A 125,283-nucleotide genomic window follows, 5' to 3' on the forward strand; every position below is an offset into this window, starting at 1 on the left:
ATTTACAGTGAGGCAGATCCTTGAAAAAACCCTAGAGTTCGGCGTCGACACCCACCACATATTTGTTGACTTCAAAGCCGCATACGACTCCGTTAATAGAAATAAACTTCTACTTGCTGTGGTAGAATTTCGCATTCCGTTTGATCTTGTCCGGTTAACTGAACTTACACTCACAGGTGCAGAGAGCATGGTAAAAATCCAAAACGATCTTTCAAGACCCTTCCATTGCAAAAATGGACTAAGACAGGGTGATGGACTATCGTGTCTCTTATTTAACCTGGCATTAGAAAAAATAATTCGAGAGTCGCAGATTACTACGAATGGTACTATCTTTAACAAATCAGTACAAATTGTCGGATACGCAGATGACATAGACATCATAGGTAAGTCCACAGAATCTCTGACTGAAGCATTTCGGTCGTTAAGAGCATCTGCACACAGAATGGGACTAAATATAAATGTTCAAAAGACCAAATATATGTGTTGCACTAGGTCAAGCAACCCGACACCTACACGAATAATAATTGATGACCTAGAACTGGAAGGTGTTGACACCTTCATATACTTAGGGTCGCTGCTAACCAAAGATAACAACGTCAGTGAAGAAATCAAAAGTAGAATAGTGCTCGCCAATAAGTGTTACTATGGCTTAAGAAGACAGATGGCCTCAAAAATGCCTAGAAAAATTAAACTGACTGTATACAAAACACTAATAAGACCAGTGCTAACATATGGTTCAGAAACTTGGACACTAACACAGAATGACCAAGAATTGCTCAAACGTTTTGAGCGAAAAATACTAAGACGAATATATGGAGACTATAAAAGAACAAGGTTTGTGGCCCAGGTGTTACAATTTTGAGTTGTATAGAAGATTTGGAGAACCTGACGTTGTAAAATTCATTAAGGTAGCACCCCTTAGATGGATAGGTCATGTAATCAGACGAGAGGAAGATGCCATAGTCAGAAAAGTTTTTGACCGAAGAGGGCCGATCGGACAACGAAGAAGAGGAAGACCGAGACTTAGGTACCAAGACAACCTAGAAAATGATTTAAAGTCTATCGGAATTAGAACATGGAGAAGCGTTGCCAGAGACAGGGGCGAATGGAGGATTGTTCTGAAGAAGGCTTTGGCTCATAAAGAGCTGTAACGCCACTGATGATGATGATGATGATATTTACCTACCTTAGGGGTTACCTACCTAAAGGTAGGGTTACCTACCTTTTAGGCTGAGGAGCTATGTAGAGCTATAGAAATACTGCATCAGTATAAAAAAAAAACAATAACTAATAATGAGGGAGTGTCCAATGAAATTTGTGTAATCAGAAAGACCAAATAGAATATAAGGAAGAGAAAGGAATCCCAGAGATATTTATTAACCTAGTAAAAGAATAGAGCAATAGAAACGAGATTTATACTAAACCAAAGTTACACGAGGTGTGAGTTAAAGGTTTTAACTCACGAAGGTACTTTTTAAAAAGATCCTTTAATAACTTTTACAACTATACCTATATACTGCACTGCTTTATTGATCGAAAATAACTGAATTTATCTATCTGTATCTTGAACCTAGTTTCTCGTAGTCTTTCAAAAATTTTCTTAAGGTTGACCATGTGTTCCTGAAGTGAGGTTGAGTGTACGATGATGTCATCCATGTATACTAAGCAGATTTCTCCTATGAGTGCTTTAAGCACATTGTCCATTATTCTCTGGAATGTAGAGGGTGCATTCTTCAAACCAAAAGGCATTCTAAGGTATTCATAATGGCCATTTTCCACATTAAATGCTGTTTTCTGTATACCTTCCTCTGCCATTTCTATTTGGTGAAATCCACTGGCTAGATCAAGGGTGGAAAAGTATTGACAACGTCCGAGTTTATCAAGGATGTTCGTGATATTTGGGATTGGATACCTATCGTCTATAGTCTTCTCATTTATCTTTCTGTAATCGACTACGATTCTCCATTTAATTTTTCCAGAGGCGTCTGGTTTTTTTGGTACGACCCAAATTGGAGATGACCAGAGTGATTGACTTGGTCCGATGATGCCTTGGTTCATCATTGATGTTATCTATTTTTGAACCTCTTCTCGATGTACGTGTGGATGATGATTTTGTGAAAACTGGGACTTTATCCGTTGTTCGTATGTGGTGTTTAATTTGATTTGTAAATGTTAAAGTATCATCAGGATTATGGAATATATCTGCAAATCTGATGTGCATCTCTTCTTTTGGATTTAGATGATCTGTTCTAATGAAAGGATCGCTATCTATTATTGTTTCTGTTTCCATAGGAATGATGTCCGAAGTGTACTACTGGATTGCTTCTAACAGGATCGGTGAGTGCTACTTGAATAGCTTCGTCAGTGTTGATCATTTCCGTCCAGGCTAGTTGATTGCAGGCTTCACTAAGAGTTTCTCTTAGAATGGCCCCTTGTATTTCTTGTTTTGGTATAAGTATAGTGCCTTTTGTTTGTTTTACTGGAAGTCGTACTTGTGTGATTGTTCTGGGTTCCAATTGAATTGTATAAAATTGTTTTTTGTTGGTTTCATAATAAAAGATAGGGAGAACTTAGTGTGCTGTAGTTAGTGTGGATGCTGGGAAATTAAGATGTGCTTGTAGAAGTTTTAAGTTATCGAGGCCGATAAGACCATCAAATGTTTTATGGAATTTAAAAAAGTAGAATTATAAATTAATATTCGAGTTAAATTCTGGAAAGATTGGAATTTCAGCACAATATTCCTCTGAATAGTTTTGAAATATTTAACTGACTACAAACGGTTCACGTTTGATAAAATTTTTATGCAATTTCGGGATTAACAAATAATTTGGTTGCCCCTGTATCAAGAAGTTTAAGGGGAGGATTTTTAATTTCGATATATGGAAGTTCTTCTTTGTCTGAATAGGAATTGAGTTCGATTACGTTTCTTCGTTTTCCTCCTGGAGTTTTGGAAAATTTACATCTTCTTCTTCTTCGTATTGGACATTTTGGTAATCTTCTACGTGGTAGTCATCTGAATATGCGTCCTGATTTGGATAGTAATATGCCTGTTCTTCATAATAGATATCGGTACCGTTTTCGTCTTGTTGTTCAATATTGAACAGTTCTTCTACGGCGAACTTTGGGTGTGTGGTTGCTGTGGCTGTGACCTAAAGTTTCTGAAGCTTGAACCTCTGTTATGTCCCGTTTGGCGTGTACTTACAGATATCGGTGTTGGTTTGTATTGTTGAGGTGGTCTGCTTGTTCACGGGTTAGGTCTTAATAATTAAGAAGCATTGTAGTAACTTCAATGAAGTTGTGAAGTTCATTAGGATTATCAGTTATAGTTATTATAAATTATATAATAATAATAATTATATATAGTTATTATAAATGTGTTTATTAAAATATTATTTTACTCCTAGAGATGTGGTGAGTCTGAGAATATACCTAGATGAGATGCGTCTATATTCTTTGTAATAACAGTAAATAATAATCATTATATTCGTTTTGGTAGAATAGATATTATTTGTTTTAATGCAATATTGATTTCTTGACCACCATCTGTCTAAAATTCTCAATTTTGTCACGATCGTCATCAGTTAAATTAAAAATTTAATTTATATTTTGAGACAAAAATGTATATAATTGTAATTTATTATACAAGCTTGGGCGCCATCTATTCATTAAATGTTAAACTAGTGGAACCGAGTAAAGAATGAAACTGTAAAAGGTTAACTCCTCGTTCTTCTAAGTTAACTACGGATCTCCTCGCGGTTCTGTTATCCTAATAATAAACGTTGAAGTCAGGAACAAATTTAGGCAAGCAAGAAAAAAGATGCATGGCATATGATGGATGAACGGAAAAGTGTGGAAAGCACCACAAAAATTGTAAAATTATTAAAGTTTATTATAAAATATTTATTTTATTTAATCAAAAATCGACTTTCAAAATGAAGTACCTATTACGAGTAAAAAATAATTTTGACTGTGCAGGAAGGGGATTTTAAAAACTATTTCTTTCTGACGTTGTATTTTGTATCGTTCCCAACCTTCCTCGAATCTCTGAGCCTGGCAATATGTAAATAACCTTACGTGCTACCGCTACCTAGGTTTAATCGGGCATCCTTTTTGGTGTTGAAACGTTCAATATGAATGGGAAAAGATTCTTGTTTCCTTATAGTGATGAACACACTCAGAATAATTTAATTGTTTGTCGTTAATTATTTAATTCTAAAAATATCTAATTATTCGATCCTATAAGCTTTTAATTAGTTTTAAAAACTGCCAGGATAAAAACTGATATTTCCAGGCTACAATTCGACATCACTAATCAGTACATCAGTGATGATAGCTATAAATAACTAGACTCCTTTATTTACAGCAAAATACAATTATTGTTATTGCGGCTGGTTATAAAATTAACTTTCAGATTCTGTTTATACCTTATCTTATACTTAATACATGAAGTTAGGCTCCGTAAGAAAATTTGTCTCTTTTAATTTGAAAGTTTCTTGTATAGTAGGTTGTCTATTTAGTAGAATCTTTAATAATAAATATACAACAGTAATTTTGTTTTAAGTTCTCAAAGGTTGTTTTAAAACATTTGTGTGTGTGTGTGTGTGCTGTTGGTTTCTTTTGATTAAAAAATTTGATTTATTACGTTATTTTTTGAAATTCCAAATACATAATATATGCCTGTATAATTATTTTATCTCCTGAATTTTAAAATTGACATTGACAAATTTTGCTTGACGCTTGACTTAACCTCAAATGTTACACGTGCAACGTTAAGTAAATATTAACAGAGTATTTTTTACATAGTAAATGAGAACCAAAACATAAAATGGGGCAAAAAAAGAAAGTAGGGAAACAGCGGAGAGATAAGTTTTATCATCTAGCTAAAGAAACAGGTTTCAGATCAAGAGCTGCGTTTAAATTGATTCAGTTGAATCGCAAGTTTGAGTTTTTACAAAAGTCTCGAGTATGTGTGGATTTATGTGCTGCTCCAGGAGGTTGGATGCAGGTGGCCAAACAAAACATGCCTGTATCCAGCGTAGTTGTCGGTGTAGACTTGTTTCCAATAAAACCCATTCCTGGTTGTATAAGTTTGGTTGAGGACATAACAACAGACAAATGTAAGACAGCTTTATCAAAGGAACTACAGACATGGAAAGCAGATGTTGTTCTTCACGATGGAGCTCCGAATGTAGGAAAAAATTGGTTACATGATGCTTACCAGCAAGCTTGCCTAACATTGAGTTCTTTAAAATTGGCTACACAACTCTTAAGGCGAGGTGGATGGTTTGTAACTAAAGTATTTAGATCAAAAGATTACAATGCTTTAATTTGGGTTTTAAAACAATTATTTAAAAAAGTCCATGCTACTAAACCTCAAGCTTCTCGTACAGAGTCGGCTGAAATTTTTGTGGTTTGCCAGAATTACATAGCTCCTGATAAAATCGATCCTAAATTTATGGATGCTAAATATGTGTTTTCTGAATTAGAACTTGAACCTAAGAATAAATTAAATGTTTTTCATCCTGAAAAACAAAAGAAAAGTAAAGCTGAAGGATATCCTGAAAATGATTATACTCTACACCATAAGTTGAAAGTTTCTGACTTTATTAAACATGAAAATGGAATTGATATACTACAAAATGCATCAGAAGTAAGATTATATTTTTGTTTACGTATATAACCCTTACAGTAGAATTATGTTAAATATATTTATCATTTAAGCTTAACCTACTGAAATCTGATTTGTATTTACATGTGAGCATTATAGTTAATGTTTAATTTGTTAATGGAATAATTATTATTATGTGATTATTTTAGATTATTTTTGATGACCCATCCATCCTAAACCATGAAAAAACAACAAATGAAATAAAAGAATGTGTCAAGGATATAAAGGTCTTGGGCAGAAAAGATCTACGGAATATTTTAGCCTGGTGGAAGATATTAAATGAAGAATTCAAGAAAAGTAGTTCGACAGAATCAAAAGAAAGTGTTCAGAGTGATGAGATTGAAAAGGAAGAATCAAAATCAGAAGATGAAGAAAATCTAGGGGATGTTGATGAACAAATTGCAAATTTACAAGAAGAAGAAATAAGGGACCAAAAACGCAAGAAGAAAAAGGTGTTAAAGGAAAGAAAGAAATTGAATGAGAGATTGAACCTTAAGATGATATTGAAGAATGATGACGGACCTACTATGGAAGGTAATATGCAATAACTTTCCCAACATTGTACAGAATAATTATTCCACACAAGTTCACATCAATATTTTGATTCATGTTTAGTATACATGGAAAATAGTAAATTTGCATGATTTTCATAAGTAAATATATATTTTGTTAGTCTGCCACTCTAAACTATATAATAAGTTGTTTATTTCTTGACTAGGTGATGATATGTTTGCCTTGAAAAAAGTAACTAGTGCTGTAAATAAAATCCTGGACCAGACTCCTGATATGGTCGTTAATTCAGATGATGAGTTTAGTGAAATAAAACCAATACCAAAATATAGGAAATATGAGAAAGGAGAGGGACATCTAGATAGCACAGGCACATATTATAAAGATTCTGATTCAGAACTGGAAATGGAGACTGACAATGAGGAAGATGAAATTAAGGAAGGATTAGGTAAGTAATATATATGTTGGAAAGATATTAGAAAATATGCATGGTAAAACAGTATTTTAGCTTTCTTTCACTTTTTAATATTCAAAAAAATCCAAAAGATATTTTTTTAAATATATAAACTATCAACTTTTCGAAATTTATTATCAAATGCATTATAATTTTTGGTTTTTACTTAAATGGTATTTTTTTTATAAATATTTTATATATTTTTTAAGGATTTGATGAAGAAGATAGTGATGAACAGTCTTCTAAAAAGAAATCCAAACAAAAAACAAAGCCGAAAGAAGAAGATGACCATCCATTGATTACAGATCTGGACTATCGAGACAAAGACAAGAAAAAAGCACATAAAGCAGAACTGTGGTTCGAAAGAGATATTTTTAAGAACCTAATTGATGAAAAAGATGAAGATGCTGATCTAGACAAATTGGTAGAAAACTTCAAGAAGAAAGGGGCAAAAATTTATGGTGAAGAAGATACCCATTCAAAAGTAGACAATATGGTCAAAGCTGGAAAGAAAAAATCAAAGAAAGAGATTACAGATAGTGCTTATAGTTCTGATCAAAATGATACAGATACTGATACTGACACAGATTCTGACTATGATGTAGAGAAGGAAGTAGGTGTCCCTGTGAATAATTCTAAGAAGGATGGATTTGAAATTGTAAAAAGTGTAAGTACAGGTAAGAAATGTAATGTTTTATTAGTCATAAGTTAATAAGTTATTTACATGGCATGCCAAAGCTTAAAAAATATTTTGAATATTTTGTTTAGAAATTACTTAAATAAACTCATTATTGATGGATAACTTCTTTTTAATAGAATCGACATGCTCTGTCTGTACTATCACGAGTTGCATTCAAGAGGTCCTCTTCTTATATTTTCTTTTTCTTTAAGGAAATTGAGTCTTAAAATATAGTACATAAGTTCTTTTATGTGTGAGGAAGAGCTTTATTGAATTTGTGTTAAATATCTTTATTCTATTGCTTAAAAGCTGTCTCTTTTGCTTGGAAGAGCACAGTCCTAGTAAATAAGTTATAATTTTATTGAAAAGTGCATGTTAAATGAGTTTTTAATCTTTGTAACTGCCATAATATGAGCATATATTTTTACTACTCTTCAACTAATCAGTTGATTTAACTTGTAGGTAAGAAAGGAAAGAAACACAAACTAAATTCAGAGGAACTCGCCATGGGTACTATGATGGTAAACAGCAAAAAGACCAAAAGGGATTTAGTTGATGCTGCTTGGAATCGCTATGCATTTAACGATGAAGGATTGCCAGATTGGTTTAAACAAGACGAAGAGAAACACATGAAAAGGGAAGTGCCTGTTCCTAAAGTAAGTCAATGAAAGTTACTGTCCCCCATTTATGTTATCTGTGATTTATTTTTATCTTTTACTCGAGAAAATAACAGAATTTTGTATTATATATAAGAAGTTTGTTTTTTTTAGGAATTAGTTGATGAATATAACAAGAAATTGGAAGAAATAAATGTGCGACCGATAAAGAAGGTCATTGAAGCCAAAGCTAGAAAGAAGAGGCGTGCGATGAAGAAATTAGAAAGAGCTAAGAAGAAAGTTGAATCTCTCCTCGATAATGCAGATATATCAGAAAGGGAGAAGGCTAGACAGGTTCAACAGTAAGTGTTTAAATAATTCTTTTGACATCAATTCATGGAAATTTTCTGTGACACTATTCTGTTGTAGAATGAATGAGAGTTGTAGAATATTAGTTTTCACACAACTATTTTTTCCCTACCAATTTTTAACTTAACCCAACCTATAATTTAATATAACACTTCAAAATCTTTTATTATTTAAATTCATGATCAAATATTTATACTAATATATACAATAATTCATAATAATTTTTTAGATTATACAAGAAAGCCAGGCAAGAACCCAAGAAAGAAGTTACATATGTGGTAGCTAAGAAGCACATGACTGGCAAGCGAGTAGCCAGGCCAAAGGGAGTGAAAGGACACTATAAAGTTGTAGATCCTAGATTGAAAAAAGATGTAAGGGCGCAAAAGAGGAAAATGAAAACTATGGGTAGAGGTAAAAAAGGGAAAGGTGGAAGTAAAGGAGCCTCGAAAGGAAATAAGGGAAAGCAAAAAGCGCAGAATGTTCATACTAAATGATTAAGTTAATGAATTAATGTATTTTTAACTTGTGATAAATGAAATGAAGTTGTTTTTAACTTTGTTAATAAAATAATGTGAAGTTATTTTGTTTTTATGTTACTCGAAATGCTTTTTGTTTTTATGTTTTTGACTTCGAAGAATATGGTCCTAATAGGAACTCTGAGCTGTATTAAGATACTGTAAAACGCTTATGTATTTGGAACAATAATAAACATTCTAGAAAGTTCACAAAGAATGACATTATATAAGAAAATTGGTGCTGTAAAACATTTCATTCTGATTCTATATATTTATTTATTATCGCTATTAGTTAAAATAATGCTGGAAGCTTTCTTTTGTCAGTTTCTACAAACTCAAGTATTATTCCTTTTACCTGTTGGAAACCGATATGTCACATGGTGCTACATCTGTCATCGAATAAGCTGGATGGTCCAACTTTGGAATGCTATACTTCACAAGAAACGAGCAAGATACTGTAAAACTCTTTAATTGTCAGGATAAATAATAAATATCCTGGAAAGCTAACAAGTAACGAGATTACTAGGTGTGCTATTAAATGACGAGACTGAGGCTACAAAACATTTTATTTTGATTCTGTAGGTATTTATTCATAAAACCTTCAATATATACTATTCTTTTGAATTTTGCAGTGTTCAAAATAGTGATGGAAGTATTCTTCTGTCAGCTGCTTCAGGACGCGGGTCATTTCCTCTCTCACAGCTTTCGTTTAATGCCGAATTCACTTAAAGAAATAGAAGTTGCACAGCACTAAATCCGGCGAATAAGGTGGATGGTCAAACAGTGAAATGCTGTACTTCGCTAGAAACGAGCGACATTAAGATACTACAAAACTTTAATTTATGTGCCAGTATCAGGATTAAACGTCCTGGAAAGCTCGAAAGTTATAAGATTACTAGCTGCGGTTTTAAAAAATGAAACTGAGGCTGTAAAACATTTTATTTTGATTCCATACATATGTATCTATTATCATCTTCAACATACACCCCTCATCTATCACTAAAACGCTTTGTGCCAATTTTCTGGGGTTCAAAATAGTGGTGAAAGTCTTTTTCTGCCAGCTGCTTCAGGAAAAAATGCGCTTGTTATATTTTACAAGATTTATATTTAAAAATCAATACAACTTCATTCAATATCAATTCCGGAAAATGCCAAATCTGTAAATTCTTAGATTATTTTCATCATTTCCACACTAATAAAAATCATCAACTCTTTTATTACAAATAATAAAGAGACTGAAACTAACTTAGATACATTTTCTTCCTAGTACTGTTTGTCTTTATACATATTCCAGCAGTATAATCTCCATGTATCTGCTTATCTTCTCTGTTTGTTCTCAATGTTTCTGTCTTTGTTCTCAAAGTTGGCCTGATAAAAAAAGGAAAGTTGAAATAAAGGAATCAGTCATAAACAATATTTATTATTCTATAGTACAATTAGAAATATAATAAATGTACATCTCTTTCCATGGCCCACCCAGGAGGCAATAAGTCAATATTCTAGTACAGAACATAGACTTATTGGAGATGTTTTGGACCTCGTTAAGGTTCCCCACCATATACCTTAATATACAAAGATATCAGGCAGGCCTACACAATAATTTGTATTTATCTGAGTCTTCAAAAATACTTCAAATTCAACAAGTTACGATATCTAATGTATTTTTATATATTATTAACAATTAATTATTATATTCTTCTGTAAGCATCTGGCAGCTGCTAAATCTGGGTTGGCTGTTGGTCGCATATTAACAATATTATCAGCAGCATACATGCCATAATCTGGCTCTATAGTGAAGTTCATCTGGTATTGGTATCTTGTTATCTACACACATATTATGTAATATTTAAAAAAAGGATTTAAAATTTTTCCACTGAGTGTAGGATGGTAGTACATAGTCCTGTATCTTAAAAGGCACCTAAATAGATTTTTCAGCACCCCATTACATCGTTCAAACAAAAATTGGATAGACCACAACCTGTCATTGAACGGTTGCTCTCCTGAACTAACTGCATTTGGCAAAGGTGTCAAAAGCCATGGATGTGTGGGATATCCTAAAAACAAAGTATACTAAGAACCTGCAGATTATCACTAATACAGTTCATTCATAATACAAATTCACAACTGTCAACAATCGCACATGACAGCCAAACAGGGTCAAAAATATTTACTTCTTGAAACTAAGAATGTAAGAATTTCTTGAAGTTTAACTGAGTAAAATTTAATGTTCCATTGAAGAAAAATGTGCTAAAATAAAATATTCATTAACTAATATATACATGACAAAGTATTTTGTGTACATGTACTGCTTTCTTCGCCTGGATTTATTATTATTGGTTCGACATGGATCTCTATTATGTCCTCCAACTTCCACATTTTAGACTCGACTTGTTGTTCAACGTGTTGAACACATTTATGACATGTAGTTGAAATAGCCTTGTTAATAGCCAACGTCCGAAACGGATAGGCCAAAGGAAGAAGAAGAAGAAGTTGAAATAGTCCCTTATGTTGCTTAACAATTGCTAACAGTTGCACTTTTAACATTGAGTCCTCAAAACCCACATTTTTTTATTTTCTTTGACTGATGCCAGCCCTCTATCAACCTTTCTAAAAGCAGTAATTAAATTCTTTTTCTGGATTGATAAGGCATGTTGTTCAATACGATGATGGAGTTTTCTTCTAATCAGGGCAGTATATCTGTGAACCAGTTTTCAAAAAATTTCCTTTCCATCTCTTCATGGTAGTCCCAACTTTTTTTTTATCTGAACATCCACAGCACTTCTGGAATAAACCCATCTTCACATTTAAATCAGATTGAGCAGTTTGGACCTGTAAAATGACAATCTTTCTTGCTCAAGCGATAAATTATATTTAATATGAGTAGTCTCTTATCGAGTGAGAAGGGAAATATCATCGAAACACATGCATGTTAGGCTGGATAATTTGTTTATGTTAGGAATTTGCAATATGAATAGAGTTTAGTATGTCATTCCAGTATTATCAGTGTCAGAAATAATAATTCTCTATTGAATCATACTTCTTTAATAGTTTTTACAGTTCATATGCACAATGACACTACAAAGTAATTTGATTTTTTTATTTTATATGTTGACGATCTATATTAATGACCACCTGTAAAGGGTCATAAATTAGGTACACTCGCGATCATAAAATCCGGGTCACCTTGAAAATCACCGTTATTTCATTTTTAACAAGCTTTATCGTAAATAATAATAACACAAATACAAACTAATGCATGTTTCTGAGAATTGTTGTCGCCTTAGTGGTTTCCTTTGTAACAAAGAATTCCAATAATGCCGATTTCGCGGAAAACTATACACTACCCAAAATTAACGGTACCTGTAACTGCCGCTTGTTTTAAATGTCTCATTTGTGCTTCGACTTTCTGTTCAAACGCAACAAACAACCCCGACCTAGCTGGCCGAGGTTACCCCGGCCAGCTAGGTCTCTGGACCTGAATCCCATTGAACATCTCTAGGACGATTTGAAAAAACGTATTCAAACCCATACACCACCTCCTAACAACGCACAGGAGCTTAAGGATCTGTTAGTGAGAGAGTGGAATAACATACCACATGTAATCCAGAGAAAAATTGAGAGTATGCCCCGTCGTCTGCAAGAGGTTATTAGAGCAAGGGGAGGCAATACACGATATTAGTCATTGAAATTCCACTGTTTTACCACGTTCTGTATTTTTCATTAGATATTATTATGTACTTATAGTAAAGTTTTCAGCAAAATATAGAGATTAGAAACCACTTTTTCTGTTATATGAAAATGCTCATCAGATTGCAATAATTTATATATCCTATTCTCGTGAATTGTAGCAAATAATTTCTTATCACTGGTAAATGGAACAGCAAGCAGTTTTTAAACACACATCAATATATACCTGTAAGTTCTGACGAAACCATTTACGCTTTATATATTGTCAATTATGGATTTAACTAGACAAAAGTTAACACTGTCTACAGACTGCTATAGCGGTTAGAGGGTTAATTAAAGAAATAAACTTAATTGCAAAAATAAACTAAACTGACCTTACACTACATATTGCTCTGCTATGCAAATTAAAAATTCTATGAATGGATTACACTTTTTGTTAAGTTCCCTCCACAGAAACTCATTAAGATACATATCAAATTTAGAAGTTTGTTTTCCTGCAGTCTGGAGCTTCTTTTTTGCACGCATCCAGACACTTCGAATGCTCTGTGTATGAACACTGGCATCATTCGGATCAAGAAAGTTTCCCTGATGAATGAGAACCCTGTGTTCATACACCCCACCTCCCAGGTGACTGATATTAGCATACCCTCTCCAGCTATCAGAAATAATTATTGATCCTGGTAAAATCATTCTAAAAAGGAAATTACTTTATTGCCTAATATCCCCCCATATTGTATTTGCAAAATTAACATACCTAGATACGATAGGCAACAGTGTTTCTTCACTTCTTCCAACCACTGGTGTTACAAATAACCTCCCACTGTTCCTTTCTACACCTCCAAAAATCCATTGTTCGTCATCAGCACCTCGATGGTACTTCCTGTGTAAGTCTATCTCCACAGTGGTGGGTTCACCGTTCTCATCAAACCCTCCGATTTCCACAGGATGCTGCTGTAAATGTTTGGTGCAAATTTCTCTACAAAAATTGAACCATTCGACAATAGTTCCATCACTGAGAGAGGATTCTATCTGGATTTGTTTTAGTGAGAAGTCATGGGAGTATCCATAAATGATGATGAGTATCTGCGACATCGACTTCTTAGTTCGCACGAAGATTGATCCTTCGCGTACGGAACTGGAGTGACCACATTTTTTACAATGCCAAAAATGCTCATCGATGCGGTTACTACGTTTTATTAAGTTCTTGTTTATATGGCACAGGTCGCACAAAACACCATTTTTTATTAAATGGCGTGAGGCACACCACGCTAAAGATTCAAAACCATTTTTCAATCCTAGTTTCAATAAATTTATCTTTTCTTCACGCATTTGTGCAGCAGTCATGAGCATTTCAGGTTTTACAATAAATGTTATAGATGTAGCCATTGTTATAAAAAATTAAATTGTAGAATCAAATCAACAAGCTAAAGCTAAATATATGTGTAAAATCAAACCATAATCAAACAAACTAAAAGACCCTGCAAATCCACAAAGTAACTTCACTAATATGAGGTTAGGACAAGAGGCGGGAGTGTGTTTTAATGTAAACTGTAAACATGCTTCTTCTTCTTATCTATTGGCTTGCATACAAGTGCATTTGCCAGCGCTTTTGGGTCTGTAAACATGAGGGTTATGATTTTATGGCCACATCTATCCGCTGATGTAAAAAGAGGAATTGTCAAAAAAATTCTAGTAATTAACAATTAATTGCAATTAATATGGGAAGAAACAAATAACTAATTGTTTGTGTTTCATAACATTAAAATAACAAAAGTGCCGATGAAGTTAGCTAGAACTACAAATGATCCGTCAAATTTGTGTTTGCGGTATTGCCATGTCCTTATTATGTATATGTTTTATGCCTCAAATATGCTTTGAAACAGTACATTTTTATTATATTATTTTATAAAATCGGGTATTTTTTAAAATATTTTAAATTTATATAAAACACGAACGAATGAATATTTGTTTCTTTTGATATTAGTTGCAGTTAGTTATTAGAAAAAAAATTTATAATTGTCCTTTTAGTAGATTAGCAAATAAACTTGGCAATACTGACAAAACTTTGAAAACACTAGTTGCCAGATTTCAACAGATGTTCAGCAGATTTCAATTTTATGACTATTTTCTTATAATTTTGGGATGAAATGGTACCTGAATAAAAAATTAAAGTTATTTTAAATTATAATAAATTAAATTTAAATTAATTAAACTTCTTTTAAAAACTTAAAAAGAATGTTTAGTAACATTAATTAATATTATATCTCATGCTCTTTCGTGATTTATTTCTGATATGGCAACACTGCCAAATATAAATCTGTCCCTCATTTGTAGCTAACTTCATCGGCACTTTCTCTATACTTTTGCCCATTAAATTATTGCAAAATCCATAAAATAATATAATAAAAATGTACTTTTTAAAATTTAAAAGCTTTCTCTATTTATATTTTAAACACACAACACATGCATAAGGACATGGCAACACTACATTATTGGTGTATAATAATGCAAAATTCAGCCCGTTAAAATTTGTTATGCAACCAACAACACATTACCGCGATGTTAGGGCACAGATTATTCTGCGATATTAGGGTGATGATAAAATATAAAAAAATATTTACATGTTCAACATAACAAAATTCGTATAGAGTGTAAAGGGGTAGGTCTTATATTTTCAAAAAATCGATTAATTTTTTTATTCCATATGTATAGTATAAGAGTATTCACACCCAATTTGAATTAAAATCGAGCAATATATATTATACGATTTTTCTGAGAACGAATTGACCGATTTTGCTGAAATTGTACACAGTTTATCTTTATATAAATTATAGTATTGTTTCGTAATTGAACGAAGGGATTGAAAAACAAATGAACTTCAAAGTTTTTAAATAAGTTTAAACCATAGATAAATAATTTAATATGTTTAAACATTCTGGTTACATCTGCAGTGGACAATGGAATAGACACTGATAGAACTGCAATATAGAAAGTAAGACCCAAAATATTTCATAATTAAGAGAAAGTTTTGGAAATATGTAAATCAAGAAGTGCAAATCATTTTTGTCATTTCTTTATAAATACTTTATTGTAGGCAACCATTATTCCACCTGTTCGTATTTCTGATTATATAACTTACTTATTCCTGAAGGTCATTCTCATATATTATGTAGATTTAAAAGGATTTCTGATTGCAATTTAAGTTTATATTTAATGATTTCATAATTTAAAATTATTTGTAAAATTATTAAATATATTTAATATTCAATTCCATAGAAAATTTGACATTTTGTAGGAAAAATACCCAATTAGAAGCTCAAGAGAAACACCTGTTATCACGTGACATTTATTAACCAATAGCGAAAGACAACGACGGGCAAACTAGAGAAATCTAGAAATTTATTGTTGAATGACGTGTTCATATATCTTTGGTTGTTTATCTAGCATTATTAACTTTGATCAATTCGCAGTTATAATTTCAAGTAGAAGGTGAAACATTGTATTAATAGTGAAGTGAAGTAAAATAAATTAGAATAATAGCATTGTGAATCGTTGAAACAGTTGAAAATCGAACAAGTGATATATCATTTTCATTATGGCGACAGAATATGTCCGTTTCAGTCCAAACGCATTTCTAAATTCGTTTAATGCAAAACTGTAAGTACTGAATTTGTAAATTATGGTGATATTCAAGAGCTTATTTTGTATGTATTTACAATTTTAAAGCAACTATAAGATTAACCTAGCCAAAGAAATTTATTAAATGTGGCCAGAATCGCTATGCCATTTTAGACAAATTTAATAGTTATTTTTAGATTCATATCAAATATTGTAAATCACTTTAACTATTGACTGATTAAAGATTGACAACAAAAACAGTATTTGCCTGGAGAAAGTGGCTATGAATATAAATAGAATTTGCAGTTGATGAACACCAAAGACTTTTGATTTTGATTATGTCTATTTTATATTTTTTAGAGAACAACCAGTCAGACAACATCTTAAAAATGTATATGCATGTTTGGCCATGTCCACAATGTCTGCTGCCCTGGGTGCAGCAGTCCATCTCTTCACCAACATCATGCAGGCAGGATTTCTATCAGCGATAGGAGCTTTGGTATTCTTCTTCCTTTTAATCAACACACCTGATGACAATGGAAAATCAATGACAACACGAGTAGGATACCTCCTTGGGTTCACTTTTCTCACAGGAGTTGGCCTAGGACCACTTCTAGAACATGTTATCTTGGTAGATCCCAGTATTATCATAACAGCTTTTGTAGCTACCTCAACAGTATTTGTATCCTTCTCAGCTGCATCAATGTTGTCTGAGAGAGGAAAGTGGTTATATTTGGGAGGTACATTGATGACTATGTTGACTACATTGATGGTTCTTTCACTCGCAAATATCTTCTTTGGAGCCATGTGGATCTATCAGACCCAGCTGTATTTGGGATTGTTGGCAATGTGTGGATTTGTGCTTTATGATACCCAAATGATCATAGAGAAACGTAGATTGGGAAGTAGAGATTTTGTAGCTCATTCATTGGATTTGTTTGTTGATTTCATTGGAATCTTCAGAAGACTGCTGATAATCTTAACACAAAGGGTAAGTAGATATAGATATCTTATTTTCAATATAGTCCAAATTCATTACAGAATAAGAAAGTAATATTTTAATTCATTTTGAGACTACACATTAGATATGAATGAGTTACTTCCACTATGGAAGTCACACATTGTTAATTTGATATAAAACTTTTTAGACCTTCTTTGTTAAAAATTTAGTGATATACATTTTTTATCTGCTACATTTTCAAATACTAGTAACACAGGGTTGCTGGCTACTAAACAATCTCATTCATTGTATATAAATTAGTATCTGACATTGTATACTGTGCCAGAATGGAATTTGAACACACTTAAATATGTATTACCATCCCAGGTCAACAAGAATAATAAAAAAAATCACAACATAAACATAAATCATTTCATATTCATGATATGTAATGTAGAATGTATTAAAAATGTGCCAACTAATGTTTATAACATATAAAAGAAAAATATCTACAAAGATTACTTTAAGAACTTGTTTTTAGTATGATGAATATTAAGACTAAAGCATTTTACTATCTGTAAAGTGTGTTTATAAAGAATTAAATATAATAAATAAATAAATTTCTATAGATAACATTTAAAAAATATATGACTGATAAAATATTTCAAAACATATATTGTAATTAATTTTTTATTTAAACAATGGTTATATTTATTTGATAAAGTAAAACATTTAACATTTTAATAATCTAGGAATGTGACATGAAACAATGAAACACCTGGAGTAATATGTAGCAACCTCATAAATATATTTAATATAACTTACTTTGCATTTTTCATGATTGAATATCAAATATGTGCACACATATACAAAAAGTTTGTTATAATACTGGTTTTAATGTTATTCACAGTTTGCTTTTTTTGTTTCAGGAACAGGAGTCACGTAATAAAAAACGTAGAGACTGAACAGAATGAGGAAGAAGGTTGCAAGTGAGCGAATGTGATGAAGGGATAGATTACATTGTGATCATATAATATCTGTCAATAAATAATCATCACTAGAACTCCAATAAATGTTGTTTATTATGTGTGTATATTTTTTATTAATCCTTATATTGTAAGTGATGTATTTATTTAAATAAAGTTTGGGTTTTGTAATATTTGTGTTATTTTTATTTAGAACTAGGTGAACTGCAATAAGTTATCAAAGAGATACATCTCTTAGAAAACATAAAAATACAATGAAAGATAATACACTACTGATATTAAGGATAAAAGGCTGTAAGGGAAGTAAATAGTTTACTTGAAAATAAGTAGATCAATAAAAAATAAGACTCTAGGACTTTTTTCAAGAAAAAAGAAATTATCAGATGGAGGAAATTCAATTCAATAGGGTGTCAGCTATACCTTGACTTTTCTTTCTAAAAAAAGCTTAAAATAAGAAGAGGAAGGAGACTGCCCCTTCTTGTTCTATTGCTAGAAATTCAGTAGGGTTTTTCAACCCTTTTTGGGTCTTGGTCTGTTCCTGGATTCTTCTCCATTCTGATCTGTTTTGTTCTTTTTTCTCCAGCTTTTTATTTTTAAGGTTATATCATTTTCTATCTGTTCTAAGTATCTCAGCTTCGGTCTTCCTCTTGTTCTTTTTCCTACTTGGACGACTTATATTTTAGGTTACTAAAACTGGGAAGAAACTACCATAGTATGGCGTATGTGTAAAATGTGTACCGAATAAAAACCAGCTTAGTCTAAAAGTCCAGGGGAAAAACCAGCTATGTCATGTAAACAAACTGGCTGATGCAGTATTCATTTTTAAGAAATGTGCCAGTATTATTGTAATCGCAAAAGTGTAAGTTCTTGTTTGTTTTGTAATTAATAATAAACGATTATGGTTAATAGTGATTCGGACAGGTCCGTAGAGGCCAAAATTATGTCTTAAAAAGAGGAAGACTACCGGCCGGATGTCGGAGGTCTCTAAAAACGTTAAAGTTATCGACTTATGAAAGCATCTAAATGCTAAAGGATCATATGAAACGCACAGAACAATTTTTAATAAGGAATTTAATATTGGTTTTGGATACCCCAGAAATGACATGCGCAACATGTGATGAATTTCAAATTAAGCATAAAAGTTTGACTGATACTGATGAACTTAGGCAATTAACTGTTATGAACGATTTGCATAAAAGAAAGGCTGAAGCGTTCTATTCAAAGAAAAGACAAGCCTAAAAATCTGCAACAAAAAGGAAGCCATCTGCATTGATTTTTCAAAAAATGTTTCAATTACGAAAATTGCCACTAATGATGTGTACTGTAAACGCCAATTGTCTATGTATGCCTTTTATATACATGTCCTCTCTTCTGGTCAGTCTATTTTTTATACCTATCATGAAGGAATGGCTAAAAAAGGATCAAACTAAGTTGCATCTTTTCTTCTCCATTTTATCAATAATTACTTATAAGACCATGTTGAAAAACTGCAAATCTTCTGTGACTCTGCCGGAGGACAAAATAAAAACTTTACTATTTTTCGAGTTATTCATTTTGTAGTAAAAAACAAAATTCATCATCTGGAAGAAATAAATATCACATTCCCTGTAAGAGGACATTCTTATTTGAAGTGTGACAAAAATGTAGGATTTCAAGAGCCCCTTTAAGGTCCTGGAAGGGTTTGAAGAAGGCATTTCTGTTCTAAACCACCGCTGTTTGTTATAGTGAGTGTATCAAAAAACATGGTACTGGATTGGAAATCATTTTTAGACAATAAATTTACAAAAATGCCCATTTAAAACCCAGAGTTTGAAGTAAATAGTGGCATCATCTGATCATAGCCGCCTTATGTACTACCGTTCAACATACAATGGACCAGTACTATTTGGATTAATAAGAAAACGCTTTGACCAAAACTCAGCTTTAAGATGTAGAGAATGTTTGCTGCCTGTTCCGGTTTACGATGGTAAGTTATAAGAAACTTTTAAATAAAAATGAGATTTATTAATTTTTTTAATTTTTGCTACAGGTCATTTACCAATTCCAAAAGCTAAGTTTAACGATCTAATGAGTTGCAGTCCAGAAGCAGTGACATTTTTCCAGAAGCTGGCTCATTTCTAACAGTAAGTTTCTAATTAATTTTTTTTTTAGTTCAAAAATAAAAACGGTCGATGTTTTAGGTGACATTGTTATATGACCAAATAAAAATAATTGGTTTTGAACATTAAAATTCAATTTACTCAGTTGTGAAAAGAAATAACATATCCGGTTTTTTTATGTACCCTTCATATGAGATGAAGAAGACCTATTTACCATAAATTCAATAGAGTTCTTCACACCAAGAGGAAACTATGTATATTATACTCACTGAACTTTGTAGTGAGCTTATGTGAAATAATATTTGGAAAAACAGAATGCTCACCCAAACAGTGTTCTTATAATTTTTAAATTTTTAATTCATAATTTTTAAAATTTTTTGTCGGGAGGAAACTATGACCAAATTGTTATTGGTTTGTCATATCTTAGTACAGTTGGGTTTATTTGACCAATTTAATAAAAGAAACCTTTTTAAAAAACTGTCTATTTCTAAAATAGCATTATTTATGTTATATATAATTGATTTTAACAATTCTTTTTGTTTTGCTTTGTTGTGCGCATTCAAAATTTTTACCTTGTATAAACATTTTGATTGAACATTATTGTCTTTAGAACACCCCTGACATCTGCCTTGTTTACATAATTTACACTTTGGTTATTTGTTCCCCTTGATTTTCCCCTTTCTCTTTTTTTTGGGCTATCGTGTTGGGATCCCACGTAGACTTCCATGTTTGAGTATACCATAAACAAACTGTCTATACCATAACCTTCTCCCCTCCAAATATCTTCAGCGCTGGCAGGATTACAGTGACCTATAGCTCAGATAAATACAAGAGTCATATAAAACGACGGATTTCTATTTCATCAGTGACATTAGCATTTCTCTCTCGCGAATAGTTTTTTTGCATAGAGGCTATATATTTAGGTATTTGTATTTTCCACAATGATACCAATTATTATGCCATCCAAGAAAAATTCCAAATCTCGACATCGTCTTTTACATTTTTCGTAATAGTATCAGTGGCGGCTGGTGTGTTAAAATTTTGGATAGGCCAAGCCAGCAAATTACAAATAGCTATGTGTAATCAGTGGCGGATCCAGAGGTAGGGGTCACGGGGTCATGACCACCACCCCTAAAAATATTTGAAAACCCACTTATCCTATTGGTGGTAAGACTAAAAGTGACCTTGCGTCAGAGAAAAGTAATCACCCTCAAGATCCATGACCATCCCAAAAAAAATTCTGTAGCCGCCAGTGTGTGCTATATATATTTTTTTTTTGAGAGTGGGAATCTTTTTTTTTTTTCGTATTTTACGATTTTTTTTAAATTTATTTGGGCAACCGTGCACTTGTTTGCAATTGTGTTGTTTGTTTAAAAATATGTTACAATTATAGATTATGTTACATATTTTTTTATCATAATTTAAAAGAAAATTTATATTACAATTCGATAATTACGTTACAAGTGACAACGATGGTCATCGTAGGCCCGATCGTCTGGTGCCTAAACAGCAAGCATAAACACGACAATATAAATCGTCCGGCAAAACGCTTTTTGTACGGGGATCTTATATGAGCTGGGTCGGCCAGTTCCGATCGGGCCTATTAATGATATTTAAAATGCCTGAATACGATTCGATGCTTTCTGTGGTAATGTAATAACATAGTTGTTTTAACGGACGCTAATGTATTGAGTGATTTAGTAACTTTAAAAGTTATTTACATGCATTAACATAATTTTTGAATATATGTTTTTCAATTTTAAAGCTCTTAAAACTGTTGGGTAGGCCCGGCCTATCCTGTCTACCCCAAAAGCCGCCACTGAATAGTATCTATTTGCTTTTGTTGCAAAATTGTCATGAGTTGGTCATGCCTTAAACTCTTTTCCGGTACTGCCCTAGCAAATGCAAGCAAATAGCCAAAACAAGCCTTGTACAGTTATGTAAGTGTATTTGTAATAGGTACAATTATATCATATAAAGCTTGGCTTATTATCAGGCTTGGGCAAATATGCATATTCAAACGAAAAGTATTTGCGCATAAATATGCACTTTTGTCAATAATATGCAGACAAAATTCAAGATAACATTCAACAAAATACCCTATGAATTTTAAAGTATATTTATTATATTAATTAGGTAAAACACTTACGTAAGGAACTTACAACAATCTTATCTACTTTTATACTTCAGATTTCTCATAAAAACAGTAGACAATGTTTCTCAAAATTGTCTAATAAAAATTTATGTTTGCTGTCAGAATATAAATATTTCTAAGCAGAAAAACTTCTTTCGACATCAATTGATGTGATAGGAGCATATTTTAGGTTGGCTTTTCAACTCAAATCAAATCTATACCAACACATTGGCTACCAGTGCTCAGTGACATTCCACCACCACATCTTCGCCGACTCAATCTGCTTACCAAAGAATATAACAAGATCCTTAGCAACACGGCGCTGCCGATTCATCTTCTTCTTATGGTGCGCTATCCAATTAGTGGATGTTGGCGACAATTCTGGCATACTCCTCTCGGTCTTGTGTGGCTCTAAAGAGTGTATGGGCATCGAGGTTTGTCCATTCTTGCCGATTCATAACTATATAGGAGATGCAATCAAAAGTCGATTGCGCGCCGGAAAATTTCCAATACAAACTGCAGAATCAGCCGCAGCCACAAGGTTCAACATGATCACCAAATAAATCTATGAATGGTCGGCAGCTCGACCAAATACACCCATACCTTGCATCACGAGAAGAAAGAAATGTCAATAACTTCAACTTGTAATGTAAGGAAAGACAAGTAGAAGATCTATAGGAAGGAGAAGGCTTTATTGGTTAAAAATTTGCGCGAATGGTGAAGACCACCAATAACCATCTGCTCAGAGCGGCAGTCTCGAAAATACGCGTAGCGTTGATGTATGCTAACTTTTGGAATGGAGTCGATACTTAAAGAGGAAGAAATTAAGTCCTCCCACTTTTGACCTCATTTTTTTCGTTTTGGTTTTTATTTTTTTATTATTTAGAACTGGTCTTAACAAAAAATATACAAGGGATAGGACATACACTGGTGGAAGACAAAGTGAAAATGGATAAGTAAAGCTAAAATACATTTAAAAATACTAAATATTAAAAACTTTGGAGTAAATGGGCCAAAATAAACATATAAATCAATCAAGATTTACCGCTTATAACCCTTAGTGGTTGATGCGGGTATATTTGTTTAAATAAAAAAAATCAACAAACTAAATAAACTATAATAATCCAGTAGTTCTGAAAATAAATACGATTATATTTTACTAAATTTTCGGTATCTTTCGGTAACATTTTCATAGTCCTTATTTATATCTAACAAATCAATGTCTAATCAAATTCCACCTCATGATACACGTACAGCTTACAGGACAAATCGATAATTTTCGACCTTGTCCATCCATTGTTTATGAACGATGACTCGTAAACGTTACGTGTTTTACCTACAATATTAACTACTACTCATCGCTACACGTCATGCACGTGATTACGGTGTCAATAGCTTAGTATCAAAAATATTTTATTATTACCAAATTTAGAATATTCGAATATGCCATTTCAACCCTGTTTGCTTATATAATTATATATATATATATATATATATATATATATATATATATATATATATATATATATATACAAGAAATACTGGATATTACTGACTGTCGATATAAACAAACAACACAGTTTATTAGGGCTGCAGTCAGTAGGTTTGGCCGGGATGTTATAGAAACACTCTTTTGACTTTTGGTCGAGCTTTCGGAATTCTTTTATTCCTTCTTCAAGACACTGTAATTAGAAGAAAGTGTAAATATTTACAACATATCTCAAATTGTCATTACAACTTACTAGTCGTTGAGATTATTTTTCTAAAGTTACGACACTCAACATTAAAAACACACATATAAAATATAACATTTAAAATAATGGACAATATACATTTTAAAATTTAGTTGGAAAGTTAAAATTTTGTTAGTGACATCTTTTCATGGTGTGTTTTGACTGATCCATAGAGAACAGAAAAAAAAACAAAAATAGTGTGATTAAAAAGTAATTAGGAGTTCTTGATATTATATTAATGGAAGTAGTATGTTAAACCTGTCTTGATAGTGTGCAACATGTTTTGTATGCAGGTGTATTACGGTGTGTATATGTAAAAGTAAATCTTTATTCAATTTTTGATGTTTTGTCAGTAAGTAACAATAAATGTTGCTCAATTTATCTATGTCTGACTTTTTATTTATACAAGACGTATTCGATTTTATGAAACACATTTCCCAGAAAACACGTTTTGAATGGTTTTTTTCCTTAGCCAGAATACAGGAATCCTCGAAATTAAATTCATGTTTTAAAGTTAATGCATGTTCTGTGAGCGCACATGCGTTTATCTTTTTGGTTTTTATGTCGCTGCGTTATACTGCTTTATACCAAAAGTCAAAAGAGTGTTTCTATAACATCCCGGCCAAACCTACTGACTGCAGCCCTAATAAACTGTGTTGTTTGTTTATATCGACAGTCAATAATATCCAGTATTTCTTGTATATATATATATATATATATATATAGGGTGAATGATGTCGAACTATGACGTATTCCTTACCTAGTATGGAAGCCCCTATGGGTAATAACTAAATAACTAGAGAAGATCGAGCATTTAGGCAAAACATAGCGTTTTTGCATAGGTATCTCGAAGAGTGTTGAGTTTTAAAGTTGTTAACAAGTATATATCTTTTTTTTTGTTGAAATAATGTATCTATAATATTTTTTGACACAAATAGCACTAACTTAAAGAGCAAAAAAGTTAAGCGCAAATGTATGCCTCATACAGGGCATTCTCTATAAACTACATCGAAGTATGTAGCAAATAATAATTCCTCATATTCAAAAGGCTCCAGTTATAAATTTTTATACATAAATGTCCACAAACATAAAAGTTTTAACAAAAAATAACATTTTAAATTTCAACTTTAACATCCTGTATCTTTCTTAAATATTTTATTAAAGCAGGTTGGCTGAAAATCATTATATTTCTACAGCTTCTTTTTGTACAATTACTTAAGGACCACCCTGTATATATACATTTCGCAATGGCAGATATAGACATTTGCCTTAGGGGAAAGGGGCAACTTCCAATGAAACACCAACCAAAACATAAAAAAGATAAACCCAATCGACATAAATAATAGGTTATCTTTAATTTTGGACCTTGTTAAAGGGGGAGGCATTTTCCCTCCCCTTGTAGATCGACTGTCATTTCGCTTTAATGCCAGTGAATATAGTGATAGTGATGAGCGTTCGAACCCTGGTTCGGTGTACAGAAACATAAAAAGGCTATCGTAGCAGTTTAAAATTCTAAAATAAATGTTGCTTAGACCAGTGGCGGATACACGGGGATCCCCCCAAGATGGTCAAAAATTAAAGGAAAACTATTATTTGTCTTTTATGTTGTTTGGGTTTGTCTTTTGGTCGGTGTTTCATTGAAACTTCCCCTCCCAAAGCAAATGTCTAGATCCGCCACTTGCTTAGACTATAAGATGCTGGTGTCTGATGGGCCTATAGTGGAGCAGTAGGCCAAGAGAAAAGGGTTTGCCTTTCGGTGATACTCCTCTATAGATACCTACCAAAAGGGCGTATATATATTACACTTACAATTTCGGCGCGGGAGCTAAATGTGCTTTTAGTGGGTTTGACTCCGCGTTGAATAATTTTGGTTTTGAGAAAAACCATTATTTTATTGTTTCGGCAAGGCCGCACTATTAGACAAAGCCATAAGAGAGAGAAATACGTCAGGGAGAAAAGCCATCACAATGTTAAACACCATTTTATGGGACCAATCCATCAGCAAAGAAAATAAAAAGAAGATATATGAGACTATAGTAAAAAGTATCACTTTATACAGCTGTGAGGTATGGCCACTGAAAGAAAGAACACTGTCAACGCTGAAAGCGACGGAAATGGATTTTTGGAGAAGAGCCGCAGGAAGATCTAGAAGAGAAAGGATTACCAACGAACGCATTAGAGAAATAATGGGAATCAAACGAACAATCACAGATGACCTAACAACAAAACAACTTATCTGGTTCGGACATTTACAAAGAATGGACGAACAACGAATGCCAAAAGAAATACTAAAGTGGCAACCAGAAGGAAAGAGAAAACGAGGTAGACCGAGATAAAGTTGGAGCGAAGGAATAAATAAAGAACTGAGAGAGAGGGCCATAGAAGAAGATCTATGGAACAACCGGTCTAAGTGGCGATTGGAAGTCGGAAAACGGCGGAGAACGTTATAAACCGACAAGTAGTAGTAGTAAGGCCGCACTTGTCATTGTCATCTGGTGTTGGTTCTATTAAACAGCAAGGGTGATAGTATACATCCCTGTCGGACGCCGCCACTTTGATTTTTATATCATCAGATTCTCTTGCCTCTGTAGGGATAGTCGATGTTTGATTCCAGTAAAGATTGCTAATTATTCTTAGATCACAAGTGTTTATTCCAATTTTTCTTAATATTTGTTAATAATATTTTATATTTTCTCTTCTGCTAATTTAAATACTTGTTTTTTTTAGCGTTACTCTCAGTTGATGCATGTTTATTCTGGTTAATCATATGCTTAAAATACAGGTAGAGGGCATTGACACAATAGAAAACTCAGTTTAGTTAATGATATATAATAAATAAATTATTTATACATAATATATTAAATACAATACGTATTATTTTACAAATTCACTAAAATATCACAAATAAATCCAATTTAATTGCTTTCGACTCTTACTCTGTAGTCTACCACTTGGTCCAGACCGATATAACAGTCGCTCATTATCATCACCCTATAATTGTATAGTCCTAAAACAAAATATGTTTGATATTTATCAATTATATTAATATATAGAATGAATAATTTGAGTATTTCAAGACAACCAAAGGAAATGTCACGTGTACAAAAATCGGACGATTACTCTCCACCGCAAAGATTGAATAATAAAAAATAGTGTTCGGATGTCGCGGGATGTTATTAATTGTGTTATTTTAATATTTTTTAATTATATAAATGAATATACGAGGTGTGATTATTAAATAACGATCCTAGCACTGTAAAATATTATATTTACTGGTTATCACCCTCAACATACAATCTTGCATTGTTCGAAGCAATTCTTCTATCAGCTCCTTCGAAACGTGTACCATATTCTCTTTTACAGCTTCCAGATATTCAAATATTATTCCTTTTAATAGAAATTTTCTTAGTAATCGAATAAAAGTGGCATGGCGTAAAATCCGGTGAATAAGGCGGACGAAACAATACTTCGTTCAACAACTCCATTGTCCGAATCATTGCTAGAAGTCTTTTTCTGTCAAATCCTTCGGGACCCGTACCATATTCACTTTCACAGCTTCCACAGGCTCACATATGGTTCCTTTCAATGAAGATTTTATCTTAGAAATCGAATAAAAGTGGCACTGCACAAGATCCGGTGAATAAGGCGGATGGAACAGTACTTTTTCAAAAACTCCATTGTTCGAAGCATTGCTGGAAGTCTTTTTCTGTCAAATCCTAAGGGACTCGTACTATTTATTTTCCCTCTCACAGCTTCTACAGGCTCAAATAGTGTTCTTTTTAATGTATATTTTATCTCAGAATCGGAAAAAAGTGGCATGGCACAAGATCCGGTAAATAAGGTGGATGGAACAATACTTTGTTCAGCAACTCCATTGTTCGAAGCATTGCTAGAAGTATTTTTCTGTCAAATCCTTCGCGACCCGTACCATATTCACTTTCACATCTTCCACAGGCTCACATATGGTTCCTTTCAATGAAGATTTTATCTTAGAAATCGAATAAAAGTGGCACTGCACAAGATCCGGTGAATAAGGCGGATGGAACAGTACTTTTTCAAAAACTCCATTGTTCGAAGCATTGCTGGAAGTCTTTTTCTGACAAATCCTTAGGGACGCTACCATATTCACTTTTACAGCTTCCATAGACTCAAATAGGGTTCCTTTTAATGAATATTTTATCTTAGAAATCGAATAAAAGTGGCATGGCACAAGATCCGGTGAATGTAAGGCGAATGTAACAGTACTTTTAAAAACTCCATTGTTCGAAGCATTGCTGGAAGTCTTTTTCTGTCAAATCCTAAGGGACGCGTACTATTTATTTTCCCTCTCACAGCTTCTACAGGCTCAAATAGTGTTCTTTTTAATGTATATTTTATCTCAGAATCGGAAAAAAGTGGCATGGCACAAGATCCGGTGAATAAGGTGGATGGAACAATACTTTGTATAGCAACTCAATTGTTCGAAGCATTACTGGAAGTCTTTTTCTGTCAAATCTTTCGGGACGCGTACCATATTCACTTTCACAGCTTCCACAGGCTCACATATGGTTCCTTTCAATGAAGATTTTATCTTAGAAATCGAATAAAAGTGGCACTGCACAAGATCCGGTGAATAAGGCGGATGGAACAGTACTTTTTCAAAAACTCCATTGTTCGAAGCATTGCTGGAAGTCGTTTTCTGTCAAATCCTAAGGGACGCGTACTATTTATTTTCCCTCTCACAGCTTCTACAGGCTCAAATAGTGTTCTTTTTAATGTATAGTTTATCTCAGAATCGGAAAAAAGTGGCATGGTACAAGATCCGGTAAATAAGGTGGATGGAACAATACTTTGTTCAGCAACTCCATTGTTCGAAGCATTGCTAGAAGTATTTTTCTGTCAAATCCTTCGGGACCCATACCATATTCACTTTCACAGCTTCCACAGGCTCACATATGGTTCCTTTCAATGAAGATTTTATCTTAGAAATCGAATAAAAGTGGCACTGCACAAGATCCGGTGAATAAGGCGGATGGAACAGTACTTTTTCAAAAACTCCATTGTTCGAAGCATTGCTGGAAGTCTTTTTCTGACAAATCCTTAGGGACGCTACCATATTCACTTTCACAGCTTCCATAGACTCAAATAGGGTTCCTTTTAATGAATATTTTATCTTAGAAATCGAATAAAAGCGGCATGGCACAAGATCCGGTGAATAAGGCGAACGTAACAGTAGTTTTTCAAAAACGCCATTGTTCGAAGCATTGCTGGAAGTCTTTTTCTGTCAAATCCTTCGGACGCGTACTGTTTTCCCTCTCACTGTTTCTATAGACTCAAATACTGTTCTTTCTAATGTATATTTTATCTCAGAAATCGGATAAAAGTGGCATGGCACAAGATCCGGTAAATAAGGCAGATGGAACAATACTTTGTTCAGCAACTCCATTGTTCGAAGCATTGGTAAAAGTCTTTTTCTGACAAATTCTTCTGGACGCTACCATATTCACTTTCACATCTTCCACACACTCAATTACTCCTTTTAATGCAAATTTCATCTTAGAAATCGGATAAAAGTGACATGGCACAAAATCCGGTGAATAAGGCCGATGGAACGGTACTTTTTCAACAACTCCATTGTTCGAAGCATTACTGGAAGTCTTTTTCTGTCAAATCTTTCGGGACGCGTACCATATTCACTTTCACAGCTTCCACAGACTGAAATATAGTGCCTTTTATTGTAGATTTCCTCTTAGAAATCGGATAAAAGTATCATGGGACGAAATCTGGCGAATAAGGTGGATGGAGCAACACATTGTTGGCCAATTACTACAGTTTAACCAATGGTACGAATACTGACGCGTTAGATCGAAGCAAATTACTGACGTTTTCGGTATTTTCATCCATTTGTACCTGAATCATCTTCAATGTCTTTTCGACGATTTTAAAACTGCTTAAACCATTCAACAACGTGACCACAATAAACATTCATTACTATATACTTCTTTCGGTAAATACAAAGATTCAGTAATAGTTTTCAAAGTTTTTTGTAAAATTTAATACTAATTCGTTAGTTTACTGTCACATGTACCATTTTCCGGTAACTGTAATGAACACTAGTGCTATACAGATCAATTTACAGAAACGAGAACATTCCAGAAAGCTACACGCTAAACAGCCTAACATCCAGTGACGTTTGACGCTTGCGCGCCTATCTTGTAGCAGTGCCAGTCTCGTTAGTTAACAGTTACAGTTACTATGAATTTATTGGTAGATCTCTGAAAATCACTGAAGGAATTGTGAAAAAATTTAAGGATTTTGCATCAAAAACTAAGAATAAGGAAAAAACTAATTAGAATCTATTTTCTGATGTAAACTCCAAAAGGGCGAATACTATAACAATATCAATACTTTTTTTGAACTGTGATAAATAATACTAAAATTAAACGAATGATTTATCATGAAAATAAATGAATAGTGTTCAAACAAAACAACACAAATTCAAAATGATATAGAAAACCTATATAATAAAGAAAGATATACGAGGGTTATTCGAAAATAAATGCGAAGAAATACGAGGGCTATTCGAAAACTACTTACCTCTTCTTTCGGGAATTTGAACGGGCATAACAATTTTCTTAAAATTTTTCGAAAAAGAAAATTTCCTGAATGTTAGTTCATTCTCTTCGATAAAGATCAAAAACCAAAACTCTTCTTTCTGTTTATTAAACTTCTTGCTGTACACGTTCATTTTACTTGAGCCTTGCCTTGAGACAGTTAGTTCGAACATACACTGAGCATTCGCATTTACTTTAACGTTGTAATAGTTGTCTTCCATCAAACACGGAACCGTTTCTTTACTCGTGGTGTTAATAATAGTTGTTCTAATGGTCAACAAAGGCAAGTCGTTCAGCGTCTTCATCACCTCTCTGGAAGCGTTTCCGAACATACCGGATAAAATATCTTCGAGAGTATACTTAAGATTTTTGTCGTTTGTCAAGAGGCTGCGTATTGTGGGTACAGTGAAGTTATCGGTTTTGACTCCTAGACTGGATAGCTTATTTCTCAAATCTCTGAAGTTTTCGTGGTTAATGTAAGGAAGCATCATGACATTGGAAGTGTTTATAGTGTAACCTTGTATGAGCATCTGACAAAAGAATATTAGCCTTATTGTGCAATCGCGCCAATTTCGACTTGCAGATAAATTCATCATAGCCTAAAAACAAAGAAAATAATTTTAAAATAGTACGAGTAGTGGAACAAAATAAAACAATAATTTATTTTAAAATCGTCTTATTCTCAAAAGCGCCATCTACAGAGAGTTTGTAAAAACTTACGAGGAAAGATTCTATTAAGTATTTCATTAAAACAGCTTTACACAGCGACAAATCAATGTAATTATTCTTGAGCAATACATTTGGCTGTCTTGTCAGTCACTTTACATTAAAACAATGCAAGGAAATACAACTTATTACAATAACAATCGTGACTAAGACTTGAATCGAGGTAAAAAGAAGCGGTGAGAAACGTTAATAACCGTTAAAGATCGTTGAAATTAGTTAAAAAGCATTCTTCTTCTTCTTGTACGGCACAACAGCCCAAATTGAGCCTTGGCCTCCTTTATTTTTTGCCTCCACTCTTGCTTGTCTGTGGCTGATCTTCTTCATACACGGACTCCTAAAAGGGCTTGTACGTCGCTGTTTACTGTGTCTTCCCAGCGCTTTATTAGCTTTCCAACCGGTCTTTTTCTCTGCATTCTAGCATTCAGTGCTCTTTTTGGTAGCCTATCCTCTCCCATTCTTATCACATGCCCGGCCCATTGCAATCTTTGTATTCTAATATAATTCAGCCAATATATTGTAGAGTTTATTCCTTTTGACTGAGTCGTATGCTTGTTTGAAGTCTACACACAAGTTGTGAACATCAATGTCATGATTTACTCAAGATCTGTTTGACTGTAAATATTTGATCCATTGTCGATATTCCCCGTCGGAAGTCCGTCTGATACTCTCCAATAATATTTTCTGCTAGTGGTTAGAGCCACTGGTTTATAATATACGTGAGGACTTTTTATACTGTACATAGTAGAGAACTTCCACGGTAGTTTTTGCACTGGAGTTTGTCTCCTTTTTTATAGATCGGGCATACTATACTTTTCTTCAAGTCGTCGGGTATTTTCTCTTCTTGCCATATGTCTTTGATGAGAGCGTGGATGTGACTTGTTAGGTAATCGCCTTCTACCTTATACAATTCTGCTGGTATTTCGTCAACTCCCGGATTTTTATTGTTTTTCTGGGCCTTAATTCGAGAACTTCCTTTATGGTTGGAGCTTCTACTCCATTCTCTTCTACGTAGTTCGTACCCATTTCATCTTCGATGTCTACTTGTGTACCAAGTATAGTCTGATAATAGTGCTTCCAGGTTTCTGTGACTTTCTGTTGGTCATTGATTATTTGCCCACTTTCATCTTTACATAGACTTGTTTGAGCTTTATACCCACTTTTTATCTTTTTTAAGCCCCTCTACTATCGTTGTTTTTGAAATTTTCTTCCATTTTTTCATTTTGTCCATTTTCATACGCTCTTTTTTTATTCCTACATATTTTGTCTGCTTTCCGTCTTGCGACTTCAAATGACGTTCGTCTTTCTCGTGCTCTTCTTGTTATATGCATTTTGTGTGCTTTATTTTCTTCCTCTATTGCTTGTCTGCACTCGTCATCAAACCATGCTTCTCTTCTCACCTTTTTCTTGTTTCCCAGGGTGGACGCTGCTGCTGTCAGTACTGCTGTTTTGATATTATTGCATTTGCCCTCTATGGAGTGCAGTTCTAGCATCCTTAACTCATTTGCGACTTCTTCTTCGAACTTCTCTTTACATTCCTGAATCTTCAGTTTTTCCAGGTACAGTTTGTTTGTTTTTTGTTATTTTTTATTTCTTTCTTTGTTAACTCTGAATCTAAATTTGGTTTGGAGTAAAAGATGGTCTGATCCACAACGTGCTCCTCGTCGTATTCTCATGTCTAAGATACTATTGGTTGCCCTTTTGTCTATCAGCACATGGTTGATTTGATTGGTTGTGGTTCCATCTGGTGAAATCCATGTCATTTTGTGTATGTCTTTATGTGGAAAACATGTGGAACTTATAACCATGTTTTTACTGGTGGCAAAATCTATCAAAAACTCCTCATTCTCGCTTGTTTCATTGTGCATTAAGTGTTTTCCTGTTGTGCTATAGAACTGCGGCTCCTTGCCAATTTGAGCATTTATATCACCCATTATAATCTTGATGTCATTTTTGGGCGCATTGTCATATACTATCTCCAGCTGTTGGTAGAAGCTTTCCTTTGTATATTGTTCTTGTTCTTCTGTTGGGCAGTGAATGTTTATCATTGTTAGGTTGAAGAAGTGAGTGCAAATTCTTAACTTGAATATCCTTTCATTGACTGCCTGGAAGTCTATGATTTTTGACTTAAAATCAATATCCACCATAAATGCAACTCCATATGATTTGCTTCCTTGTTTCTTCTCACTATATAGAATTATGTGCGTTTAAGTGTCCCTGACACCTTTTCTCAGCCTGTAAGCGTTCGCACTCGCAAATAAAATATTCGGCTGTGCAGACCCACGGTAATGTTCAATAAGCAATACCGTGGGTCTGCACAGCCAAATATTTCATTTGCGAGTGCGTTCGCGGAGCTCCCGCTGAATTGAAGCGGGAGCGAGCATAAGTCTTCGTATGATCGACTTCACCTATTTCATTTCTTTATTAGTAATAATCAATTTCTTTTCTTTTATAGACGTTCGCCGGGGAGGTCATTCATCGCGGGACCCAGACGGAGAGGTAGAATTCACTTTATTTTTATTTATTGTATATACGGCGTAGAATTCATTTTATTTTATTTATTGTATATATGCTAAATTAATAGATTTATTTTTTATTTCAACCTGTGTTTTACTGAGTCTGTCGCCCCGAAAGAGCTACCCATCGCAAGCCATCTTGTCTCCTGAAGAGCAGTAATCATGACCTTATATCTTTTTAGTTCCTGTAGAAGTGCGGTTTGAGCTCTTGGTTTATTTAGTGTCCTCACATTCCAGTTTCCAAATATATAGTCCATGTTTCGTAGCTTGAGTCATTGCCGAAAGTTTCGTCCTGTATTTCTGAGGCAAGTGTTCAGATTTTGTAACAGTGTGATTTTTCCGGGAGTGAGTTGTCAGCCCACTGCCCAATCTTCCTCCTTTACCCGGGCTTAGGACCGGCAGTGGTGACTCCTGATCTACTCGATCCTCCCATTTGTCACAACAGTCGGATTTAGTTAAAAACCATTGATAAGTGATAAAAAAAGTGTTAAAAACGCTTAAAAGTTTATGAGTAGCGTTGAAAAAATCGTTGAAAATCATAATGAATTGTTATAAAGCATCAAGAAATGTTGAAAAACGTTGATTTATTTTTGAAATTTGTTAATGTGTGTTCAAAAACATTTTGTAGTGTACCAGCTCACACTGTAAAAGCATTGGAAAGCGTTATAAAAACATAAATAATCTTAGCGTAATAAAGAAAATCGTTTAAATTAATTAAAAAGCATTGACAAATTTACATTGACATATGAAAAGTGTTAAAAAGCGTTAAAATCCTAGAGTAGTGTTAAAAAGAGTTAAAAACCGTTAAAAAGCACTAAGAAGCGTTGAAAAACGTTGATTTATTTTTTGAAATTTATTGATGTGTGTTTAAAAACATTGTTTATTGTACCAGCGTCAATAAGCCTTGAATGGAGGTAAAAAGAAGCATTGAGAAATGTTATTAAGTGTTAACGACCGTTGAAATTAGTCAAAAAGCATTGGCAAGTGATAAAAAGTGTTAAAGCTCCTAGAGTAGCGATAAAAAAAACTTTGAAAAGCAGTAAGAAGCGTTGGAAACCGTTGATTTATTTCTATATGCATTAATGTGTATAGAAAAGCATTTTGAGTATTGGAAAGGGCTGACCCGAATTAAAACGCCTTTCATTATACTGAAAAGAGTTGAGAACTGTTGATATAAGTGCTGAAACGTATTAAAAAGAGTTTAAATCTTTAGTAAATGTAGAAAAGATATGACTAGCTAGTCAAATTCCATTCCCCTCAATATAAATTTTCAACCATGCCGATATTGCAATTTTTAGAAGGAATAAACGCGCCGTTACCTGCCTACATAATTTGGATATTATCAGAGTCAGTTGAGAAAAAGCCAACATAATACAATACTCGCTTCGTTTATTAATGTATTATATTTGCAACTAAGTAGTTAGCATCGCATTATTCTTCATAAATATTACCAAGCCAATCATTCATAGTAATCAGTGTTTCCTAAAGCCGCAGTTATAATTTTCATATAAACACTTCATTTATTCAAACCAGCAGTGTTGCCAGTAGTTCGCTTTGAACATAGAAACGATATTCCGCTAAGCAATTCTACTTGTAATTATATGTAATAGTGAAAATAGCCTCAGTGAAAAGTGTAGTGAAATATCACATATCACAGTGTTTTCGGTCAGCTATCAGAAATTGCTATTTAATCTTAGTATTAAATAGAAGTTAGTGTTTAATCTGTTTTTCATTCCAGCCCTTTGGCTGGTGGTCCTTCGTCCTTCAATTCTTTAAATGAGTTATTGTTTAACCCCTAGCACTGAAAAGTTTTAATAGAAAACTAAAAGCTTCATTATAGAAAACCTTATTAAATTCGGTGTCAACAAGTGTTATTCTTTTCTTTTTCATATTCTTATGCCTTTAATATAACTAAATATAAGTAAATATTGTTAAATACAATAATCCACTTAATTACTACATTTAGGATTTTATTTATGAAATTTAAACACTTTATATTATATGAAAATCCAGTCAATTATTCTATTAACCGCTGGCTCCATCTGTTAACGAATCGACAAAGCTTGGTATATATATTAACATCTAAATGTTGGCCTCTTGCATTCCGGCGCAGCATGCGCTATAGCTAGTATACGGACCGTATGATCTTATACTTACGTGAATAATCCGTATAATCTGATCCAAGACATTTTTTAAATCCAACACATACTCTTGGTTTGGTAAATTAAGGTCCAGGAGGTAGTATTTGATCATTAACAAAACTTTCAAAGCTGGAGAGTCGTATGCAAATGAAGTTTTCAATTCTATTTGTCGTACCAAGTCCCTAAAAATAAAAATTCATCTAGTAAACGGTTTTATCGGAGTAGTAAATTTAATGAATTTTATCAATTTCAGAAGACAGAAAAATTCAAATCCAATTTTTACTAATTTTTTAATTTGAAGAAAACAAAAAATACCTATTAATATTATCCTCATTGTGTCTCACTGGTATCAACTTATATTCTTCTACTTGACATATTAACTCCAACATTTCTTCGATTGAACTGTCTGGTTGCATGGTTTCACTCAAAAAATAGACGGTTTTGTAGGAGAGATAGTACTGAGCTGCTAGATGGCCCAAAATTGTTGATTCGTAGAACAATTTCATTTCCTAAAATACAATACATTCGATTACGATTTACTAGTACCCATTATAACGAATATGCTTGTGTGATACCGCTGATAGTCTAATCCAGGAATCGCTAAAAAGTTTGTATGTGTTGAAAACTGTTAGTTAGTTAAAAACATTCAAAAGCATAGTAAAGTATTTAAAAGAATTATTAAGAATTAAAAAGCATTATGGATCAATGAAAAGTATTAAGAAGCGTTGAAAAGTGTTGATGGATACTGAAATGTGTGGTTATCTGGGTTTAAAAGCACTCTCTAATAAGTATTGGAAAACAAATATAATTGTTTAAAAGCCTTGAGAAACGTTAACAAGCATTAAAAATATTTTGAGTTAGGTTAAAGTGACAAAAAGTGTTGAAGAGTGTTAAAAAGAGGTAAATAGCGTTGAAACTCATTAAAAAGAGTTGAAAAGTAATAAGAGGCGTTGAAAAGTGTTGATATATGCTTAAATATATGTATTTCTGTAGTGAACAGAATTCTTGAATGTTGAGAACCGTTAAAACAAATTAATAAAGCTTGGAAAATGTTAAAAATAACTGTTTATTAGTCCTAAGAAACCTTAGTAAGAGTTAAAAATATTTTGAGTTAAGTTAGAAGCATTTAAATGCATTGTGAATAATCGAAAAGTATTAACAAGCGACAACAAGAGTTGAGGAGCGTTAAAAAGCAGTAAATCGTGTTGAATAGCAATAAAAAGCGGTGGTGAACAGCATTAAAAAGCATTTAAAAATATTGAGAAGCATTGAAAAGTGTTAATATATGTTAAAATGTATGCTGGTCTGTGTCGAAAAGCACTCTTGGGTGTTAAAAAGCGTTGAAAAAAAATTAATAAGTCTAACTGCGCTGAGAGCGTTGAGAAGTTGTGAGTTGACAAGCGTTGATCATAAAGCGTTGAATTGGATTGAAAAACGTTGAGTAGAGTAGAAAAGCTTTAATAAGCGTTGTAAAGATAATTGTTTGTAATCGCTAAGAAACGTTAATAAGCGTAAAATAATTTTGAGTTAATTCAAAAGTGTTATGAAACATTGAAAAGTTACCAAAAGTTTTGAAGACCCTTAAAAGTTGTAAGGGTCTTAGCGTTAAAAAGTATTAAGAAGCGTTGAAAAAATATTAAGAAGAGTTGAAAAGTATTAAAAAGTGTTGATACATGTTGAAATATATGTTGTTCTATGGTGAACAGCATTCTTGAGCATTGAGAACCGTTGAAACAAATTAACAAGCCTAAAATATTTTGAGTTAGATTAAAAGCGTTGAAAAGCATTGAAGCGTTAAAAGCTTTGAATAATTAAAAAGCACTTAAAGTGAGAAAAAGTGTTAAAGAGCGTTAAAAAGCATTTAAACAGCATTAAAAGCGTTGAAATGTATTAAGAAGAGTTGAAAAATGTTGAACGTTGAAATCGATGTTGATCTGTGTCAAAAAGTACTCTCGGGTGTTGAAAATTGTTGAAAAAAAATTAATAAGCCTTATAACTGCGCTTCAAGAAATTCAAATCCGTCGAGGAGTCCGGCAGGGATGCATCTTGTCGCCACTTTTATTTAATCTGTATAGTGAAGCTATTTGTGAACAAGCACTCGAGGAACAAGATCTTGGTCTGATAATAAATGGTGAGACGATCAACAATATAAGGTATGCTGACGATACGGTTCTCCTAACGGGAACGCTAGTAGAACTACAACATCTCGTTCAAAGTCTCAATATATACTGTAACAGTTACGGCTTGAAAATTAATTTGAAAAAAACTAAATTTATGGTAATCACGAAATCAAAGAACATCAGAGCTAATCTTGTAATAGACAATACAACGATTGAGCGTGTGTCCTGTTATAAATATCTAGGTGCTTGGATCACAGACGATACTGATCAAACAAAAGAGATTAGATGTAGAATAGAAATCGCTAGATCAGTCTTTAATAGAATGCGCAAACTCTTTTGCAATCGTGATATCAATATAAAGTTACGAATACGAATGCTGCGGTGTTATGTCTTTTCTACCCTGTTGTATGGAGTAGAGGCTTGGACACTAAAACAGTTGACCACAAAAAACATCGAAGCTTTCGAGATGTGGTGCTATAGGCGCATTCTCAGAATATCATGGATGGACCGCGTCACTAACACGCAAGTACTCCAAACTTTAGACAAAAGATGCGAAATTCTAAATGAGATAAAAACTAGAAAGATGGAATACTTGGGGCACATTGTGAGAGGTGAAAAGTACGAACTTTTAAGAAATATCATGCAGGGCAAAATTAAGGGCAAAAGAAGTGTGGGAAGAAGAAAAATATCGTGGCTTCGTAATCTACGTGAATGGTTCGGGTGTAGTTCGATTGAACTTTTTAGGCGCGCTGCTAACAAAGTCGCAGTGGTCATGATGATTTCCAATCTCCGCTAGGAGTGGCACGAGAAGAAGAAGAACTGCGCTGAAAGCGTTGAGAAGTTGAGGGTTGATAAGCGTTGATAATAAAGCATTGAAATATATTGAAAAAAGTTGAATAGTGTAGCAAAGCTTTAATAAGCGTTGGAACACGTTAAAGATAATTGTTTAGAAGTCCTGAGAAACGTTAATAAGCGTTATTAAAATTATTAAATTTATTGACAAGTGACAAAGTGTTGAAAAGCGTTAAAAAACGGTAAATAGCGTTGAAAAATATTAAAAATTATTTAAAAGTGATGATGTATATTAAAATGTATGTTAATCTATGTTGAAAAGCACTCTTGAGTGTTCAAAAGCGTTGAAACGAAATAATAAGCGATTAAACTGCGTTGAAAAGAGTTGAGAAACGTTGAAATGCATTGAAAAGATTAAAGAGTGTAGAAAATCTTTAATAAGCTTTGGAAAACGTTAATGATGGGTGATACAAAGCGTTTATCGGTATCAGAAACCGTTCAAACCCGTTAATAGACATTGAAACTCGTTATAAAGCGTTGAAAATGGGTAATGAGCAATGTAAACTTTTAACTACTCTATTTAATGGGAATGAACCACAATTTTAAGTAAAAATACATTATATTGGACGTACACCCGAAGTCCGGAAGAAAAAATAGCCAAATATAAAGCAAGAAACTCAAATGATTTTAATCTAATTAAAGATGTAAAAGACAAAGATGGAAGAAATACTCTGATAGCGTATGCTCTAGTGCAAATTATCTGAATACAAATTTGTATTTTGAGAACGAGTTTAGAGGAAGACTTTTTTTGTGGCTTTTTATTTATTGATCCATTAGACAAATTTACTTACCCCTTCTTCTTGGACAATACAATCATGTTGCTGTAACGTGCCTATCACCGACTCTGCCAGCTCGTCGACGTATTGGTCTGGCGTAGAATTACTGTCCATCTGATAATAAGACGGATTGGCCAAAAGCCGTCTATAGAAAAATGTAGACTGAATGAACTCGATAAGTTGAGCTTTGTTTGTGATGTTTCCGTTGTAGATTTCAGCGTTGACGTGATCCGGTAAGAACTCTAGAAGATTCGATTCTACTGGGAACGGTTCGAACAGGAATTTCCTGTAGAAGTTCTTTTTATTCTCTTGCACCATTACGCACGCTATCCCGGTTGTGTCAAATTGTGGGCGACCTGAAGATAAATATTACATAAAAAAATTATTTGCGGTACCTTTGCTCGAGCGGAGAGCATAAATATATGGTGGACATAGTGGTAGTGTTGTTGTGGTGTATAAGGCCGATCTCTGCCGTGAGGTTTGCCAGATTTGATTTTTTTCTCAGTTTTGATGTTTGATTTTTTAGCTAACGATTTCCTTGTATTGTGTATATTTAACCTTTCAGTAGTCGCAGCTTGTCTAGGAGAACGGTTTAGTAAAAAAGAGAATAAATCAAACTATTAGAAAAATTGTGGACTATTTTTTGTGCTACGTAAAAACATTTTAAAAAAACAAAATATGTCAATAATAATAAATAATGTAAAAAAACTACAAATAATAGATTATTTTAATTAAACTTAAACAAAATGCATCCAGAGGACTATTTTTATGACCGGTGTAGTAGACCGTGTGCGACTACTGATACACAAAATTAAACTGCGTCTACTGAAAGGTTAAGCAGTCATCGCTGTCGTGCTTATATTTCTATGGTTTCTCTTAATGCTTTCAATTTGTAATGTACTCTGGCTGTCATTTCTTTGGAACAATGAGGTATGCTTTGTGTCCTGTGGTGTAATCATGTGGGAATAAGGCTGATAATATTTGCTTATTACTTAGACTTAAATTATGTTCATCCAGCCTGACAGAGATTCGTTATTTAGTTTGTCCTATATAGTTTCAGTCACAAGTTCCGCAGAATATACTGTACACTCACGGTTTTTTTAATAGAAAGATGTTGCTCATATTTTTTAGCGTTGATTCCCTTGTTTGAAGTGGTATATATATTTATACAATTTTCTGTTTTCTTGTACGGCAAGAAAGCTTTCTTGTCATCGCTGTTGTTCTGATATCTGTATGGTATATTGGACATTTTTATTGGGGATTTACTATATTTATGTCGGTTCTTGTAGTCTGTTAAAGTCATCATACAAAGCCGAAAAAATCATGTGACGAGAGTGTTAACAACCCCTTGTATTTGCGCTTTGTGATTCGCTCACACTAAACGCTCTCTCTTATTTTAATTATCCAAACAACTTGTTGCAAAACTAACAGAAGTCTAGAGCAAACGTGACTGGTATGTGAAGAAAATCGGCTGGAACAATGTGTTACCGATGATCAAGGGGCTCCAATCCTTCAGTGATAGTCTCTTAGTGTATTGTGTGTCACCTATATACTAGACTATATACCGTAACTGGAATTTACGAAGTAAATATATAAATAAATAAAACCGTGCATTTAATTTAACCGTTACAGTGGCGCAGTCAATAGGATAGTAAACGGATGACGTGAACAATGGACAAACAATTCTTATAAAGGTTAATCCGACCATCAATATGATCCGACCGACCGTGATAGGGTGAAAGATCAATGTAAGTTACAATATCAAACAACTAAAGAATATTAAAAAATTCTACTGCCTCACCTGCTCTGCCCACCATTTGTATCACATCAGTAATAGGCATGTCCACGTATCGTTTGGTAGCACCATCGAAGTATTCCGTACCTTTCACCACAACTAATCTGGCAGGAAAGTTGACACCCCATGCTAGAGTGGCTGTCGCAACCAGTACTTGTATTTTCCGATTAACGTACAGATGTTCCACGATATTTCTGTCAGTGTCGGTCAATGCTGCGTGATGAATGCCGATTCCGAATTGAAGAAGTTGTGCTAAGTCTTGATCAACTAACCTAAAGCACCATATAAGTAAAAAAAATTATAAAATACGATCATTAAAAAAATGAAAGCAATTTGCGAAGTTACGAAAAAGTTCTAGTAGGCCGGCGAATGGCCCAAAGAATTGTTTGCTCCAAACATGCCCATTGTGCACAATCGTTAAAGAGTGATGGTCAGTGTTAAATAAACCTTGTACAGCACTATAAATGAATTTAAAATCGTTGAACAAAGAAGTGAAAATCGTTGAGCAGGATTGATAATAAAAAAAAAGTGTTGATAAGTGTAAAGAATGTGTAGATGACTTGAGAAAGGCACGCTGCCGAAACAGCTGTGGTGATAGGAATTTATAATAAATTTTGTGAAAGTTTTGAAAACAAAAGTTTTCAGTGTTTTATTGTTATGTTAAAAAGAAGCTTTTAGTAGCATTTAGAAACGTTAATAAGCGTTGATAAGAGTTAGAAATCATTGATACTAGCTTAAAACCGTTGACAAATATTATGAAGCATTTAAAAGCATTGACAAATGATACCGTGTAGAAGATTAAAAGCTGTAAAAAAAGTTAAATGGTGTTAAAAGGTAGAAAAAGCGTCGAATAACGTTAAAACGTGTTCAAAAACGTCGAAAAGTCCGCTCACTGTGTAAAAGCGATAAAAAACTGTATAACGTTATAAAGAAATTCATTAAAATGAATTCTAAATTGTTGAATAGGGTTGAAAATCTATAAAAAGTGTTGGTAAGTGTTAAAAAGCGATAAAATAACGTTAATAAAAGTCGCCGAAAAACGTTCTAAACAAGCGTTTACTAGTGTTTAGAAACTGTAATAAGCGTTATTATGAGATAAAAATAATTGATACTAATTAAAAAGCATTGATAAGTATTTAAAAGCATTGATAAGTGATAAAAACTATAAAAAAGCGTTTAACAGCTATAAAAAACTTTGAATTGTGTTAAAAGGTGGAACCAGCGTTAAAAAGTGTTGAAAGGCCTACTTACTATGCGAAAGCAATAAAAAACTTGTACAACGTTATAAAAATTTAAATAAAAGGAATTTAAAATCGTTGAATAGATAAAAAACGTTCATTAGCATTGGAAAGCGTTAAAAAAACGTTTATTAGCGTTTAGAAACGTTAATAAGAGTAAAAATTATTGATACTATTTAAAACATGTTGATGAGTATTATGAAGTAGTTAAAAGATTTGATAAGTGATAAAAAGTATAGACAAGTCTTATAAAGCTGTAAAAAAACGTTGAATTATGTTAAAAGCTAGAACAAGCATTGAATAACGTTAAAAAGTGTGGAAAAGATACCTTACTATGTTAAAGAAATAAAAAACTTTGACAACGATGCAACTTTGTACAACTTTTTATAAAGAAATTAATTAAAGGGAATTGAGAATCGTTGATAAGTGTTGATAAGTGTCAAAAAGCGATAAAAAAAACGTTAAATCATTGAAAAGAAGTGTTTGGTAACATTTGCAAACGTTAATAAGAGTTAGACATCATGATGCTAGTTAAAAAGCCTTGATAAGTATTATAAACTATTTAAAAGTATTGATAAGTATGTATTAGAAAGTATAAATCAGCGTGAAAAAGCTGTAAAAAAACGTTGAATTGTGTTAAAAAGTGGAACAAGCGTAAAATAATGTTAAAAAGTGTAGAAAAGCCAGCTTACTATGTAAAAACAATAAAAAAAACGGGTGTGGCAGTCCAGTGGGACTGCCGGTAGAAGTTATACTTCTATACACGAGTTGGTCGTAACAAATTTATATAGGAGTCAATCTGCACAATCATTACATATGTAATGCTATAGGTAAGAGAGAGCAGAAAGCGAAAAAGAATTAGGTATATGGTGCATCGTTTGCTGTATATAAACATTTTACCTGTAATAGGCGTATAGTAAGTAAATGAAGGATTGAATCAATATTTTAATAAAAATATATATTTTTATTTTCATATATGTATAAAAGTACTTAAATGCAAAAAAATTTTTTTTACACATACTCTGCAATAAAATTCATTGTTAATTTTGTTATTAATATAAAAATACAATACAATACACTGCAACATAATTCAATATAATAACACAATACAAATTAAAATGCAATATTCATACGTATTTAAAAATGACAATATACGTAACTTACTTACGCATATGTTTAATTTACCATGATAAAAAAATTAATAAAAAAAATATTGTTTTGTAATACAACTGTCAATTTATCTGACATTGACAAATACAATATTTAATTGTTGTTTGTTGTGTATATAAGTACACATTTGAACTTTCTTGAGATATTTACAAGTTTTAATTTATAATTTAATATGCCTAACGAGGCTTGTTACTCCCATGCAAATTTCCGATTCACTCCCGTGCAAATTTCCAAAGTTGAACGCGCGTATAGAAGTATAACTTCGAAAACCAACAACTCGGATTATTTTGTAAATTTTCATTTTAATTTAAAATTTAGCATTTGTGCGTATATTACATATATTTAATAAAATTAACGTGGGGTTTTTAAATATTTCAAAAATAAAAAAGGGAATTCATATTGGGATTCGAACTCACATCCACCAGCGTATGAACCAAACACGTAAAATATTTGCCAATTGGACATGACACAAACGTATTTCAAAATTGACAGTTCTCGGTCATACAGTGATTTATTGAGATTAATATTTTGAAATACAAAAGACTTAAATAATTTTGAACATTTAATAAATAATACAAAACATATCACAAAAATAATAATATTAATAAATATTATATTATATATATATATATAATATATATATATATATATATATATATATATATATATATATATATATATTATATATATATAATATAATTAATTTATAAATTTGAAAAAACGAATTTAGTGTACAGCATTAGTTGTACTCAGTGTGAGGCTGAATATGTTGGTGAGACCGGAAGAAATCTTTCAAATCGCATTATTTCTCACAAAAGTGATTGCAGAATTAAAAAACCATCTTGTGCTTTGGCAGAACATGTAATCGATAAAGACCATATTATGGATTTTGATAACATTAAAATTTTATGTAGTGAAAGTAATAAATTTAAAAGGACTTTTTTGGAAATGGTTTGTATTAGCAAAAGTGATAATAGTTTAAACAAAAGATCTGAAATTCAAAATTTAAGCAAAATTTATAATTATATTCTTTCTTTATGATTTATATATAAAACTTGTAAAATGTCATATTTAATTCTCCATATATCTGTCACATTCTTTCAGACATCTGTCAACGGTGAATAAATCTTCTTCTTTTTGTTACTAAACAAAAAAGAATGTTTAAACGAAATTTTACTTTTGGCAATATAATTGTCAAAAATAAAAATTTTATGTTGGCATTTATGACATTGAGGCTATTTGTAATTGGTTGCTATTTGAACTTATTTATAAATTCAATTATTTTTATATTAAAAAAATGTTTTCAAAATTAAAAAATTTTCGGAGAAACATTTATTAGATTAAAACATTTTTTATTAAATATTTTGAAGATGTAAGCAGTGATTTTTACTTACCAAACTAATTTTTATTTGGTAAGTTAACAAAAATTGTTTTTTCTTTTTAGTTCAACCTTGTAAGTATTTTGTCTTTTTTAGCTCTTGATAATAATTGTAAACACAATTGAAAGCTCGAGAATAAAAAAATAGTTAACCAATAGCCCTATTATTGACTCCAACCCATCCAAAACAGTTATATATATATATATATATATATATATATATATATATATATATATATATATATATATATATATATATATATATATATATATATATAATATTAAATATGTATACAAAAGGAACATTTTTATTCTCGAGAGAGGAAGAGAGAGAAAATATATCTTCTGTCTCTCTCTTACTCATTATCTTACATATGTAATGATTTCACCGATTCACTCCCGTACAAATTTTCAACGTGGAGCGCGCGTATAGAAGTATAACTTCAAAAACGTTGTAGACCGTTAGAAATAAACTCATTAAATGAAGTGAAAATCATTGAATAGGATTGAACATCGATAAAACAGTGTTAATAAGTGTTGAAAAGCGATAAAAAACTTATTATTAAAGGCCTATTAATAAGTCTTAATAAGAGTTAGAAATCATTGATATTAGCAAAAAAACTTTGATACCCAAGTATTAAAAAGTATTTAAAAGCATTGACAAGTGATAGAACATGTAGAAATACGTTAAAAAGCCGTAAAAAGTGTTGAGTGGCGTTAAAAGATGGAAAAGCGTTGAAGAACATGCAAAAGTATTTAAAAGCATCGAAAAGTCCGCCCGCTGTGTAAAAGCATTAGACATCGTTAATAAACTTTATAAAGAAAATCCTTAAAAGGAAACAAAAATCGTTAGATAGAGTTGTAAATAGCTAAAAAAGTAAAAAATGTTGAAAATAACATTAATTAAAAGTGGAAAACTTTAATAAACATTGAAAGGCGATAAAAGACGTTCATAAACGTTGAAAATCGTTAATAAAACGAAGTGTGTTAATTGTTAATAAGCGTTAATGCACATTAATAAGCGAAAAAAATTATCAAAACTTAAAAGTCGAAATAAAGCATTGAAAAGCATTTACTACATTTGATAAAAAGCATTGAAAAGCGCTAAAAAGCATTGAATATCGTTGAAAAGCGTTAAAAATACATAAAAAATTGTTCAGTTTTCGACTTTCAAAATCTTTTGTTCAAATACGATTGTTAAAATTAAGAGAGTAATTTGCGAAGTTACTCAAAAGTTCTCGTAAGCCGACCAGATAAATATAGACGTACTTACATAGTTGGTTTGTTGATATAAATAGGACGAAGTTTTCATAAAGAACTTACCTATATCTAGCTTCTTCAATTTCACCTGGATCGCAATGTAGCCACTTCTGCGGATTGCTTTCTGTCAACAGAAACTTCATCATTTCGTAACCCGTTATTCTGGTTTGTTTTCTAGAAGCGACGAATATCAAAGCAGAACTATCAGTTGCATATTGACAAATAGCTTGATAGCAAGGCTTATTCATGGATGCCATTCTGGGGCAAAAATGTTTAGCCGTGAAACCTTGCAGGTGGATTTCCAAGGGTACTGGTCGTACTGCGGAGCTGAAGTTGAAAATTCCTCTCTGTAAAACACATCATACAGAGATAAATAGATATAGAAAACAGAAAAGATGAAAGAGAAATTAACAAGAGAAAAATTACAAATAGGTGTTTCCGAAACGTACTAAGAGGGTTTTGCCACAATTTCGTGTCTAAAAAAATTGCGCCATCTCTTGCTAGACCACGTAGTTATCAAATGATTCTTCTCGATCAAATATTACATCAAACATTGAACTTTTCTTATGTTCACTGTAGATTATTAGCGCATCATTACCACTAAAATACTTCTCACCAAACGAAGTCCGTAACGAAATCAACCTGCTTAACCCTCATAAAGCTCCAGGATTTGACCTTATAACTGGCGAAATCTTAAAAAAACTCTCAAGAAAAGGTGTCGCCTTAATAACCATTATTTTTAATAGCCTCCTAAGACTATGCTATTTTCCAGTGCAATGGAAGTATGCACAAATTATAATAATACCTAAACCTGGTAAACCTCTAACTGAAGCCAGTTCGTACAGACCAATAAGTCTCCTTCCGACTTTATCAAAAGTCTTCGATTCGGAGGTTAATCCTTAACAGATAAATTAGTCAACAAAATAAAAGAGAGCCTAGAAGGGAGACAAATCTGTCTATCAGCATTCCTCGATATACAGCAAGCATTTGATAGAGTGTGGCACGAGGGTCTTCTCTTTAAAATAAAAGCTCAGCTAACTGACCAAATCTACCTCCCCCTTAAATCATACTTGTCCGACAGATACTTCCAAGTTAAATTCGAAGGTGCTCTATCCAACTACCACCCAATAAAATCCGGAGTACCTCAAGGCAGTGTACTTGGCCCATTCCTTTATCAAATCTTCACTGCTGATATTCCTATTAGCGAAAATACACTAATGGCAACATTTGCGGATGACAATGGTATACTAGCATCAGACATCAACGAAATATTAGCATTTAACAAATTGCAAAATCATCTCAATGAACTAGAAGACTGGCTTAAATCTTGGAAAATAAACGTCATCACAAACAAGTCTTGTCAAGTAAATTTCACAAATCGAAGAATTAGATGTCCACAACTACACCTAAATAATTCACCTATACCTATAAAAACAGAAGTAAAGTACCTGGGCCTTCATCTAGACGAAAAACTTACTTGGAAATCACATATTGCAGCCAAACGACGACACCTCGACCTAAAAGTTAAAAATATGAGCTGGCTAATCAACAGAAGATCGCAACTTTCATTAGAAAACAAACTGACCATCTATAAAACAATACTCAAACCAGTGTGGACATACGGAATTGAGCTGTGGGGCTGTAGCAAACCATCCAACACCAAAATACTACAGACATTCCAGTCAAAAACTATTCGTATGTTAGCTAAAACCCCATGGTCTGTGTTAAACCAAACCCTTCATGCAGACCTCAATATCCCCTTCATCAATGATGTGATTGCCGACCACTCCAGAAGATACATGAATCGCAGCGCAGACCATCCAAACCATCTCATAGACGAATTATTCAACCCCCCACTACTTAGTTGACAGACGTCTAAAAAGACTTTGGCCAGAAGATCTAGCTGCTGGGTAAATTCCAGAGAGTCGTCAATGGATGACAGCTGCCACAAGCCAAGAACATACATCATATTTACTTATTACTGTATTGAAGTAGATTAATATTATTGAAGTAAATAAATAAAAAAAAAAGATTATTAGCGCATTGCAAGAAAAGTTTCATGTTAAATATTTGTGTTGTAAATGGTCACGTAATTGTGTATCTATTACGTGGATAAAGGTTTCATGGCCAAAGCCAGATAAACGAGAAAAAAAAAATTAATAGAAAGTCAAGACCAATCGGGATTTCAACACGAGACTGAGATTTTTAACACCGAGAAGACATATTTCATAAAGAAAATGTTGGATGTATATTTTGTGTATATTATGTTTGTGGTAAGTGTGTAAGTGGTGTTTCTCGATTTTTTCGAAAATTTTTCGATAAAAAAATTGAAGAATGCGCACGTTTTTTTCTCTCTTTATCAAATACCTTGACCTTGAGTGGCGATTGTGTTTATTTTACTGTAAATATATCAAAATAAAATCTCTTAAATATATTTTATAAACTTACCCTATCTGCATTTAGCCAGTAAGCCAAATCTCCAGGATTAGCCATAGCGGTCGACAATCCGACAATCCGTATAGACTTCTTCGTTTTCATATTAATATAATTCATCCTAGAAACGATCACCTCCAGTACGGGTCCTCTGTCTTCGCCCAATAAATGGATTTCGTCGATTACCATTAGACCTACGTCCTTAACGAAATCTTTTTCTGTCCAATTTCTACTCATAGCGTCCCACTTTTCTGGCGTAGTGATGATAATATTGGCGGACCTTATGAACTCAGACCGAGGAGTTATATCACCGGTTACTTCTACCACTTTCTTGTTTATCTTTTCGAACTTTACGGACCAATCTTTTACTCTTTCTCGTACGAGAGCTTTTAAAGGTGCAATATAAACTACCTAAAATCAAAGAAATGATCAAAGATCGCTTTCTTCTTCTGAAACAAAGTAGATTTTACCAAATTCCTCGTAATTGATAACAAAAATACAAAAAAGACGTACCTTTAAGTTAGGATTTCTTCGAAACAATCTCAAAATGCACAGTTCGGCAACGATGGTCTTTCCAGATCCCGTCGGAGCTCCTAATATGACGGGTGTGTCGGTAAAATAACACGAATGGAACACCTGACTTTGCACGGCATTGAAATGTGTAAAAGGGTAGAGATCTTCGTAGGATTTGTTTTGCAAAACGGTTTTTGGTAGGGGTTGAACGTCCAAAATTTTGGTTTGGAAAGAATCGGCGGTAAATAGTTTTAAATCTTCCAAGCGTAGTACTTGAAGCGTTTCGCAATCTAATAAATATATCAAATATTAATAAAACCTTGACGTCATCAACTATCATTCAATTAAATATATGATATACAAAATATTCCAATACTAACTTCCGAAGTTTGACAGTTGGTAGCAGATATATTGTTGAAGTTACATTACTGGCAAATAACTAACCTATACAGGGTGTTTCAAAAAAAAAGTAACCCCGTCTCTAGTGTAGGTAAAAAACTGAAAAATAATTGGGGTTTGATTAGTAAAAAATTTTTGTAACGCCATCCGTTTTCAAGATACAGGGCGTTGAAGAAAAAAAAATTTACGCATTTTTTACGATTTTGCCGGAACTACTCGCAACATTGTAATGAAATTTGGAAGCTGATACATCCCATGAATTTGTTTTTATATCTGATTCTCATAGAGGGCGCTAGTTACACGGATCGTATTAAGTATTAGTCAATATAACTTTTTTAAGAGTATAATTATTAATCAAAATTTCAAGTAAACTTAAACATCATTCAATTTTACACGAAAAAGGTACTCTTGGTAAAGCTCGATACTGTGTACCGTTTTCGGAATATTTTGATTTGAAAATTATGAAGTAATAATTGATGCTGGTAGTAATGATAAAGTTCTAATAGGTATACCTCTATTTTCTCCAAGTGTGCCATGGAAATCTGACATTTATTGATTGTTATGACGATAAATTAAAAATAATTAGAGTTTTGAAACCTTGTTATTTGTAAAATCGAATCAAAATGTACTCAAATGTTGAATACACTGACATGTTATTAACCTTAGGCGAATGTTTAGGATGTTCTAGTGCAGCTGTGACACGTTATGCAGAAAAGTTTCCTAGAAGAAACTTACCAAGTAAAAAAACATTTAGAGCCGTTGAACGACGTTGTTAAGAAACTGGGAATGTGAGACCAAATAAAATAAATTCTGGTAGACCAAGAACAACAAGAACAATTAATAAAGAAAATAATATTTTAAATTTACTTGATCAAGATCCAACAGTTAGCGTAAGGAATATAGCAAGACAAACAAATACTTCTTCTTCAAGTACTTGGCGGATACTGAAAGAACAGCAATTACATCCTTATCATTACAGACAAGTCCAAGAGCTCTTAAAAGATTATCTACCGGTTAGAGTGGATTTTTGTGAAACATTGCAACAAAGGACAGCCCACAATCCAAATTTTTGAAAATGCATTCTCTTTACGGACGAGGCCACCTTTACGTGACAAGGTATGTTTAACTCCCATAATGCACACTACTGGTGTGATGAGAATCCACACGTCAAAAGGGTATCACATTACCAACACTCATTTAAAGTTAATGTTTGGACAGCAACTTTAGATAACAAATTAATAGGTTATCATATTCTACCTGGAAATTTAAATGGTGATATGTATCTTGATTTTTTAAACAATTCCTTATTCGAGATATTAGAAGATTTAACGCTAAACGAGCGAAGATCTTTATTTTTTATGCACGATGGAGCTCCACCACACTTTGATAGAAGGTGTCGTAATTGGTTGAGTAATCATTTTCCGAATAGATGGATTGGTAGAGGTGCAGAAGCTCCGATTCATTGGCCTCCTCGGTCATGCGATTTTAACCCTTTGGACTACGCAGTTTGGTCGTATATTAAGGAAAAAGTCTATGCTACAGAGGTAAATTCACGCCAAGAATTGGAAGAAAGAATTCAACGTCAATTTAATGACATCATAGCTGATCCCCTACCGTTTAGAAGGTTAATGGAATCTTTAGAAAAAAGACTTGTGTATTCGCGAAAATGGAGGGCATTTTGAACACTTACTGTAATTGAATTTTATTTTATGTTCTTAGTCATTAATTTAATTTTCTACTTGTGAGTTTTGTTTAATTACTAACTATTTTATACCAGCATCAATTATTAGTTCATAATTTTCAAATCAAAATATTCCGAAAACGGTACACAGTATCGAGTTTTACCAAGAGTACCTTTTTCGTATAAAATTGAATGATGTTTAAGTTTACTTGAAATTTTGATTAATAATTATACTCTTAAAAAAGTTATATTGACTAATACTTAGTACCAACCGTGTAACTAGCGCCCTCTATGAGAATCAGATATAAAAATAAATTCATGGGATGTATCAACTTCATCAGATATAAAAATAAATTCATGGGATGGCGTTACAAAAAATTTTTACTAAGCAAACCCCAATTATTTTTCAGTTTTTTACCTACCCTAGAGACGGGGTTACCTTTTTTTGAAACACCCTGTATTTGTAACAAAATTAACAAAGGAGGCTTAAACGTGTTGTAGATGATCGTATATTGGATAAATTTCTGTAAGAACCTATTTCACATCGAGGTAACATTCTCCGAGCAAATTCCAGAGAAATCGCTGATATAAAGCTTTCAAAAGCTGTTTTTAACCATTGAAAACTGGTACCTAGAATATCCTCGGTTAGGAATCATTCAAAACGGGGTTTTAGCTACCTAATAGAAATTTCGAAGAAATTTCCCCTGGCTCTGATAGGTGAGACAGTGATACTTTGAATGTAGTCACATAGTCAGTGTCACATTATATCCCAGCTTAGCTGGTCGCGTTTTGGTTAGAGTTTTTAACTCTCGCATATTAGTCAGTGTCATTTTAGTATTCGATCAAAGGGGTCGACGCATTTCTGGTTTAAGAGTTTTAGACTCTCGCGTATTGAGTATTGATTATTGTTATATAGCTTATAGTTTAAAGGCTACATGTTTCACAAACTCTCATTATTATACAAGTATATTAATACTGAAGAAAACATCTTTGGTTCATGTGACAATTTTATTAGTAACATATTTAAATTGTAACAGTGCTTTCGGCTGGCGTTTCGCGGACTCGTGTAAATTGGACAGTGATCGGCGGTTTAGATATAAAAACTTTGCGCTAAAACTTTGGCTAGATCTGAACGTAGTTGTAGTAACAAAGTTAATCATTAAATTACGTATTGTTTATTGCTTGTGTTATTATTTCCCACGTTAGTGGGTGGTCCTTCGAATTGGAATTAATTGCATTACTTAGTACGCTCTAAATGGTAGTAAGATCGCTATCATAATTTGTGGAACAAATCTTCCGTTTATTTCTATCATATATTCCTTAAATTTGTTTTTTAGGGATACCAAAAAGTGGTAAACAACAATGGTTCTTTGTATATATATTCAGGGATTCTACAGTATTCACTGCCTTCCCTCGCTCAACCGTTTCCATCTCTCTCTGTTGTTCCATTCTCCATCGTTTAGGCCTCTGTTACTCATGGCGTCGTCTACTTCATTCCTCCAGGATTTTCGGGGTCGACCTCTTTTCCTCCTTCCTATGGGTCTCCATTCGGTTATTCTCTTTCTCCATCTGCTGTCGCTAGTTCTTCTTACATGTCCATACCACTTTATTCTTTTTTGTTCTATATATTGTTGTGAATTTATTAATTGTTAAGTCTTTAATTTATAATGTCTTGTTCTTATCTTAATTCATTAAAAAGCACAATGACTGATATTTATTTATTTTCACTAAACATACATAATTTATTAAAAAGCGAACGTAACATTTTATCGCGAGCGCGTCGTCCGAATTAACTACCCTCCATATAAAAATGTTGTATTTATATACGAAATCCTGATATACTAGAACAGCATCGAAAGATCGAGAAGCTTGGCCGGCTCATTCACCATAATTTTGGTTCCAGACTTCCACCGAAATTTCTACAATAAAACAGAATAATTAGTCATAAAAGTTAGGCCAGTATATTTATCGTAACATTGCCCCCCTCTTAAAAGATGGTTCCTCCTGGAACCTTGTCGGGACTGGAACCGGAACTGTATGCTGGTATCGGCAACTGGACCCTCTTTTACAACTTCCAGTTGTATAAAAATGACAAGGGACGGTTTTCTCTCCGCACCAGTAACTATGCGGATTGCAACAGACTAACACCTGGACTTCGGTGTCTTTAAAGATCTCCTCCACCATATTTCGGATAACCCTCCAATCTAATTGGCGGCACTCCAACTTTGGCATGGCTAACTTTTGCACGTCGGACTCTAGTACGTGCCCTCTCAATTGAAGTAAGGCTTCCCATACATCTCGGTAGGTAGGTTGGTCACGGGCAGTGTCTTTTGTTACCAGGTAGAAAAGGTAACGTGATGCATCTTGGAGTTTCAAGGTTTTACCGGACGCTGGCACTTGGCATTGAAGTTCTGCAACTCGACCAAACTTCCTTCGAAAGACGGATGCCAACCCTGGTGCGTCTTTGATACTGGCCGGGATGGTAAGGGCCAGCGAGTAGTCATCGGGGAGCGCGAGTAGATCTTGCTTTTCTTCAGTGGTAACACCATGTCTCGCTTTACCGGTACCTCCATAGGCACCCATGAATTCCTCAAACGTGAGGTCAGACACATCTTGGACTTGGTTTACTTCCACTTCTTCATCTACGTCGTGGTCACCTTCGAAAGATGCCAACCGGTTATGGTGTACTATCATCGGCTTTCCCCTCGGAATCTTGCTTATTCGGTAGATGACATCGTTGATCTTCTCCATGATGAGGTATGGACCTTCCCAAAACTGCTGCAATTTGGGAGAACAACCTTTTCGCTTCTTGGGATTATACAGCCATACTTTGTCGTTCTTCTTAAAGCAACCCTTTTCGGCTTGTGTATCGTACCGTTTCTTCATTCGGTCGCTAGCGATCTGAAGGTGGGAACGGACCAACTCATGTACATCGTCCATTCTTCTTCGTAATTCGATCACATAATCTTCACCTGCTACATCTTCTCCAGGTCGACACCCAAACTCTAGATCACAAGGTAGTCGCATTTCGCGTCCGAATAGGACTTTCGCTGGTGTCTGGCCTGTTGATTCGTTAACAGCAGATCTGTAGGCCATTGTGAAGAACGGAAGGTATTGGTCCCAGTCTCGCTGATGATCGGACACCATCTTTGTCAAATATTTGCCAACTGTCCTATTCATCCGTTCTACCATACCATCAGATTGCGGATGATATGCTGTAGTTCTTGTTTTCTTCATGCCTAGTCTATCACATATTCCTTGGAATAGATCGCTTTCGAAGTTCCTGCCTTGGTCACTATGGATCTCCAAAGGCACTCCAAATCGGCTGATATATTCTTGGATCAACTTATCTGCAACGGTGGCGGCCTTCTGGTCTGGAAGTGCGTAAATCTCGACCCACTTACTGAAGTAATCCATTACTACCAGCATGTACTTGCCTCCATTTTCACTTTCTGGAAATGGCCCAGCGATGTCCAAAGCTATTCTTTCAAACGGGCTTCCAACATTATATTGTCTCATAGGAGCTCTCCTTTTTCGGTAAGGCCCGTTACTCGTGGCACAAATAGTACATTTCTTACACCAGTCTTTTACATCGTCGGAACTGTTCATCCAATAAAACCGTTCCCGAATTCGCTGAAGGGTTTTCCTTACACCAAAATGCCCTCCCGATGGACTGTCGTGTAACTGACGAAGTACTTCGGCTATTCTGCTCTTTGGGATCACCAACTGTCTTCTTTTCTCTGAACCGTCATCATTTTCCAGGACTCGTTTGAGCAAGCCATCTTCGATGATAAATGAGTCCCACTGGGCCCAATACGTCTTAACTACTGAGCATAGGTTTGATATTTCCTGCCAAGGTGGTCGACGGTTTTCCCCTTTCCATTTTCGGATTTTCTGTATAACTGGATCTCTCTCTTGTTCTTCCCTTATCTTAGTAGGCGTCCAGTCGTCGTTGACAATCGTCGTTCTTAGCACTGCTGCTTCCTTGGATTCCGTTTTGTTGCAGTGGGAACACTCTGCTGGGCATGGCCTTCTGGAAAGAGAATCAGCGTTTCTGTGGCTAACTCCGGCCCGGTGCTCAATCTTAAAATCGTATTCTTGGAGTCGTTCGATCCACCTGGCTATCTGACCCTCTGGATTCTTAAACTGCATCAACCACTTAAGGGCGGCATGGTCGGTTCGGATTAGAAACTTTCTGCCATAGAGATATTGATAGAAGTGCTCTACTGATTTCACTACTGCCAGAAGTTCTCTTCTCGTGACGCAATAATTCCGTTCTGGTTTTGAAAGAACTTTACTAAAATATCCGAGGACTCGTTCCTGTCCTCCTTGAATCTGAGACAGCACTCCTCCAATTCCCACATTACTTGCATCCGTATCTAAGATGAACTCTCCTTCTGGCAGTGGATACCCCAAAATTGGTGCTGTTATTAAATGCTTTTTCAACGTTTCAAAGGCATTTTGGCAGTCTATATCCCAGCGGTATTCTTTTGATTCCTCTGTAAGTCGCGTTAATGGCTTAGCGATATCTGCAAACTTCTTAATAAACCTCCGGTAGTAAGTACATAGTCCAAGAAAACTTCTCACTTGATGTTTGTCAGTTGGTTTTGGCCATTCCTTAATGGAATCGATTTTTCCCTTATCCACGGCCACTCCTTCTTTACTGACTATATGACCCAGATAATTGACTTTACCTTGAAATAGCTGGCACTTCTTGGGGTTTAGCATCAATTGGGCAGCTTTAAGTCGATTAAAAACGTTTTCTAAATTCCTCAAATGATCTTCGAATGTCTCCCCCAAGACGATTATGTCATCTAAATAAACCAGGCATGTTTTCCAAGATAACCCTCTCAACACATTTTCCATAAGCCTCTCAAATGTCGCAGGAGCATTACAGAGTCCAAATGGCATAACGTTGAATTGCCACAATCCAGATCCTGTGGTGAAGGCTGTCTTTTCTTTATCTACTGGGTCCATTTCTACCTGCCAGTATCCAGACTTCAAATCCAAAGTAGAAAACAATTTACTTCCAGCCAATGTGTCCAATGTGTCATCGATCCGAGGCAGAGGATAACTATCTTTCTTGGTAACGTTGTTCAGCAAACGGTAATCCACACAGAACCTCGTCGTTCCGTCTTTCTTCTTAACCAGGACCACCGGAGAGACCCATGGGCTCGTAGAAGGTTCTATCACCCCGTCTTTCTTCATTTCCTGAACAATCGTTTCAGCTTCCTCTCTTTTCGCCTGTGGTAATCGTCGAGCTGTTTGACGAATTGGCTTAGCATTACCAGTATCAATTTTATGCTTAACAACCGTAGTTCTTCCCGTCTTTCCTCCTTTCGGTACGAAAATATCACGATACTGCCGAAGAAATTCCCTTAATTTCCTTTTCTCCATCTGATTTAGAGACTGTCCTGCAACTGCAACCATTTGGTCGAATTTATCGTTGGAATTATCAGATGTTGTCGCCTGACGGATTATGGATGTCACAGGTACACAAGTTCCTACTTTTGTCTCTTTCTTTATGGTCACTGGGTAGTCGTTGACATTGATAAGTCTCACAGGAATTTCTTTAGCCGAAGTCACCAATTCCTTTCCAATTATGATTCCACGGCCAACCTCATCGTCGTGGTTCCAAGGCTCCATCATAACAGGTCTCCCTTCGTCTACAATTCCCTGTAGTCGCGCTACTATGATCGTTTCGCTTCTCGCAGGCACGACTGTATCTTCTGTAATGGCTGCTTGCACAGTGTTGTCATTATGTGGATGGAGAAATACCTCCTCGTTGCCAACTTTGATTACCTTATTCTTAAAATCCAATTGGAATCCATGCATATTCATTACGTCCATTCCTAATATAACATCCTCTTCGATGTCAGCAACTATAACAGTATGGACAAACTTTTCTGCTCCAATTCCCAATTGTACCTGGATTTCTCCATGAATGTTGGCATTTTCACCTGTAGCGGTCCGAAGTCGTAACCTCGTTGGTAACAGTTTCTTTCGGCTGTTTATAACTGTCGGGCGTATAATGGTTCTGGTCGCTCCAGTATCCACCAACAACGTATGTCTTTTACCATTTATTTCTCCATCTACATATACACTATCTTCACGACATTTCAAAGAAGCTATTAGTATAAGAGGGTCTTTGGAAAAGTTCTGGGTCGAAGCTGCCCCCCTAAGGCTGACCCGTTCTAGTTTTCCTGGTGGTGAGTTTCTTGATTTGCGTCGTACCTAGGGTGCTTACAGGAGCTTCGTACGTGTCCTATTTCGCCACAATTCCAGCATCTGATGGTCTTCGTTTTCTTGTATGTCATGCTTTTTATCATATTAACGAGCTGGTCAAGTTTATCTTCATCTTCTTCCTCTTTTACAGTCCTAACTTTACTGTAACCGCCAGAGGCCTGCGTAGCTGACTCATATTCGAGGGCGGCGGATAAGACATCAACCAGCGTCTTGTGACGAGCTAATCGTAGTGTTCTCTGCATTTCATGATCACGAAGACCATCAATAAACGTTTGAACGGCCAACTTTTCCATCATGTCTTCGGGAGCTGTTGGATAAGCATATCGTACTAATCTGGCAATATCTACTTCATATTCTTGAAGAGCCTCATCTTTCTTCTGTCTACGATTTTTGAGCTGCGACTGATATACATGCTCCAAATGTTCGTGGCCATATCGCATATTTAACCTCTTCTTCAGTTGTTCGAAATCATCGGTCTCCTCTACGGCTATGGTCTGAAGCACATCTAAGGCATCTCCTCGAAGAGCGATAGTCAGGTTTACAGCCTTTTCTTTTTCAGACCATCCATTCGCTCTTGCAGCTGATTCGAACTGTTTCATGTAGTTGTTCCATGACGATTTTCCGTCGAAAGTTGGGACTTTGACATGCACAGAACTTCCACTTCCTTCAAATTTCGGCCGTGTTTCCAACTTACATTTCGTCTCGTCTTCTTTTATCTCTACTCTAATTGGATTGTTTCCTCTCTCTGCTGTCCCTGTTTCCTCCATCTTCCTTTCCATCTCTTTCCATATCTTTTCTTCGAAGGCCAACATATCGGCAGCAACTTGGTTTTTTAACGAAGACACTCTATCGTCAAGAGCAGACATCTCAGAAGTGACTTTAGAGATGTTAGCAGAAACTTTGCTTTCCAGAGAAGAAATCTCGTTAGAAACTTTGCTTTCTAAAGAAGCGATGTCGCCGGAAACTTTCGAAATATCGCCAGAAACTTTGTTCTCTAATGATGCGATATCACCGGAAACTTTGTTCTCTAATGATGCGATGTCACCGGAAACTTTGTTCTCTAATGATGCGATGTCACCAGAAACTTTGGAAATCGACGAGAGGACAGCATCTTCAAATATATAAGTCTCTGGATCTAGTCCTTCTTCTAGCAAAGCGTTCTTTAGTCGTTGGACTAACTCAGCCTTTTTTCCGGTAGAAGCTAATTCTCTGTCTTCAAGATGTCTTCTTAAATTAGTCACTGTCAGCTCATAAATCGTAGCCATTTTCACAATTTATTTTATATCACACTTGTATTATTATTATAAGTCTAATTTATGTTCGATCTCACTCTGACACCATTTGTTGTGAATTTATTAATTGTTAAGTCTTTAATTTATAATGTCTTGTTCTTATCTTAATTCATTAAAAAGCACAATGACTGATATTTATTTATTTTCACTAAACATACATAATTTATTAAAAAGCGAACGTAACATTTTATCGCGAGCGCGTCGTCCGAATTAACTACCCTCCATATAAAAATGTTGTATTTATATACGAAATCCTGATATACTAGAACAGCATCGAAAGATCGAGAAGCTTGGCCGGCTCATTCACCATAATTTTGGTTCCAGACTTCCACCGAAATTTCTACAATAAAACAGAATAATTAGTCATAAAAGTTAGGCCAGTATATTTATCGTAACAATATGTTAGTATGTCTGTTTCTATTGATGTTCTTTGCTTTATTTCGTCATTACTTCTCCTATCCATTCTTGTTACTCCGCAGCATCTTCACAGGCATTATATCTCTGTTGCTACTATCTTACTGCTGTTTTTCTTGTTTATGATCCAATTTTCAGCCCCATATGTCATAATACTTCGCACTAATGTTTTATAAATCTGTGTTTTTGTCTTCATATTTAGGTGTCTATCCCACCATACTGAGTTAAGTTGTCGGATTGCTGTTCTTGTTTGTCCTAATCTTTGTGTAATTTCTTCCTCTGTTGTTGCCTTTTTCGTGATTATAAACCCCAAATATTTGAATTTATCCTTTTCTTTGATTGTTACGTTGTCATCAATTTGTAGATCTTCTATGTCTTCTTCACTTGTAGATAGGTACTCTGTTTTCGCGAAGTTAATATCTAGACCAGCCTTGGTATATTCTTCTTGTAGTTTCTTCATCGTGTAGCTGAGGTCGTCTTGGTCTTGCGCAATCACTACTTGATCGTCTGCAAAGCTTAACGTATATAGGTATTCGTTCCGTACCGGTACTCCCATGGCTTCGCATTTTCTTTTCCATGTAGTCAAGGCTTTCTCAAGTATATTTTAAATAGGGTTGGAGATGTGGAACAACCCTGCAGGAGCCCTTTTGTTGTGGTGAAGTCTCCTATGATTCTTGTTCCCATTTTAATGGACACTTTATTTTCTTTATACAGAGCTTTTGTAGCTTCTATGAGTTCCGTCTGTATTTCTAATTTGTACATTGTCTCCCATAGTTCTGACCTTGGTACAGAGTCATACGGGTTTCTCAGGTCCACAAATGCCAAATGTATATCTCTATTTTTTGCTTTTTTCTTTTCCAACAGTTGTTCCAGTGTGTATATGTGGTCTATGCATGATCTTCTTGCCGTGAAGCCTGCCTGATCCTCCCCGATTTTACCTTTTATCGCTTGCTCTATCTTTTCTCGCAGTATCTTCCCATATAATCTTCCTATTGATGATATTATTATGGTTCTTTGTGTTGACGATTTTTTTTTTTCGATAGCTCTACAAAATTGAAGATTTATACATGAACTCAAGTACGGCCATGAATTTTACATGTGTGTTCAAGTGGAGCACTTAAAAAATCTTATGAATCCAGCTTACTCATTTGTAAAATTATTATAAAGCTTTTCAACCCACCTCAACGCTGTTCAATAAATCTTAAAACTTTTTAAATATTTTTATCACATTTCAATGCAATCTTATACTTTACTATACGCTTTTCAATAGTTCTCAAAAATAGTCTTTTTTCAAAGTTTTTTAGCACTTTTTGGCTCATTTCGACGTTTCTTAACATTCGTTATTACATTTTAACGCTATTTAAAATTATTTAAACGCTTTTCAATTCTCTCCAACGCTGTTTAATATTTCTTAAAGCTTTTAATGATTATCAGCACACTTCAATCCTTTGAAATACAATTTTATACTTTTTAATGTTTTTAACTAATTTCCGACAAAAGTGTTAAGAAGTTTTTCAAAGCTTCATGCTTCAAAGCAATGCTGTTAAATATTTCTTAAACATTTTTCACAAGATTTTCACCCTACTTCAATGCAATTTTATACTTTTTCAATACTTCTCAAAAACGGTGTTACGAAGCTTTTCAAAGTTTCTTAACACTTTTTAACTCCATTCAACGCTTCCTAACATTCTTCATCACATTTTAACGCTTTTCATGCCTCTTCAACCCTGTACAATTTTCCTTTTTGATTTTCAGCAGTCTTGAATGCTTTTCAATGCCATTTTATACTTTTAATGCTTTTCAGTACTTCTCAACACAAGTGATAATAAGTTTTTCAAAGCTTCTTAACACTTTCAGCTCTTTTCAATGCTTCTTCACATACTTCATCATATTTGAAAGCTTTTTAAAATTCTTTGAATGCTTTTCAACTATGATCAATATTCTGTTCAATATTTCTTAAATCTTTTAAAGATTTTCACCCCACTTCCATGCAATTTTATACTTCTTAACACTTTTCAATATTTCTCAACAACGGTGTTAAGCATTTGAAAGTTTTTTAACAGTTTTAAGCTCTTTTCAACTCCTCATGAAATTTTAACGCTTATTAAAATTCTTTGAATACTTTTCAAACCTGCTCACCGCTGTTGAATATTTCTTAAAGCTTTAAGATTTTCAGCACCCTTCAATGCTTTTCACTGCAATTTTTAATGCTTTTCAATACTTCTCTACATAAGTTTTAAGGAGTTTTCCAAACTTTCTTACACATTTAACTCTTTTCAATGCTTCTTAATATTCTTCATCGCATTTTAATGCTTTTTAAAATTCTTTGAATGTTTTTCAACCCTTCTCAACGCTGTTTAATATTTCTTAAAGCTTTTAAAGATGTTAAGCTCGCCTTAATGCAATTTTATAGTTTTTCACGCTTTTCAATACTTCTTATCAAAAGTTTTAAGAAGCTTCACAAAGTTTTTTAACACTTTTTAGTTCTTTTCAATTCTTCTTAAAATCCACAAGGAAACTAAGTTCCTGTAGCTGGCTGTATACTATGTATCACAAAAAATTTGTTAAAATCCTTTATAAAAGGTATATATATTAAAAAACCCAGTCGGGCTATGTCATGAAGACAAAACGTTTTCGGAAACCATGTTCCATCATCAGTGTCTAGGTGTTTGAGCCACTAAATATTTGGGTAAAAAACCGTTAAAAGGTATACGTTACAATTTGGTTTACATTATTTAGTCTTATATATTAGGATGTTAAAGTTACCAGTGGATTAGATAACATAACAACGTATGACTCCACATGAAGTTGCTGGTCTTGAGACGAAATGTCTACGAGGACTTGATGATAGCAACTCTGTGTACGCCAATGTGTAACGATAAGACTACCAAAGAGAATTGAAGTACTATTATAAAAGTAATACCTCAATCAACCATGGGAGCTTATCGTCTATGCCTTGCTTAGCTCAGTATCTCAAGTGTGAGTTCGTCTTGTCTTAAACTAGGGATTGAACCTGAACTCTTAGCTGATAGCAAATAAAACAAATTTTAACTAAACATATTTATTAAAAAGAATAAAAAACAAACAATAATCCACCCTGCCAAAGCTTAACAATAATTATTGATACTTATGGACTTCAATGGACTGCTTGCGTGTGGTAGATGTTAGGTCCTCCAATGGTCAATAAATTTCCATATTTTGTTAAGAATTTAGGTTAGGTCCTCCACTGGTTAATAAATTTTCATGATTCAGCCAATAAACTCGAATGTGGTCGATAAATTTTCATACGGTCTTGTCAATAAAATTGGAATGTTATCAATAAAATATGGTCTTGTGGATAAAACCGCCAATAACCCAAGAGAATTTTGTAGACCATAAAAAAAAAGTTGCTATCATCAAGTCCTCGTAGACATTTTGTCTCAGGACCCACAACCTCATGTAGAGTCGTACGTTGCCATGTTATCTAATCCACTGGTAACTTTAACATCCTAATATATAAGACTAAATAATATAAACCAAATTGTAACCTATAAGTTTTAACGGATTTTTACCAAGATATTTAGTGGCTCAAAACATGTACACCTAGACACTGATGATGGAACATGGTTTCCGAAAACGTTCTGTCTTTATGACATAGCCCGATTGGGTTTTTTAATTTATATACCTTTTATAAAGGATTTTAACAAATTTTTTTTCTTCTTAAAAGCCTTCATGCAATTGTAATGCTTTTTAAAATTCTTTGAATGTTTTTTAAACCTCCGCAAAGCTGTTGAGTATTTCGATTTCCAGCATCATTTAATACTTTTCAATGTAATTAGATACTTCTTAACGCTTTTTAATAGTTCTCAACAAAAGTGTTCAGAAGCTTCTCAAAGTTTCTTAACACCTTTAACTCTTTCCAATTCTTCTTGACATTTTTCATCACATTTGAAAGCTTCTTAAAATTCTTTGAATGCTTTTAAACCCTCCGCAATGCTGTTCAATAAATCTTAAAGCTTTTAAAGATTTTCACATACTTCAATGCTTTTCAATACAATTTTATACTTCTTAACGCTTTTCGATACTTTTCAACATTTCTCGACTATTTTCTACGCATTTTAACGTTTTTTTAACTTTTTTCAATGCTGCCTAATATATTGTAATGATATTAAATGCTTATCAAGATGTTTAATAGTGCTTATTATTTAATAACGGTTTTTAGCGCTTTTCAAAGCTTTCAGATATGAGTAACCGCATATAAACATATTTAATTTAGATATGCTACAAGAAAATAGTTAACCGGAACCGTGTTAAAATGGTCAATGTTTTTAGGATTCATTTTTTTTGGCATGTGTATTAAGATTCATGAAATTTTGCATCAAGTCAAGGATCGAAGCTATTAAATATCAACCTAGCCTGTCATAGCGACAACATTGATTTCTTCACATGAATACAGGAATAAATGCACGATATTATAACTTATAATAATATTAAATAGGTACTTTTGTAATATTTCATTAAAAAGTTATTAAATATCAATAACGCTTTGGGTAATTTTGTACCCAACCCGGTCTTAATAAGGTTAATATACTTGTGAGTTTAAAAATATTGTTGACCTCAACAAAACAATTGTAATACCCAAAGAACACAGCAAAAAAATACGAAAGAACTATCTTATCTTATTTTTGATACACAAAAATTAATAATAGAATTTGACTTACGTAGAAATTGGCTATTTGTGACATGAATAAAGTACTCCAAAGACAGCGGTTTGGTTAATGGAACAGTAAAAACCAATTCTATCGGCTCCTCGCTCATACACATCCGTTTTGTAACTACAAAGGATTCCATGTGGTAGATGCTGTCGTGTTGGGGATCTTCAACCCACGCATAAAAATGTTGGGCGGTTCCGTGGACACTATGGTCCCATTTGAACTTGGGCATAATCAAAAGTTTAATTCTTACAACACCTTCTGTAATTGGTTTGACGATGAAGTCGACTTCAACCTTTAACAAGAATCTTTTAGATACCAAAAAAGTTATTTCAAAAATAACCGGGACTGAATCGAATTAATTACCTGTGGAAACACTTGGCAAAAATGTTTGACCCTGCTACCGACGTGTCTGCTGCGAAAGAGTGATTCCAGTTCCCTTTCTGACATCTCTTTCATCTCCCAAACTGGTGTGTTGAGGATTTCCATAGCCCGATGCGTACTTAAATGCGGGATCAATTCTTTGAACTGTACTAGCGGGTGCATATCTTGCCACATTTGCTGCTCCAGCATCTGGGCCAGTGTAAGCGTTTTTAAGACTTGAGAGGCGTAATCTTTGTCTTTGGCTATTTCAAAAAGAGCTCTGGCGAGTCGGGTAACCGTCTTTAAAAAAATATATATTAAATAATACATATTTTGAATTCAAAACTATTTTCTTACCTGCATGATGAATTGAGTGTCTGATATTAAAGACGACACGTATATTGGAGCTCTACTAATATTGGCTTGAATCAGGATTATAACTTTGTCGACACTGTTAGAAAAATCTAGAGTTATATCATACTCATTATATTCTCGCAGTCGGTCTAGTTCTTGTATTTCATCCATCCTAACCTAATAAACAAAATATCTATACAAACGTTATCACTATAAATCTTAATCACTATGAAACTTAATACATATAATGTAAAATCTCACTAAAAGAATTCACAGCCTGATGATATCTCATTTTGATTACTCACATTTGAAAAGATTTGAAAAGTCATTAGTAGACTTCGGCAAATATGCATATTGCATATTTTGCATATTGTGCATATTTTATGCAAATATTTCATATTTTGGCATATTTGTATAAAAGTTTGCATAAAGTTCATAAAAGTTCAGATTTTTATACTGTATTTGAAAATTTTTAAACATACCAATTTATTTCAATTCTTGTATAAAATTTTGTAGTCATTTTAATCAAGAAATGATCTAAGTACGTAATCTCTACAGGTACAAAACATTTACAATTTCAAAGAAGATCAATTTAAGTAGCCCTCAACATTCTTAGAAAGTCTCGGTCACTGAGGCATTCAGTTATTGGATAATCGCTAAGGGTTCGCTCATTTGCATTTTATGATCTAATCCCCAAATCTATCTACAATTTATTGTATCTTAACAGCAGGTAAACGGCTAATAGTTTTGTTCCTAATTTAGGGATTTTCCAAAATCTCCCAGTTTATTGAATTAGGTACCTAAACATTTCTAATTTGATGCTCAGATTTGTAAATCATTTTTGTTTTGATATTCAAAGCGTAAACACTCATTGTGCGTAACAAAAAGGAAGATTGTGATTTTATAATGCCTAAAACAACCAGTGCTTCAACTTGGATTAAACCTTATAAAGAGCTGTCTGGGGAAAATCTACTGTTCAGTCTGTGGCAAAATTGTAAGTATCTAATATTTTCTATTAAATATCTAATATTTCATACATACAGGGTGTTTCCAAATGACACTTACAACGTTTGACTGTAGATACTTCTCGAAAAATTGAACAAAACGATATAGTTAATGAGGGGTCAAACTTATTTACTTTTCGAGATACAGGGTGTTAAAATTAAAAAAAATTAAATTCTTTTAGTTAATAACAACAATAACTTTAAAACCAATAAACGTATTTACTTGAAATTTAGTACTCGTAGGTTGTTTTTAAATGAAAAATAGCTTCCTTTAGTGAGAAAAAATTGTCCATGGTACAATACAATGGTGTGTATTTAGAAAAATTTTTCACCTTTACTTTTTTTTATGAAGTCAGCTATTCTAAAACACAATTATTTTTATTGTAATTGAATTAACAAAAAAAAAACTTTTGTTGAATTTTAAAATAAGTTATATGATGTACTAATGGTTAGTAACAAAAACTAATTTGTGGATTAATACTGCATTTAAAACACTTAGCGAGTGTTTTTTTTTTCAAACCAGTTATTTGATTAACCAAAAACACCTTGTATATTTTTATATTTTAAAGGTTGGGTTAAAATAAAGGTTTTTATTTTTATTTATAGATAGCATGTGAGAAGAAATTTCAGATAGACCAACATGTGAGAACTGCTTCACACATTGCAAAAAAAGGAAAAATAGGAGGAAAACATCAAACTTCAATGGCTAAATGTTTCCAATCTACTTCAAAAAAATTAGAGATACCTTACCAAAATCTCATCTTATTTCATGCCAGCAACTTGAGAAAACAAATGCTTTAACAATTTCGCGTTTTATACAAGAATTTAGCAACTTTTTTTCTTCCGACAACTATTCCTTCTAATAAATTACTGCTTATTTTATCGGATGCTGCTCCTTATATGGTGAAAGCAGGACAAAATTTAAAAATATTTTTCCCAGATTTAATACATGTTACTTGTGTAGCGCATGGATTAAACAGAGTTGCAGAGGAAATACGAAAAAAGTTTCCTCTTGTAAATACCATGATATCCAGTGTCAAAAAAGTATTTCTTAAATCTCCTATAAGAATTCAACTTTATAAAGAAATGCTACCTAACATTCCTCTTCCACCACAACCTATTTTAACGCGATGGGGAACATGGATAGAAGCAGTTAATTTTTATGCAGATCATTTTGTTAAAATAAAGAACATAATTGATACGTTAACAGATGAAAGTTCCCAATCTCTTTTGGATTCTAAACAAACTTTTCAGAGTAACTTGCTTCAACAAGAACTTTCATTTATAAAATCAAATTTTAGTTTTGTTCAAAAAACAATTACTCCGTTAGAATCACCAAAACTGTCATTGTTCGAAAGTACAGCATTAATAAAAGAATTTGCGTCATGTTGTCGGAACGTTAGAGGTAATATTGGAAAAGATATTTTAAAAAAATTTGAAGCTACTATGGAAAAAAATAAAGGTTACCATATTCTTTCTGAAGTAGTCAGTGTTCTAGCTGGAAATATTTCGGAAACAATTAATTTAGAACCAAATGTTTTGGTTAGTTTGAAAAATGCTCCCGTTACATCAGTTGATGTTGAACGAAGTTTTTCCATATATAAATATATGTACTCAGACAGAAGCCACTTGGTCATTTATTGTTACCATAATTCTAAATAACTTTATTCATACTTAAAAATGATGTAGTTACTTAAAATAAATGTAAATCTTAATGAATAGTAGGAAATATTTAGTTATGTACACTTTTTTTTTTAAATAAAATTGTTACTATTTTACGATTTTTTTATTTATTTGTATGCATATTTTGTTAAATATTTGCATATTTTCGGGTAAACACGTGCATATTTAGGCGCATATTTTCTACATTTTTATTTGCATATTTGCCGAAGTCTAGTCATTAGGAATAAACAGTATTAAAACTCTTCTCTCTCTCTCTCTCTTGTCGTTTCTCCATTACTGAGTATCGTGATTTCTTCCAATATTCCTAACAATTTTTCTCCATTGGTCTCTACATTTAGCTTCTCTGAGAGCTCCGCAGAATGCGTGAATTCTTAATTTGGTCGGACTATCTAGTTGGTGATCGACCTCTTGATCTTCTCCCCGGAGCATTTGTTGAATAAGTCAGGTGACAACAAGCAACCTTGTCTAACACCTCTCTCGGTCTTGAATTGGTTTGAGAACTTCTGATCTAGTCGTACTGTTGCTATATTCGACTGGTACAGATTTTTAATAAGTGTCACCAGGTGCATTGGTGTGCCCATTTCTATTAAAATGGACCACAGATTTATCCAGCTTACACAATCAAATGCCTATTGGTAGTCAACGAAGCATATAATCATACGTACTTGAAATTCTCTAGATTTTTCAATGAGTTGTCCCAGGATCAGGATTTGCTCCCGTGTACCTTTAACCTTTATAAACCCCGCTTGTTACTGAGTTATTTGGTAATGCTGTAGCGTAATATTTTGCCTACCACATAGGGTATAATTATACGGGTTTGAAAATTGGGACAGAAGTTACTGGGGTTGAGATAGGGCAAGCAAAATAAACGATACTGTGCGAACGGAAAGACGCAACTCGACAGTGAAAACCAATGCACTCATATTGAATTCGTTTTGTTCGTTGTTTCCTAAAGTAGTGTAAATCATGGTAATTAGCTCTTCAATTAGCGGTAAGTTCACCTAGTTTTACCTGAACCTTTGAATTGTTTTTGATTGTTTATTGCAACCATTTAAATTTTGATAAATATTTGCACCTATGAGTAAAAGCTCATTTATCTCGTCAGGGCTATCGAAGAAAATATTGTTGATATTAATTTAATTACTATTAATTCTCGTAATAATTAATTGTTTGTTTAATTCGCCACAGGTGCGTCCAAAGAATTTTTGAAAAGCGTTAAAATGTGATGAATTTTCCAATGATTGGATTGTTCTGAAATTTTTATCAATTACTTACCTAAACCTAAGAGGTATACAAAAAACTGTTGTAATAAATTCAATATTCTAAGTAATTTAGTATATATAAGTGATGATAACTTACTTGAATTTGAGAAAATTCCGACGCTTCACTTATCAACCGCAACAACGCCGAATCTGATGTGTACCTGTCGAACTTTTCATAAAACATTTCCATGGTATTATACGATATGTAGTAGAAACTAGCGATTCTTCCGAAGTTGGTTGGCCTTAGCTCTCCGAGAGTGGTATCGAAACGAATCATCTGTGACTTTTCCAAAGTTTTGGCGGCTGTGTCTAACTGAGTTTGCAAAAACTGATTGAACTGGTTAACATCCTGTAAATAAATTAAAAATATATTTTGTATAAATCACTTAAACATTTCTAAGTCTCGCTTTTCCTATTTGACTTATATTTTTCTTAATGTACTTACCCAAATTTCATTGTAGGTCAGACCATACACCAGAGGATTTTTCTTAATACGAACATACAGAAACGTATTAGCCAACCATTCCATAGCCTCTTTTATGTTGGAAACAGTTCCCAGAACAATCTAAATATAAAAACCAATTAAAAAGATATTAGTTATTCCGATATACTCTGTACGAGTACTAGAAACCAAATTCGCTAAGGATTTTTGCTTAGTTGAGGAGATATGTTGTGTAATGCAATTTTTAGATTCCCCATGCCTCTATTAACATCTTCATCAACGTCTGTTTTGCCTTGCACTTCTTAGAAGGCACAGATTAAAGCAAAAATCTGAATTTGGTTTCGAAAATTAGTTTACGGATTTTAATATCAAATGTCGCTATTTGCGTCCATAAGTAGCCATGTTAGAGTTGCTTCTTAAGACAGAAGAGATTTATTTTCACGTTCAGAGTGACTGTGAATAGCCGTTCTGAAGAGCCTTTTAGGGCGAAATACGTATCAGCGGATACACAGACGCACTATACGTGAAATCAAATCTTAACTGTCTATTTCCTTCAATTACAAAGACTTTTTGCAACTAGAAAACTAATTAAACATTATAATTTTAATAGGACCAAAGCTCACGTCAAATGACAATGACGGAGACACTGTGTAAAAGCATATAAATCGTTAATTGGCGTCGAGTAGCAATGACACGAAATAGAAAGTAATGTATCAGGCCTTGAAATTTTTTTAAAAATGTTTAAAAGCGTTAAAATACCTTGAAAAATATTAAAGGATTTAAAAGCGTTAAAAAAAGGTTAAGATGTTTTGATAACACTTATTAAAAAGAACGTTAAGCCGATGCAAAAAGCGTTATGAATCATTAGAAAGGGTTAAAGAACGTTGAAAAGGGATGAAAAGCGTAAATAAGAAGCATTAAACAAGGTTAAAGATGTTCCAACCGCTGTAACAAAAGATTAGCAAGACTGAAAAGCACTAAAAATCGTTAGAACAGTTAAAAAGTATTTTTAAAAGCGGTAAAATGTCTTGAAAGCTCTTAAAAACAGTGCAGAACGTTAAAAGAATTTGAGTAGCGATGTAAAGCGTTTGAAAACGCGTTACACTGAATTAAAAACCATTTTAAAATGAATTTTAAAACGTTACATTGAATTAAAAACGATTTTAAAAGGTGTTAAAATGCGTTGAAACCGTATAAACAGTGTTAAACATGTTAAAATACACGTTAAGATACACTAAAAAATTTAAAAATCATTTGTTAAGAATCAGCAGTCGACAAATAGCGCTGAAAAACATTACAAAACCTTTAGTACCGTTAAAAAGTATTTTAAAAAGAGTTCAAATCCGTAGACAGGTGTTAAAAAGCGTTTGATAGCATTAAAAGCGTTGGAAGTATTGAAAAACGTTAATTAGCCATTAAAGCGCTTAAAACTTGATTTAAAAGTGCGTTAAAAACAATTAAGTAGCATTAAAAAACGTTAAGAGTGATGAAACGCATTGAAAATCGCCGAAAAAACGTTAAGAAGCGTTCAGAAATGGTTTAAAAGGAGTTTAAAAAACGTTAAAGTGCGTTAAAAGTAGTAGAGAGGCGTTGAAAAGGATAACGTAGTGTTAAAAAGATTTAAGAAATATTGAACAAAATTGAAAAGCATTTTATGGCATTGAAAAGACTGAAAGAGCGTTGAAAAGACCCAAAGAACGTTGTAAAGCGTTGAGCAGTGTTGAAAAGTGTAAAAGAGTGTTGATTAAGAGCCGAAAATCATTTTAAAAGGCATTACATACGTTGAAACTTTTGAGTAGAAGCATTGGAAAGCGATGAAAAGTTTTTAGGAATATTGAATAGAAGAAGACAGTATTGCACAGAAAAGCATTGAATATAGTTAAAAAACGTCGAATAGCGTTAAAAAACAGTTGAAACTAGTCGAAAAGCGTCAAAAAAGGGTGGAAGAGCATTAATAAGCATTGAATATCGTCGAAGAGTTAAAAATCTTTAATTAGTTAAAATTTTAAAATTTCAAAAAGCGTTAAAGGGCATTGAAACTATTGCATATTATATATATGAAAGCGTTGAGAAGTTTTGAACAGCGATAAATCTTATTCAAATGCATAAAAAAGATTTAATATGTATTTAAACGTATTGAAAATAGCTAAGATACGTTAAGGAATGATTAGAAAGCCGTTGAAATAGTCGCTTAAAGTGTTAAAAGCATTGAAAAGCTTTCACATTTATTTAAACGCTTTGTAAGCTTGCTAAAGCGTAACGATTCATCGAAAAGAATTAAAAACGTCTGATAACTATTGAAAAACCGTTAAAAAGTATTAAACAGAGTTAGTAGGAGTTAAAATGTGTTAAGAAGCGTTGAAAAGCCTTGAAGCATTGAAAAGCCGTTGAAGAAGAACATTGAACAAGACTAATATGCGTTGAAATGTGTTGAGAAGCGATAAAAAGCCTTGGAGAAGGCGTTGGACAGCTTTCAAGTATGTTGGAACGAGTTTACAGATTAGAAAGCATTGAAGAGCGTAGAAAAACGTTGAAAAAAATCTAAGTTAAAATAGTTGCAGCATGTTCAACAGCAAAATAATAATAACCTAACAGGAAGAATCGCTAAAGGTCAAGTTCTTGGAAGGACTAAGGCAGTACAAGAGGATGTAGTCGGCAGAAGACCTAGAAAACCTTTAAGAAGTATTGAAAAGCATTTAAAAGCGTCAAAAAGTGTTGACGAGCGTAGAAAAACGTTGAAAAAATATAAGAGCGTAGGTAAGGTCAAATTTCTGGAAGTAGTAAGACAGTACCAGAGATATAATCAGCAGAAGATGTAGAAAACCTTTAAGAAGTACCTAAAAGAGTTTGGAAACATCGAAACTTGTTAGAAAGCATTGACGGGCGTAGAAAAACGTTGAATAACAATAAACGAATACGAAGAATCGCCGAAGGTTAAGTTCATGTAAGGAGAAGCAATTCATAATGGTATGACTCAAAACAGAAACTCATGGAGAATCCTAGAATTAGGGAAACCGACCACGCATATAGCAATAAAGCAAACAGAATGATTGATTAAATTTACCTCTGCATTTAGGTTGTCAGGAACACATGTCAAAAACTGACTTTCGATAGGAACCTGTGACAACATGAGTCCCATATATTTAGACATATTCGCCATTGAAGTTATGATAATTCCGTGTCCAGAGGTGTCATACTGAGGTCTTCCAGCTCTACCAAATATCTGCTGGACATCTAACATGTCCATATCGACAAAAGTCGATTTGGTGGCGTCATAGTGTAAGGTGCCCTGTGAAAAATTAAGGAAAATATAGATACAAGAGCATTGATAAATTTACTGTACTTACTCTTATAATAACAGCATGAGCAGGTAAATTTACACCCCATGCCAGAGTTGTAGTACAAATTATCACTTTAAGTTCTCCGTCACGGAAAAGTCTTTCCACCTCTAGTCTGTCGGATCTTACCATTCCTACGAAAATAAGCGGTTGTAATTTGTTCAAAATCGCTGAACTCGGTTTATATGGTACTAATATGAAAATAAATACCTGCATGATGAATGCCAAAACCTTGAGGTACCAAAAAACCCAAATCTCCGTTCTTGTATCCACTCTTAAGTCCCCTGATCGACTTTTCTGGTTCGAATAAAGGTAAAGTACCTTTAACTTGTGCTATTTCGATCAGTTTCTTCGCTACAGAGGCAGTGGCATTCCTTGATGTTACGAAAACCATCGCCTAAAGAAGTAAAAACAATTAAAAAGTTAAGTAAATGCGGTTAGTGTGCTGTAATAATTTTATTATTTAAAGATAGGAGATTGGGTAACCAACCCCAATGGAAGGCAGGGTCAGGGCTGACGAGGAAGGGAAAAATGGTCCTCCGAAAAGGAGGTTGCTGGGCAAGGTTAGCAGCCTACTTACTGTCAAAAAAAATCAATGCTCAGAGAACCGAACAGAAGCCTCGAAATTGGACGGATACACAGATGACGAATCACGCAAGAAAAAGGACAAAGAGACCAAATAATCTACGTATTGGCACTTGGAACATCGCATCGTGGAACAAACGGGAACAGGAAGTTGTGCAGGAATTGGAGCTCCATAAAATTTATATATGTGCCCTGAACGAAACAAAAAAGAAAGAGAAAGGAAGTGCCAATAGAAACAAATTTATATTCCTGTACAGCGGAGTAGATAAAAGCAAACGACCTCAGACAGGAGTAGGCCTCTTAATGCACAATAAATACAGTAACAATATTCAAGAAATAAAATACATCAACGAACACATGATGCTGGTTTGCCTTAAACTTCACCAGACGATACTTAATATTATATGCACCGGATAACAGCAAAAATAAGGAAGACAATGATGCTTTTTATGGACAGCTCCAAGATTTACTGGACACCACAATAGCCGGTAGTAAAACAATAATTCTCGGCGACCTAAACGCCAGAGTAGGCAACATACCTGTGGCTGGAGTTACACAAAAATTTAACGAAGAAACGCTCAACGACAACGGAGAAAGACTTCTAGAACTTTGTTTAATGAATAATCTCCGAATTAACAACACATACTTTGACCACCCAATACAACATTAGATCACCTGGTCAGATACAAGAGGACGTAACTCTATGATTGACTACATTATAACAAACAGCAGTACCAACAAGATATAAAAACATGATAAAATCATCAAAAACGTACCCAGGTGCCGATGTTCCTACGGACCACAATCTGTTGGTATGCAGAATGGTCATGAGAGTAAAACGGCTCGAGAAAAGATCTAATTTAAACACAATTGATATTAAGAAACTCACTAACCCAAAAACCAAAATAAAAGTACGAGAACAACTAGGAAAGAAAATAAACGACATTAACGAGAACACGTCGGACATAATAGAGAGATGGGATAAATCGAGGGAAGCAATCCAAACAACATGCGCGACTCTATTAAAGCGTGACAGACGAAAGAAGAACGAATGGATGTCTGATGAGATAATGGATATGATGGATGAAAGACGTAAATTCAAGAATAAAAATGAAGAAAAATACCAGCAGATCCACAAAATCATAAGAACGAAAATTCGAGAAGCCAAAGAAAAATGGTTTTCCAACGAATGCAGGGAAATAGAACAATACGAACGAAAATACGACAGTTACAATATGCACAAAAAAATAAAATCAATGACAAACAAGAGGAAATTCAATAAGTCACCCAACAGCATAAAAGATGGCGATGGAAATCTTATCTCGGAGCCATCAACGATCTTAGAAACATGGAAATCATACATAGAAAAATTATTTGCATCTGACAGGACTGATGATCACCTATATGGAGAAGGAGAAACAGGACCTTCAATCCTTAAATCGGAGATAGAAGATGCCATTGCAGCACTAAAAAACAATAAGTCAGCAGGTCCGGACAATGTACCCTGCGAAATATTAAAGATCCTATGTAAATCAGACAAACAGTTCCTTGATAATCTAGTTGAACTTTTTAACAACATATATAATAGCGGTAAAATCCCGGAGAACTGGCTGCAGTCAACATTTATTACAATCCCGAAGAAACCAAAGGCCCAGATCTGTGATGACTACCGGCTTATAAGCTTGATTAATCATGTCACTAAAGCGTTCACTAAGATCATTCATAGAAGAATATATGATAAATGTGAGTCAAATATTGATAGATCGCAGTTTGGCTTTCGGAAAGCACTTGGAACTAGAGAAGCAATTTTCGCTCTCCAGGTGCTCATACAGCGGTGTAGAGACGTTGATAAGGACGCGTATTTGTGCTTTGTGGATTTTAGAAAAGCATTTGACAATGTCAATCATGAACAATTGATAGATATTCTGCGAAAGACAGGTATTGACGACAAGGACATTCGAATTGTGGCAAACCTATACTGGGGTCAAACAGCAAGAGCAAAAATTGGCAACGAACTCACTAAAAGTGTGCAGATCAAAAGAGGTGTCCGTCAGGGTTGTATATTATCCCCACTCCTATTCAATATTTATTCCGAAGAAATATTTAATAAATGTATGGAAAATGCAAATGAGGGCATAAAAATAAACGGCGAGTTAACAAACAATATAAGATATGCCGACGACACGGTGATCCTTGCCAGTACCATAGACGAATTACAGCAGGTAATGGAAAGAGTTTATTCAGTTAGTGAGGAATACGGCCTGAGCCTCAACTTCAAGAAGACAAAGTGGATGCTGATAAGCAGGAAGCAACAGCCTGCTCGACAGTTACGGATAAGTAACATACTAATTGACCATGTAGAATCTTATGTGTACCTTGGCACCAACGTAAATGCAAAATGGGAACAGGCCACAGAAATTAAGGCGAGAATAGAACGAGCTAGAGCAGCATTTAGCAATATGAAAAAGCTCCTCATAAGCAGGGATTTGTCTCTTCCCCTAAAACTACGTCTAGTTAAATGCTACATTTTTCCGATCTTACTGTATGGTGTGGAGGCCTGGACGCTGACGGAGACGCTCACGAGAAAACTAGAAGCATTCGAAATGTGGGTGTACCGACGCATTCTTCGTATATCCTGGACCGAACATATCACCAACACAGAGGTAATCCAAAGAATCGGAAAGGAGAAAGAAATCGTGAATACAATTAAACAAAGAAAGCTTGAATACCTAGGCCACATATTGAGACACAATAAGTACCGTCTACTGCAATTGATTGTCCAGGGAAAAATAGACAGTAAGCGAGGGCCAGGCAGGAGAAGACACTCGTGGCTCCAAAATCTGAGGAAGTGGTTCGGGCTCACATCGGTCGAACTATTCAGAAGCGCCGCAAATAAGATCAGAATTGTCATGTTAATAGCCAACGTTCGCAACGGACAGGGCACTTGAAGAAGAAGAATAACAAACAGACAAATACACCCCAAGAATATAATAGATGTGCGCACTCTATCTATTATAATTTAAAAAGTGTTTAACAGTTTTAATAAGCGTTAAAAATTGAGCCGTTGAGAAGCCCCGAAAATAACTTATAAGTGTTAAACGGCTTTAAAAAACATTGCACGGTTAGCAGGATTAAAAATACTTACAAAATGTTAAAATAATGTTGAGAAGCGTCGAAAAGCATTAATAAATACTGAACGGCATTAAAAAATGTTGGAAAGATTTAAAATACGTTAAAACACGTTAATAAAAGTTAAAAAGCATTAAGAAACTTTAATAAGCCTTAAAAAGCGTTGGAGAGCGTGAAAAGAATTTAGAATTATTGTTGAACGCCGTTAAAAAGCATTGTACAACGTTAAAATTCATTGAGTTGTGTTGAAAACGCGTTCAAAATCGTTAAGTAGAATTTGACAGCATTTAACAGAATTAAAAAGCGATAAAAACGCTAAAAAGCATTAATAACAGTTAAAAAGTGTTAAGAAGAGATAATACAAGAGTAAAAAGTGTTGAAAAGTTCCGAAAGGCATTAAGAAGTATTAAACAAGCCTTAAAAACTTTGATCAGCATTGAAACAAGTTAAAACAAGCAAACACATCGTGAATGGACTTTGAAAGCGGTTAAGAAGCATTGCATAGAAAAAGAAAAGCAATAAAAAGCGTTTTAAAATGAGTTGAAAGTAGTTAAGAAATGTTGAACTGTATTAGACCGCATAAAAAAACGTTTATAAGATTTCAAAAAAATATTCAGAAAAAGCTTAAGAAATATTAGTAAGTATTAAAAACCGTTTAGGAGTGCTAAAAAACGTTTAGAGGTATTGACCAGAATTTAAGAAGTTTTAATAAACCTTAAAAAGCGTTGAAAGCATTACGATGTATAAAACAATATTAAAAAGCGTTATATGGCGTTAAAATACATTAAATAGTGTTGAAAGGCCTTAATAGGTGCAAAGCAATTAAAAAAACGTACGAAACGTTAAAAAAAAAACGTTGAGCAGCGTTGAAAAGCTTTATTATATTATAACGAATTAAAATGCGTTGAAAACTGATAATAACAGTTAAAAAGTGTTCAGAAGTGTTAAAAAAAGCATTAAAAAGCGTTGAAATTCATTAAGTAGTGTTAAAAGGCATTAAAAAGTGCTAAAATAATTAAGCGGGGTTAAAATGGAAGCGTTAAAAAGCATTAATAAATGCTGAACAATATTGATAAGCGTTAAAAAGCATTACAGCCTTATAAAATGGTTAACACCCCTTGGAAATTGTTAAGAAATGTTATGTAGCGAAGGTAAGGACTAAAAAGCCTTTTAAAATAATGAAAAAGTAGTTAAGAAACGTAGAACAGCATTAAAAGCAATAAAAAAAGTTGAAACGCATTAAAAATGTTGGAAAGAGAAATTTAATATAAGTCATAAATAATAAATAAATACCTGATGTCCTTCTCTGACGAACTGAACCACTTTCTCGTAGCACACGTTATCCATAATGTCATTCTCGTTCTTTTTCTTACATCCAATAAATGAAGTCGTCAGAGGCACAGACCTAAAACGATTATCAAAGAAGAAAAGTCCGGATCTTGGATTGACCTTTAAAAATGTAGCAACGTCTAAATATCCGGGTAGAGTAGCAGATAAGGCAACGATTCTTATCATGCTTTGACTACTAACCACTTGTCTTAAAGTTCTGGCCACTAGCGCCTCTATGACGGGACCCCTGCTACCGTTTAAGAGATGAACTTCGTCAATTATGAGAAGTTTAACGAGACCCACAACTTCTGTGTCCACTACAAACAAATAAAAATAATAGTAGCACATTTTAAACGGAGAATATGAAGATTTTCGCTATATACAGAAGACAATGAACCACAAACAATTTAAATTTTCAAAAATAATAAGATTTGAAGAACTATAATAATTTTGAGCAACTAAGAAATATCTAAAAGTAACAGAATATACTACAGAATTATTGATTTGACTACACTAAGAATACATACATATATAAAAAGAACCTTACCTGCTCCTTTTCTGGTGATGACGTCCCACTTTTCAGGGGTGGTAACCAACATTTGCGTTTCAGCAATTTCTTTTTTCGTTAACTGCATGTCTCCTGTACATTCTTTCACTGTAACGCCTATAGGCGCTAATTTTTTAGAAAAGTTCACTACCATTTCGGTGGCGAGTGCTTTCATTGGACATACATAAATGATCTAGAACCAGATAAAGGACAATTTAGGTAATTTTTTGAAAAGCTTTTAAAAATGTTAAGGCGAGTTAAAATATATTAAAAAGCATTAATAATTATTGAAAATGGCTCAAAAGCCTTTAGTAGCGAGTTACAGTGATTCTAAAAGTGCTAAGATGTTTTAAAAATAGTTTAGAAGAATAAAAATGGGTTCCAAAGCATGAAAAAACATTAAGAAATGTTAAGTAACATTAAAAAATCCTAAATAACATTAAAAATCTTTGAATTGAGTACTGTTGAAAAGCGTTTACAAACATTCAAGTTAAATTACTTTAAAAAAGAGTTTAGCAATTAAGTGTTAAAATCTCTTTTAAAATGAGTTGAAAGCAGTTAAGAAACTTTAAACAACATTAATAGTGTTCGGAAATATTGAAAAGGGTTTAACAAATGTCAAAACGAGTTACAATGTGTTGAAAAATGTTTATAGCATATACACTATCTGTTTTAGATAACATAGTTATCACACAATTTTGTCATCCATTTATCAAACAACTTTTTTTGGAATAAATCACAAATTATACAATATTCTTAATGTAACAATGTATTCCTAATGTTTTCTGTACAAATTTTAATAGTACTAACCTTAAAATCGTTTTTCCTGATAAGACTTCCTTCCATATGACATTTCACCTGATGAACAATACTAAGAAGGGCAATATTTGTTTTACCAGCTCCAGTAGGTGCACAAACCAACATATTTTCATTAGAATGATACGCAACAGGAAATACCTCAGACTGTATCCTATTAAACTGTTTTATATCCCTAAAAACTAACTGTCCTGTCGAATCCAGAGAAGATACTTTAACCAGTTCCATGTCTGGTACATCTCCCTTTGATCCACCTGGTATGGTAAATTCTGCATAGTCGGGTGTAACTTTTTTTATTGCATTTTTTGGTTGGGTTATTGAAACTCCTTCGTATTTAGCTGAAATGAAACAATATTAGTTTTCTGTAACCTAAACGTACAGTAACACTTTGTTTAATTACTCTTGTATATTAACAGTACAAAAAATAATGTGTTGTCCTATATAATTTGTTAACAAATATAATAAAGTAACAAAAACTTACTTGTTACCATATGATTCCTCAACTGATCATGGACATGTGGATACTCATCTGCATCCATCGGCTGTGTAGCTGCTTTTCTGAATATAGAAGTATTTGTTGCCATTTCATGATCCATTTCAGTTCTAAAAATAACAAAAAGTGAAATAATTTCTCTGGTAAAATGCTTAATATACTTACTGCCTTGAATCTGAAGAAGCATACTTAGATTTATCTTTTTTCTCCATTTTTCTCAACTTTTTTGAAAGTTGGCTCTCTTTCTCTGACTGTACAGTTACTTGACCTGCTATCATACTTGCTGGGACGTTTTTACTATTCCTACCTACATCTCCTTCTAAAACTATATTCAAATTATTAAGTAAAGCAATTAAAAACAATTTTTCACATTTTATCGTCAATATAAATGGATACTTACCATATTGCTGAGAACTGTAATCAATTTTTCCATTTCTGTGCCTAATTATTTCTGTTAACAAGTCAATTGAACCATATCCAAATGTTTCCAAAAAATATTCCATTACTTCATCATTGCTCTTGGAAGAATTTAATTCAGTATGAACAATGGTTTTAAAATCTCGGTAATCATACCCAGTAATAGACTGTCCATAACACTCAAACATTGTTTCCAATGGATAAGTTTCATTACTTGATCTATTTTGCTCTGTTTCTTTAGGCTTAACATATAAAAGTGAGAAGTTGTCTTTCTGTGATTTCTTAGTTTTTTCAAGAGTCTTGTCAAGTTCTGGTAATTCTTCTTTTAAAGGAATGTAAAATATTGGATTTATTGTTTTGATTGGTATATCTATATTTATATCATTGTATTTTTGTGGAATATTAAGTTTGTCCCTTTTGAAAAAGTTATTTGGTAATCTCTCTGTCACTTTCTCCAGTACCTTAAACATAATCAATTTTAAAATCATATATGAATACTAGTAAAGCAAGAATAATTACAAATCCTTTTCTAATAATCACTATACACACAAAATTGAAATTAGAATAGTCAAGTCAACTTCATCTAGACTGAGCTCCCATTTACTTAATAGGTTTCTTTTATTTGATAAACACTTTTGTTGTCCACACTTACCTTTTCAATATTTTGCAAATGACTTTGAGACAATCTTGAAAACACATTCTTAATAAACACTCCATTTTCCTTATATGCCTTAACTAACTGAAGAACTTTTTCATAAACAACATTCTCTACAGGAATGTCATCCTGTATTTTAGATATTACTTGTTTTTTAATAACATCCTGCAAGTATTTCAAGTATACTAAACCATGGGCTGTATGGATGTTGTCTGCATATTTAAAAACATTCTGAAGTCTATCAAATTCACATCTACAACAAAATTTATTGTTAGCATATTAAATATCAATCAAAATATTAATAAAAGGATTACATACTCTGTTACAGTGTACTGACTAGGAGACTCCCTTAACTGCTGAACCCCATGATAATCAGAAAAGAAGTTAGAGACTTGAGACACTCCAGCACTTCCAGAATCTATAAAAATTTAATCAAAATGTTTATTCAATAAAAAATTATTGTTTACTAAACATTTACTTACGTGCAACCATTATACAAACTTAGGTCAATGCAAAATAAGATGTAATTATTTCACAATTTAACATAATATTATTACAATATGTTTGGTTTCCTACAATCAGCGAATCAGTCAGTTATCTACATGAATATATTAATTATTTTATTATTCTTTGAGTTTGAGGTTAACGTAAGGAGTGTCAAAACTTAAACTGTCAAAAATTTTTCTTCTTCATTCACCACTATTATCCATGATACTATGATACTAAGAAGATAAGATATTGCGCATAAGTCGTGACGTAATTGGAGAGTTGCACGTTCGTAATGTCAGTTTTTTGTATGTGTCAATATATAATCTTTAATAAATAGTTTGGAGATATCCTTTTGTGTACGATTATTGTAATTATTAAATCTTTATTTAATATTATTATTATGCTAATTAAATAATTTCATCACAGATAAAAATCCCATTTAACTTTAACAAGAATTCAAATTCTACTCTCCAATGACGGCATGGGCGAACACGACCGATTTTGCTATTATCCATATTCATTTCTCCCATTTGTTATGTTCTACCCTTATGAAAAAAATTGATCATTATACAATCTATGTTTCTGTATTTAAATCGTATTAAGACTTTTGTCTTTATCATTGAAATAATAAAATAATTAGGATATTAGTGTCTGTATTTGATTGGTTTTTTGTTCTGGTGTTCCTCATTAATTCATTCATTACTATTATGAATAGCAACGGGATCTTTGCGGATTTGGTGTTTTTCTCACGCCTCTTTATATATTTTCCTTACCAAACGTAACTATCCCTTCTTCCATATATTTCACCATTTCTGGATTTATATCACCAATGATAGTGCCTAGCCTGCTTTTATGTATGCTTATTACTTCTTCTTTGCTTATTTGCTCGTTTTTTCCCTTCTTGATGTATCATTTTTATCATATATCATTTCACTATAAATTTATTTCCTTTTCCTGAGTCTTGCCATGTTTTTGCTTTTGTTTGTCTGCATTTTTTGTGTTATAAGTTTCTCATCAAACTTTTTGCGTTTCCTCCTTAGACTTGAATGTATATTTGAGCTCAAAAAGTCTTTTAATATTTTATTTTCAAAATGTGTTCCTTATTAATAGGTCTTATATTTGATAGAATTGTAGCATTTTCTATTTGCTCTGTTTATATCTTTAATCACTCTTGCATTCAATTTTAAATTTTTTCGAGTCATTAAAAAATGACTTTAAACTTCCGCCAAATAGTTAGTTCTGAAAATAGTCACTAGGTGATGTCAATAGCTTATCCGGTCTGGTTGAGTCGGCCGGTCCATTTCTCGTTTATCGTTCGGCAATAAAGCATCTTTAGGAATTTTATAAGTTTGTGGTTGAATTATTGAAAGTTAAGATGGCGGATGGTAAGTTTCCTATTTTATTTTAACGATCTTTCATTAAAATACGTAATTATAAGAATATGTTTGTTGTTTACGTTTTTATTATAAGTCTTCGTAAATATTTTTTGAATCTAAATATTTTGTATCAACGTTTTTTATGGATGTGGCAGTTTGCTGTAAATAAACATTGTTCAAAGGTTACGGTGGAGGAGGCGGTGGATACGGAGATTATTCTCAACCACCTCCAAGTACCTATCCAGGCTATGGCGCATCTGCTGGAGGTTATCAAGCCGCCGCTCCTGCTTCTGGAGGCGGTGGTGGTGGTGGCGGTTCTTGGGGGCAAAGTAGAGGAGGCCAAGGAGGCGGATACGGAGGAGGCCAAGGTAATTACATCAGTACTCCTTATTTTCGATGGATAATTGGAGAATCTAAATTTTCTCAAATTCAATTTTATGCCGCCATTTTTCTTATGGCGTGGCTTGAAATCAATAAAATTTCGAATTCTTGAATACAAATTGTATGCGACATAGGCATGGAATTAAGTAATATTTATTTGCTTACTTCCTCCTTCTATGTCGAATATCAAAGTAGGGAATGATAGTCCTTTGGTTTTTTCTATAAATCAAAGGGTAGAACTTCCACTGAACAATTTTATTTTTAATTCAATCATTACCTAAATAAAGATTGGTATATTTCATGAGTAAAGTGGTCTAAAGAGTAGTATTCAATTAATCTTTTTACAGGTGGTGGCGGAGGTGGTTACCAACAAGGTGGCTATGGCGGCTCCAGTGGAGGCGGTGGTGGATATGGTAATGGTAGCAGTTATGGAGGAGGAGGAGGTGGTAGTGGCGGAGGATATGGCGGCGGCGGCGGAGGTTATGGAGGTAATCTACAGATTTGAATTACAACTTCCAAGATTTTTACATGTATGTATTTTTCTCTAGGTGGTAGAGACCAAAGAGGTGGAAGAGATGTAGAAAGACGAGACAGTTATGGGTAAGTTCAGTATTTTAAGTTAACACAATTATTAAATAATTTAAGGAAGGAGTATGAAGGTTGTGATATATGTAATTTTATATGAAGCAAAGTTTACATTAGTGATATCTAAGCTCAGTATTTGTATTACATTATGTATGTATTGGCCAAAAAGAAAACAGGATAAGATACAGTTTTGGCGTATTTCAAGAAATTAACTACCAAGATTGAAAGAAGCAAAATATTAAGCATCATAGATATTTTAAAAATGGCATTTTTATCTGTACACTAAAAACAATGATACTTTTGTATGTATTCAATTCTTATACACACGTAGAGGTGAAGAAGATTAAGAGGATTTAACTAATATTTTACCAAGAGTTTGGACAAGAAAACTGGAAAATAAAGATTTATTTATCAACAGGCAATTGCTCAATTAAAATATAATGTAAACATTGATAAATTACAGAAGATTCTTAACGTAACCTCCATAAATTAAATAATTTAAACATTTTAAGCATAAAAAAATAAAGAATGTACAAAACACAAGGACATCAAGCTATCACACAGTTCTTAAGCTGAGCTTTAACTTTTTTTTTGGAATACTGTAACAATCCAACCTTTGGCAATATTGATTAGCAAACGTTGGTGTTCTAAGATGTGAAGGAATTGTGTCTGTAGTTTGTGCGATGGGGTCTAACAGAAAAGGGTTGATTTAGCCTAGTTTGTCTACTGGGAACATGGAGATTAATTTTTTACAATAGTAGAGGACTAAAAATAATGAGTGCAGTATGAAGATTAAATATCACATTCGCTGTTGAAACGTTAACTTACCAATATAATTAATATGTGGTTTAAATATAAGGTTATTTTTAAAACATTACAGATTGTTGGCAATGCATTATCTATAATATTAGACATATCCCTTAAGCTCCTGAGTCTACATTTTTGGAATTTGCACATAAAATTTTACCTTATTTAGACTTATTAGATGTTATTAGAAATTCTGAATTTTCTCAGAAACAAAAATTAAACAGGATTTCAGGATTGCTCACGATGACATAAAAATATATTGAAAGCGTTTAGTCTTAGGTAAGAAAATTAATTACTTAATATGAAACTTTTTAAAGCAATTTTGATTTTTCTGCAAACATTTTGTTTCACTTAATGCATTTAACCCTTGATCAACTTTGGCAGGATTCTAGAAAAGTGTTACGATTTTTATGATCTTCACGTACTGGCTGGTGATCAAATCAATCAAATATTTTATACTCACAAGGTGGTTGTTTAGCTTAGCAGACTGTTTTCCAGTTTCAACTATAGGAGCATCTTCATAATTTCATTTCTCTTTTTTTTTGTTCAACTCATAAATTCTGCTAGCTATTTGAAGGAAGGAATTTCTTTATTTACAAATGTCTGCTATACTCATGTTGGGGTGGGAGTAGACTTTTTGGTAGGTGCTAACCCTAGACACTTCATTGTTACTACTATTTATTACTGCTTCCCAACTCTTTATCTCCATGTAGAGTCATTTGAATGACAAAAAATTCATCTGTATCTCATTCTACCTCAAAATCAGACTCCAGTTTGTATACCTGATCTGGATTGGTTGCGAGCTTGTGCAAATTCAGTGCTTCAGACACAAAAATCAAAAATATTACAGTGCTGACCTTGTCTTCTCTGTGTGTGATCGCTCCCAGCTGTTACGTTTGTGATACTAACTCAGAAAGTATACACATTTAAAAAAACCTCAAAATATTTTGAAATGTTTTTGATCATATAAAAATGTATTTTCTAAATAACATACATTCAAAATCCTGTTTAAATTAATTTTTTAAGTGAAACTTTCCTTTATTTGCCATCAAAAGTTACAGAAATAACGAGGCTGGTATTACAACCTCAAATGCCAACATAAATATGTGAATGAAATAAACCATATGTGCCGAAACGTAATAAATGTACAATTATGTTTTATCAGCGTGAACAAGTTAATATAAAATTTTGATTAATATGTTAATGTGAGTGGGTTAAGACCCACACAATTGTGATATCCTGGAGCATAAGGGTTACATTTGGTACAAACATCAATAGTCTTTCATCATGGTACATCAATACTACAGGAAGAATGGTTTTGTTTAAATAAATCTTATAATTTGATAACTGCCTTCCGGTGAAGAGTTTTAGTAAGGACTACACGCTGGTATGGATGGTTTACATTTATATTATGAAATCATATATGTGTATTTTTATAGTATAATGTGCTAATCATGTGGTTAAATTAATTTTCAGAGTATTTTCCTTGACATGACAAAAACTTGGGCTTTTGTTATTGAATTTTATGCATGTTGCATCAATAATCAAGGTATACAATCAAGTTTTGCTCTACAATCGTGGAATTTTTAACAGTGGTGCCTACCACTATCTTATGAAACATTGAGAGATTAACCTTTTGAGGACTTCACCTGTAAATGTTTTATTGAATGATTGGATATTGAATGAAGTGTGGTTGGGTGATTCAAGTGAATGTGAAAATTGTTATAAATAAGCTATCAAATTAAACTTATGGTATATAAGGAATTCAGTGGCACATTGAGATCTTTAATTGTATGTTTCCATAAGAAATTTCATCGTAATTGTGTAATTTATTGTGACAAATAAAATTGACTATACTAGCAGATACATTTTGAACCTAAGCAATAAATCTTCCTTGTAATTGAAGGAAAATTGCTTTAATTTTCACATGAACCACTTTGTTCAATTATTATCTACAAGTAGAATGTTTCGGTGTGCATCTTATGTATGAGAATGTTTTTGATTTATATCCTACATCTGTATATGTTAATTAATGTGAATAATCAGGAGTCCTCAAAAGGTTAATTTATACTATCGGGTATTACAAAATGAGTATTTATATCATGTAATAAAAAAGGTATTATAAGGTATTTGTGTTAAAGGTATTTTACTCAACTTAAGGGGCATAAAACCTACAAGACATGACAATTTACTGATGTTGACATTACATTTGACTGACAAAAATCTAGGTGGCTCTTGATCCTTTGGAAGAAGAAAGGTTTTTGACAAGTAGTGTTGATGCTTCAGTTGTGTATTGGTTTGGCAGCAAATTAGCAACCCCTATGTCAAACAACTACTGATGATGCAATTTCTGTTTTAGAGGCGGCAACAGGGGTGGTGGTTATAATAAAGGTAAAAGCACCAAGTCCTGTGTCGACAATGGTGTCTTTTTTTGTACATTTTTATGGTTATAGTATTATTTTAAAGCTGACATTCGCGTGCGTTTCTAGATAAAACTAGTGCCAATCTTTAGTAAATTGGAACACTGATGTAATATTTTTTGGAAGTGGACATCCATCTACAGGAAAAATAAGCTCAAACTGAATGAAAGAAGCTAGAGAGATTATTATGTTTGGATTATTTTGAAGTATTTACACCAGTTTTAGATTTGTTCAAACAATTTGGAAACTGCAACTACAACTTCCTACATAAGAATTTAAAAAAATATATTACATTTGGTGTTTCTTTTTGCTAGAGACATTAGAGACGACAATTTTTGTCTGATCATATTAGAAAGGTTTGTTTGATAAGTTACTTACATGATGCAAGGGTTGTATTAACTAAAATCATTTGAAATACTTGATACAAAATCATTCTGTTCCACACATTCTACATTCATCTTTCTATATTTTATTTTTTATAGCTTACACATCCCATATAATCACGTCAATGTTATTTATTCTTCCATTGAGTACATTTAGTTTGTTCATATAATTGAATTAATATATTACATGCCTTTTGCACTTTTCTTTTTCTTTAAAATAAATCAAAACAGCATTGAAATTACCCACTATTTGAAAATATATGAAAGGTATTGTCTATGTTAGACTTACCATTCACAGGTAATTGTCTGACAAAACCAGTTTAACTTTATTTCATACACAGGTCATATTATGAATTGGGTAGTATTATCTAGTAAATCCTTACCCGCATTTAGTGCTATGCTGGAAATTTTTATTTGACATTTGGGGGAGTATACAGAAATTTGTTAGGCATTCCTATATGACGAGAGGGGTAACCTAGTGGTTTGATGGAACTTTCTATAATACAACTAAGACTTCAAACCCTGACTAATGGCGTGCTCACTGATTTATAACCTTTTTCCAGTATGTCTTGTAGTAACTGTGGACAAATTGTAAATTTGTGCAGTTTTTAGCTGGATATGAACTTATCAAACAATCCTGAATATGGAAATAATCTTTTATAATAAAAATTGAAGCATAAAAACAATATTTTTGGACACTGCATGTGGGAATTTTTATGTAATATAAAGTATATCAATTTCTACATTTGTATTTAATATAAATGATGGTGTTGCTAAAATTGGGTTGTCCTCATTGTAGTCACTGTTACTTAATTAATTCAGTTCAAGAGGTGTTCTTCTCTAATGCATCCTTTAATCATTTATTTAATTTAATTCAAAAGAGGTTAGAATAACAAAATCATTAAGTAAAATCCCCATTACATAAAAATCTCCCTTGTATTCCAGAACTTTGATACATCTTACAGAAAAATACATTCAGCCTTTTATTTTTTAATTAGTTTACCAAGTTTTTAAATATTCCTAACAAAGTAAAATAATCTTTTGTGCATTTTATCACATTTGAATTCAGTGTATCTGAAATTATGGGGAATCACTACAGTCTGAAAATTCCAGATGGATATAAAGAAAATGTTTTTGTCCTATATGGTCTGAATTGGCATAGAGTTGTATTTTTGTAATGGATTTGTTAATATGGCTACATTTTTTGTTTCTGGGGCTATGAAAATTAATTTTAATTCAAGAAAGCATTTAAAAAGAATGTGGTTAGTGTTACTTTGGAGTTAAGATTAAGGTGATTGATATATAAGTGTATAAGGTGTACTTTTATCATAATGTGCATTGTTACTTTTGACTTGCTTCTACTGAACTTAATTTTGAGTTAACATCATGTATACACTAGTTTTAAAAGTGTAGGTTATTTGAGTTCCAATTTATGTAATAAATCTTTTTGAGGGGTTAAAAAATGAGGTCAAATTAAGTATTTGAAGCTATATAATGATAGACATACATCTGGAATTATTTTCAACAAGGATATAACTTTTTTGTTTGTGACTAAAATAATTATTTTGGTTAACATGTAATATAAAACTATTATGCCATTGGGAAACCTCTTTTTCTTGTTGAGAGTGTAAAATCTTAAAGACTACCAGTTGAGTATCCTGAAAGGGGTATCTGGCATATGTTAGATTCAGAGTAAAAGGATATACCTGAGTACATTATATGACCGTCCCTTTCTAGGACCTCTTTCCTTTTTATTATTGCACTTATTGTCTATAGCTCTTTCGTATAGCTTTTGTCTCATTTGTGAACCTTATGCAATCACAAAATGTTCTGCAGTGTTGTGAACCCAGCAGTCAACTTCATCATCTTGCTTTCCTATATGTACCGATAGCCTTTGACGGAGTTGTCTAGTGAAGAACTCCCTATGGCCACATCCTACCAAGTCTCTCACATCCAGTATGAGTGTTTTTGTCCATTCACCCTGTTTTCCTACTATTCTTGTCATTTCGTGATTGCTCTTTTCACTAGTAGGTGAATTGGTGGTACAACTGTCAGAAGTCATCTTTTAACATTTCTCCAAGCTTTCTCCACAACTCTTCTGTATTTCTGTTTACACATTATCTACTGTATATAGTATAATGGAATAGAATACTTCCATAAGAATTTTCTACCTGTCCTTTGATCTACAGTTTGGCATGATATTTGTTTGTTCTGCTGTTCTTCATCAGCTTTTTCTGCTGCATATATTAGTTACATATCCACTGAAGCTCTGTTTGGTGTCCAGTATATGCCCAGATATTTAACTTTCTTTATAAGAGATTTTCTTCCAGAGTGAATATCTGCTATCATTCTTGGGCATTTGAAGCTTATGGCCCGCATCTTATGTATGGCTAGTGTCACTTCTCTCTCCTCTAGCCACATCCTGACTAGTTCAGTTTAAACTAGGTGTAGGAAACTCAACTGGTAGCAACACCAGTGGATCTTAGTCTTTCTATATAAAGGACAACCAAGAAACTAGGAAAGTACAACAATCAGGTAGAATATGCTGTATTTATACATCTACAGCATCAAAACAACATTGTAATGCAGTCTTATTGAATTTGGCATCTTCGATAAAAAGGGGATGATCTTGTCTGAATATAGATTCAAAAAACTCTCAGCTTAATAGATTGCTTGGATCAAAGATGCATCATGGATCACATTTTAGTAGACCCAGTATAAGAAAGGAATAAAATAAGCTGTTGTGAATGTAGGAACCAAAATTTTAGTTGCAGCCTAGTATAAATTTATTTTATCAACTCTAATCTAAAGTCAAATAATAGAAAATAGGAAATAGGAAAACCTAAAATATTTAACTATATAGCATATTGCAAAGTGGGTGTGGTATATTTTAGAATTACAATAGTTAATAATATGAACGTTACCAAATGATGTCCATAGCATAAATGGGTTGTTCTAGTGTGGGTTTTTTTATTGGTAAACTATTCAGAGCAAACAAGTATAAGGATGGGAAAAGTTATTCAAAACAAGCTGTATATACACATTTTTACATGTGTTAAAACAAATAAACCTAGAGTTGAGGTTTGGATTTAAAAATAATGAACATATTACTTACTTTTAAGGTCAAAATATCACAATTTGGTAAACTTAGCATTACACAAGAGATAAAAACCTAATAATCGTAAAGAAATTCGTATTACGGTGGCGCAACATTCAGCTATTAGCTTAAGAAAGAACATTTTTCTAATAAACTAAGTTTTAACATGAGTTTTATGTTGCAGATAATTTAGTAATTCAGATGGACACAGTCTTCGTATCTGGAATGAACCCAGATTTAACTGAGGATGATATTGAACAACATTTTGGATCTATTGGTATTATTAAGGTAATATTTATATTCAATATACATTATTAACTGTAAATAAGCTATTAACAAGATAAACTATTCTTTATTTAGGCATTGTATTGGATTATCTTTCCCATTGTGTGGTTTTCATGAAACTATTAAGTACTAAATATGCGAATTGCACTCTGTATTTGAACCTTATAAATGTTCAAAGCCAATTTTGAAATTTCGCTATATAAATACAGAATCCTATTCCCCGCAATTTATATATCAATTGTGAGATTATTTATTCTGTAACATTTATTTCAATACAAAATTAGTATTGTTTGCTAGCCTCGATCAGATGTTTCAACTATTATTCTATTTCAGTTGGACAAGAAAACCCAGAAACGCAAAATCTGGCTGTACAAAGATAAAGTGACGGGCGTGAGCAAAGGAGAAGCCACTGTAACCTATGATGACCCCAACGCAGCACAATCTGCAATCAACTGGTTCGACGGCAAAGATTTCCAAGGATGTATGATAAAAGTGCAATTGGCCACCAAGAAAGATACTTGGAGCGGAGGCGGCGGCGGCGGTGGTGGCGGCGGACGCGGTGGTGGCCGTGGAGGCGGCGGCGGCTTTGGAGGACCCCGAGGCGGTGGTCGTGATGGTGGCGGTGGCTTCGGTGGACCACGAGGCGGCGGCGGACGTGATGGTGGAGGTAAGTTTTAAAATTTTGTTTTGACAATTTCAGCTCCTATCCGCTCTCAGTGAAGCTTTTATGAATAGCTTTTCATGACTATATGATAGGAGTATAGTAAGTTCTCTATTAAAACACACTAATAGCTATTAAAATGTTGTTCAGTGTATCCTGTCTAGGGAAACAATGTTTTACATTACAATATGTTAATCTTTTTATCCTATTATAAACACAGAAATATACTAAACCTAAAAACAATTACAATTTGTCATTTACAGTAAGACATAGATGGCTTTATTTCTAAATGGACTAATATTTGTACTCAATTTAAAAAAAAAATGGAAATTGTTTTCAACCAAAAATCATTCCCAGCTCCATCTTTTAGTTTCTCTCATAGTATTACTACATCTAAAAAACATTACAAATCATTGTTTTTATAAAAAATACATACATTGGGGTAAATCATTGTTTTGCCCCCCCCCTCCCCCATCGAGGGTGATTTTATTTAGAGGAAAGCCCAGGGAAGAGTGGCAAACTTTTGAGTCCTTTAAAAAAATTGACATTCACAGCCAAATTTAGTTCGTGTGATTTTTAGAGGTCAGTGTCAATTTTATAGTCACTTTTCACATCTATTATTTTCATTATTTTGTTTTGTATCCGGATTTTACTTTTTACTGTTAGTGTTTCTTTTGCTAGAATTATTGGTTGAGTGTATTATTATTTATTCTTTCATATTCCTACTAAATCTTATCCATATTCTTAAACTTGTTAGTTTGATTTTTAAACGCCTTTATTTTTCTTTCTTATTGGTATTGCATCTGTAAAACCAGATATTTGGTCAAAAGGACATGCTAAGATCGATTATTTGTTTTCAGGCCGTGGTGGAGGCGGTGGTGGCGGTCGCGACCGAGAAGGTCGTGAAGGAGATTGGAAGTGTCCCAATCCAGACTGCAACAACACAAACTTCTCGTGGCGAAGCCAATGTAACAGGTGTAGTGAACCCAAACCAGAAGGTGCCGGAGGCGGTGGCGATGATGACAGAAGAGGCGGCGGCGGCGGAAGAGATCGCGATGGTGGTGATAGAGATCGACGAGGTGGTGGTGGAGGCGGAGGTTTCCGCGACAGAGGTAGTCGAGGAGGCGGATTCGGAGGAGGTCGCGGTGGCGGCGGAAGAGGAGGATTTGGCGGTGGACGAGGTGGTGGAAGGTAATATCACTTAAAATATGTCAGCATAAATAAAACTTAATTTTTTGTAATAAAAAATCTTAATTGTTACCTCCTATCCGCTCTCGGGGAGACTTATTATAGTTTCTTATGATTTTATGATAGGAGCATAGAAAATCTCTATTAAAACACACTCTAAACTTAAAAAATAGTTTTGTGGTGTATCCTGTCTAGAGAAACACTACATTCTATTCCTTCTCAAAAGTGATTATAATGAAATTGATATACCAATAAGATTAAATTTAAAATATACTAAATAACAATGCTTTCTTTTCCAGAGGTGGCGGTGGCCGTGATGGCGGCGATCGAGGAGGAGATAGGAGACCACGACCATATTAAAAGATTTATGTCCTTCCTTTTCTATGTTGTAACATTGCCGAGTGTAATGGTTTTATTCAGTGATAATTGCACATTTTTCGGACAATTTATGGACAATATTAGACAGTGCTAATTGATTCCTTTAACTGGTCCAAGCCAAATAGATTTAAAGATCGGTCCAAACCTATTTAAAATTTATTTGCTGTGTGAATAACGAAAGATACTGAATGTTTGAAAATTGGCTGTCTAAAATTGTCCTTCTGAATACCTGTAATATTTATATTACATAAGTGTAAAATCAAGTTTTATTTTCCACAGTGGATGTACAAGACTTATTTATAATTTCAGTATGTAATAAAATAGGTTAAGTCAATAAATAATGTCCTTTCTATATTTAGTAAATATCACCTTACTCATCCCCACAATTCATCTTATGGTCTAGTTTTGTTTTAATTTGTTACTAAGAGGACTTTACTCCATACCCAAGGCATACACAAGTATACCACAGGAGAGATAACTGATGTAAAAGTGTGACATAGATTCGAAATAAACAGCGGCCATTTCTGTTTTTAGCAATAATAACAGTATATAATTATATCCATTGAAAAATAAAATAGCCAAAAAATATGCTGAAGTAATTAATAAAGAAATAAATTAAGATAATTAAAGAATGTACGGCAAGCACTAAATTCGCAAAAAAAATCGTTTCCTCTGGTGATAAACATGTGTAACACATCTGTAGGAAAGCCTAAATTGAAATTTTGGTTACACTCACGGAAAAAGCCTCTCTTTAACAAGTTTATTTGACGGATCACGAGTAAAAACGGTAGAGCATAGGTATCTGTTTTGGACATATATCTCGGTTTGGATTTGCCACGGCAATAATGTGACTACATTTGTGCTTCTTAGTTAAAACATTTGTTATCTTTCTGTCTCCACCCTTTCTTTCAATAGGTACATTATTGTTCTTTTTATAATTTTCAATGATGATCAAACTCTTTGTCGTGTAATACGAAATATATTCAGAAATGCCTTTAGGCAGACATTTACAACCATATTATCACTCAAGTTAATAAGATATTAGCACTTCGTCGTTTCCGCTGATCTCTTAGACCTCCGTTGCTGCTTACGCCGTCTCTTTACATCCTGTATTTCAATACTATTTAAGGTTGTTTTGATACTTTTCCGATGTATCTGAAATAGAAAGAAAACTTTTCAGATCTGAAAGATTGGTGGGTCAAAAACAAGAGATTTGGAATTCAAATAGAGGTTTAACCCATACTGTTATAATAGTACACTTACCGGAGACGTTTCTTAACATTACATTTCAATTTTTCAGGTTGTCCCGATTCCAATTCTTTTTCGGCATTTAGTTGGTGTTAATGGCATGGGTGAAATATCCATTTTTTTGTATCGACTTCAAAGTTTTTAAATTTCGATGAATGTGCTATTAAATGTAAATTTGTAAATAACCCAGCACTGATTAAAGTGAATCTGTATTGTTTCTTGTTTACGATATTTAGGTCGCGTGAATGAAGTAAGTCTCCTGATTGGTTCTTTAAAACATTGGTTGTTTTGATACGGATATCTCCCAAAACATAAGTTTTACTTTGAAACGGAAGGCAAACTGATGTTTTTTAGGCAAAATTTTATCTGTTTTAATACCGAACGTTACTAACAGTCAATAGGTAATAATGAGACGAATCTAGGGGTACATATCTTAAAACTGAAAAAATGGCGTTTTGGCGATTTTGATACTAGGCTACTCATGAGGAATTAATAAATTCAATAAGAAAAATAAAAAAATGGAAAGGCCTGTACGTGATAAAATTACAGCATAAATGATTTAAAGTACGAGTGACTTAAAAGTCGTGCCCTCTAGTGTGTCCATGTACCAACTAAAACCATGAACGGCTAGTCTAGTGTAGATCGTTCAAACACGCATGCTTGGCTTCATTCTCTTCTGTTTTTCCCTTTAGTTTAGCGTGTTAGTGAACCTTTCGCAATCGAACACAAACAACAGTGTTCCGCTGTGTCGTTAACCCCACAGTAAACGAAGTTGCCATCTTATTGCTTCCATATCCTTACCAGGAAGGTGCCTTAGCAGGATCCTCTTCTAAGCTTTCTCCAGAATTCTTTATTTTTGTTTATGCATTACCTGTTACCATACTGGTGGTGTGGAGATCATTTCCATGATAATTCTCCGGCTACCTGTCCCCGGACCTCCTATTATGTTTGGCATGATTTTTCGCGCTGCTATTCTTTGATCGGCTTTTTTCACATCATAAGTATATTACGTGTTCACCGAAGCTCTCTTTGATGTCCAGTATTACGCCTAGATATTTGACTTTATTGACAGGATATTTTCTCCTGTCGGAGGAGATAAATGCTCTCTCGCTCTCTTGGACCCTTAGAAGATTACAGTTCCCGTCTTCTACGTGGCTAGCTTAAGTTTCCTCTCTCCTCTTGCATCCTTACTAATAGTTCAAGGGCTGTGTTTTCCCTATCCATTATGGGCCCATTCTCGAAGTGCTCTACTAGTATGACCAGGTCGTCTTAATTTCCTCTCCTAGGTTTATCTCCAATATATCATTATAGAGTACATCGCAGACCTAGAACCGAGTCGTGTGGCATTCCCACAGATGTCTTCATTGTGTCATCTTTAGTACCTATAGACTGGAAAATAGGTAACACAGTTGCGAAAATATACGAGCAAATATAAGAAAAGAAACTGAAATTAACATATACTCCGAGGAAATCTTTCAAGAAGCAATAGATGTTGAAGCCGGAATTCGAATTAACGGAGAATGCATCAATAACGTCAGATACGCGGATGACACGGTGGTATTCGCTGTTTGCAAAATACAGATTGTCATGATAATCGCCATCATCCGAAACGGATAGGCAATACAAAAAGAAGAAGAAGAAAGAAAAGTAGTCATAAAGCAAATGACAACTATAAAAACGGAGATATGATTCGTCTCAGAATATCCTTTCATTTGTGACGTATTATTGTGTTTTAGGCACGTAGGAAATTATTGCGTGCAGTTGGAGACAAATCTGATAGCTGCCAGGATTGTATTCAGCCCAATGTGCACTTTTTAAGAAATAGAAGTGGTATTTTATTGCAACAAAACTTAAGTTTTTGATTACTTTTGTATAAACTTTTGTAAATCGGTTTGTTTGAAAATAGATAAGCTTTATTCAAATTTTAATTATACTGGGTATATCAACAATAATAATTAAAATACAAAATGTAGTTCACAAGGTAGACAGATTCGAACGTAGTTATGAGGTCCGAATCGTTTTGTAATGCCCCTTTGTCCTCTTCTTGTCAATCGACGATGATAAATATAATAAAAAGTTGTGTAGAAAAAAAAAATGTTGATTTTATTGATAGGTACTACAAATTACACTATATGATGATGTTAAGGTAACTCTCTATAATAGACTGTGCTCACATGAGCTCAAATCCACAATTTATAATCTCACAAATAATTCATACCTCAGCACAGAGGTTATTGCTTCTATCATACTAACCAACTTTGAACTATTAGCTTACATTACAATTTAATCTAGGCCATCATTGCAACACTTACGAAGTTCAATTAGAAAAAATATATTATTCTACAATTCATTAACAGGTGAATGGACTTTAATTATTAAAATATTACTCGATATCATTTTCACAATGTTTAAATTATACACGGTGAAACTATAAAATGTTAAGAAGTTAATAATAATGTGAGATTACAAATTAAGGGATTAATTTGTGATTGAACACAAGTAGACTTGTGGGAGGTTTATCGGTCACAAAATTTTAGTAGAAAAAAAAAGGATATTGCTATTTCATCTTTTATTGAATACGTTTCAATGAACACAGTCCACACGTAAAAAAGGTCGACAATCAGCTGCACAGCACTATGAGGATGATAGCTGGTACAATTAAATCAACTCCCACCCAATGGCTTCCAGTATTAAGTCACATCCCACCTCCACATTTACGACGAGTCGACGCACTTACACGTGAATACAAAAAGATCATGAACAATATAAACCTGCCGATCCACCAAGATACCGAGGATGCACGAAATACCCGTCTCCGTTCTAGAAAACCACCAATGAAAACGGCAAGAATGATACATGAGGAGTTCAACATCACTGCATTACCCACAAGCCACCAGGTTTTGATCTTCCACGCAAAACATGGTCCACTCTAAATAGGATCCGAACCAGACATGGCAGATGTGCATACATGCTACATAAATGGGGAAAGAACCCGTCTCCTCAATGTGACTGTGGGGAGAACCAAACCATCGACCACATTATTCAAGAGTGTACCTCAAGATCCTACAATGGTAGCCCTGAAAACTTCCTGTTTGCAACTTCAGAGTCAATTGATTATATAAATACACTTGATGTTTGTTTGTAACTATTTAAAGTTTGTCAAATACCTATATTACTAGTGTTTGTGTATTTGTTCTAAATGTGTTGTAATTGCCTTACGATAAATAAATAAATAAATAAATGAACACATGAATCCATACATATCATCAGCTCATCGAAAAATAAATCAATAAGTTCACAACCATAGAGAAGATTACAAAGAAAAAAAAATCGGTTGCCTGTAAAGTCGGTTTTACGGGCGAAGATTTTACGTGACAACGTCTTTTTCTTGGTAGAATATTTATTGATATGAATATTATTAAATTGCACAATAGGAACAAGGAATTGAATGAAAATAAGAATTGCACAAATTTTAAGTATAGAAATATATTTTGTTTACTAAAACATTGTACATGTAAACTTAAACTTAACTAATTTCTATTTGAGTGATTTTGTTGAGGATAGGACGATGATAGGAGAAATATGAAATGAAAGGAAGTGTTTCTGCTGTAATGTGTCTTGAACGCCAAGAACGCTCGAGAAAGACAGAGACCAGTGATGTTCCGTGGAGCTTATCCAATATCGGGAGATGCCTTCGGCAAAATTCGGTAGATTTCGGTAGATCATATGCAATGACGTAAATTATATATATATATATATATATATATATATATATATATATATATATATATATATATATATATATATATATATATATATATATATATATATTATAATACAGTGCGTCCAATTAAGTGAACACCATAATGGAATTTTTTTTTAGTTTTATGACCTAAAACCTAAAATCAATCATCAATTAAATTTTTTGAGCCATATACACGAGGTTTGTCAAAAAATATGAACATATAATTCATATTTTTTGATAAACTGCCTATATTACTAAAAAAATTTAATATCTGATGATTGTATTCTAAGTTTTAGATCATTCAGAACTTTTTAGAAAGAATAACTTTTTTCCATAAAACTAAAAATAGAAAAGTTTCCCATTATGGTGGCGACTTAATGGTTCAAAAGTTAAAGACCTTAAATAATTATGCTGAACTAATTATTAGAAATAACCATAATTCATTGAATTTTGTTTAATAAATAAAGAATCAAATTATTGGGACCAAATGCTCACATCAGCTATTATGATACAAATAAGGTTTAATAATATTTTGCGAAATAGTTAGAGGTCATAATATTTACAGAAAGTTAAAATGTTCTGGTTCAAATAGATGTAACAACCATTATCTGCTAATGGATTAAGTCGGCAGTCAAAGAAAACCGACAGCACACACACCGTCATTTAGCTAATAATTTATCACTTGATACTTGAGATTCTTTGAGAATTGAAGAGACGTGTGTGAATGATTATGATTACGGAATGATGTTTATACAATATGTTATTATTAGGTATAAAATTACGAACTTGAATCTCGGGGTATTTCGCTTTCTTTGCATCTTTGCAAATATATTTTTAAACACTATAGGGAAGTATCAAATGAATTTTAATACAAAGCATCAATTTGATGAAAGTGAAGCATAAAAAAATTCAACTGGGGAACCATGGATTTAAACTTTTGATGCACTTCTGAAGCAAATCTAAATTAGTTTTTATCCAAGTAACAAAGAACAGAAGTATGTAAAAGTATGTATAACAACGTGAATACTATGAATAAAAATGAACTATGAGCTGGACGAATTAATGCAGAGCGCAGATATCGTTAGATTTGTAAAGTCACAAAGATTAAAGTGGCTTGGACACTTAAAAATAATGCCAGAAATAGGAAAAGATTAAGGCCTCGTAAAAGGTGGATAGTCGGTGTAAAGGAAGATCTTGAACTATGAACATCAGGCAGTGGTGAAGGAAAGTATCCGAGCGGGCAGAATGGAAGAACTGATGTCAGGATTTTGATTAGAGGTTGGAGCAGACGATATTTTATTTATGAGAAGTCTCCATGTCGAAGCTAACCGGATGCCGTCATCTCTTTTATTGAGACAATTTGGCCTTTTTTCAATTTATTTGGTTTCTCGAATAATTCTTGGTTTATAGAAGCGGATGGGGCTATGGTTCTGGAGTTTTCAAAATCAATTCTGTATGAATGTTCATAAATCCTATTTTGGATTCTACGATTTGTTTGGTCTATATAAGATCGGGGGCAGTCTGCACAAGGAATTTCATAAACTTCGTGTTATTCATATGGAATGTTGCTTTGGTGTCTTTTTAAACCAATCTGAATGGTATACATCCTATTATCTAGTTCACGATGGAGGTGGAAACTGATTCATCCCTACCGTTTCTCGACGTTATTATAAATAAGAAAACCAATCCCAAGTTTTCATCACTCTGTTTATCGAAAACCCACCCATACCAGTCGTTACTTGCATGCCAATTCTCATCATCCACTTTCACAAATTCACAAATTCAGTCATTAATACCCTTGTCTCCAAATCAATACGTCTTTGTGATGATGCAAGTAGACCTGATGAGAATGTGAAGTGGAAATAGATGAGCTCTTAGAAATTATTAATAATGATAAGAAGACTGAAACTTATAGTAAGATTCATGTAATGATGACGATGAAATATAATTACCTACTTATAAATATTCCACATAAAAATGTAATGGACAATTTTTTAAAATAATTATTTAATATATAAACGTATTTTTAAATGTGATATATTTAGGTTAAAAAAGAAAAAAATAATTAATAAAAACGACAGTAAAGCATTAAATAGGTAGGTATATAATGATCAAATACTAGGTATAAACAATAATTAGTTGCATAATTCATTTGCAACAATTTATACAAGTACATTGCTTACGACGACTTTAATTTATGGATAAGGATTTATTAACATAGTTGAGTAGGGGAAAGTAGTACAGTACACAATGAGACATGGTACACAATAAGACAATCTAATAATTTTTCAAATTTACAGAGGGTTGCAGTTTATTTAAACATCATTTAATCCACACAATGTCAACAAGTTCTTCGATTATTTACTAGCCGTTTATTCTAGATATCAAGCATCAGGGTTATCCCTATTAAGTTAATAACTTCTTACCTATGGAACAGAAATCAGGCGGTAATGTCTAAAGGTCATCTCGCCGATTTTATATCCGTAAAATATAGAGTCCCACAAGGTTAGGTCTGAGAACCTCTTTTGTTTATTATTTATGTCAACGATTTGACTAAATTCATATCTCCGTACAATTCGCAGATGATATGACATACGTTATATGAGGAAAAAATAATAATGATTTAAAAATGTCTTACGAGGAAGTTTCTACTAAATCTAGAACATGGTATGCTGCAAACAAACTAAAACTTAACTCCGATAAAACACAAAACTAGGCTATATCTGCAAGAAATTTACACAATGATCCAGATAACAAATGAACTGTTAAAGTATTGGGAATAACCATAGATAATCGACAGCTCATATCTCACAACTAAAGAAAATGCTATTCAGTCCATTATTTGTTATTCGCCAACTAGCAAGGGCTGTCAACTCTGAAACATTAAAAATGACATATTTTTTCACTCACACCTAAGCTATGGATTAGTCATATGGAACAATTCAACAAATGCACTTCAATTTTGCAGAATACAAAATAGAGCTATCAGGATTTTAGGAGTTAGTTATCTAGAACACTGCCGACTTTTCTTTATCAAATTAAAATTCAAAATCAAAATTATGTCGCTACCTACTCTGTTAATGTTTTAAGTTCTGACTGAAATTCACAGAAAAAGGGCTCATTTGATAAAGTAGTCTGATGTTCACGTTCACAATACGTGAAACTGTCACAGCACCTACGAACAAATCACTGTAGATTACGTCTTTCAGATAAAAATTGCCTTAATTATAACTTTTACAATATTTTATCAAAAAATATTAAACAACTTAGCTATAATAGTTTCGAAAAGTTATAAAAAATTATGTGCAATATGACTCATTGCAGAACATCCACTGAACTGGGGACATCCCACTTTCACAGTGGGTTCGATCCTCTTACTATTTTTTTTAATCTCAAAAATTATCGACCCTGGCCTACAAATACAAAAATTAATCTTAATATAATCAGAAACTTCGGCCTTTGTCCACGGTATAAGGTCGGAAGGGTTTAGGAAGTGGTTTTATTAAGTCATTTTAAATTCAGAGCGTCAAATACATATTTAATTTGTTAATTATAAAGTAATTTATTCATATAAACAAAACTTTTTTAGCAGATTATTAAACGTTTACGTTTTTCGATAGCGCTTCATTATCAACCTTGATCCTTAACATATTAGCATTTTTCCGAAGGTAAATAAAATTATTTAACCGGTTTAAATAAATTATTATATAGTTTATAATAATCACTACGTTTATATTATATTTAAACCTTTATCAGTTTACTAAAGTTAGTAGCATCAGTTTGCATCCGATTTGTGCAACACTTAGTAAGTTTGTCATTTTGTTTACATATTATAATATTCAATAATTTAGTTCTAAAAATAGTATAAGCGAATGGAGGAAGCACTATATAGAAATCAAATCTTAACTATCTTTTCTATAATTTAGTTCTTGTTGTTTTTTTAGTAAAAACTTTGAACAGAAGCGAAAATGAAGATTAATTCTTTTATATTTCCACTAGAGTATCTGATTTATAGATATAGATATAGAGTAGTGATATTCACGCACTGTTTATAACAATTTACATTTTTTATCTTTATTTGTATAGAATAAAATAGAACAAAAATTAATAAACAATTACATTATTACATATTATTAATTCATATATTAATATCTGTCTGATGGACTTCATTTTCAATACTTATAAGCGCTAGAGAAGATATTGTCTCAGATTTCTCACCCCTTAATGTACGCTCTACAATTTAATGCAGGAGTATCTGATCATGAAGCAGTATATACCAAATTTAACACTTTTAAGAAATAATCCTGGAAAACCCAACGTTTAGGTAGGATTTTTTCCGCTCAGACCTTTCGTAAATTCCAAAATTTTTGCTTGACTTCTGGGTGGTATTTTCCCTCTGTGGACGTGGACTATAATTTCAGTGACTTTGTAGATAGGCTTGTCTGTATTTTCAATAAGGCATTTCCTTTAATTACAAGTCAAGACATCCCAAAACGTGAACTACCAAAGGTATCCGCATATCAGCCAAGAATATGCGTAACTTTGGACTTTCTCAGGTTCATCTCCTATGCATCTTTTTGTAAAAGAAGATGTTCATGTTGAATAAATTATTCTGGAGTAGAAATCCTAGTAGCGTTTCTCCTCGGTCATTTTTTCCTGGGGAACCGAATTTTCCCAAGGATGTTTCTAGCTCTACTTCTTTTACACCTATTTTTGCGTTGAAATCGCCATAAAAAATGTGAATTGAGTATGAGAGTCATTAAGCGCAGTAGATATATCGTCATAAAACATTTCGATTTCTTATTTCTCTATTTTATTTTATTTTATAATATTTTAATTTTACTTTGTGTTATTTTATTCTATTTTCTTCTACTTCCGCTGTCAAAATAGGTGGTCCGGTATCATCATTTTTATTTTGTGTTGTAGGGACACTCCTATCGTCTTCAAATGCTGTTGTTCATTGAACACCCATGTTGTGCTCCTCTATCAACCTACAAATTTACTTGATCGCTTAAGGATATCCTGAATAGTGTTTGCAAAAATATTAGTTATCAATTTCTAGCTTAACCTTTGTCGACAATCTTCTACGCCGGTCGTAGTAGCATGATAACAAAACAATTTATTCAGTTATAAGTACATATGTAATTTTAGTTTTAATAATCTGTTATTAGAATTGTAACTATTGTTGATTTGTTAATCTTTTATTAATTTGTTTCAAGGCAATCCCAAGCTGATTCGCAGCTAACGTTGACAAGAAAATGAGGGCACACTTATTTCTGATTTTTCTATTAAAAATAATAAGCAATGTGAGCGGTTATGAAATTTTAGTAGTTTTTCCGAGTCCAGTTCCAAGCCATTATATCTTAGGAAACGCATTAGCGAGAGGTTTAGCCAATGCCGGACATAGTGTCACTATGGTAAGCTCGTTTGAAGAGAAAGATCCACCAAAGAACGGCAGCTATAAAGATGTAGTCCTAACTGGAATGATTGACATGATGAAAGGTAAGGAACTTTTGGCTATATACACTGTTTCGTAAAATTAACCGGACACTACTTATATTTTAAGTAAAATTAAAAAGTATTAAAAAAACTTAAATTCCAATCAATTTTTTTTATTACATGCTCAATAAAAACCGTAAAATAAAAGCGAGTTCCAAAATATTGATTAATTTATCAAGAAATAAAAATTTACCCCTACTGTATTAGCAGCATCAACCACTGAGAGTAATTAGCGGGAGGGCAAAATACAATAATTTATACACTATAAAATTACTAAGTAAATTACAATTTCAGTTGTGTTGATGTTAATTTAAAAATTTTAGTTCTATAATATTAAGATCTATAAAACTTATTTATAATTTGTTAAGGCTATTAATGTTTTTTAATAGTTACATAAGGTTTTAAAATTGCAATTAGGTCATAAAAATTAGAATATTGTGTCAGGTATTGAATGTTTGTGTTTTTTGTTGATGTATTTAGGACAATCAAGGTTATTTAGGGCAAGTTTAAGCCCCTTTGTTATTATAAATGATTCAGATATAAAGTTTCCTTCCTTAACTACACTTCTTGCATTTTTGTATATATTTGCAATAGCATCCACATAGTTTCTACTGAGACCTACTTTCGTCAATGTTTGAAACAGTTTTTTCAAAGGTACTGTATCGTATGCCTTCTCTAAATCTACAAACAATAGGTGGGTAGATAGATTCATTGCCTTCCGTTTTTCGATTACCTGCTGCAGAACGAATATACCATCAGTGCACGATCTTCCTGCACGAAATCCATTTTGTTCTTCTATGTCTTCGTATTCTGATTCTATTCTTTCTTTTATTATTCGACCGTACAACCTCTTCACTGAGCTGATAACAGTTATTCCTCTATAATTAGAGCATTTGCGTTTATCCCCTTTCTTGAATATTGAGCTGATGTATCTAACATTCCAATCATTAGGGATATTTTGTCCTTTTAAGTATTTGTTAAATAGTTGAACCAACATCTCATGTAATATTTTTGGTCCATACTTTACCGACTAAATTGTGATGTCTCCAGGTCCTGCAGCTTTACCGTTTTTCGATTTTTTGAGGGCATCGCTTAACTCTCCGGTTGTTATACCAATTATTTGTGTATGTTAGGATATTTCTTCCATTTCGATCTCTTGGAATTTACATCTATCCTCTCTCAGTAAAACCTCATAATGTTGTTTCCACTGTTTCAGATCTATTAACTGTAAGTTAGATTTTTCCTTTCCTTCCTCCCGGAGAGACTTTATCACCTTCCACCCTTGCTCAACTCTTATTCCACCCATATACCTATCCACCTCTGCACATCTTCGATCCCACATCTCATTTTTTATTTTTCACTACTTCTCTTTTTACATCTCGATTTAATTTTTTATATATCTTGTAATCTTCCTCCTTTCTCGTTGACATCCATTTCTGATAAGCAGTTTTCTTCTTGTTTACGACCGTTTGCATATTCTCCGACCACCATTCTTGATTTTTTGTTTCATGTTTGTCTTTATACTCCAAAGCTTCACTTATAGCCTCATGAATGCATTTTTTAAGTTGCTGGTATAATTCTTCCGTTGATATATATTTTCTCGATCCACATTTCGAAAGAAATTTTGTTGAATCTTCTTTGTTTGATGATGAAATGAAAGAAGAATTCATTTTATACAACCTATATTTTTTAAAAGAATCTAGTCTCTGAATATTTCATAGTTTGTTTATAAAAGTTTTACTCAAATCTTGCATTTGAATATCTTAACCATGTTCCAATAGGAACTTTGGCGAGAAATAAATCAAACCTTCACTTTGATGATTTTATTTTGATCAACGATTGGTTTTTATTACCAGAAAATGATCAAATTCAAAGCTTGGAATTTTATTTCAAAGTAAACATGTTTAATCAAGGTCAATACCGATATTCGAACCAGAATTTGTAATTATTTTTAACAGGTGTATTTTCTATATATTTTAATTGAAACATAATAACCTTAATAATAATTAAGAGCATTATTTATTTATTAAGTTTTATTAATTAGGATTGTAAATGTGCTCTGAAATTTCTCATATTCATAATATATTGAAAGTGGACTTGGTCCCATATCAGTATAGTCGATGACAATACCAAGAGAACCTGAGAGATATAATTTACCACTTTATAATAAAAATGGACAGCAAGTACTTCAGATATCTAGGCGTTAATCCTACAAGCAATACAAATACAAGCGATAACAGCGGCTAGAGTATCAGGGTTTCTCCGGGATATAACATGCAGAAAAAAATTTCATCATTCAGCCAATTGCGTCCACTGCTAGACATAGACCTCCCTCAGTTTCTTAAAATAACCTTACACTGGCACCGGGCCGCCAGTCGCCAGTTTTCTGCTACTTTTTTCGCTGGTTTTCTTCGGCGTATTCAATGCCTGATCTTTGCCTGATTTGTTGGTTTGTTATGTGGTCTCCAACCTTAGTTGCGGCATTTAGTTATTAGTACGTTTAATGTTTATAAGTTATTATTTACAGACTGTATGTACATTAAATTTATTAGCTTCCATATTTCTTTTAATAAACATGTTTTAGTTAGCCGAAAAGGGTGTTTCATTTGCATATTAATCTGGGTAGCATTTTAGTCACAAAATTTAAGAATATTGTAGGCTACTGCTAGCAAAACGTATTTAAGAAATGTAAAGAGGTCAGTGGATGGAGTCAGTTTGGTTTCAAAAATGGACTTGGCACGAGAGAAGCGATCTTTAGTATGCAAACATTGATACAGAATTGTTTAAATCAAAGAAAGGACATTTTTGTCTGTTTCATCGATTATGAAAAAGCATTCGATAATGTAAAACACGAATTGATGATAAAATACCTACGACAAGAATATAAGAATTATCGCCAATCTGTATTGAAACCAGACAGCAACAGTACGTCTTCAAAATTTCAACGAAACAGAAGATTTCTCCATTAAAAAAGGAGTAAGGCAAGGTTGTATACTGTCTCCAATGCTGTTCAATTTATACGTAGAAAAAGCCTTCGCAGAAGCAGTGGCAGACTCTAATAAGGGTATTAAAGTTAACGGCATATTTATTAATAACATCAGGTATGCCGATGATACAGCCATAGTGGCAGATAACATCGAAGATCTTCAATGCCTTTTAAATGATCTAACTCTTGCAAGTGAAGCTCGGGGTTTGAAAATAATTATCAAGAAGACAAAAACAACGATTATAAGTAGAAATGATTACCCCAACGCAAAGATATATGTCTCTGGAGAAGAAATCGAACAGGTCAGGCAATTTAAATACTTATGTACGAGGTTGGGAGCCCGAGAATGAAATAAAGAGCAGAGTTAAACAAACCAGAAATGCTTTTTTGAGGCTTCGTAAGTTTCTGACTGATCGCAAATTGGACTTCAACCTCCGATACAAGATGATTAAGTGTTATGTGTGGCCTGTTCTCTTGTACGGAATGGAAGCATGGACGTTAAAGGCCAGTTCCATTAACAAACTTGAAGTGTTTGAAATGTGGTGCCTGCGTCGAATGCTTAGAATATCATGGACGGACAGGGTGAGAAATGAGGAAGTACTCAGAAGAGCGGGCTTACAGGATAGGGAACTTTTTAGTTATCTAAAAAGTAAGAAGACTGCATACTTAGGACACATATTACGAGGAGAATGATATACTTTTCAGCAACTAATACTCGAAGGGAAAATAGAGGGCAGGGGGGTCTGGGACGTAAAAAAATGTCATGGCTGCGCAATATTCGACAATGGACAGGAATCCAATTTGTGCCATATCCTATCCTGAAACCTACCTGTTTTTTGGGCTGATAGAAATAGAAATTAAGTTTAGGCAATAGTTTCTTCGTTAAGATTTTCATTAATAATTAATTTGTATATATGCGTCAAGAGACTGGGGCTATGAGGCAATTGCCACTTCGGAAATCGTTCTCAAAATACATTAGTAAATTAAACAAATTTTTGTCTTTTGTTACTTGGTGAAAAATTCTTCTAATAATTTAATTTTATCTGACTCATTAATATTGACAATTCAGACATAAATTATACATTTTAAAGTAGTCTACTTTAGAATGATATTGCTAATATTGCAGAGTTGCTTTCCTGGTACGACTTTATTGCAAGATAGTTCATTCGATTACATGAAATCAACGTTAACTTGAGAATATCCGACAGAAAAATCATAGCATGTGATTCATCTTTAAAAAGACAACTACATGCCATGATGACAGTAAAATTCTCCTTTTAGTGATTTCATATTAAATCATGACGAAAATACCAGGAAAAAAACCTCATAATACTATTCCGACGTGGTAAGTGTTTGGTCTGAAATTTAGTTTACTCTCAATAAACACCAAACTCTAATTTTTTATTTATCTTATTTAAAAACATAAATGATATATCCTCGATATATTGCTGACTTACTAATAGTGGTATTTTCCTTTTATTAACTTACTACTGCATTCTACCGAGGAATTTGCGACACAATTAATCTCATTTAGCATAATTAGAGCCATTTCTTTGATTTTTTTTACCATATGTTTCTTTTAGGACTATACATGAATCGTTCCATTTTACATATTTGAGATCTATCAAATTCTCTATTTTCAATACAAGATTAATGTTCACTTATTCTTACATTTAATGGTCTTGACGTTTCACCTAAATAAAAATGATCGCATTCACAAGGTATTTTATAAATACAATTCTTTGTTCGTTCTTGTTCATAGTTAGGTTTAGTTTTAGATAAAATAGATCTCAGTGTGTTTGTTGTTTTGAATGTTGTTGAAATGATGAATTTATTTCCATCTTTTTGAGTTTTTCTGATAATCCTTTTATGTATGATATAAATATTTTCCTTGTAATATTCCTTTATATTCCATTATATGATGTTAAAGAAGAAATGAAATAGTTTTACATCGAATGAAAAAGAGCACAGAAATAACAAAAACGATAAAAATTCGAAAGCTACAATATTTCGGTAATGTAATGAGACATCCAGAGAGGTATAACCTTCTACACCTCATAATACAGGGTAAGATCGCCGGAAGGAGAGGCCCAGGCCGACGAAGAACATCCTGGCTCCGAAATCTCCGAGAATGGTATCAAGAGACCACCGCTGATTGATTTAGAGCCGCCGTAAACAAAGTTATTATTGCCAATATGATCGCCAACCTTCGATAATCGGACAGGGTACTAAAAGAAGAAGAAGATATGATGTTGCTCTTTTTCTGGTATGTTAGTTATCATTCCTGTGTAGACTTGTAGATTCCAGCAATAGGTATTAGTCGAATCACACAATACAAAAATTTTTTTAATATATTTATCTAGCGTAGATTTCATGTAGACCCTGAATGGACATCTTTCGCGAAAAGGCACAAGTTGTTCGTTGATACAAACATGATGGTTGTGAGTATAGGCCTTATTACAGTTTGAGGCAAAATTATCATCTATATCTCTTATTGGACATAACTTATACGAAGCGCGTCTTTCTGGGTGTGTTGCAAGATCATCAAACCTTAGAAATCGAAGCAAAGACTTGATTCTGATCGAAAAACAGGCCTCTGAAACGCTGGGTTTTTTGTACTTCTCAGCTCCAAAATTGGTTCGTGATTTGCCTTGAAGCATCCGGCAATAAGCAATAACCCGATAAAGGCATACAGTTTTCCTTACTGACGGGATTCCAGTTATCGCCTAAAATTGATCGTGCGTGAATATTAGATTCACGAATGACAATGTCTATAATTTCATCGGAAAACAAAACAACAGAAAGTTAGTCAACATTTCTTACTCCGTTCCCAAAATCTTTAATTACCACTTCTTGTTCGTTTTTTTTCCGAGTTTGCCGTTAAAATCTCTCATTATCAGATTGTAATGGGCCGGTTCCAATAAAAACAAATACATGATTATTGAAAGCAAAAGACGTAGTTACAAAACCTGTGTAAGATCTATGACCTACGCAACAGAAACACGAGCAGAAACAATTACTGTTAAACATCTACTAAGGAGAACAGAAATGAAGATACAAAAGTGAGATATAAAGTAAGGAGCAACGATATCAGAACCATGTGTAACATCCGCATTTATAAGACGTTGCAAAACGGTCTAAAGTCAGAAAGAGAACATGGAGCGACCCGATTTTGTTAGAATGAGTGATAATTTGCAAATATTGCAAATGAAGAGAAACCTAACACCAGCAGACGTTGGCATGAAAGTTAAATATTACTTTTATGTCTTTATAAATTTAAGATCTTGAAATGTATTTCGTATTGATCAGGACACATTTTAGGAATATTATCGGTTTTGCCCGTTTTATTTAATAAAAATTTGAGAGTTGGGTTCCTACTTTTAAAGAAAAATGAATATACAGTTTTGCGGGTAATATAATTTGGGGTTCATCCAACTTCGAATAAGTAAGGGTCAAGTACGGATTTGCGTCATCTAAGGATTAACTTCTCTACATCTTATTTTTCATCTTTTGTCCTAATTTAATTTATTATTTATGATTTTTTTATTATGTTCAATTACCTTAAAGTTTTTTAGATTTGAATGTACCTCAATGGATGGAGTTTGGAGACATGAACCCAATAAAAATAATTTATTTGTCGCACACTCCTGGACATGCCATTACCAATTTTACATTGAGACACCCAAATTTTCGGGAATTAGTAAACTCCGGTAAAACCTTCGACGTAATAATTTTGGAACAGTTTGTAAATGATGCCCTTAAAGTCTTAGGTTGTCATTTCAATGCTCCTGTTATACCTCTAGGCACATGTACACCCAGCATGTGGGTAAACCAACCGTCTGGTAATCCAGAAGTGCCGTCGTATGTGCCAGACCTTTATCAAGATTTCCCTACAAGAATGAATATTTGGCAAAGAGGAATGAATAGCTTATTTGTAGTTGCAAGACGAATTATGAATGATTTCATATTTTTACCGGTACAGGAGGAGTTCGTCAATCAACACTTTCCTCATTGTGCGAAAGGTAGGGATTTTTATTACAACGTCTCACTCACACTAGTTAACCATCACGAAACTATTAATGACCCAAGACCTTTGGTACCAAGTATGGTAGCAATTGGAGGTTTCCATATTAATCCCCCGAAAAAGTTACCTAAGGAACTGCAGATATTCCTGGATGAAGCCAAAGAGGGAGTTATATATTTCAGTGTAGGTAGCAATGTTATGCCTTCGTCGCTTGGTAATGCCACCGTTGAAGCCATCGTAAACGCTTTAAAGAAAAGAAACGAAAAAGTACTTTGGAAATGGGACGACAGTGTGTTTTCAAGTAAACCTGTTAACTTTAAAGTCGGAAAGTGGTTTTCCCAACAAGACGTCTTGGGTAAGTCTTTATTTGTAATTTATATACTTTACAAATTATGATACTAATATTAGATATAATTAAATTGTTTAGATTTGACTAACATGCTAGGAAACACGATGGTAAAGATGTCTTTGTTAAGTTTATAAAGTGCGGCTCTCAAATTAAAAAAAAAACTTAAAAAAATAACTTCTTATGTTTTTTTCTGAATAATATCACAATGTAGGCAGATGTCTGTACTGTGTTCAATTAATGATTATTGTGGAGGTGTGGTTGAATAATGATTGTAGAGATCAGGCCGTGTGTTCAAATTAATAGAGATCCTGTTATTTCAGATAAATCTCCTGGAAGTGGAATTTTGATAACAGCAGACATTAACGTAGGGAATATATATGAATCGCTTATTTTAGAAACAACTTAAGTCACATTCAGACAGTTTGCAGGAGATGAAAAAAACGTTTTGAGAGTTTATCTGAACATCTTCACTAAAAGCGAAGTTTGAAGTTAATAAATGACACCTAATGTAAGAATTTATCAAAAACAAAAGCATTCTAAATCGTTACTAACTTTTTTAAAATGGACTTAAGTTGTTTCAGTAATGAAATGTCAGGTTTCAAAACAAAAGTATTTATTACTAAAGAATTTTAATATCATGCAGTTTATTTTGTGACTTCATTGGATTTTGTCTTAGTTGCTGATGTTTGAATTATATTTTCGTAAAATGGTTTGAACGGTTCATCCACCCATTGAAGCAGTGTGGTCAAATTTTCTTTTTTGGCCACTAGTATTGGAGCCTTTTAAGGTGACATTTTAATTGTTACATTACTTGTTTTTGAAATAAAAATATTGAAGGTACTCCATATCGCACCATTAATGTATTCACTAGCTCAAATAATGCCGGGAGCATCAATGCTGTAGACCAAATGATGCAATTTGCAAAATTGAGAACGAAATTCGTTGGTCCCTTGTTAGAGATAGTGCAAACACTCCTGACCATTGAGCTGCGCGAAGGCGGAGTCAAAATTTACGTAAAGGCAGAAAGGTTCTATTGTAAACCAAATTTCGTCTACTGCGCCGTGGTCATGAGTGTTTGCACTATCTCTAACTTCTGTGTCTCGGTCGACGAATATTCAGACTTACAATACCTAGGCCACCAGTCTTTTAAATTTATAATACTTTCCTTTTTAATTTCACAAACAGTGAATAGGTTTTGGGTACTTGCGGTAACAATGACCTCCGTGTACTTATAGATGTCATAAACTCGGTCAAATTTTCTGAGGTTTCTTTTAATAACCCCAAAAACACGCTCTCAGGGAAGAAATGAGTAACGTCGAAGTGAGAAAAATTGTTTTCCTCTTGTTTGATTTAAAAAAAATTTTTTTTTTGAAATCTGCCTGTATTGGTTAAAGCCAAACACATTCTTATAACGCAGTGGTTTTTGTTTTGACCTGAGCAGTTGTCAGAAAATAGGCGTAGTTCTTTTACATTTGTTCCAATATATTTTTCACATCTGTTCCAATATATTTTTCAGTATAATCTAATAGAAAGCTGCAGACTTCATTCGGGCTTTTTCGTGTTTCTGCTTCATGGTAAATATAAAGAACGGATTTTCGTGACTTAATATTGGTGGTGCAAAAAACATTTACGGTAAGCTGCGACAGATAAAATAAGTCTTGTACAGGAATTGCTGAAAGTTTTAAGGTTCCGCATAAAATCGAAGGCGATTGCTTCTACATCATCTCTTTGAATGCATTTCTTAACTTGATCATGTAGGGCAGTGTAAAATTTTTTACCGCTACTTTTTTGCTGCTTCACCCAGACTAGGGCTTTTAATTTTTACATTAAGCTCCTCACAGACATTGCATGTGTCAATTTGTGGCCTACCAAAATTTAGGTTAACATTTTAATGAAAAAATTTATTGTACTAACTGTATTTTAGTAACAGGTTCTCCATCCTTAACGTTTTCAGCACTGATGGTTGGTTGATCGTTGTTCATAATAATATTAAAATCTGAACGTTTTTCTTTCAATATACAGACAACTTTTTGTAAGCAGTAATTAGAACAAACAATAGAAACACTATAAGCTTTATAGGTTATAGTAAATGTCGATATGCAAAAAAAGACAACTGACAGTTTAGTGCAGAAACAACCTTAGTACGGGACTAAAGGCGAGTTTTCACGGGTCGATCTAGGTTGAACAATTTGGATTGTTCGAGCACAATTCGATCTGTGTGGAAAGCAAAAAGGTTTACACGACAGGCGATGAATGTTGAATTAATTGTGATACAAAATGGCGCCACGTGAAATAATTAATGTAGGTGTGCAATTAACTTGCTGTGCAATTTGGGAAGAAATTGCTAAATCAAACAAAAAGAACAAAAAACGAACGTGGTGGACTCGACCGTGGATTGTGAGACGAAATATCCATGGTGCATCACAAATCCTGCTCCAAGAAATGGTTGTGGAAGATCCAGAGGCTTATAGAAATCATTTAAGAATGTTTAATGCTCATTTTAGAGAACTTTTACAAAAAACTGGTGAGACAAGTCAAAAAAACGATACAAATATGCGTGAAGCATTACCAGCAGGGCTGAAATTGCAAATAGCTCTTCGATTTCTAGCCACTGGAGACAGTTATGTGTAAATGATTTATTAAGGACTAGTACAACAAAATGAATGTTTTTAAAAATAAAAAAAAATATTATCTACCTACCATGTTTGATTGCCTTTTTCTGCCTCCCATCGATACTGTTCCCAGAAAACTATCAGCATGTTTAAGCCAAATTAGTCCGGTACATATAAGTCGTCAGGTCCAGAGCCACCTTTTAGTGATTTTAATACTTTGCTCAATTCACGATTGTATGTTGTTCTAATATATTGGGTTTATTCATATGTTGTAGAATTGCTTGCAATGCCTCTCGCCTTGCTTGTAGATTGCGATAAAGCTTGGTTTGTGGATTCCATAATACATTATAGTTTTGATAAGCATTAAAAAACCTTGCCATGCCTGCATCTGACCATTTTTCAGTCATTTTTTCCCAAAATTACAGCTTGTAGTACTAAAAACAACAACTTTATACACGCTAGAAGTACTCTACTCGGCTTTCGGTACGTTGTGTTTCCGTTCGATCAGGTGTTTACATATTCGATTCCAGTCGTTCGACATCGATTCGGCGACAATCGCCCGTCAAAATTAGACAGTCTTTCTATTTCCGTCGAATCGACTCACTCCGCCGAACGGCCAAGTCGATTTATGGTTTACATATTATTCAATTTGCTTTCGATTTCATAATCGACTTAAATCGTTCAATCCAGATCGACCCGTGAAAACGCGTCTTTAGGGTGGTTTCAGAAATACATGAATATTTTAAATCGACGGGACACAGAAATACATGTTGGTTTTATAAACTCAAAATCGCCAAAATGTGACTTCTCTTCTCTATAGAAATCGGTAAAGTGCGAATTCAAGCTTACCGGCAGCTATTGGACGATGATGTTAGGGATAACCTTTCATTCCGAGAATACACCTACAATTTACTATTGCAAAAGACCATCTTGTTCACTCTTTACGTAGAGAAAAAAACGTTAAAATCAAAGTAGACTTTTTTTTCACTCATACGTACTAAAACTAGTTAAAAATTTCGCGAAACGGGACCAGAAGTTAATAAAAAAAAAGGAGGTCGAAAAACATATTAGGAATGAAGGGGCAAAAGTAGCAATTTTATGCCATGTTAGTTTGGAATCTAGTTCAAGGAATAAAAAGTTGTTTAAGAATGGTTTTTCGCTCACTACTGTCCACAAAATACTACAAATATTACAAATTTTATCCGTACAAAATACACTTTATAATACATGTATGGACGTTCATGGATATCATTTTAAACATAACATTTAATTAAGTAATTACAGCTGATGAGTAAACTGTTTTGAATTGCGAATTTATATCAATAATATCGTTTTGGACGTGACGCAAAAAACGACACTAGCAAATATAGGTGTTACATTTAGTTTTTATGAAAATGTAACACTTTCAATAAACTGATACTTTTCCACAAGAATCTCACTTTCCATTGCTTTATCTCTGGTAGTACTTTTTGGTTAGGTTCGGTAAAAACAAAATGTTTGTTTTATTCTGTGTCTAACTATTTTATGTACCAATATCAGTTTATGCAAAACTAATTTTATATTTCGTTTTAGCCCACCCAAACGTAAAACTTTTTATTACACATGGTGGTCTATTGAGTCTTCAGGAAGCCGTGTACAATGCAGTTCCGGTTTTGGTTTTACCCATTTTTGCGGATCAGTTTAGGAACGGAATTTTAGTAGAAGAAAATGGATTGGGCTTAAATCTACCAATTCGAACAGTTACTGAACCAGCGTTGGTTGATAAAATCGATAGGATAATGAGGGATTCAAAGTAAGTACAAGAGTTATTTAGTTGATGACAGTGAAAAAAAGTAGGTGAGGTAGTTCACCTCAGCCAAATGTTCGGTTTACATCTAAACGTTTCCAAAACTAAAACTTTAGTATTTTCAAAGACACCAATAAACAGTAGAGAGTACAATATTCAGTGTAATCCAAAAAAAGAAATTCTATCAAGAATCGAACAAGCAAGGAAAGCATTCATGAGCATGAAAACATTTTTTACAAGATCCGACCTTAGTCTGCAGCTTAGAATCCGAATGATTAGATGCTACGTTTTTTCTGTCTTACTGTATGGCTGTAAAAGTAGGACAATGGACTCTGAAATAGAAAAAAGAATATATGCCTTTGAGACGTATATATACAGACGAATTTTGAGAATTTCATGGGTACAAAGATTTAATAATGTTGAGGTAAACAAAAAGAATGATGCCTTATCAACAACACTTTTTAATCTAACTTTAGAAGCTGTTGTTAGAAAACTGGATATAAACGGCTGTATTAATACAAGATCAATGCAAATATGTGCATATGCGGATGATGTTGCCTTAATAAGCCGCAACAAAATTGTATTAAGCGAAAAAGTTATAAAACTGAAACGAGAAGATGCTACGTTTGGTCTATATATAAATGAAAGTAAAACAAAATATATGGAGTGCACAAAATCGAATCAACATGAGAATCTGAAGGTAGACAACCATACCTACAAATATGCCTCCACTTTTCCCTACCTAGGCTCAATAATAAATGATAACAACAACATCAGTCAAGAAATACAGGCACGGATTCTTAGCGGTAATAAGTGCTTTTATGCATACAAAGACTTAATAAAAAGTAAGTTACTGAATCGTGAGTCTAAGCTGAGAATCTACAAAACAGTAATTAGACCATTGGTCACATATGGATGTGAAACGTGGACCCTCTCAACCACTGATGAAAATCAACTGAGAATATTTGAGCGCAAAATACTAAGGAAAATATTTGGACCAACCCAATGCAGCGATGGTTCGTGGAGAAATAAAATGAACCACGAGTTGGATGAACTAATGCAGAGCCCAGATATTGTTAGATTTGTAAAGTCACAAAGACTAAACTGGCTTGGTCACCTAGAAAGAATGCCAGATAATCGAGCTGTAAAAGTAGTCCAGAGATGGAAGCCCCAAGGAAACAGAACAAGAGGAAGGCCCCGTAAAAGATGGATAGACGACGTAGAGAGGGATCTTAAAACCATGAACATCAGGCAGTGGCGAAGAAAAGTATCCGACAGGGCAGCATGGAAGAACATTGTTAAGTAGGCCAAGACTCACAAAGGGTTGTAGCGCGATTAGAAAAAGAAGAAGATGTCTACGAACCGTGAGCTGATACATCCTATCCTATGAATATATACATCTTATGAATTTGTTTTTATATCTGACTCTCATAGAGGGCGCTAGTTACAGGATTCGTACCAAGTATTACCCAACGTAACAATACAATTACCCAACATACAATTTTACACCAAAAAGATACTCGTGGCGATGCAGGTAATCTTGTCTTAATAAGTAGAAGATCCGGTGAATTAAAAGAAATGTTTAAAATATTAGGATAAAAGTCAGCTAGTATAGATTAGGCACGTAATTGAACTGACAGAAAGAAACATTCTCAAAAAATTAATAAACACTGAGTGTAGTACAAAGAAAAAACAGGACGACCTAGAAGAAAATGGATGAAGGTCGTAAAAGAATGTCTAAAATTGTTAGGGGTATGAGATTTAAAAAATCTATTGTTTTTTCAGAATAGATTATTCTGTTTCTCTATATGTTATAGTCTTAAATTTAGATTGTTTTGTATTATTTAAATTAATTTTTATCGAGTTATTTTTTGTAGATATAAAGAAAATATGCAAAAACGATCTAAGCTATTCAGAAGCAGACCTGTAAATCCGTTGGATTTAGCTATTTTCTGGGTGGAATACGTAGCCGAAAACAAAGGTGCACCACATCTGAAGGTACAATATTTAAACATTGAATGGTACAAAATATTGTTATTAGACGTGATAGCGTTATTTAGTACAATTGCGTTAATTGCAGCTGTAATTGGTTATTTTATTTTAAGAAAATTACTAAAAGTGTTGTTAGGAAGTAAAGAAAAAGTTAAAAGACAATAAAAATATATTTATAAAATAAAAATTTATGAGTTTTAGTTTATCCATCGGGATCCTCGGAATGAGAACTTCCTCACCTTTGAGTTTTCCTATCATTATCGTAGCGTAAATTACATTGTTCATCAATTTACTAACCACCAAACGCGTACCGTTGCACAGTTTTGGTTGGTTTATGTTTCGAAGCATGATTACTACGGAGCCAACCTTTAGGCGTAAATTGTGCGGTGGTAAGCCAGGCACGTCCAAAGAGTTTAAAAATTAAATTGGATAGTTGGTGGCTTCATCTTCATTTGTGACGCAGTCAATAGATTTGAACGAATGCATTGTTCCAATGATCTTATTTTGAATTATGTAGTTCAGGTCATCTACATCTTTATTCTTAGCCGCTAAAATTGCTCGCTCACTCAACCATTCATTATTTTTGTAGTTAGAAATAATATTTGGAAATACATTGTTGATAAGTTCGTCTTTTGATGAGACAAAATTACAGAAATTATTTGGAAATGATATTAATCCACTCGATTCATCGACAGGTACTTGACCATTACCGATAGTCAGCAATTGCTCCGAGAAATCTTCAGCAGATGTATCATTAAGCAATGTAACTCTCATGTTTGTTGTCAGCTGCAGTTTCTTCACATAGCGTCATAGATTTGACGATTTGAGGCAAGCGTTTATTTCATCGGCAGCCGTAGATCTTGGAATTACTGGCAGTATTTGGCGGAAATCGCCAGACAGTAAAATCATTGCTCCTCCAAAACATCTCGAGTCATTGCGTAAATCTTTTAATGTTCGGTTAAGTGCTTCTAATGCACGTTTATGCGCCATTGTGCATTCGTCCCAGATGATGATTTTCGATGCCGCTAAAACTTTGGCCATTGCTGAGTGTTTTGCAATATTACACGTTGGTTCTTCAATAGTTTAAAGATTTAACGGTAATTTGAGTGCTGAATGAGCCGTACGGCATCCTTCTAACAATGTGGCTGCTATTCCAGAAGAAGCAACTGCAACCGCTATGTTGGATCTCGCCCGAACAGTTGCTAAAACTAATGACATAAGGAATGTCTTTCCAGTTCCACCAGGGGCATCTAGGAAATATAAACCACTATTTTCATCAGCGATTGCCTTCATTAAAGTATCATAAACTTCCTTTTGTTGGTAATTCAACAGGGGTACATTCCTTTGAACTACTAAATCTAATTCCTGGTGATCATATTCACGTTCCCGTTCCAATTCTCGATTAAATGCGTCATTCATTTCACGATTTGGCGCTGGCATTCCTAACCTGATTAATAAATTACCGCACATGAGGTAACACATATCTTCGATCAAGAGTAAAGCACGATTATGTATCTCCTCATTCATCTCAATATCGTGATTTCTGGAACTGACACGACTTTGATGTAAAATATCTTCTGACATACTATCCTTGTATTTGTGCCACAGGTTACATGGGTTTGATGGAAAACATGTCGAAATTATGATAGCGAATAATGTGCGTATCTGACTTGGAGATGCAGAGATAATGGCTTCAGCGATTGTCGTATCCCAATGGGTATCGTTTTCTAATAAGTTCAATTCTTCACATGCAGCACGATATGTTGGGAATATTACACCATTAACAGTTCGTAGTGTCTCAAATGAAGTTGGCCCACGCACATTTACCAGCAACAACCGCAAATAGAAACATTCATCATTCTTTGGATGAACTGTATACATACGACCAAGAGCATCAGTAGAACGCACATCTGGATACCCAGGAACCGCATCACCTTGCTTCCGTCTTTGAAAATTCTTGGATGAAGCATTCCAAGTATAATAACGTGGCATCTCCGAGTAAAGCAAAGTTCGTGCAAACTGATCGCTTTGGCAGATTGCAAAAAAACTGGTCAATGTAGTTGCCTGAGGTGTTTCAGCACGTTGCCTAGCATTCGAAGCCGGGAAATATACTCGTTGACCATTCTCCAGATGCACCGCCAAATGTATAACAGTAGGATGACGTTCGTGAATTGAAAATGCGAATATACGCCAAATCGCTTCATTACAGTTCACATAACGACCAACTTGATAGCGTGAAATTTCATCGTTGGTATTTGAGGATTGCAGTCCAAAAACCGCCATGTCACTGCCTTTCGTGACATATTTGCAAATATATTTTATGGACTTAACTGAATTGCAGTATTCAACGTTGCAATGTGTCTTGAACGTTTTAGAAATAAGTGGCGAATATGGAACAATCCAACTGTTGTCGACAACGAAATCCATTCTTTTCACTTTCGTTGTGACAGTTCGACCGTTGTCATCTGGTGATCGACGCCAATACAGCGGATACCCATCGTTGCCAGTGACAGTCTCCGCCGTTAATTTCCGTGGATATCGTTTAGAGCACTTTCCATCGACCATGCAAGGTGATTGGGGATTGATGGCACCACACGGTCCATGAATCATATTAGTAGTAACAACATCATGTAGGTCTGGATCGACTTCATGATCAGGAATCTCGGCACATATGATATCATCTATTTGGTCAGGCTGAATTCTTTCCACTTACCAAATAAGAATGTGTGCGTGCGGCAGGCCTCGCTTTTGCCATTCGATTGAATACATCCAGCATCGAGTATCTCCAAAGACGCGTTGTTTAACAATAAAGTTCATCAGGGACCGAATTTTTTGCCTGAATATACGTGCTGTGATGTCGTGTCTATCATTTGATGTTTGTCCGGGAAGCAGCAATTGAGTAATTTCTATCCATTTTGGATTACAGGTAAAAGTAATAAAGAGATCTGGCCGGCCGTAATGACGAACATATGTCATTGCATCTTGTGCATATTCATGCATATGACGTAGGCTACCAATGTACGTCGCCGGCAGAATAGTTAATCGACCAATATTAGCTGCATTTCCTTCAGTACTAACTGCATCACGTAAATGGATGTACTCCTCAGAACGCAGTTTGGCTTGGTTCAACCTAATAAATGTTAAACGTTCCGTTTCTATTTTTACATACATGTCAACGCAATACTGCCGAAACAATCGACGAAACCGCAGCAAATAGTTGTCAGCATTTTGACGAATCATCAAACGATATGCATAATAATTCATTGAGCTAACTTTCTTTGTAGTTTCTTCACCTCAAATTAAAAATTTGATAATTAACCATTTCAAAGACAAATAATACATACATTAACCATTATTAAGATACTGATACTTTACCATACTCTGTGACACTCTCAATATCGAAGCCGTAATCTTGGTTAGAGTCGTAGTTTCCGTCCCATAGGTCATGACCGGTAATAAGGATTGGTCAGATACTTTTCTTTTGAGGCTAATTGTTATGTTGGCTCTAAGCGTGTTTCTCTGTTTTCCAAAGATCGCCCACGCTAAAGTTTGGTTATCCCTGCTGATTCTTATTTCATGACCCACACACGTATATTTCTCCACAAGTTCTACCACTTTGTCTTGAATATTTAAATGGTTATTGGAGATCATATTTGTCATAAACTTAAGTTTTGGTCAAGTTCATTCTGAGGCCCACCCTCGAACATGCAAAATTAAATTCATTTAACATATCTGTGGCTACTCCTAAATTATCTGTGATAAGGACAATGTCATCTACGAAACGGAGATGGTTAAGCTTTTCGCCGTCTATTGTTACTCATCTGTGGTCCCAATTGACCATCTTAAAGGCATACTCTAAAACCGTTACGAATAATTTCGGTGACAATGTATCTCCTTGTCTTATCCCACGTTTTATATTTATTTGTTGGGTTTTATCGTGTATCTTAACAGTCATAGTGGCATTTTTGTAAATATTATAAATAAGTTCACTATACCTATGGTCAATCCTGCAATCATTCATTGCTTTTATAAGTCTGTCTATTTATATCGTTTCGAACGCTTTATGAAAATCTATAAAAGTCAGAACAAGAGGTTTGTTGTATTTTATAGATTTTTCAATAAGTGTCTTTACTGTATGGAGGTGATCATTGGTACCATAATTTGATCAGAATCCTGCCTGCTCTCCCGGTTGGTAGAAATATAATTTTTCTTCCATCTTGATGTCACACCTTGTGAAGAGCGTGTATATGTGGTTCAACAGGCTAATAGGTCTATAATTTCCTAGGTCCGTTCTATCTCTTTTTTTATGCAAAAGGCTGGTTATAGCATTGTTCTATTCATGGGGCACCTCTGTTTGCTGCAAACATAGATTAAACAGTTTCCTTAATTTATTTAATAGCATTTCTCCTCCATTTACGATAGCTTCTATTACAATTCCATCCTCTCCTGGAGCTTTATTATTTTTCGTTTTTCTTATCGCTTGTCGAATCTCATCTACCTTTATTTCTGGTATTAGTTCTGAACCTTGATTTATGATCTTCTTTGAAATGGCTGTTTGTATTCCTGTTTGATCTTCTCGTCTACTTCCATATAACCTCGTAAAACTCTTCGACGACCTGTATTAACTCGTCTTTACATAATATTATTTCATTTTGCTTGTTTCTTAATTTATGAATTTCGTCTTTTTAATTCGTTAGCTTTCTACATCAAACTTTTATACTGTTATTTTCTTGTATAGTAAGTTTAATACTATCGGTTTTACAATTTCCTTAAATCTCTTCTGATTGCTTTCGAAACAGTTGTATTCATTTCTCTTGTCTGTGTGGCTGTCTGCATTCTTATCGCTTCTCATTTGTCTGATTTTATTTTAGGACAGTGCACTCGGTGACTTTCTTGTAAGGCGTTTATAATGCAATTATTTAAGTCGTTAAGATTGTTTTCGAAGGTTTCATGCACTAGTAGCTTATTATTGATATGTGTCTGATATTGGTTGATATCTCATGGGGGTGTCCAGATACCATGCAATTTATTTGTAATCATTAAGTTCCTTTCTCTTTTTATGTTGATTTGGACTTTCGCTCGTATCATTCTGTGGTCACTGCTTGTGGCGAACTTGTTGAGTACTGTTACATCTTTAATTATTTGTTTTTTGTCACTTATGATGCAGTTGATTTCGTTCCTTCTTCTACCGTTTGGACTTTCCCAACTCCTGTGCATCTTTTTGTGAAAGAAGCTGTTCATGCCGAATAAATTATTCTGGAGTAGAAATCCTAGTAGCGTTTCTCCTCGGTTATTTCTTCCTATATATATATATTCGGTTTTTATAACGTCTTACGACGTTGTCCGACTCCCAAACGCCACTGTATTCTGTCTTGAGTTAGGTCTTCGTCCAGATTTCGAGCGCTAATCGCTTTCCTAACTCCCAGGTTCCAGCTCTGTGGTGGTCTTCCTCGTTTCCTCTTCTCTGGGGGTTGCCACATCATCGTTTTTTTAGGCAATCTTTCGTCCTCCATTCGGCTCACATGCCCATACCATATGAGCTGTTTTCTCTCAATATCCTCAACTATAGTGCCCTCTATACCCATTTGTTGTTTTATCACTTCGTTCCGTATTCTGTCGGCTCTTGATATTCTCATCGATCTTCTGATGGCATCCATTTCCGTGGCTTCGACCTTTTTCTTATATTTTTCGGTTATTCTCCATGTCTCAGCTCCATAAAGTAGGCTAGTTTTAACCATTGCCTCATAGATGTTCCATTTTCTTTTCTTTGATATTTCTTTACTCCATAGAATTCCGTTCAAACATGCTATAGCTCTTCGTGCTTGTACAATTCGATGTTCTATTTCTCGTTCGTCTTTTCCACTACGGTCGAAGATGACGCCCAGGTATTTATATTCGTTGCATGGATTTATTTTTTGATTGTCATCGATATCGAGTTGTTCTGCTTCAGCTCCAATTGAGAGGTATTTTGTCTTTTCTAAATTGATATTTAATCCCCATTTCTGGTATTCTTCAATTAGTTTTCTAAGCATGTATTCCATGTCATCTTTGTCATTTGAGATTACCACCTGATCATCTGCAAACTGTAAAGTATATATGTAATCCTGATCGTTCAAGTGTATACCCATTCCTTTGACTTTCCTTTTCCATTGTTTCAGAGCTGCAGAGATATAAATCTTAAATAGAGTCGGAGAGATACAACATCCTTGTCTGAGACCCTTAGTAACTGCAAATTTTTCAGCTAAGAGGTTTCCGAATTTCATTTGGGAGTTTGAACCATAATATAGATCTTTGAGAGCACTAACCAATGTTTGATGTATGTTTGATGTGCCCAGGACTTCCCATAGTTTATTTAGCGGGACTGTGTCATATGCCTTCTCAAGATCTACAAAAGTCATATGTAACTCTCTATTTGTCACAATTTTCTTTTCTATAATTTGTTTAAGACAGAAGATGTTATCTGTACATGAACGACCTGCTCTAAATCCTCCTTGTTCTTCGTCTTCAGACGATTGATAATCTTCCTCTATCAGGTCCCGTAGTATTCGACCGTATAGTCGACTCATTGAACTTGTGACCGATATCCCTCTATAGTTTTTACAATTTCTCCTGTCACCTTTTTTATATATTGGGGTCATATATGCTGTTTTCCATTCATCTGGTGTTGGATGTCCATTAATATATTCGTTAAATATCACCGTGATCATTCTGTGTAATTTCTCTGAGCCATTCTTTATTAATTCCGTAGTTACTCCCTCTGGTCCACTTGCTTTCCCATTCTTCATCCCTGCTATAGCTTTTTGAACTATGTTGATATCTATGGTAATATGCTCTCCCAGAATTTCGATTCTTGATGAATTCATATCTTCTTTAAATTCGTCTCTGTTCTCATTTAATAGATGTTTGTAATAATGTGTCCAATCCTCGGGATTTATGGGATTTAGAATCACTTTCTCGTTAGTCGGCTTCTTAACAGAGTTTATAAACTTCCACGCCTCAGTGCATTGTCGTCCTCCAATATAAGATTCTATCTCTCTGCACCTTCTATCCCATATCTCATTTTTGGAGGTCATAATTATCTTTCTAGTTTTCTTCTTCATTTCATTGTATCGGTCTTTGTCTGTGCCATCTTTTGTATTCAACCACTTATGGTATAATCTTTTCTTTTCTGTTACCGCATTTTCGACGTCTTCATTTCACCAAAGCTTGTTACTAATTTTATTTTGTTTGATTCCTAAGACCTCCTGTGCTGTTTGATGAATACTTGATATTATGTTCTCATATATGCATTTGGTATTTGTTAGTGTTTCGTCAAGTTTGGAGTCCATTCGAGTCTTATATAGTGTGCGGGTGCTCTCATGAATTAAACTGGACAGATTGTATTGAGGAAGATCAATTCTTTCTAAAAGTTGTTCGTCTTGGCTTGATGAGACACTGTCCTTTAATCTATATGGGAAAACAATTTTTGCCCTGACCATGTGGTGATCTGATCCGCATACTGCTCCTCTCATAGCTCTAACATCTCTAATGAGTATTTGTGAATTTTGTTTAACTATCACGTAATCTATTATAGACTTAAGATTCCTTGTTGGTTGAAACCATGTATATTTGTGTATGTTTTTGTGACAGTAATATCCGTTAGTTATTTTGAGTTCATTACTTTCACAGAGATTGATAAGTCTTTCTCCGTTATCATTTACGACGTCTTCTCCATAAGGTCCAATTACATTGTTGTTGCGCTTGTTTCCTGTTCTTCCATTAAAATCGCCTAATAAAAATATTTCTCGGTTATTTCCAACTCTATTAATAACTTCGTTTAATTTTGCAAAGAATTCTTCTTTTGTGGTTGCATTCTCATCCTCTGAGGGGGCATAGATTGCTAGTATTGTTGTTTTTTTATGGTGTAGGGTCATATTTACTTGCAGGATATTTTCATCTATTGCAGTCCAGCTGGTAATTTTCCTTTTAAACTTTTTGTTAATAATTACGGATACTCCTCTCTTAGCTCTTTCTTCCTTTGGTACGCCGCTATACAGGTGTATGTAGTCTCCTATCATTACTGATCCAACGCCCTTCTTCTTTGTTTCAGTGAGGGTCACTATGTTGAGGCCAAGTTGTTTCACTTCTTTAATGATCTCTTCAGTTTTACCCCTTATTCCTTGTACATTCCATGTACCTATCATCATGGTCCTTTTTCGTAGCCGTTTTCGTCTTTGTTTAGATCCGTCTATATTTCCGAGGCTTGGTTTGGGATTTTTAGCAGTAGTTTTTTTCTAGATATTAAGGAGCTAGCTCAATGATCCAACCCCCAACCTGGAGGGCCAGGAAATTTGTCTTAAGGTTTTCATCCTTTAGA

At 33.7% G+C, this 125,283-nt stretch overlaps 6 protein-coding genes across 10 annotated transcripts; 4 read left to right on the forward strand and 2 right to left on the reverse strand.

Annotated features, from left to right (window-relative positions):
* Positions 1–4,724: 4,724 nt before the first annotated feature.
* On the forward strand, positions 4,725–8,872 carry LOC140436359 (pre-rRNA 2'-O-ribose RNA methyltransferase FTSJ3). Its single transcript, XM_072525100.1, has 7 exons — positions 4,725–5,650; positions 5,818–6,202; positions 6,387–6,626; positions 6,842–7,309; positions 7,774–7,967; positions 8,082–8,269; positions 8,506–8,872. Exons 1-7 carry the CDS (start codon positions 4,826–4,828, stop codon positions 8,768–8,770), a joined length of 2,565 nt encoding a protein of 854 aa, XP_072381201.1. The 5' UTR covers positions 4,725–4,825; the 3' UTR covers positions 8,771–8,872.
* A 1,323-nt stretch (positions 8,873–10,195) lies between these two features.
* LOC140435455 (uncharacterized) lies at positions 10,196–13,976 on the reverse strand. 2 transcript variants are annotated; one of them, XM_072524187.1, is made up of 3 exons: positions 13,233–13,976; positions 12,853–13,169; positions 10,196–10,845 (listed from the first exon to the last, which is right to left on the reverse strand). In XM_072524187.1, the coding sequence occupies exons 1-2, from the start codon at positions 13,862–13,864 to the stop codon at positions 12,854–12,856; spliced, it is 948 nt and encodes a 315-aa protein (XP_072380288.1). In that variant the 5' UTR covers positions 13,865–13,976; the 3' UTR covers positions 10,196–10,845; position 12,853. The 2 variants fall into 2 exon arrangements, with proteins under 2 accessions (XP_072380288.1, XP_072380289.1); XM_072524188.1 differs by lacking the exon at positions 12,853–13,169.
* Positions 13,977–15,858: 1,882 nt separating this feature from the next.
* BI-1 (Bax Inhibitor-1) lies at positions 15,859–18,195 on the forward strand. Its single transcript, XM_072525101.1, has 3 exons — positions 15,859–16,135; positions 16,457–17,087; positions 17,966–18,195. Exons 1-3 carry the CDS (start codon positions 16,074–16,076, stop codon positions 17,999–18,001), a joined length of 729 nt encoding a protein of 242 aa, XP_072381202.1. The 5' UTR covers positions 15,859–16,073; the 3' UTR covers positions 18,002–18,195.
* An 8,612-nt stretch (positions 18,196–26,807) lies between these two features.
* On the reverse strand, positions 26,808–81,270 carry LOC140436362 (activating signal cointegrator 1 complex subunit 3-like). 3 transcript variants are annotated; one of them, XM_072525103.1, is made up of 27 exons: positions 81,252–81,270; positions 81,119–81,203; positions 80,955–81,054; positions 80,634–80,889; positions 79,965–80,442; positions 79,730–79,889; positions 79,553–79,674; positions 79,066–79,409; positions 78,256–78,448; positions 77,673–78,025; positions 72,876–73,062; positions 72,675–72,799; positions 72,392–72,616; positions 69,331–69,450; positions 68,983–69,234; positions 64,940–65,113; positions 64,586–64,882; positions 64,229–64,514; positions 49,497–49,786; positions 48,999–49,394; positions 46,614–46,897; positions 41,511–41,776; positions 39,725–40,065; positions 36,277–36,470; positions 35,978–36,143; positions 30,565–31,180; positions 26,808–26,995 (listed from the first exon to the last, which is right to left on the reverse strand). In XM_072525103.1, exons 2-27 carry the CDS (start codon positions 81,126–81,128, stop codon positions 26,904–26,906), a joined length of 6,327 nt encoding a protein of 2,108 aa, XP_072381204.1. In that variant the 5' UTR covers positions 81,129–81,203; positions 81,252–81,270; the 3' UTR covers positions 26,808–26,903. The 3 variants fall into 3 exon arrangements, with proteins under 3 accessions (XP_072381204.1, XP_072381205.1, XP_072381203.1); XM_072525104.1 differs by having other exon boundaries at positions 79,730–79,883; positions 81,119–81,258; XM_072525102.1 differs by having other exon boundaries at positions 81,119–81,258.
* A 1,100-nt stretch (positions 81,271–82,370) lies between these two features.
* caz (FUS RNA binding protein cabeza) lies at positions 82,371–93,038 on the forward strand. Of its 2 annotated transcripts, XM_072525105.1 has the most exons (9): positions 82,371–82,510; positions 82,684–82,869; positions 83,230–83,370; positions 83,431–83,482; positions 86,634–86,665; positions 90,359–90,462; positions 90,793–91,126; positions 91,981–92,311; positions 92,608–93,038. In XM_072525105.1, exons 1-9 carry the CDS (start codon positions 82,501–82,503, stop codon positions 92,666–92,668), a joined length of 1,251 nt encoding a protein of 416 aa, XP_072381206.1. In that variant the 5' UTR covers positions 82,371–82,500; the 3' UTR covers positions 92,669–93,038. The 2 variants fall into 2 exon arrangements, with proteins under 2 accessions (XP_072381206.1, XP_072381208.1); XM_072525107.1 differs by lacking the exon at positions 82,684–82,869 and having other exon boundaries at positions 82,424–82,510.
* Positions 93,039–101,328: 8,290 nt separating this feature from the next.
* LOC140436364 (UDP-glycosyltransferase UGT5-like) lies at positions 101,329–117,114 on the forward strand. Its single transcript, XM_072525108.1, has 5 exons — positions 101,329–101,484; positions 102,899–103,181; positions 109,740–110,543; positions 114,722–114,941; positions 116,813–117,114. The coding sequence occupies exons 2-5, from the start codon at positions 102,938–102,940 to the stop codon at positions 117,090–117,092; spliced, it is 1,548 nt and encodes a 515-aa protein (XP_072381209.1). The 5' UTR covers positions 101,329–101,484; positions 102,899–102,937; the 3' UTR covers positions 117,093–117,114.
* The last annotated feature ends 8,169 nt before the right edge of the window (positions 117,115–125,283 follow it).

The sequence above is a fragment of the Diabrotica undecimpunctata genome, chromosome 3, assembly GCF_040954645.1.
Source record: "Diabrotica undecimpunctata isolate CICGRU chromosome 3, icDiaUnde3, whole genome shotgun sequence".
Taxonomy (NCBI): Eukaryota; Metazoa; Arthropoda; class Insecta; order Coleoptera; family Chrysomelidae; genus Diabrotica; species Diabrotica undecimpunctata.

Bases quoted from the DNA above. Each gene is read 5' to 3' on its own strand.
- LOC140435455 (XM_072524187.1), bottom strand. From the start codon at position 13,864: ATGGCTACATCTATAACATTTATTGTAAAACCTGAAATGCTCATGACT. The intron at 13,170-13,232 runs GTATGTTAATTT...TTTCCTTTTTAG, and splicing joins CTGTTGCCTATCGTATCTAG to AATGATTTTACCAGGATCAA.
- LOC140436364 (XM_072525108.1), top strand. From the start codon at position 102,938: ATGAGGGCACACTTATTTCTGATTTTTCTATTAAAAATAATAAGCAAT. The intron at 103,182-109,739 runs GTAAGGAACTTT...AAAGTTTTTTAG, and splicing joins AATGATTGACATGATGAAAG to ATTTGAATGTACCTCAATGG. The intron at 110,544-114,721 runs GTAAGTCTTTAT...ATTTCGTTTTAG, and splicing joins TTCCCAACAAGACGTCTTGG to CCCACCCAAACGTAAAACTT.
- BI-1 (XM_072525101.1), top strand. From the start codon at position 16,074: ATGGCGACAGAATATGTCCGTTTCAGTCCAAACGCATTTCTAAATTCG. The intron at 16,136-16,456 runs GTAAGTACTGAA...TATATTTTTTAG, and splicing joins AATTCGTTTAATGCAAAACT to AGAACAACCAGTCAGACAAC. The intron at 17,088-17,965 runs GTAAGTAGATAT...TTTTTGTTTCAG, and splicing joins TGATAATCTTAACACAAAGG to GAACAGGAGTCACGTAATAA.
- LOC140436362 (XM_072525103.1), bottom strand. The intron at 78,026-78,255 runs GTAAGGTTCTTT...ATTTGTTTGTAG, and splicing joins CATCACCAGAAAAGGAGCAG to TGGACACAGAAGTTGTGGGT. The intron at 72,800-72,875 runs GTATTTATTTTC...TTATTTTCGTAG, and splicing joins TTTTGGCATTCATCATGCAG to GAATGGTAAGATCCGACAGA.
- caz (XM_072525105.1), top strand. The intron at 91,127-91,980 runs GTAAGTTTTAAA...ATTTGTTTTCAG, and splicing joins CGGCGGACGTGATGGTGGAG to GCCGTGGTGGAGGCGGTGGT. The intron at 92,312-92,607 runs GTAATATCACTT...TTTCTTTTCCAG, and splicing joins GGTGGACGAGGTGGTGGAAG to AGGTGGCGGTGGCCGTGATG.
- LOC140436359 (XM_072525100.1), top strand. From the start codon at position 4,826: ATGGGGCAAAAAAAGAAAGTAGGGAAACAGCGGAGAGATAAGTTTTAT. The intron at 5,651-5,817 runs GTAAGATTATAT...TGATTATTTTAG, and splicing joins TACTACAAAATGCATCAGAA to ATTATTTTTGATGACCCATC. The intron at 6,203-6,386 runs GTAATATGCAAT...TTTCTTGACTAG, and splicing joins TGACGGACCTACTATGGAAG to GTGATGATATGTTTGCCTTG.